This window comes from Pseudophryne corroboree, chromosome 9 (genome assembly GCF_028390025.1).
Source record: "Pseudophryne corroboree isolate aPseCor3 chromosome 9, aPseCor3.hap2, whole genome shotgun sequence".
Classification (NCBI taxonomy): domain Eukaryota; kingdom Metazoa; phylum Chordata; class Amphibia; order Anura; family Myobatrachidae; genus Pseudophryne; species Pseudophryne corroboree.
In genome coordinates this window covers 59,414,329-59,547,641 of record NC_086452.1, presented here as the reverse complement: position 1 = coordinate 59,547,641, position 133,313 = coordinate 59,414,329, and the positions used below count along the sequence as shown (strand labels likewise).

The 133,313-nt window shown below is 48.0% G+C and overlaps 1 protein-coding gene across 3 annotated transcripts; it reads left to right on the top strand.

Annotated features, from left to right (window-relative positions):
- The first annotated feature begins 55,115 nt into the window (after positions 1-55,115).
- Positions 55,116-126,214, top strand: LOC134957454 (aldo-keto reductase family 1 member A1). Of its 3 annotated transcripts, XM_063939397.1 has the most exons (10): positions 55,116-55,317; positions 66,717-66,964; positions 68,129-68,224; positions 83,607-83,726; positions 86,965-87,116; positions 87,756-87,951; positions 90,648-90,847; positions 92,141-92,213; positions 93,811-93,897; positions 125,954-126,214. In XM_063939397.1, exons 3-10 carry the CDS (start codon positions 68,135-68,137, stop codon positions 126,017-126,019), a joined length of 984 nt encoding a protein of 327 aa, XP_063795467.1. In that variant the 5' UTR covers positions 55,116-55,317; positions 66,717-66,964; positions 68,129-68,134; the 3' UTR covers positions 126,020-126,214. The 3 variants fall into 3 exon arrangements, with proteins under 3 accessions (XP_063795467.1, XP_063795468.1, XP_063795469.1); XM_063939398.1 differs by lacking the exon at positions 66,717-66,964; XM_063939399.1 differs by lacking the exons at positions 55,116-55,317; positions 66,717-66,964 and adding an exon at positions 55,414-55,433.
- Positions 126,215-133,313: the final 7,099 nt, after the last annotated feature.

Here is a 133,313-nt window from a genome sequence, read left to right as displayed (position 1 = left end):
ACAAGGCCAGGGGCTACTCCAAGATTCAGGGACTCAGAGAACTGGAGAGACCGGACACAGCAGACCAGGAACAGATGTTCACCAAACATGAGCAGCATGCAGGAAGCTATCACCGGCGTCTGTGTGAGGCACTGAGGAGGCATTTAACAGGGAACCCTCCAATAAGAGCACAGAGCCTAATTACAATAAATGTCATGCAGCTGCCTAGCTGCACGACCAGAGAACATGTGTGAACACTTTAATTAATCAATCCCTGCAACGGGGAACGCGGTCCGCCTGTGGCGTCCCCGTTGCTAAGGTCCCAGCGGCTCGGCGCGCCCGGCGTCCTAGCGTTGCTAGGGACCCGGCGGCTCAGCGCGCACGGCGTCCCTAGTTGCTAGGCGCCGGGCGGGCAAGGAGGAGGGTGCAGCGGCCGCGGTCGTCGCTTGGAGATGGACCGAGCGACGCCACGGACCGCGGCGCCTAACAGTAACCCCCCTTGAGGAGGGGTCAAAGAACCCCTAAAGCCCGGCTTCTGAGGAAACTCCTGAAAAAATAATCTCTTGAGTTTAGGGGCATGAAGATCTCTATCCAAGACCCAAGATCTTTCCTCCGGACCATAGCCTTTCCAGTGAACCAAAAAATAAAGCCGGCCCGAGAAATTTTTGAATCTAAAACCCTCTCTACCAAGAACTCCTGTTGCCCCTGAACATCCACCGGAGATCTACCCTGGGAAGTCCTCCGAGGAAATCTCCTGGAAGAAAAATACTGTTTAAAAAGGGAACAGTGGAAAGTATTTCCAATTCTGAGAGATCTTGGCAAGCGTAGCCGAAAAGCAACTGGGTTGACCTTTTTAATGATAAGGAATGGTCCAATAAATTTAGGTCCCAATCTAGCCGAAGGTTGTCGGAGCTTGATGTTGCGAGTTGACAACCACACCTTATCTCCCACCTTAAAAGTGCAAGGACGTCGGAGCCTATCAGAAAATGTATTTTCTCGGAAGGCAGCTTTTCTCAGGGCAAGGTGCACTTTTCTCCAAATTGCTCTGAGATGGGAGGTTAAGGTCAATGAGGAGACTGGAGAATGATGGGGAAAAAAAGTTGGCTCTAGGATGAAAACCAAAGACTGAAAAGAATGGGGACTCCTTGGTGGAGGAATGACAGGAGTTATTATAAGCAAATTCGGCTAAAGGAAGAAATTCAGACCAATCATTCTGGAGTTTGGCCGAATACAAGCGTAAATATTGTTTTAATGACTGGTTGACTCGTTCGGTTTGCCCGTTAGACTGTGGATGGTAACCAGATGTTAAAGACAGTTTCATATTCAATGAGGCACAAAAACGTTTCCAGAATCGTGCGATAAATTGCGGACCCCGATCAGAGACAATATCAGTGGGCAAACCATGGAGCCTGAACACATGGCAGAGGAACAAAACTGCCAACCCTTGAGCAGAGGGTAATCGTGGAAGAGCAATGAAATGAGCCATTTTACTAAAACGGTCCACTACCACCCAAATGACTCGACATCCGGCTGAAAGGGGAAGGTCCACCACGAAATCCATGGATATATGAGACCATGGCCTGAGAGGAATGGCTAAAGGTATGAGTTGCCCGATCGGCAACGAACGAGGGACCTTATGCTGTGCACAAACCTGACAGGAGTGGACAAATTCTTTTACGTCTTTAGAAAGACTAGGCCACCATACCGAGCGAGAGACCAGCTCCAAGGTCTTAGTGATACCTGGATGACCAGAGACCTTGTTGTCATGAAACTCAGCTAAAACAGTGCCTCTCAAAAATTCAGGGACAAAAAGACGACCAGCAGGAGTAAGTCTAGGAGCCTGGTGTTGAAGCTGGTTTAACTGAGTAAATAAATCCTGTGTGAGACCTGCCCGGGTGACAGAAGATGGAACTATGGGGGTAGTAACAGGATTGCTATTGTGAACCGGAAGAAAGCAACGTGACAGGGCATATAATCTCCCCTTAGGCAAAGTGGCACCTGGTACTAACTCAATCGCACAGTCATAGGACCGATGGGGAGGCAGAATGTCCGCATTGCCTTTGGAGAACACATCGGCAAAATCTTGATATTCTACAGGAATAAGTTCTGGGACGACTGCCGCAACCCGGACTGGATGGGAAATACATTCCTTAACACAAAAAGGACCCCATTGGGAAATCTCCCCAGACCGCCAATCTATGGTGGGATTATGAAAGGCAAGCCAGGGGTGACCCAAAACTACAGGAACTGCCGGACAATGTGTAAGGTAAAATTCTATGTCTTCAGAATGTAAGGCCCCCACTGTCAGTAATACTGGAGGTGTGCGGTGAGTAATTATCCCATTGGAAAGCGGACCCCCATCTAAGACGTGCATGGTGATACGTTTGTCCAGTGGTATCTGTGGAATGCCTAAAGCCTTAGCCCAAGCCAAGTCCATAAAATTTCCTGCAGCTCCACTGTCGACGAAGGCCGACACCAATGAACTGAGGCTGCCAAAGGAAATCTTAACAAGAACTAATAGAGAATCATTTGAGGAGATTAGCTGCAGACCCAAGTGAACCCCCTCACAATTTACTTGGTCAGAGCGTTTCCCGACTTGTTTGGGCAGTTGCGAACAATATGTCCCTTACCACCACAATACAAACAAAGACCAGAACTTAATCTTCTGGTTCTTTCCTCTGGAGACATCCGGGAGAGACCCATCTGCATGGGCTCCTCGACGTCCTCAGGAAAGGTATAAACACAAGGATTAGGCCTAAAAGTTGTTCCTCTTTCAGCCCTCCGCTCTCTGAGACGACGATCTATTTTAATAGCAAGCTCCATGAGTTTGTCGAGAGTCTCAGGAGCGGGGTACTGAAGGAGACTGTCTTTAATAAGTTCAGACAAACCGAGGCGAAACTGACTGCGCAGGGCCGGGTCATTCCAGCCACAGTCGTTCGACCAACGGCGAAATTCGGTACAATACACCTCTGCTGGATTTTTACCTTGTTTAAGGGCACGCAGGTGACTCTCAGCTGTTGCCTCTCTATCTGGGTCATCATATAACAGGCCTAACGATTTAAAAAAGGCGTCTACAGATAACAAAGCAGGATCATCTGTTCTTAACCCAAACGCCCAGGTCTGTGGATCACCCTGGAGCAACGACATAACTATCCCAACCCGCTGAGACTCAGTACCAGAGGAACGAGGCCTTAAACGAAAATAAAGCTTACAAGCTTCCTTAAAATTAAAAAAATCTTTTCGGTTACCCAAAAAACGGTCGGGTAAATGCATCTTTGGTTCTGGGACCACACTCGGGGAGGCTCGCAAAAGATCTTCCTGCGATTTCACCCGAAGAGTAAGGTCCTGAACCATCTGAGTTAGTTCATGAATTTGGTTAACCAAAAGCTGACCGGGATTTGGCCCTAACCCTGCCGGATTCATGAGGCCGAATTTTACTCTAACCAAAACAAAAAATGGAAAAAATAAACCCCTTTTTTTTTTTTTTTAATGTTGTGTGGCCGGTGATAATGTTATGATCCAGACACTCAGGTCAGGGGAGATCTTATACTGTGAGACCTGAGTACCAGGATGTAATGCTGGAAAGGGGAAACAGAATGGGAATAGCCCCTGGCGCCCTACCTCCGTTGTCTTACCCGTGCTGTCAGTTCACTCTTGCGAGACTATGGTTTCTTGGACCCATGGCAGCCGCATTTGAAGGGCGGATTACGTCTGCCCAACTCCGATGCCCCCTCAGGTCTTAAGGAGAGACAAAGAGTGAACCGAGGCAGGGTAATAACAAGGGGCCCTCTAACTAAACAACAAGGCCAGGGGCTACTGGCTAACCTGAAACTAAAAGTATGCGCGGCTTACCGCCAGGGAAAAGAACAACCAAAATAATCCACTTGTCCACTCTCCTACACGGCACCGCCGAGTACCGGAGAGGACTATGGAAGCTAAAACCTCCGCAAATGCTCCAATGCAAGAAAATAATACTAAAGCGGCCTAGGCCGTAACACGCGGAAGGGCCGCCACTCACGAAACCAAGTGGGAACTTAAATCGACTGCCACAGGTAAATGAGGACCAGGAGAACTCCTTGGGACCAGATGACAAACTCCAAGATTCAGGGACTCAGAGAACTGGAGAGACCGGACACAGCAGACCAGGAACAGACGTTCACCAAACATGAGCAGCATGCAGGAAGCTATCACCGGCGTCTGTGTGAGGCACTGAGGAGGCATTTAACAGGGAACCCTCCAATAAGAGCACAGAGCCTAATCACAATAAATGTCGTGCAGCTGCCTAGCTGCACGACCAGAGAACATGTGTGAACACTTTAATTAATCAATCCCTGCAACGGGGAACGCGGTCCGCCTGTGGCGTCCCCGTTGCTCAGGTCCCAGCGGCTCGGCGCGCCCGGCGTCCTAGCGTTGCTAGGGACCCGGCGGCTCAGCACGCACGGCGTCCCTAGTTGCTAGGCGCCGGGCGGGCAAGGAGGAGGGTGCAGCGGCCGCGGTCGTCGCTTGGACATGGACCGAGCGACGCCACGGACCGCGGCGCCTAACACTAATGGCAGTCAGGCTACCTCTGGCGAGCACATGGAGGGCTGTGCGGCCCCCCAAAGAAATGCCACCCCACACCATTACTGACCCACTGCCAAACTGGTCATGCTGGAGGATGTTGCAGACAGCAGAACGTTCTCCTTGGCGTCTCCAGACTGTCAGTCTGTCACATGTGCTCAGTGAGAACCTGCTTTCATCTGTGAAGAACACAGGGCGCCAGTGGCGAATTTGCCAATCTTGGTGTTCTCTGGCAAATGCCAAACGTCCTGCACGGTGTTGGGCTGTAAGCACAACCCCCACCTGTGGACGTCGGGCCCTCATACCACCCTCATGGAGTCTGTTTCTGATCGTTTGAGAAGACACTTGCACATTTGTGGCTTGCTGGAGGTCATTTTGCAGGGCTCTGGCAGTGCTCCTCTAGTTCCTCCTTGCACAAAGGCGGAGGTAGCGGTCCTGCTGCTTGGTTGTTGCCCTCCTATGGCCTCCTCCACGTCTCCTGATGTACTGGCCTGTCTCCTGGTAGCGCCTCCATGCTCTGGACACTACGCTGACAGACACAGCAAACCTTCTTGCCACAGCTCGCATTGATGGCACATCAATGCGAGCTGTGGCAAGAAGGTTTGCTGTGTCCTGGATGAGCTGCACTACCTGAGCCACTTGTGTGGGTTGTAGACTCCGTCTCATGCTACCACTAAAGTGAAAGCACCGCCAACTTTCAAAAGTGACCAAAACATCAGCCAGAAAGCATAGGAGCTGAGAAGTGGTCTGTGGTTACCACCTGCAGAACAACTCTTTTATTGGGGGTGTCTTTGCTAATTGCCTATAATTCCCACCTGTTGTCTATTTCATTTGCACAACAGCATGTGAAATTGATTGTCAATCAGTGTTGCTTCCTAAGTGGACAGTTTGATTTCACAGAAGTGTGATTGACTTGGAGTTACATTGTGTTGTTTAAGTGTTCCCTTTATTTTTTTGAGCAGTGTATATATATATATATATATACCAATATGTAATGTCCGCACTCACAGCAATCAAAGTCACCAGGGGGGTGCTCCTCAGGGAGGCCCAAATCAGGACATCCACATATATCAGGTGTTTTTCCAGACAACAAATCCAGAATAGAGGGCACTCACCAGTTCAATTTCAATATAAAGGATTTAATGGTACATCAGAGCCAATTCATACTGTCGACGTTTCGGCTTAAGCAAGCCTTTCTCAGGACAACCAAAGAGACATCTGCTCAGCACACCAAGAGTGTGCTGAGCAGATGTCTCTTTGGTTGTCCTGAGAAAGGCTTGCTTAAGCCGAAACGTCGACAGTATGAATTGGCTCTGATGTACCATTAAATCCTTTATATTGAAATTGAACTGGTGAGTGCCCTCTATTCTGGATTTGTTGTCTGGAAAAACACCTGATATATATATATATATATATATATATATATATATATATATTTATTTATTTATTTATTTTCTTGTACAGTCCACACTCTAGCATTGTATAATAGCTGCTGGGGTTGCATCCATATATAGTCACCTGGACCCAGTCTATTCCAATATAGGGGTATCAACGTTTCGGTCCCATGTGGGGACCTTTGTCAAGATCCCACATGGGACAGAAACGTTTGTCCCACATGGGACCGAAACGTTGATACCCCTACGCTGATTTCCTGATGCTATTAACAATAAAAAGGCATATGAAGACTGGTGAGTGCTCCTGATACTTTATCACTATATATATATTAGTGTTATCACCTCATCCTTTTAATTCTGGCCACATATTAATTTACCCAGGTTCTGATTAAAGCCAGGTGTAATGGGGTCTTGAAGTCAACCAGCCACAGAACCTATATGTCCAGAATTAAAGGGATGACGTGGTGATCCTAATAAATATATATATATATATATATATATATATACATATATAGATATATTGTTCTGCTGCAGCTGTCCCTCTCCTTCACATTGGCTGCCCGCGATCGCTCCCTCCCTGCTACCTGGCGGAAGTGCGCCAGGAGCAGGGAGGGAGTGATCGCGGGCAGCCAATGTGAAGGAGAGGGACAGCTGCAGTGGCGCCGCCACCAATTAGAGTGCGCTGCTGCGGCTCCCTTCTCCCCCTTCCTCCTCCTCCTCTCCTGCGGCTGCCCCTGGAGCTGCTTCTTGCCAGCGGCAGCGCTTGCACGCAGTCACAGGCGGCTTGTAATGAGTCCAACTGACTCATTACAATGCCGCTGATTTTAGGCAAAGGATGCGCGCAGTGCGCCCTCAGGGCTTCTGCGCTGTGTGCCAGGCACACCTGCACACACGTAGTTACGGCTCTGCACACAGATACACACATATATACATAAATACAAACACACACATACATATACATACACATACCCAGACACACACACTTTCTCTCTCACACTTTTTTTACATCCCCTTACCACAATCTTGCTGGCCAGATCTTCAACAGTCTGCTAGCCTGGTCCTGTGTAGACCCGCCCCCTTGGTCCGTGTAGCTGCACCCTCTTTCTCACTATCACGGGGGAGAGAGGAGAAGTATTCATGCTGCCGGCGCTGCTGCGGCTGCCTGTCAGTGTGACAGGCGCAGCAGCAGCAGTAGCAGGGGGGACAGGACGGCGCTTCAGCAGGGATGCAGAGCAGTGAAGGCGCCTTTCCTGCCCGGCGCCTACCTGCTCTGCATCCCTTTGCTGAGCGGGTAGCTGACAGTGGTGGGGCTGTGGGCTGCTGCATGGCAGGCCGTGTACACTTGCTGGTTGCAGGGCTGTTCCTCAGCGGCGGCAGCGGTTAAGAAACCAGGAAGAGCTGGTGCAGCGATGACGTCACGATGGGACCGGACCAAGTGACAAGTAATCGGGGGGTGGGTTGGGGTAAGGCATTGGGGTTGGTGCAGCCGGACAATTAATTTGTTTTTTAGTTAATTGACAGGTGGGCGGAGCGGGCATTATAAAAAGTATCTATTGGTGCATGACTCTCACGGCCCCTCTGACCCTCAGGGCCCATTACTGGTGTCCTCTTTGTCCCCCCCTGTTGCCTGGCTTGACCGCCAGCAATCTGATAAATAACATCATTATTATAATATGCGGGACACATAATACCGCCAGCAACACTGCCAGAATAAATGATATTGAATGCTGGTCAAATTAATATATCATATATCTTTAATCTGCAGTGCATACAAATTCCTAAATTAAGCAATTGCAATAATATCGCGGGGAGATTATACTCTGCCAGCAGATTAATATAATTACTTCTGACAAATGCCTTAAACAGGATGGTGCACACATTTAGGGGATATAATAATAGATATAGGGGCAGATGTATTAACCTGGAGAAGGCATAAGGAAGTGATAAACCAGTGATATGTGCAAGTTGATAAAGGCACCAGCCAATCAGATCCTAACTGTTAATTTACATAATGGAGCTGATTGGCTGGTGCCTTTATCACCTTGCACATATCACTGGTTTATCACTTCCTTATGCCTTCTACAGGTTAATACATCTGCCCCATAGTTCTTTGGCAGTAGCATATTAATTACATCAAATGTATAGATAGGTGGACAATTGAGGACGAATAGTGCCGTGATTGGATACTGCGGAGTTGCAGAATAGTGCAATATATTCTACTCCAACGGACGGGGGACCCATATGTAGCCCTAACTATCCACTGTGGATGCAATAACAGGTTAATAATACACTAGAAATACGTGGGGCCAAATGTAATAGAGTGAGAGTTTCAGAAAGTGAGAGATTTGGTAAGGTTTTTCATTATTTTTTTTAAAGTGGTAATCATTTACTCTGCAAAACCAGGTTGATCTTGCTGTGTAAATAAATTATTGCCACTTTAAAAAAAACTGCAAAACCTTACCAAATATCTCACCTTTTGAAACTCTCACTCTATTACATTTGGCCCATGGTGTCATAAACGGGGGAAATACCAGAACGATGTATGTGTACGCTACGTACACTTCTATTAACCAGACACAGGCTGGATTGGTGGCCGCCCTTCGCCGCCCATCGCAGCGATGTTGATCGCATATGTACTAACATATGCGATCAACATCATATTGCGGTGACGGAGGCCCCCCGCGATACCTGTGAGGTGGTGTGCGTGGGGTCTCCAAAGATGGCGATACCCTCATGGGCGAAAAATGTGGCGGCCGGGTCTTAGTACATACGAAAATGCAATAAAAACCCTGAAAAGTACATCCCGCCCGCAGTAAGGTTAATTTACTTTATTGAAAGCTTTACCATCACACAACAAAAGACATCATAAAGTCCAATATTTATTATAATTAAAGCGGGTGTGGTTCATTGGGTCGACCCTAACTAGGTTGACAGTCATTAGATTGACCACTATTGGTCGACAGTGAGTAGGCCGACACCTGAATAGGTCGATATGGTCATCAGGTCAACACAGAAAAGGTCAACATGGAAAAAGGTTGACATGAGTTTTTTATTTTTTTGGGTGTCGTTTTCTTCGTAAAGTAACCGGGAACCCCAATAGTAACCACTATTCCCAGGTTACTATTCCCAATGGCAGTCCACATGGATAGTTAAATAAGAAAAAGTTTTACAAAATGGAAAACATTTTTGAAAACTCATGTCGACCTTTTCATGTCGACCTTTGACATGTCGCCCTAAAGACCATGTTGACCTAATGCATGTCGACCAACAGTGGTCAACCTAAAGACCGGATACCAATTAAAGCATATAGAACATTTAAGTGGAATAATGGAAGCTTATAAAAGACGAACACAAATAATTACTGCTATTAATAGCAATTGTCTCGTAGAAGACTTATCAGTGTAAAAGTTTTGATCTTATTTCTTTATTATTTTCTTTATTCTCATATTTTCTATTTGCACAATCACTGTTTTTGTTTACACTTGTTATATTTTGCTTGTCTTAAAAAAAATTACTAATAAAAGTTTAATGATCGGTGGTCACTCTTCTGCAGATGTGGCTTAAAGTTTTTGAATTTTTTGAAGAATCCGTGAGTGCCGCATTAAGGAATACTTTTTTCTTTTTGTTTGTCTATTAAGCTCTGAAATGCCTTCTCCAGCAAAAAAAAGCTGTATTCTCCGGCTATAGGGCTTATTACCATTTATCACAGGCCACTGCCAGCGGTAGCCATATTCAGCTATAGCTTCCCCATGCGAAGCAGGTACTGCAGCTATCCATCACATATGTAACACCAGGGGATGGTCATACAGTAGTAATGATTGACTAATGGGCCCTACACACTGGCCGATTACACTGAAAGATATGAACGACCTTGTTCATTAATGGACAAGATATCATTCATAACTTTCAGTGTGTAGGCACCAACGATGAACAATGTCTTGCCCTGACCTTGTTCATCGTTGGTGCCGGCTCATTTATACATGCATGCCAATATGGACAATCTCGTCATATTAGCATGCAGGGCTATGGGGCCGGGTGACGGGGAGAGTAAAGAGACTTAACTCCCCCGTCACCCCCCCCCCCCATTGGATTGGCCGTCGGCCGGCAATCAGCCAGCGGGGGTCATTCCGAGTTGATCGCTCACTGGCTACTTTTTGAAGCCGTGCAAACGCATTGTCGCTGCCCACTGGGGAGTGTATTTTCGCTTTGCAGAAGTGCGAACGCTTGTGCAGCACAGCGCCTGCAAAATCTTTTTCTGCAAAACAAGACCAGCCCTGTAGTTACTCTTCGTGTGCGTTGATTCTAACGACGGAGGGACGGCTTTTGACGTCATATACCCGCCCAGCGAACGGCCAGCCATGCCTGCTTTTTTTTAAACACGCCTGCGTTTTTCCAAACACTCCCAGAAAACGGTCAGTTGCCATCCAGAAACGTCCTCTTCCTGTCAATCTCCTTGCGATCGGCTGTGCAAATGAATGCTTCGCTAGAACCTGTGCAAAACCACGATGTTCTTTGTACCCGTACGTTGCACGTGCGCATTGCTGTGCATACGCATGCGCAGATTAGCCGTTTTTTCCACTGATCGCTACACAGTGAACAACGGCAGCTAGCGATCAACTCGGAATGACCCCCAGTGCGTAGGAGCTATTAGGCTAAAATAAATAGTTTTTCTATTGTCAATGTGAAAATAAATAAATTTTCTAATCTTTTTCATTTTATTTATTTATGATTTTTTAAACTACATTTATGAGCCTATTTATCAAATAGGTCAGGAAAGACCAATTTCCTATCTCCACTTATTGCAGAAATAGAACATTTTCAGGGTTCCTTCCCTTATCTGCATCTCATGAGATGATGAATTCCTACTTAGGGAAAACTCCCTCTCTGTGGTTAGACGATACGTTCCATTATGTTTATGTCTATTAAACCAGGGCTGGGACATTTATATTTGTGAACATTATCAGCCTCTTATATACATGTATTCAGCGTCTTATATGTATCCCACATTAGGGTATTAGTGCTGTTATATGGCAGGATATGATTGGCTGAGAGCAGTTTATATTTCTTTTTTGTAGCTACAAACACCCCTCACCCCACCCCCTCCCCAATTCCTATGGGATGTAGTTATGTGACCGGCCACAATACCAGCACCTACATCCCGAACCCTAACTATCCCGGCGGTCGGCATGCCCTCGATACCCATAGAGTGGGAATAAAACCTGTGGCGAGCGTAGTGAGCCCGCAAGGGGCTTCGTTACGCTCGCCCCCGGCCATCTAATAGCCGGGATCCCAATGCCGGTTTTGTGACCGCCGGTCTCCCGACTGCTGGTCACCCATACCCAACCCATTCCTACTGCTGCTACCTGGAGAGAGTGAGATAGGTTATGCCTCCCAGGACCATACATGCTGTGATAGAGGCAGGACCATATCTCGGCAAACTGAATGACATAACTCAGTGGTTCCCAAATAGGTTGGTGGTCCAGGACCAATTCAAATTATTTATGGTCAATGTAATAGGCAAAACCAGTGCTGGTGGGTGCCAATCATAATTTATGCAGACAAACAGAATTGAATACTGTCCCTCACCACATAATTGAACCTAAAGATGACATATAAACACAATTTACTTAATGTAATATTTTATTCTGAATTTCTCAATAAGAAACTTTTGGCCCAGGGGTGCTGTAAATAAAATGACGATGCCCTAGGGCAGGGGGGTGGGGAACCAGGGAACGTGTTCTTCTCTTCTTCATCCTGTCTGTTCCTGACAGAAGAAAACAAAGGAAAATGTAAGTATTTTAAAACCCCCTTGAGCGATGTCAAGCCCCCAGCAGCTGCCGCAGCTTGTGGAGGTGATCGGTGATGTATTTTTCATTACATAGGTGCAGATCAGTTGTAGGGATGTGGGAGAGATGTGGACAGGTGGTGGACGCTCATTATGTAGACAGTGAGCATGGAGCCCTATCAATGCCAGGGGCCGGGATCCTGACAGGGGTGTTATGTCACTCACAGCACTGCAACTGTGCGAATGTTATAACTTTAAATAATGACACTTACCAACATGTTTAAAGTTACAGTACCTGCACAGTAACAATGCTCTAAGTATACATTACACCGTACATCTGGTATAAGTGTGCCAGACATACGATCTATATACATGCAGTGGGGTGAGTGCCCCTGTGGTGGGTGGATGAATATCCCTGGGGTGAGGTAGAGTGATGCTGCTGGTATGAAGTGGGCTAAGTGTTTCTTTGCTGAAGTAGGGAAGAGTATCCATGGAGTTAGGTGGGGTGAGGTATGTGCCACTGTGGTGAACTAAGTGTCTGCAGAGTGAGGTGGGAGTGCTGCTGGGTTAGGTGCAGTAAGACATATAGTGAGTATCTCTGTGGTGAGTGCACGCATGGGGTGGTGGAGTAAGTGCCCCAGGGTTGAGTTGGAGTAAAGTGTGATAAGTGTCCATGGGGTGAGTGCACTATATTGACTTTGAATAATGTGTGTTAAGTGTTGATGCTTTGAGTGCCCCAGGGTGTGGTGGGGTGAGTGGCCAGGGGTGAGCTGGAGCAAATGCACCCTGGGTGAATTGGAGTAAGGTGTGGCGAGTGTCCATCGCTATCCGAAACTGACTCAAATAAAGAACTAAAATTGTCACTGGATACTGCAAATACGCTGAAACAAGACTCACCGAAAGTCCAAGAGCGATCAAACACTGACATTGTAGCAGGCACCACACCCACCGGAGCATCCAGATCATCTGATAGCTCTTCCTCAGACCGTGCAAATAAAAGAAAAGACCCATCGAAGGCCAACAAAGAGGACGGCCCTGCAACAGGATTAGTGGTAGAGACAGCAGGGAGTGGCGCAGGAAGAGGAGAAACCAAAGGCGCAGCAGAACGCAAACCAGCTGTTGCTAAAGCCTGCAAAACCTGGCCAACTACCAGGGCCAATTAATCAGTGTAAAGCAGTAAAGGAGTCAAAGATGGATTCTCAGCTGCAACAGGTGTCGTAGTAACTGACTGGGACAATAAGGGGTTACCAGCCGACAGACTATTAGAATTCCTGTCTCTGTGTCTGGTTGTGGTAGGTAAGGGGCGTCCTGTCTGCTGAGAAGTAACCAGGGAGGATAGAGCCTGGTTGACAGCAGTCATAGTGACTGTAATAGAGCAGCTGAAGTTAGGAGGAAGGCACAGCAGTAGCTGGCCCTGCCCCCTGGCTGTCCTCACCCTCAGGGGGAAATGGCCACCAGCGCCCCTTCCCCCTATCCCTCCTGCAGGAAGCAAAATGGCAGACGCATTGGGACTCACTGCTGGCTGCATTCTGGGTGGGCGGCAACCTGTTTAAACTTAATGCCCCAATGGCAACCGGAGAAGCCCAAGTGACAGGTCCACAACCAGCCCGGAGCTCCATTCCCGGACACAATATCTAGTGGCTGCTATGGGCGCATGCCTGCTGCAAATCAAGCCAGAAGTGCTGTCTAGAGGGACCCAGCTAGAAGAGCCAGACGTACTGGGAGCAAAGATGCTGGCCGCATCCAGCAAGCCACAGCATGCTGCAGTCCCCCACCAGGTGACAGAGGAGTCACTCAGATGGGTGGTGGGGGAACTGCATGCTGGTTCACCAAAGAAGGAGGAGAGGGAGAATAGAAAGGAAAGATAAGGCGTACAGGGAGCAGCGCTAAAGAACAAAAGCTAGAGAGAGAAATAAAGACCTGTAAAAGTAAAGAAAGGCAAATGACAGAAAAAACATCTGAACACCAACTTTATACAAACAATAAAAATAGAGACAGTGAGAAAAAGAGATGGACAGAATAAAGAGAAAGAAATGGAAAGAAAAGAAAATTACAAGAAATGTGCAATGGGACTACACAGACAATGGGTCTTTGTCAGCGTCCGGAGTCTTACTGGTATGCTGGGCCGCGGGGCTGGCTTCTCTGGCGGTGTGCGGGCAGCGGCAGAGGTGGGCTGCTGCGCCAGGTCCGTGGGCAGCAGTGGCGGCGGTGAAGGGGTCCGCTCGTGGCGGAGGGACGCCGCTACAGCAGGACGCTCTTGCTGAGCCGTTGCTAGGAGACCAGAGGCAGTGAGCAATGTGGCTTTGCAGAAAGGTCTGCATTACTGGGACCCGCCATGTTGGAGACCAAGTTTTAAGCATAGTTCCTGTTTCCTGTTTCTTCCAGCCAATCCAGGGGAAGCTCTCCCTATAAAAGGGGGCTGGTTTAGGACAGGGACGCCAGTGCTTCAAGTTACAACCCTGTTGTAGGTGCTTTGGCCTGTGCTCCCAGGATCCTTGTCGTATTCTGGTTACTCCTGCTCCTGCTTGGTCGGTTCCCTATTGCTGCTGCAGTCCTGCTGTTCCTAACCTGCTACTGCCTGTGGAAGCGCTCCTGGAAAACCCGGTCCAGTAAGACTCTTTGGGCACAGTCGGCCCCGGATCTTCTGCTTCGTCTTTCAAGCCATACTCCACAGATCTACTTCACCAGCCACGTCTTTGTACCACCGACCACAACCTGCAGATTGTTATCTTCAGCCTCATCCTCCAAGCCACAGTCCACAGTCCTTGTCTCCAGCCACATCTTCAACTACCATCCACAGTTCATCATCTACAGTCTCGTCTTTCATATTACAGTCCACAGTTCTTTACCTCCAGCCAGGGCCGTAACTACGTGTGTGCCAAGTGGGCTTAGCACACAGCGCAGTTGCCCTGAGGGCGCACGGCCAGCGGCATGTAATGAGTCAAATTGACTCATTACATGCCGCCTCTAAGTCTGCGCCGTGCGCCGCGCTGTGCAGGGAGGAGAGCTACAGCGCCGGGCAGGTGAGAAGGAGGAGGAGGGAGGGGGACTGGAGCCGCAGCAGCGCTATGTCATTGGTAGTAAGCGCCGCTGCAGCATCCCCCTCTCCTTCCGTATAGGCTGCCCGGCGCTGCTGTGGATGCTGGGATGCGGTTCCTCCATCCCAGCATCCACAGCAGCGCCGGGCAGCCAATACAGAAGGAGAGGGGGATGCTGCAGCGGCGCTTACTACCAATGACATAGCGCTGCTGCGGCTCCAGTCCCCCTCCCTCCTCCTCCTTCTCACCTGCCTGCACATAGAGGGAGATGCCAGCACGAGGAGCCTGTCAGCGGGGAGAAGGTAAGTATGTATCTCTCTCTCTCTCTCTCTCTCTCTCTGGGGTATACCGTCTGCCGCAATGTGTAAAAAGGGGGCCTGGCTGCCGCAATGTGTAAAAAGGGGGACTGGCTGCCGCAATGTGTAAAAAGGGGGCCTGGCTGCCGCAATGTGTAAAAAGGGGGTCTGGCTGCTGCAATGTGTAAAAAGGGGGCCTGGCTGCCGCAATGTGTAAAACAGGTGGACTGGCTGCCGCAATGTGTAAAAAGGGGGACTGTCTGCTGTAATGTGTAAAAAGGGGTGACTCTGTCTGCTGTAATGTATAAAAGGGGCTCTACCTGGTGTAGTGGCGCTAATGTGCAGCGTAATTTGAATAATGGAGACTACTGTGCACCGTAGTATGAATTGCTATTATTTTGTGGACACGCCCCTTCCCCATGAAGCCACGCCCCTATATATTTTTCACGCGCCTACGGCGCGCACTGCCCCTGTCTTGCATGGGGGGGCGCCAATGTCATTTCTTGCACACAGCGCTAAAATGCCTAGTTACGGCACTGCCTCCAGCCACGTCTTTTAACCACCATCCACAGTTCCGCAGTTCATTATTCACAACCTCATCTTTCAAGCCATAACCTGCAGTTCTTTATCCGCAACTACGTTCTGTAACCATCGTGCTCCAGCCACAGTTCTCTACCTCAGCCCTGTACATAATAAATACTATTTATTGACTTTCAACCCCGCCTACGTTCTTCATTGCTCCGTGTTCCATGCAAAGGAACTATATCCAACCCCCTCATCTTGTTCACCCACAGCCATCTACCTCCTCGGGCAAGTCTCAGCTGCCGGATCCTCAAACTTTGCTAGACGTGACAGTAAGCACTGGCCCAATGAATTCGACGGGTGATCAGGCCTCAGGAGGGGATTCAACTGCAGATATCTGGTCTCGCTTAAATAAGCAGGAGGCCACTCAATCTCAAATTGTGCAGTTCATGCAGAATATGTCCGAACGTCTCGACTCTCTCTGTGCTGCCATGACGGCCCCTCAAGTATCTACAGCTGCTCCCACATTAGCACCTCTGGTCCCGCTTCCTCCTGTACCAGTACCACTTCCACAGTTGCATTTGCCATCTCCCAGTAAGTTCGATGGGAATCCAAAACAATGCCGCGGGTTTCTTAACCAATGCGAAAACCAGTTCGAACTACAGTCGGCCAACTTCCCATCAGCACGAACCAAAGTAGCTTATATAATTTCTTTACTTACCGGGCAAGTGTTGGAATGGGCTTCACCCTTGTGGGAGAGGATGGATCCCATCCTGTCTAACTATTTAGAATTCGTGGCCACCTTTCGAAGAATCTTCGACGAACCGGGCAGGACTTCTGCCGCCTCATTGGAAATCCTACGCCTGCATCAGGCTACGTGATCCAGTTTCATACTCTCTCTCCTCAGAACTGAACTGGAACGAGGAGGCTCTCATTGCAGCTTTCTGGAGCGGTCTCTCCGAAAAGATCAAAGATGACCTCGCAACTCAGGACGTACCTGATAAGTTGGATAAATTAATTTCTTTATGCAATAAATTAGACCTGAGGTACAGAGAACGCTGTATGGAGAGGTCGCGGTCAGATCGCCCCAAGCCTAGAGTTGTTCTTCCACCAACACCATCATCACCAGCTGCGGAAGAACCCATGCAGATCAATCGCTCCCGCCTCTCCAACGAAGAGGAGAGGCCGTCTCTGACGTTCTGACGAAGAACGTCAGAGACGGCGACAAGGGAACCTCTGATTGTGGTGCATCTGATCACTTTGTCAAAACTTGCAATCTACGTCCGGGAAACGCCCGCTCCTAGCCTGTGCTGGAGAGGTCAAGCTAGGAGAATTCTCAGAATTACATACCAAGAAAGAGTCTGTCTTGTTAACTCAATTGGAGCTCCCTTCTTCTTCTCTTCTCATCTCTGCACTACTCGACTCCGGAGCCGCCGAAAGCTTCATTACATCAGCTCTGGTCAAACGATCTGGAATACAAACGGTTCCTTTGGATCGTACCATTTCTGTTACTGCGGTGGATGGAAGTTATATCCCTGAGGGTATTATATCCTTTTGTACTATCCCTCTCAAAATGAAGGTCGGAGTTCTTCATTCAGAAAAAATCTCTTTCCTTATAATTCCTAAAGCCTCTCATGAACTGGTCCTAGGGTTTCCATGGTTAATCAGGCACAATCCCCTGGCAAACTATGGATGTTCTCTCTTGGGGACAAGACTGCTTCCAGAACTGTTTACCTTCAGTAAGACCTCTCTGTTCTTCCAGTCCTTCCAGCCTTCCTGTGGAATACCAAGCCTTTCAAGATGTTTTCAGTAAGCATGGGGCGGACACCTTGCCTCCGCATTGTACTTGGGATTGTCCCATTGAGCTAGTACCTGGTAAGACTCCTCCCCAAGGTCGAATCTACTCTCTCTCACTTCCCGAGACACAGGCCATGTCGGAGTATATCCGGGAGAACTTGGATAAAGGGTTCATCAGGTCTTCCACATCTCCAGGGTATTCGTTCAGATGGTCGACCATGTTATGGTCGACAGTCATTAGGTCGACCACTATTGGTTGACATGGACATGGTCGACATGGACACATGTTCGACGCATGAAATGGTCGACGCATGAAAATGTCGACACATGAAAAGGTCGACATGGGTTTTTTAACTTTTTTTTCTTTTGGGGAACTTTTCCATACTTTCCGATCCACGTGAACTACGATTGGAACGGTAATCTGTGCCGACCGAAGCGGTAGCGGAGCGAAGGCACCATGCCCGAAGCATGGCGAGCGAAGCGAGCCATGCGAGGGGACGCGGTGCACTAATTGGGGTTCCCAGTCACTTTACGCAAAAAACGACACCCAAAAAAGTAAAAAAAACTCACGTCGACCTTTTCATGTGTCGACCTTTTATGTGTCGACCATTTTCATGTGTTGACCATGTGTCCATGTTGACCATGTCAATGTCGACCAACAGTGGTCGACCTAATGACTGTCGACCATGACATGGTCGACCATTCATACCGTAACCATCTCCAGCCGGGGCTGAGTTTTTCTTCGTCAAAAAGAAGGATGGGGGTTTGTGGCCCTGTATTGACTACAGAGGTCTCAATGACATAACAATTAAGAACAGATATCCGTTACCCCTGATTCCAGAACTGTTCGACCGTGTTAAAGGAGCTACTGTATTTACTAAGCTGGACTTACGGGGGGCCTACAATCTTATACGTATTCGCCCAGGTGACGAATGGAAGACGGCATTTAATACCCGCGACGGCCATTACGAATACCTGGTAATGCCCCGGCCGTCTTTCAAGAGTTCGTTAACGAAATCTTCAGAGACCTTCTCTATGACTGCTTGGTAGTGTATCTGGATGACATCCTCATTTTTTCTAGGGATCTGAAGACCCATCGGGAACAAGTCAGAGAAGTGCTAACTTGTTTACGAAGGAATCAATTATTCTGTAAATTAGAGAAGTGCACCTTCGAAGTACCCACGATTCCATTCCTCGGTTACATTCTTTCAGGGCAGAGGTTACAGATGGATCCCGCTAAAGTCCAGGCGATTCAGGATTGAGCACTTCCAGCTACCCTTAAAGGAGTTCAACATTTCCTGGGTTTCGCTAACTTCTACCGAAGATTCATTCAAAATTATTCTTCTGTCATAGCTCCCATAACCGCATTAACTAGGAAAGGAGCCGTTCCTGCCAAGTGGTCTCCGGAGGCTTTGGAAGCATTTTCGTCTTTAAAGGAGGCCTTCATGACCGCTCTAGTCCTTCGACAACCTGATCTCAGCCGTCCGTTCTTGGTGGAGGTTGATGCCTCTACTGTAGGAGTAGGAGCAGTATTATCCAAGCTCTTCGAGGACAAGAAGGTCCATCCTTGTGCGTTCTTCTCGCGAAGATTTTCCCCCGCTGAACAGAATTATGCTATTGGGGAACAGGAATTACTGGCGATTAAGTTGGCCTTTGAGGAGTGGAGGTATTTGTTGGAGGGAGCTCAGCATCCAATCTCGATAACCACGGATCACAAGAACCTCTTGTATCTACAGTCAGCCCGATGTCTGAACCCACGCCAAGCAAGTTGGGCACTCTTCTTTACCCGTTTTAACTTTAAACTTAGCTACCGACCAGGTTTCCTCAACAAAAAGGCAGATGCATTATCTTGCTCCCTAAGTTCTGAAGAACCCACTGACTGTTCAAAAGAGCAATTCATCCTGGAATCCACCTCTTTTTCAGCAACCGATACCTCTCCACTTCCTCCTCCAGGAAAGATCTTCGTTGCACCAAATCTTCGCAAAAAACTTCTTACATGGGCACACTCCTCTTCCTTCATGGGCCATGCAGGCGGTCATAAAACACTCAAATTCATTCAGCGCTCCTACTGGTGGCCTCATCTCACGACTGACATTCAGAAATTCGTGGCTGCCTGTCCAAAATGTGCCCAGCATAGGAGTCCCAAAGGTCCTCCAACCGGGTTACTTCATCCGTTACCTGTGCCACTAAGACCATGGACGCATATGTCTATGGACTTTATAACTGATTTACCTACGTCTGGTGGACGGAACACCGTATGTGTCATAGTTGACCGATTCTCTAAAATGGCACACTTCGTTCCTCTGGCTAATCTTCCATCAGCATCCCAGTTGGCAAAATTATTTATAGCAGAGATCTTTCGACTTCATGGTCTACCGCAGGAAATCGTGTCTGATAGAGGACCTCAGTTTGTGGCCAAGTTTTGGAGATCCCTATGTTCTGCTCTTGGTGTGAAATTGAACTACTCCTCAGGATATCATCCCCAAACGGATGGTCAAACAGAGAGAGTGAACCAGGATCTGGAGACTTTTCTGCGGTTATTCATGTCCTCCTCACAGGACGACTGGCTGGACTTCCTCCCATTCGCAGAATTTGCCCATAACAATCTCTATCACTCTGCCACAAAATCTTCTCCATTCTTCATTAATTATGGTTACCATCCGAGAGTTCCTGACTTCCAACCTCTGCCTACGCTCGAGGTTCCTGCCGCAGAGTCAACTCTTCGACAATTTACTGAAATCTGGAAACAAATTCACAAGGCCTTGCTCAAGACATCCAAGAGGTATAAGACCTATGCAGATCTAAAGCGAAAAGCTGTACCAAGCCTTAAGGTAGGAGATCGGGTTTGGGTTTCCACAGGTGACCTAAGATTAAAGGTGCCTACGAAAAAGTTTGCTCCCAGATTTATTGGGCCTACCCAATCGAAAAAGTTTTGAATCCTGTGGCTTATAAAGTGAAATTACCTCAGCAGTTAAGAATCCCTAATGCATTTCATATTTCTCTCTTAAAACCTTTGGTACTTAATCGATTCAGAGCTGCTTTGCCTAAATCACCCAAGATCCAATCAGCACAAGGAGACGAATTTGAGATTCACAAGATCCTCGATTCTCGCAGACGTTATGGTCGCCTCCAGTACCTTGTTGATTGGAAGGGATATGGACCAGAGGAGAGATCTTGGGTAGAAGCAGAAGATGTCCATGCTCCAAGACTTCTTTGGACATTTCATGCTAAGTTCCCAACTAAACCATATAGGTGTCCGGAGTCCACCCGCAAAGGGGAGGTACTGTCAGCGTCCGGAGTCTTACCGGTACGCTGGGGCCGCGGGGCTGGCTTCTCTGGTGGTGTGCGGGCAGCGGCGGAGGTGGGCTGCTGCGCCGGGACCGTGGACAGCAGTGGCGGCGGTGAGGGGGTCCGCTCGTGGCGGCGGGACGCCGCTACAGCGGGACGCTCTTGCTGAGCTGTTGCTAGGAGACCAGAGGCAGTGAGCAATGTGGCTTTGCAGAAAGGTCTGCATTACTGGGAGCCGCCATGTTGGAGACCAAGTTTTAAGCATAGTTCCTGTTTCCTGTTTCTTCCAGCCAATCCAGGGGAAGCTCTCCCTATAAAAGGGGACTGGTTTAGGACAGGGACGCCAGTGCTTCAAGTTACAACCCTGTTGTAGGTGCTTTAGCCTGTGCTCCCAGGATCCTTGTCGTATTCTGGTTACTCCTGCTCCTGCTTGGTCGGTTCCCTATTGCTGCTGCAGTCCTGCTGTTCCTAACCTGCTACTGCCTGTGGAAGCGCTCCTGGAAAACCCGGTCCAGTAAGACTCTTTGGGCACAGTCAGCCCCGGGTCTTCTGCCTCGTCTTTCAAGCCACACTCCACAGATCTACTTCACCAGCCACATCTTTGTATCACCGACCACAACCTGCAGATTGTTATCTTCAGCCTCATCCTCCAAGCCACAGTCCACAGTCCTTGTCTCCAGCCACATCTTCAACTACCATCCACAGTTCCACAGTTCATCATCTACAGTCTCGTCTTTCATATTACAGTCCACAGTTCTTTACCTCCAGCCACGTCTTTTAACCACCATCCACAGTTCCGCAGTTCATTATTCACAACCTCGTCTTTCAAGCCACAACCTGGGGTTCTTTATCCGCAACTACGTTCTTTAACCATCGTGCTCCAGCCACAGTTCTCTACCTCAGCCCTGTACATAATAAATACTATTTATTGACTTTCAACCCCGCCTACGTTCTTCATTGCTCCGTGTTCCATGCAAAGGAACTATATCCAACCCCCTCATCTTGTTCACCTACAGCCATCTACCTCCTCGAGCAAGTCTCAGCTGCCGGATCCTCAAACTTTGCTAGACGTGACAGTCTTATTCAGTATGGATCACGCATACTGACAATTTTATGCTCAGTGCGCAAGCGTGGGAGCCGTAATGCATGGGAGCCATAATGCATGTGCCCATGCAGTGAGTTGCGATCGCATCTCACTAATGTGAACACCTCTGCCTTTCAAGCAGAGGTGTTCGACAGGCAGAGGTATTCATTGTGGGCCACTCGGCATTGCGGTAGCGGTGATTCAGCATTGCAGGGGCATGGCAGCAAAATCGGGGGTTGGTTTGCAGAGGCAGGGGGACTTCTCTTAATCAGCGATGTGATCGCTGATTAAGGGAACTGGAGCTGATTAACTGCAACTGAAGCTGTTATGCTCCCGATGCATAACCCAGTCCTGAGGCCGCGCCTCCACCCCCCTGTCTCATGCCGTGAACATCTCAGCTTTGCTTGCATACTGCGATCACGCTACCTCCCGCTTGCCTGCACCTCTTGTCATCTGTCTGTCACCCCTTCCCACTAGATTGTTAGCTCTTCAGAGCAGGGCCCTCTTTCCTCTTGTTATCTAAGCCCTCGTCTCGACACATTTCACTCGCAGCTCTCCCCTACTCAACAACCATCTTTACCCTGCTAGTAAAGGCTCATCTCCATCTATGGCCTCCAGCCGCTAGTAGTACGATGATCACTCCCTCAATACTTACATCTTAGCTTTATTATGTCTTGAGAATGTGTGGTGCTCTATGTTACCTGTACTCTATTTCTGTTATTTATTAACTGTAATGCTATGTTTTGTCTCCCTGTACTGTCCTTTGTACGGCGCTGCGAAACACATGTGGCGCCTTATAAATAAAATTTAATAATAATAAGGCCCAATGTCCTCTCTGGTACAGCAAAGTGCACAGACTTTAGATACCTAACCTAGAACCGCACCCCTAAAAACCTATCTGGCTAAAAATAACCCATGTGTCTCACACAATCCACAAACATAGCCTCGTGGTTTAGCCCACGACAGGCCTACTATGCCTTCAGTTTTTCTTGTCTGATGAAAATATATAGTAGGACACTAAATATTAAAATGTTAACAAAAAAAAAAAAATAGCCGGCCTACAACCGCCCCTTCCAGCCAGCCCATCACACACCTTATTTTGTGTTGTTATGGTCTGAAGGGAAAGATACACTAAATACTCAAATGTAAATGTAAAAAAAAAAGAAAAAAGCCAGCCTTCAGACCACCCCTACTAGCCGGCCCATCACACACCTGTTTTGATGTTATGATTGTATTATGAAAAATGAAAACATCCAAACACAAAAATCTAAAAATTTAAAAAATGTAAAACTTCAAAATTCGATTTTTCTTTTACAAACATTTATGCAAATTATAAAATACTTATATAATAAACTAATTCAAGTGTAATTGTAAAAAATGCAAATATAAAAAAATATAAATATAGTAAATTTCTACCTAAAGCCCAAATGTAAGCAAATTATAAAATACATATACCCCCTAATAAATATTAAAATGTAAATATAAAAATGGTTAAATATTAACCGTCTGCAGATTATTGCATAAACTGAAATATAGTTTAAGAGATATAACAATGGTAGAGGGGGGATTATATCCTGTAAATGCAGCCACCCAACATTTAGCTACAAACACTCTGTTCCATCCAACTTTTCCCATTACAGTGTTGCTCCACACCATAGAAATCGCCCCCTTGATGTGCAGGTCCAGGTGCTTACTATAAAAATGAGCGCATTAGTGAAAAAAGAAGCGTCACAAAGCAGCTTATACTCTGCAGAGCCATAATGCTGCACTTTAGTAAATAATTCAAGTATTTTTCTGCATTGAAATAAATATGTATATTATGTTATATTGTATCTTGTTCTAAATGTTATTAATCTAACACAGATTCTGTGATAAATATCTTCTTTTATTATTTGAATCATTTCTCCCCTAGAAAATCCCTGCATGTTGAGCTTGGAGGCAGCAGGAGAGGTGCCTTCCGCTGCCAATCAGAGGCGTAGCTAGGGTTTTTGGAGCCCAGGGCAAGATCAATAATGGCGCCACCCCCCCCCCCACACAAAAAAAAAAAATTAATAAAAATAATAAATAAATAAAATGATAATAATAAAAAAAAAATACAAAAGGAAAGTATGTGCAGACGCCACCAGTGTCACTGTATATAAAGATGTTAGGGTGTGTATGTATAGATGTAGGTGCAGTGGTCGAAGTTGAATTTTTGAAGGCGGAATGAAAGAGTGCAGATAGCAATTATGCGCGCGCCGAAAGGGGCGCGGTCACTCAAAAGGGGCGTGTCCTTCAGTGTAGTAGGACCCCTTATACTATCTGGTACTGGTGCCCCTTTCACATTATAGCACACGGTATGAGCCGAAATCCACATTACCCCACACGGTATGAGCCGAAATTCACATTATAGCACACAGTATGAGCCGAAATTCACATTACCCCACATGGTATGAGCCAAAATTCACATTATAGCACACGGTATGAGCCGAAATTCACATTATAGCACACGGTATGAGCCGAAATTCACATTATAGCACACGGTATGAGCCAAAATTCACATTACTCCACATGGTATGAGCCAAAATTCACATTACCCCACACGGTATGAGCCGAAATTCACATTACAGCACACGGTATGAGCCAAAATTCATATTACCCCACACGGTATGAGCCGAAATTCACATTATAGCACACGGTATGAGCCAAAATTCACATTACCCCACACGGTATGAGCCGAAATTCACATTATAGCACACGGTATGAGCCAAAATTCACGTTACAGCACATGATATGAGCCGAAATTCACATTATAGCACACGGTATGAGCCAAAATTCACGTTACAGCACATGATATGAGCCAAAATTCACATTATAGAGTGAGGGGATCCTACCCCCAGAATTAACAAGGCCTGTGGGGCACTATGGTGAGGGGAGCCCACCCCCTTAATAGACTAATTGCAGAGTTTAGCAGCGGAAGGGCTGCAGCGGTTTCTCACCCCAAGCTGCGGCGCTTCTGCCACCTCCGACACTCCACATCTTCGGCACCACCCGGGATGCAGAGCACTGCACCGGGTATGCACCCTTTTCAGTGTGGTCTGCTGCGCTCCGAAGGGGTTCTTCTTTCCTGCTGCAGGATCCCGATGTGCGCCGTCCTCCCCGCTGTTACTGCCACGGTAAGCATTAGTATCGTTTACCGCAGAGGCCATTTACTGAGGCATATGTGTTAAACCTCGGGAACTGAGATGCCCTTCTCACCATACAGCTGTGTGGCCGAGCCGGGCGGGGGGACATCCAGCAGCAGCAGCAGCATGCCGGATATCAGCAGCAGAGGGTGCGGGCTGTACATACTTGAGGCAGCTGGATATTCAACAGTGCCGAAAGCCTCCGGAGCCCGCACCCCCGGAGCTGCAGTACACCGGCAAAGGACACCCATCCCCCGAACCCTGCGTAGCCCAAAGCCGGAGATCGGCAGCATGGTGAACGCGGAAGCAGAAGCTGCTTATTGCCGGTCAACATGCTGCTGATCTCCGGCTTTGGGCTCCGCACGTGCCTTACAGCCCCCACCCTCGGCTGCTGATATCCGGCATGCTGCCCCTGCTGCTGACTTTCCACCTGCCCGGCTCGCTCACCCAGCTGGATGGTGAGTGAGAAGGGCATCTCCATGCCCGTGGTTTAATACATATCCCTCTTCGGTAAATGGTCATTAGTACATCCCGCCCACACACACAGACTGCCCCTCCCCCTTACTTACACACACAGGGCCGGCTCTTCCATTAGGCAGCTTTAGGCGGCTGCCTAGGGGCACCGGCCCTTGGAGGGCGCCACTGAATTCATCAAGCAATAAAGTAAAGGGTGTCTCTGTACGAGACATACCCTTTTACACTGCACCGGCAGCGGCTGCAGGTCTAATCAGGTAAAGCTGCCACTATCAGACTGCACTGCATAGTGCCTCAGCTCTTCCTCCGTGCTGACACGTGTATCATCAAGTCATGTGAAGGCACATAGGAGGCAGATATAACTATTGCTCCTGAGGGGCGCCCCCACGGTCGCTCCTCATAGCCCTGATTCACCTCCACCAGGGCCCTGGATCCCGGCTCTCCAGCAGCAAGCAGCACCTGACTACATGTCTTCACCCAGCAGCGTCGCTGTAATGCTGCGGCTGACTGTAGGAAGAACCCTGCCAATAATGAGGGAAAACAACATATGGTAAGTAGCCCATGGGGTTTCTGCGGGACCACAGAGGGTGAGGGGCGGGTTTGCACAGCACATTGGAGAAACTGGCCTCAGGGTCCTATCGATTCCTAATATGCCACCTAACAATTATACATATTACAATACATCTTTTCATTTTAAAAGTCCTTGAGTGTCATCCCTTTTCTCTGTCTATGTAGAATGATACCTCCGGGAGTTGTGGGGTGTTGCAGATTAGGGGGCGCTAGGCTGAAACTTTACCTAGGGTGCAGAGATACCTTGCACCGGCCCTGTACACACACACACACACACACACACACACACTGTAGATTACACACACACAGACTGGCCACCCCCACACCCCACACACACCCACTCAGACTACACACACATTCTCATACTTTCCCCTCCCCTACACACACTGGACTGCAAAAATTTACACACACTCACACTGTCCCACACACACACAATTAACACACACGCACACTGTCCCACACACCAGTGGCGTGCAGTGAGGTCAGTGGCGTGCGGTGAGGCACTACAGCCATAATGTCTGCCGAATCCTGCCGATGACCCCTACCGCCACCGAGCCAATGCCCGCTACTGCCTCTGAGCCAATGCCCGCTGCCACCACCAATGGCTTACAAACTTAACACACACGCACACTGTCCCACACACCAGTGGCGTGCGGTGAGGTCAGTGGCGTGCGGTGAGGCACTACAGCCATAATGTCTGCCGAATCCTGCCGATGACCCCTACCGCCACCGAGCCAATACCTGCTACTGCCTCTGAGCCGATGCCCGCTGCCACCACCAATGGCTTACAAACTCGCCCACCATCAACTGACCCAGCCCTCCGCCACTAATTTGCATCTCAGTCCATTGCCGCCAATGCTGCCTGCCTGCTCATCATACTTGTGATATATTGTACATTTTTATAGAAAAAAATAATAATTAGTGTTTGGGACTGGGAAGGGAGTGGGAGGAGGGCATGAATGTAATTTTGTTGTCCAGGGCTTCCATTAACTTAATGGAGAAGGGTCTGAATGGGTTAAAAAAAAAAAAAAAAATGCGTGAGGTCCCCCCTCCTAAGTATAACCAGCCTCGGGCTCTTTGAGCCGGTCCTGGTTGTTTAAATACTGGGGAAAAATTGGACGTATTTAGACAACCAGCATCGGGCTCTTAGTCCGGTCCTGGTTCCAAAAATACAGGGGACAAAAGATGTAGGGATCCCCCGTATTTTTAAAACCAGCACCGGGCTCCACTAGCCAGGGACATAATGCCACAGCCGGGGAACACATTTATGTAGGTCCCTGCGGCCGTGGCATTACCCCCCCCCAACTAGTCACCACTGGCCGGGGTTCACTGGAGGAGTGGGGACCCCTTAAATCAAGGGGTCACCCCCCCTCCAGGCACCCAAGGGCCAGGGGTGAAGCCCGAGGCTGTCCCCCCCATCCGTGGGCGGTGGATGGGAGGCTAATAGCCATGTGTGTGAAAAAAAAATATTGTTTTTTGTTGTGGAACTACAAGGCACAGCAAGCCTCCCCCGCTTGCTGGTACTTGGAGAACCTCAAGTACCAGCATGCGGGGAAATAACGGGTCCGCTGGTACCTGTAGTTCTACAACAGAAAAAATACCCAAATAAAAACACAACTCACACACCGTGACAGTAAAAATTTATTAAAACACACTGACACACTCACACATACTTACCTACATCCCACGCCGGTCACGTCCACTTGTCCAGTAGAATCCAATAGGGGTACCTGTAAAAATGAGAGACAGATTACTTACCTACATCCCACGCCGGTCACGTCCACTTGTCCAGTAGAATCCAATAGGGGCACCTGTAAAAATGAAAAATAAGAATTTACTCACCGGTAATTCTATTTCTCGTAGTCCGTAGTGGATGCTGGGTATTCCGTAAGGACCATGGGGTATAGACAGGCTCCGCAGGAGACTGGGCACTCTTAAAAGAAAGATTAGATACTATATCTGGTGTGCACTGGCTCCTCCCTCCATGCCCCTCCTCCAGACCTCAGTTAGGGAAACTGTGCCTGGAAGAGCTGACATTACTAGGAAAGGATTTGGAATCCAGGGTAAGACTCATACCAGCCACACCAATCACACCGTACAACTCGTGATAACTATACCCAGTTAACAGTATGAACAATAACTGAGCCTCTCTCAACAGATGGCTCATACAATAACCCTTTAGTTAAGCAATAACTATATACATGTATTGCAGAGAGTCCGCACTTGGGACGGGCTCCCAGCATCCACTACGGACTACGAGAAATAGAATTACCGGTGAGTAAATTCTTATTTTCTCTGACGTCCTAGTGGATGCTGGGTACTCCGTAAGGACCATGGGGATTATACCAAAGCTCCCAAACGGGCGGGAGAGTGCGGATGACTCTGCAGCACCGAATGAGCAAACTCAAGGTCCTCCTCAGCCAGGGTATCAAACTTGTAGAATTTTGCAAAAGTGTTTGAACCCGACCAAGTAGCAGCTCGGCAAAATTGTAAAGCTGAGACCCCTCGGGCAGCCGCCCAAGAAGAGCCCACCTTCCTCGTGGAATGGGCTTTTACTGATTTAGGATGCGGCAGTCCAGCCTCAGAATGAGCCTGCTGAATCGTGTTACAGATCCAGCGAGCAATAGTCTGCTTTGAAGCAGGAACACCCAGCTTGTTGGGTGCATGCAGGATAAATAGCGAGTCAGTTTTTCTGACTCTAGCCGTCCTGGAAACATAAAGTTTCAGGGCCCGGACTACGTCCAGCAACTTGGAATCCTCCAAGTCTCTAGTAGCCGCAGGCACCACAATAGGTAGGTTCAAATGAAACGATGATACCACCTTAGGGAGAAATTGGGGACGAGTCCTCCATTCTGCCCTTTCCATATGGAAGATCAAATATGGGCTTTTACATGACAAAGCCGCCAATTCTGACACACGCCTAGTCCAAGCTAAGGCCAAAAGCATGACCACTTTCCACGTGAGATATTTTAGCTCCACGGTCTTAAGTGGCTCAAACCAGTGGGATTTTAGGAATCCAACACACGTTAAGATCCCAAGGTGCCACTGGAGGCACAAAAGGGGCTGAATATGCAGCACCCCTGTAACAACGTCCGAACTTCAGGCAGTGAAGCCAGTTCTTTTTTAAGAGAAAAAGGGATAGGGCCGAAATCTTGGCCTTTATGGATCCTAATTTTAGGCCCATAGTCACTCCTGACTGTAGGAAGTGCAGGAATCGACCCCCCTGGAATTCCTCTGTAGGGCCTTCCCGGCCACACACCAAGCAACCTATTTTCGCCATATACAGTGAAAAAGTCTTGCTGTCACGTCTTTCCTAGCCTTTATCAGCGTAGGAATAACTGCATCCGGAATGCCCTTTTCCGCTAGGATCCGGCGTTCAACCGCCATGCCGTCCAACGCAGCCTCGGTAAGTCTTGGATCAGACAGGGTCCCTGTTGCAACATGTCCTGACTGAGAGGCAGAGGCCATGGGTCCTCTGAGAGCATTTCTTGCAGTTCCGGGTACCGAGTCCTTCTTGGCCAATCCGGAGCAAAGAATATTGTTCACACTCCTCCGTTTATTACAATTCTCAGCCCTTGGGTCTGAGAGGAAGAGGAGGGAATATATAGACCGACTGGAACACCCACGGTGTTACTAGTGCGACCACAGCTATCGCCTGAGAGTCCCTTGACCCAGCGTAAAACCTTTATTTATCTTTTTATTGAGGTGGGACGCCATGTAGTCCACCTGAGGCAGTTTCCATCAATTTGCAAAACTGCGTGAAGACTTCCTGATGAAGTCACCACTTTCCCGGGTGGAGGTCGTGTCCACTCCCGGAATGAACACTGCCGACAGTGCGCTTACTTGATTCTCCGCCCAGCGAAGAATTCTGGTGGCTTCTACCCTCGCCACCCTGCTCCTTGTGCCGCCCTGGCGGTTTACATGAGCCCCTGCGTTCTGACTGGATCAGAACCGGTTGGTCGCGAAGCAGGAACTCCGCTTGACTTAGGGCGTTGTATATGGCCCTTATTTCCAGGATATTGATGTGAAGGCAAGTCTGTTGGCTTGACCACAAACCTTGGAATTTTCTTCCCTGTGTAACTGCCCCCCACCCTCGGAGGCTTGCTTCCGTGGTCACCAGGACCCAGTCCTGAATGCCGAATCTGCGGCCCTCGAGAAGGTGAGCACTCCGCAGCCACCACAGGAGAGACACCCTGGCCCTGGGGGATAGGGTGATTAACCGATGCATCTGAAGATGTGATCCGGACCACTTGTCCAGTAAGTTCCATTGTGCATGGAACCAGCCGAAGGGGATGGCCTCGTATGATGCCATCATCCTTCCCAGGACTCGAGTGCAGTGATGCACTGACACCTGTTTTGGTTTTCAATAGATTCCTGACCAGTGTCATGAGCTCCTGAGCTCTCTCTATCGGGAGATAAACCCTCTTCTGGTCTGTGTCTAGGATCATGCCTAGGCGAGGCAAATGAGCTGTAGGAACCAACTGCGACTTTGGAATATATAGAATCCAGTCGTGTTGCCGTTTCACTTCCAGAGAAGGTGATACGCTGTCCAGCAACTGCTCTCTTGATCTCGCTTTTATGAGGAGATCATCCAAGTATGTGATAATAGTGACACCTTGCTTCCGCAGGAGCACCATCATATCCGCCATTACCTTGGTGAAATTGGTAATGACAATCCCGTACCGCAATTCTGAGGTACGCCTGATGAGGTGGATAAATGGGGACACGAAGGTATGCATCCCTTATGTCCCGATTCATTTCAGGCTTGCAATGACCGCTCTTAGCGATTCCATCTTGAACCTGAACCTTTTCAGGTATATGTTCAGGGATTTTAATTCAATATGGGTCTAACCGAACCGTCTGGTTTCGGGATTATAACATGGTCGAATAATAACACCCTCTTGTTGAAGGAGGGGACCCTTAACCACCACCTGTTGAAGATACAATTTACGAATTGCAGTTAACACTGGCTCCCTCTCTTGGGGGGAAGCCCGCCGGGTCCTCGGTGAGGGGGCATCTTCTCACAGTCCAGCCTGTTTACCTGCGATACAATTTCTATTGCCCAGGGATCTAACAGGGAGTGAACCCACTTGTGGCTGAACTTACGAAGGCGTGTCCCCACCGGGCCTAGCTCCGCCTGTGGAGCCCCAGCGACATGCGGTGGATTTTTGTAGAGGCCGGGGAGGACTTCTGTTCCTGGGGACTAGCTGTGTTGTACAGCTTCTTTCCTCTGCCCCCGGCTCTGACAAGAAAGGACGCACCTCAGACTTTCTTGTTTCTTTATTCAAAAAGCTGCATTTAATAATGTCGTGCTTTCCTAGGCTGTGCAGGAATATAAGGCAAAATATCAGAATTACCAGCTATAGCTGTGGAGACCAGGCCCGAGAACCTTTCTCCACACAATCCTCAGCCTTCCATATGCCTCTTAAGTCGGCATCATCTGTCCAATGTATATTCTACAGGACACGTCAAGCAGAAATCGACATAGCTTTTGTCTCTAGGACCCAGTATACTCATGTCCCTTTGGGCATGCTTTATAATTATATATCTATCACTTAAGACAGCATCTTAAAATATTTATATGCATACTAGGGTCTCAATCTCTGTTGATAAGGTACCTGTCCACGCTGCCACAGCGCTATAAACCCATGCCGACACAATCGCCGGTCTGGGTAGTATACTAGAATGTGCACACTATCTGCAGGATCCCTGAGAATAACTAGTGCAAACAGGACACCCAAGGGGAAGATTCTCAACACATCCTGGCCCTAGTGGGGAAAGGATAAAGCCTGAGAATTCTCTTGTGGGAAGCTGCCGTCTCTTGTCTGGAGATTCCCGCTCTTTTTCCTCATTAGAGGAGGGAAATTTACCTCAGCATTCTTCCCCTTAACATGTGTACTCTCGTGTCAGGGACAGATGAGTCATCAGTGATATGCAAATCATCTTTTATTCCAATAATCATATATTTAATATCTTTTAGCCCTCTTGGCTGTAACTTTGCATTATCGTAGTCGACAGTGGAGTTAAACTCCGTGTCGATACTTTGTTATTTTGGATAGTGAGCATAGAGAGACTCTGAAGGACTCTGTGACATAGGGACAGACCAGGGTAGATTTCCTTTCTGTTCCCTAACCTTTTGTGCAATAATTTTACCTCAGCACTTACACATATCCAAACAGGTGTCGGCGTTGTCGACGGAGACACCCTCCCACACACTTATCCGCTCTATCACCTCCTTAGAGGAGCCTTTTACCTCAGACATGTCGACACACGCGTACCGACACACCACACACACAGGGGATGCTCTATTTGAAGACAGTTCCCCCACCAGGCCCTTTGGAGCGACAGAGAGAGAGTATGCCAGCACACACCACAGCGCTATATAATACAGGGATGTACACTATACTGAGTGATTTTTCCCCTATAGCAGCTTAAATACACAGTTTTGCGCCTACATTTATGTGCCCCCCCCTCTCTTTTTTACCCTTTGTGTACCAGGATACTGCAGGGGAGAGCCTGGGGAGCTTCCTTCCAGCTGAGCTGTGAAGGGAAAATGGCGCCGGTGTGCTGAGGAAGAAGGCCCGGCCCCCTCAGCGGCGGGCTTCTGTCCTTTTATGTACTTTAATGGCGGGGGTTAATGCACATATACAGTTTATCAGACTGTATTATGTGCTTTTCGCCAAGTAAGGTAATCTAATTGCTGCCCAGGGTGCCCCCCCCCCCCCCAGCGCCCTGCACCCATCAGTGACCGGAGTGTGTGGTGTGATAAGGGAGCAATGGCGCACAGCTGAAGTACTGTGCGCTACCTTAATGAAGACCGGAGTCTTCAGCCGCCGATTTTCAACTTCTCTTCGTTCTTCTGGCTCTGCAAGGGGGACGGCGGCGCGGCTCCGGGACCGGACGACCGAGGACTGGGCCTGTGTTCGATCCCTCTGGAGCTAATGGTGTCCAGTAGCCTTAGAAGCCCAAGCTAGCTGCAAGCAGGTAGGTTTGCTTCTCTCCCCTCAGTCCCACGTAGCAGTGAGTCTGTTGCCAGCAGATCTCACTGAAAATAAAAAACCTAACAAATACTTTCTTTTCTAGGAAGCTCAGGAGAGCCCCTAGGGTGCATCCAGCTCTGGCCGGGCACAGATACTAACTGAGGTCTGGAGGAGGGGCATGGAGGGAGGAGCCAGTGCACACCAGATATAGTACCTAATCTTTCTTTTAAGAGTGCCCAGTCTCCTGCGGAGCCCGTCTATACCCCATGGTCCTTACGGAGTACCCAGCATCCACTAGGACGTCAGAGAAATTATACTTACAAACTTCAATCCACAGGAGAAAGAGAGAGAGAGAGAGAGAGAGAGAGGGGAGGGGGAGAGAGAGAGAGAGAGAGAGAGAGAGAGAGACTAACCTGCTGCTGCTGGGGAGAGCCGCACACACTGCAGGGCCACGCCGGGAGGACGGAGCCGGCGGAGGAGGGGGAGAGCCGCACACCGCCGCTCCTGTCAGCGGGAGGACGGAGCCGGCGGAGGAAGGGGAGAGCCGCACGGGGGAGAGCCGCACAACACCGCTCCTGTCAGCAGCGGAGGAGGATGGGGGACATTATTATATAAGCCAGCAATGAGGTAGCGGCGGTCAGTCCGGCGGCGGGGAGGGAGCAGGCAAAAGCTCCCGAAGATAGAAGATGCTGGAAGCCCTGTGGCGGCGGCCATGCAAAAGAGCTTAAAGGCCGCCGCCCCATAGGTGAAGACGGCGGAAGCCCTGGGAATGCGGTGGCCATGCAAAAGAGCTTAAAGACCGCCGCCCCCAGGTGAGGGTGTAGCTAAATAAACTATTACAACATTAGGTGTGGTGTTTTTATTTTAATATTTTCTTTACAGGCGGACTACAGGTGCCAGCGGGCCCTTAATGTCCGGGTATGCTGGCACTTGTGGTTCTCCAAGTGCCAGCATGCTGGGGCAGGCTTGCTGGGACCTGTAGGCCACCTGTAAAGAACAATATTAGTATACCATGAACCCCGCACCCACCGCCACCAGGGGTGCGGGGCATAGCACTGGGCTTTCAGTTGTTGCTCAGGAGGGGGGATCCCATTTACATTTTTGGGGTCCCCACTTTCTGAGGAATGCCAACCCTGGCTGACTGGTTTGAGGGGGGTGTTTAATGCTATGGCAGGGGGACCCAACACAGAGTGTCTCCCCTGCTATGGCATTATCCCTCCTGGCTGGTTCAGCCTAGTGCTGGTTTTGGTTAAATAGGGGGAACCCTATGCTTTTTTTTCCGGGGGGGAGTTTGCGCGTCACAAAGTGCCTCCCCAGTCACTGCCCCCCGCGCACGTCACTGGCACGAACCACAGAGACCAGTCCTAGTGAGGGAGTAAAACGAGGGCGGGGGCGGGGGGGGGGGGAGAGAGATTAGGGGACTATTAATTGTATTCTTACTTAAATTGAGCAGTTGGAACAAACACTTTAAAAAGCAATACTGCCCCATTTTTTTTGTGTCCTTTATCCTTGGGGCCCTGTACGGGTGTCCCCTTTGCCCCCCTGTGGCCGGGCCTGCCTAACTGCACAGGAAGGGAGGAATAATAGCCTGTGGGCAGAGTAGGCACTATAGACCCTAAGCAATTCTAGAATCACATTATAAAGAAAAATGAACCGAAGTGATGGAAAAATAGTTTCACATTAAGGGGGTAATTCCAAGTTGATTACAGCAGGAATTTAGTTAGCAATTGGGCAAAACCATGTGCACTGCAGGGGAGGCAGATTTAACATGTGCAGAGAGAGTTAGATTTGGGTGGGGTGTGTTCAATCTGCAATCTAATTTGCAGTGTAAAAATAAAGCAGCCAGTATTAGCCCTGCACAGAAACACTATAACCCACCCAAATCTAACTCTCTCTGCACATGTTATATCTTCCTCCCCTGCAATGCACATGGTTTTGCCCAATTGCTATCAAAAATGCTGCTGCGATCAACTTGGAATTTCCCCCTAAATCCCTAATAAAGTGACAACTGCAGAGCAATAGAGGACAAAACAATCATGCAATAATAAATACAACCACAAGATGGGGCATTGCACTCCAGATGAACTGAGACACAGGAGAATATAAAACCACAAGTAAAAGTGAATCATGCTAGTAACTAGAGATGTGCGCTGGGCCATTTTTGCTGGATTTGGATTTGGATTTGGCTCTGATTTGTCGTCCACCTTTGAATTTGGATTTGCTAAACCTCTGTGACTGGATTTGGATTTTTGTTTTAAATTGACAAAAAAGCTTAAATCACATCATTCAGACATTTTTTTGTTCCTAGAGTATTATTAACCTCAATAACATTAATTCCCAGTCTTTTCCAGTAAATTTTGACCACCTCACAGCTCACAATATTGTTTTCAACAATATTGGCTAAAGGCTGCAGCGAGCTGGCTGGTTACTAAGCGACAGAGCAGCAGCACAAACACACAGCAGTTTATAGCACATCTATGAAACATTGGCACACACTGCGTGGATCACAGGACTTATAGATGCACATGAAGAAAGCGCACTAGGGTAAAGCGCACCAACTAGTAAAAATAAGAATTTACTTACCGATAATTCTATTTCTCGTAGTCCGTAGTGGATGCTGGGGACTCCGTAAGGACCATGGGGAATAGCGGCTCCGCAGGAGACTGGGCACAAAAGTAAAAGCTTTAGGACTACCTGGTGTGCACTGGCTCCTCCCCCTATGACCCTCCTCCAAGCCTCAGTTAGGATACTGTGCCCGGACGAGCGTACACAATAAGGAAGGATTTTGAATCCCGGGTAAGACTCATACCAGCCACACCAATCACACCATATAACTTGTGATCTAAACCCAGTTAACAGCATGATAACAGAGGAGCCTCTAGAAAAGATGGCTCACTACAGCAATAACCCGATTTTTTGGTAACAATAACTATGTACCAGTATTGCAGACAATCCGCACTTGGGATGGGCGCCCAGCATCCACTACGGACTACGAGAAATAGAATTATCGGTAAGTAAATTCTTATTTTCTCTGACGTCCTAGTGGATGCTGGGGACTCCGTAAGGACCATGGGGATTATACCAAAGCTCCCAAACGGGCGGGAGAGTGCGGATGACTCTGCAGCACCAATTGAGAGAACTCCAAGTCCTCCTCAGCCAGGGTATCAAATTTGTAGAATTTTACAAACGTATTTGCTCCTGACCAAGTAGCTGCTCGGCAAAGTTGTAAAGCCGAGACCCCTCGGGCAGCCGCCCAAGATGAGCCCACCTTCCTTGTGGAATGGGCTTTTACAGATTTTGGCTGTGGCAGGCCTGCCACAGAATGTGCAAGCTGAATTGTACTACAAATCCAACGAGCAATAGTCTGCTTAGAAGCAGGAGCACCCAGCTTGTTGGGTGCATACAGAATAAACAACGAGTCAGATTTTCTGACTCCAGCCATCCTGGAAACCTATATTTCCAGGGCCCTGACAACATCTAGCAACTTGGAGTCCTCCAAGTCCCTAGTAGCCGCAGGCACCACAATAGGTTGATTCAGGTAAAACGCTGAAAAACCACCTTAGGGAGAAACTGAGGACAAGTCCTCAATTTCGCCCTGTCCGAATGGAAAATCAGATGAGGGCTTTTACAGGATAAAGCCGCCAATTCTGACACGCACCTGGCCCAGGCCAGGGCCAACAGCATGACCACTTTCCATGTGAGATATTTTAACTCCACATATTTAAGTGGTTCAAACCAATGTGACTTTTGGAACCCAAAAACTACATTTAGATCCCAAGGTGCCACTGGAGGCACAAAAGGAGGCTGTATATACAGTACCCCTTTCACAAACGTCTGAACTTCAGGGACTGAAGCTAGTTCTTTTGGAAGAAAATTGACAGGGCCGAAATTTGAACCTTAATGGACCCCCATTTCAGGCCCATAGACACTCCTGTTTGCAGGAAATGTAGGAATCGACCTAGTTGAAAATTCCTCCGTCTGGGCCTTACTGGCCTCGCACCACGCAACATATTTTCGCCAAATGCGGTGATAATGTTTTGCGGTTATATCTTTCCTGGCTTTGATCAGGATAGGAATGACTTCATCCGGAATGCCTTTCTCCTTCAGGATCCGGCGTTCAACCGCCATGCCGTCAAACGCAGCCGCGGTAAGTCTTGGAACAGACAGGGTCCTTGCTGGAGCAGGTCCCTTCTTAGAGGTAGAGGCCACGGATCCTCCGTGAGCATCTCTTGAAGTTCCGGTTACCAAGTCCTTCTTGGCCAATCCGGAGCCACGAATATAGTGCTTACTCCTCTCCATCTTATAATTCTCAGTACCTTGGGTATGAGAGGCAGAGGAGAGAACACATACACTGACTGGTACACCCACTGTGTTACCAGAGCGTCTACAGCTATTGCCTGAGGGTCCCTTGACCTGGCGCAATACTTGTCGAGTTTTATACACATGTGGAAGACTTCTGGGTGAAGTCCCCACTCTTCCGGGTGGGGGTCGTGTCTGCTGAGGAAGTCTGCTTCCCAGTTGTCCACTCCCGGAATGAATACTGCTGACAGTGCTATCCCATGATTTTCCGCCCAGCGAAGAATCCTTGCAGCTTACTGCCTTGCCCTCCTGCTTCTTGTGTCACCCTGTCTGTTTACGTGGGTGACTGCCGTGATGTTGTCCGAATGGATCAACTCCGGGTGACCTTGAAGCAGAGGTCTTGCTGAGCTTAGAGCATTGTAAATGGCCCTTAGCTTCAGGATATTTATGTGAAGTGATGTCTCCAGGCTTGACCATAAGCTCTGGAAATTCCTTCCCTGTGTGACTGCTCCCCAGCCTCGCAGGCTGGCATCCGTGGTCACCAGGACCCAGTCCTGAATGTCGAATCTGCGGCCCTCTAGAAGATGAGCACTCTGCAACCACCACAGGAGAGACACCCTTGTGCTTGGTGACAGGGTTATCCGCTGATGCATCTGAAGATGCGACCCGGACCATTTGTCCAGCAGGTCCCACTGGAAAGTTCTTGCGTGGAATCTGCCGAATGGAATTGCTTCGTAGGAAGCCACCATTTTTCCCAGAACCCTTTCATTGATGTACTGAGACTTGGCTCGGTTATAGGAGGTTCCCGACTAGCTCGGATAACTCCCTGACTTTCTCCTCCGGGAGAAACACCTTTTTCTGGACTGTGTCCAGGATCATCCCTAGGAAAAGAAGACGAGTCGTCGGAATCAGCTGCGATTTTGGAATATTGAGAATCCAATCGTGCTGCCGCAACACTACCTGAGATAGTGCTACACCGACCTCCAACTGTTCCCTGGATCTTACCCTTATCAGGGAATCGTCCAAGTAAGGGATAACTAAAATTCCCTTCCTTTGAAAGAGTATCATCATTTCGGCCATTACCTTGGTAAAGACCCGGGGTGCCGTGGACCATCCATACGGCAGCGTCTGAAACTGATAGTGACAGTTCTGTACCACAAACCTGAGGTACCCTTGGTGAGAAGGGTAAATTGGGACATGAAGGTAAGCATCCTTGATGTCCCGAGACATCATGTAGTCCCGTTCTTCCAGGTTCGCAATCACTGCTCTGAGTGACTCAATCTTGAATTTGAACCTCCGTATGTAAGTGTTCAAGATTTTAGATTTAGAATCGGTCTCACCGAGCCGTCCGGCTTCGGTACCACAACAGTGTGGAATAATACCCCGTTCCCTGTTGCAGGAGGGGTACCTTGATTATCACCTGCTGGGAATACAGCTTGTGAATGGCTTCCAAAACTGCCTCCCTGTCAGAGGGAGACATCGGTAAAGCCGACTTTAGGAAACGGCGAGGGGGAGACGTCTCGAATTCCAATTTGTACCCCTGAGATATCACCTGAAGGATCCAGGGGTCTAATTGCGAGTGAGCCCACTGCGCGCTGAAATTCATTGAGACGGGCCCCCACCGTGCCTGATTCTGCTTGTAAAGCCCCAGCGTCATACTGAGGGCTTGGCAGAGGCGGGAGAGGGCTTCTGTTCCTGGGAACTGGCTGATTTCTGCAGCCTTTTTCCTCTCCCTCTGTCACGGGGCAGAAATGAGGAACCTTTTGCCCGCTTGCCCACGAAAGGACTGCGCCTGATAATACGGCGTCTTCTTATGTTGAGAGGCGACCTGGGGTACAAACGTGGATTTCCCAGCTGTTGCCGTGGCCACCAGGTCTGAAAGACCGACCCCAAATAACTCCTCCCCTTAATAAGGCAATACTTCCAAATGCCGTTTGGAATCCGCATCACCTGACCACTGTCGTGTCCATAACCCTCTACTGGCAGAAATGGACAACGCACTTAGACTTGATGCCAGTCGGCAAATATTCCGCTGTGCATCACGCATATATAGAAATGCATCTTTTAAATGCTCTATAGTCAATAATATACTGTCCCTATTTAGGGTATCAATATTTTCAGTCAGGGAATCCGACCACGCCAACCCAGCACTGCACATCCAGGCTGAGGCGATTGCTGGTCGCAGTATAACACCAGTATGTGTGTAAATACATTTTAGGATACCCTCCTGCTTTCTATCAGCAGGATCCTTAAGGGCGGCCATCTCAGGAGAGGGTAGAGCCCTTGTTCTTACAAGCGTGTGAGCGCTTTATCCACCCTAGGGGGTGTTTCCCAACGCACCCTAACCTCTGGCGGGAAAGGATATAATGCCAATAACATTTTAGAAATTATCAGTTGTTATCGGGGGAAACCCACGCATCATCACACACCTCATTTAATTTCTCAGATTCAGGAAAACTACAGGTAGTTTTTCCTCACCGAACATAATACCCCTTTTTGGTGGTACTCGTATTATCAGAAATGTGTAAAACATTTTTCGCTGCCTCAATCATGTAACGTGTGGCCCTACTGGAAGTCACATTTGTCTCTTCACCGTCGACACTGGAGTCAGTATCCGTGTCGGCGTCTATATCTGCCATCTGAGGTAACGGGCGCTTTAGAGCCCCTGACGGCCTATGAGACGTCTGGACAGGCACAAGCTGAGTAGCCGGCTGTCTCATGTCAACCACTGTCTTTTATACAGAGCTGACACTGTCACATAATTCCTTCCAACAGTTCATCCACTCAGGTGTCGACCCCCTAGGGGGTGACATCACTATTACAGGCAATCTGCTCCGTCTCCACATAATTTTTCTCCTCATACATGTCGACACAAACGTACCGACATACAGCACACACACAGGGAATGCTCTGATAGAGGACAGGACCCCACTAGCCCTTTGGGGAGACAGAGGGAGAGTTTGCCAGCACACACCAGAGCGCTATATATATACAGGGATAACCTTATATAAGTGTTTTTCCCCTTATAGCTGCTGTATTGTTTATACTGCGCCTAATTAGTGCCCCCCTCTCTTTTTTAACCCTTTCTGTAGTGTAGTGACTGCAGGGGAGAGCCAGGGAGCTTCCCTCCAACGGAGCTGTGAGGGAAAATGGCGCCAGTGTGCTGAGGAGATAGGCTCCGCCCCCTTCTCGGCGGCCTTATCTCCCGTTTTTCTGTGTATTCTGGCAGGGGTTAAATGCATCCATATAGCCCAGGAGCTATATGTGATGTATTTTTTGCCATCTAAGGTGTTTTTATTGCGTCTCAGGGCGCCCCCCCCCCAGCGCCCTGCACCCTCAGTGACCGGAGTGTGAAGTGTGCTGAGAGCAATGGCGCACAGCTGCGGTGCTGTGCGCTACCTTATTGAAGACAGGACGTCTTCTGCTGCCGATTTCCCGGACCTCTTCTGTCTTCTGGCTCTGTAAGGGGGCCGGCGGCGCGGCTCTGGGACCCATCCATGGCTGGGCCTGTGATCGTCCCTCTGGAGCTAATGTCCAGTAGCCTAAGAAGCCCAATCCACTCTGCACGCAGGTGAGTTCGCTTCTTCTCCCCTTAGTCCCTCGGTGCAGTGAACCTGTTGCCAGCAGGACTCACTGAAAATAAAAAACCTATACTTAAACTTTTTCACTAAGCAGCTCAGGAGAGCCACCTAGTGTGCACCCTTCTCGTTCGGGCACAAAAATCTAACTGAGGCTTGGAGGAGGGTCATAGGGGGAGGAGCCAGTGCACACCAGGTAGTCCTAAAGCTTTTACTTTTGTGCCCAGTCTCCTGCGGAGCCGCTATTCCCCATGGTCCTTACGGAGTCCCCAGCATCCACTAGGACGTCAGAGAAAACAATAGATATATATAGATATATAGATATATATAAAATTCTATTGTTAAACTTGCAGCTAGGTTCAAACTGCATGGATCATAGGACTTATAGATACACGTGAACAAAGCATACTATGGTAAAGCACACCAACCAGTACAAATAACAGATATATATATTTTATATTGTAAACTTGCAGCTAGGTTTAAACTGCGCGGAAGACAGGGCTTATATATGCATGTGAACAAAGTGCACTTGAGTAAAGCGCAGCCAATACAGCAGAGTACAGTGCAACCTACAGCAGCGTGCAGCGTGCTCCTATATACACAGTCACTATACTGTACTGCTACAATTAGTCTGGAGTTTTTGGATGGACACAGCACAGCCAATACAGCAGAGAACACCGCAACACACAGCAGTGGGCAGCGTGCCCCGGCCTATATACTGTACACAGTCACTATGCTGCACAGCCACAATTAGTCTGGAGTCTCTGTATGGACACAGCCAGACGAAACAGCAGAGAATAGTGCAGCGTGCCCCTATACAGTCACCATGGGGGTGATTCTGAGTTGTTCGCTCGTTAGTTTTTTTCGCAACGGAGCGATTAGTCGCAAACTGCGCATGCGCAATGTTCGCAGTGTGCCTGCGCCAAGTAAATTAGCACAAAAGTTTGGTATTTTACTCACGGCCTAACGAAGTTTTTTCATCGTTCTGGTGATCGTATTGTGATTGACAGGAAGTGGGTGTTTCTGGGCGGAAACTGGCCATTTTATGGGAGTGTGCGAAAAAACGCTGGCGTTTCTGGGAAAAACGCGGGAGTGTCTGAAGAAACGGGGGAGTGTCTGGGCGAACGCTGGGTGTGTTTGTGACGTCAAACCAGGAACGAAACTGACTGAACTGATTGCTATGTGTGAGTAGGTCTGGAGCTACTCAGAAACTGCTAAGAAATTTCTATTCGCAATTCTGCTAATCTTTCGTTCGCAATTCTGCTAAGCTAAGATACACTCCCAGTAGGCGGCGGCTTAGCGTGTGCAATGCTGCTAAAAGCAGCTAGCGAGCGAACAACTCGGAATGAGGGCCTATACTGCACAGCCACAATTATAGGCCTATTTATCACAATCCGCATCCTTGGATGCAGATGGCATGTGATAAAATCGCCCAAACTTGCACTGCGATAATTGATTACATCGCAGGGATGTATAAATTATCACATGCAGGGACAGAGCTTGCAGCATCGGGGTATTTTTCATATAAAATACCCCGATGTCCTGTTGCACATGTGCCGCCCCCGTCGACATCGCCGCCCGGTCGACCCCCCCATCGCAACTAACCCCCCACGCCATGGACCCCCCCAGGATAATATACTTACCAGTCCAGGGAGCTGTAAAGTGCACTGCCGCTATGCAGCATCACTTTACTGCACCGGGAGCGCAGCATATGGGGGACCAGCGCTCACCGGAGCAGCCGACACTGGCTCCCTGGACTGGTAAGTATGGGTTTTCTGTTACTTTTTTTTTTTACACTTTTATCAGCTTGTGTGTCCAGGGGCAGAGAAAGCTGGGCAAATGCCTGCCTATTGCAGTGCTGCCCTGTGATCTCGCCAGCCTGAGCTGGCGTAATTATCACAGGGCACACTGTAGTGTTTTTCCACATTTTTTTTTTTAGTAAATTCGGCCACATCACATTTCCCATTATAAGTTTGGGGAATGCTATGTGGCTTACTAAAAAAAAGGTGAATTAAAGGGTTTGGAGCAGTTTTTCATGAAAACTGCTCCAAATGCCCTTTAATACATTGGAGTGATACTAAATTAATGTGAAAAGGGTGTGAAAACACCCTTTCTCATACGTCCTAGAGGATGCTAGGGTCCACTTCAGTACCATGGGGGTATAGACGGTTCCGCAGGAGCCATGGGCACTTTAAGACATACTTGCCTACTTTTGAAAACTAGTTTCAGGGAGAATATAGGAAGTTAGAAGAGTTGCGCGGCGCTCCATTGAGGAAGGTTGGGGGGAGGGGGGTTCATGCTCTGCCCAAAGGGATGAGTCTAACTCCACCCAAGGGCGTATCTATTGCCACTCGAGGTTGTACTGCAGTGGCAGGTGAAAACTATAGTACTAAGATGTAGACGTGGCTGCTGCCACTTGCTAGATATATTGGCAATAAATTACATTAGCAACCGCATAATTATAGAGACAAATTGGATCGGATATTTTAATACGTGGTTTCCCCATACCCACGCAGTGTCCCTCATACCCACACAGTGCCCAGCATGCATTCCCCATACCCACGCAGTGTCCCTCATACCCACAGTGCCCAGCATGCATTCCCCATACCCACGCAGTGTCCCTCATACCCACACAGTGCCCAGCATGCATTCCCCATACCCACACAGTGTCCCTCATACCCACACAGTGCCCAGCATGCATTCCCCATACCCACGCAGTGTCCCTCATACTCACACAGTGCCCAGCATGCATTTCCCATACCCACGCAGTGTCCCTCATACCCACACAGTGCCCAGCATGCATTCCCCATACCCACACAGTGTCCCTCATACCCACACAGTGCCCAGCATGCATTCCCCATACCCACACAGTGTCCCTCATACCCACACAGTGCCCAGCATGCACCCCTCAAAACCACAGTGCCCAATCATATACCACTCCATACCGACATACATCACCCCATACCCACAGTGCCCAGCATTCGCCCCCAATGCCCACACAGTGTCCAGCATACCTCCCACACGCATACAGTATCTACAGCCCCCATATCCCACAGTGTCCAGCATACACTCCCTCATACTCATAAGTGCCCAGCATAACCCCCAACCCCCACTCCCAAACCCACAGTTTCCCAGCACACACAGCACAAACCACCAAGGCCAGCATACACCCCCCCCCCCCCCCCCCCCCGTATCCATATAGTGCCAGACATAGTACACACATAGCTGATAAGTAAAATAATCAGCTCTACCTGATGCAAATTCAAAGCATCCGCCACAGCCCCTGAGGAGCAACACAGATCAGGGACATATGGAGGACGGGGGGAGTGACGATCACATTACAGGAGTTCTATAATAAACACCTCTCTGTCACTTGCTCTCTCCCTGGTGGCCGGCGGCAGTAACTGCATCCAGAGACTAAACCAAGATCCGGGCTACGGTGCACTGCGCAATAAGGTTAGACCCCATTGCGGCGGGGCAGGGGAATCCGGGGTTTTAAATTAGCTTTCCGGGGCAGCGGGGTAATGTACCGTGATCCGGGAGCCTCCCGCAGGATGCGGGAGAGTAGGTAAGTATGCTTTAAGACTTTTCAAGGGTGTGAACTGGCTCCTCCCTCTATGCCCCTCCTCCAGACCTCAGTTTTAGAATTGTGCACAGGCTGCACTCCAGGGGAGCTCTACTGAGTTTCTCTGAAAAGACTTATGTTAGGTTTTTTTATTTTCAGGGAGGACTGCTGGCAACAATCTCCCTGCTTCGTGGGACTGAGGGGGCAGAAGTAGGAACCAACTTCCTAAAGAGTTTCATGGCTCTGCTTCTGGCTGACAGGACACCATTAGCTCCTGAAGGGTGCTGAACGCTAGCTGTGCCTAGATGCTCACTCCCACAGCACGCCATCACAACCCATGCAGAGCCAAAAGTCAGAAGATAGGTGAGTGTTAGAAGAGAGATCTTCAATCAAGGTGATGGCTAAAGGTACCGCCCGGCTGGCGGGAGCGCAGCGCGCCATGTTGCCCTCACATACATAGGCACTGCAGGGTGCAGGGCGCGGGGGCGGGGGCGCCCTGGGCAGCATGAAACCAATTGAAACTGGCATAAATAAGGGGCATAAGTTGCTGAGGCACAGTCCCTACCCCCGCCAGTATAAAAAATTACCTCATAAAAGCTGAGGAGAAACACGCAATTGAAGAGTGGAGCTTCCTCCTCAGTCAGCCAGCACGCTGCTCAGCGCCATTTTCTCTCCTTCCAGGCTGCAGAGAAGAACGCTGGTCCTCCTCCACTGCTGAACAAGTATCAGGGTGCAAAACAGGGGGGGGGCACAGTGAATTTGGTGCTATATAATTGTGTGATTAACATTATAAAAACGCTGCATGTCAGTGGGCATTTTGTGTTCACAGATGTTGTGTTACTGGCGCTGGGTTGTGAACTGGCAAATCCTATCTGTGTCCCTCTGACAGATTTTACTGTGGGTCTGTCCCCTATAAGCCCGGAGTGTCTGTGGTGTGGTTGTGCACGTGTGTGACATGTCTGGAGCAGGGGGCTCTTCCTCTGTGGGAGACATGTTACGGACACAGAGGTGTAATATGACACCAAGAGCCTGTCTGGGTGCAAGATTACATGATAGTGTGAATCATATAAGTAAGAGGTAGGACTGAATCTCATGCAGAAAACTGAAAATAATCTGTTGAAGATGTGATTTTTAATAGTTCTGCCTTTCATCCACAGGGACCCCTCTGGGTCACATACAAATTTGCACAAGTAGTACAAACTGATACCGACACGGACTCTGATTCCTGTGTCGACACTAGTGATTCTAGGGGAATAGGTCCTAAGTTAGCATAAAGCATTCAAAACATGTTTTAGCTATAAAGGAGGTGTTAGAAGTTACGAAGCCCCCTCTTTTACCACAAGGAGAGGGTTTACTTTAGTAAAGAAGTAATGTAATTTTCCCTCCACCTCAGCAGTTGAACAGTCTCTTGGAGGGAGTCTGATTTAACCTGAAAAGAAATTTCAGATTCCCAAAAGGAATTCAGGCAGCTTACCTTTTTCCAAAAGGTGGGAGTCACCCCGCATTTTAGACAGGGCCCTGTCATAAAAGAGAAAAGGTGTTTCTCCCTGCGCCTGGAATTGCTTCACTTAAGGAGCCGACAGACCGCAAGTGAGTGAGGTGATCTATTGATGTGGCCAATGGGACACTACTCAGGCCTACCATTGTCTGTGCGTGGGTGAGTAGTGCTATTGAAAAGTGGTCAGAAAACGTGTCATTAGACATTGACACAATAGGTGGAGACGAGATACACCTAACGTTAGGTCATATCAAAGACGCTGCTGCGTACGTACAAGAAACCATGAAATATATTGGTTTCTTGGGATCAAGAACCGCTACCATGGCAGTATCGGCTCGGAGGGTGTTGTGGATTCGCCAGTGGAATGCTGATGCAGATTCCAAAAGAAATATGGAGGCTCTCCCGTATAAAGGCGAGGCCTTGTTTGGTGATGGGCTGGATGCGTTAGTCTCGGCGGCTACCGCAGGTAAGTCGACATTCTTGCCTTATGCTCCTACACCGGCGAAAAAGACACGACTCTCACATGCAGTCCTTTCGGCCAACAAATACAAAAAGGCCAAAGGTTCCCCCTTTTTTGCAGGTAGGGGAAGGGGAAAAGGAAAGAAATCCGCAGCGTCTCCCGGATCGCAGGAGCAGAAGTCCACCCCTGCTTCTGCCAAATCTGCAGCATGATGCTGGGGCTCCCTTGCGGGAGTCCGCTCAGGTGGGAGCACGTCTGAAACTTTTCAGTCAAATCTGGATTCAATCTGGCCTGGACCCATGGGTCTTACAAATAGTGTCCCATGGGTACAAACTAGAATTTCAAGACGTCCCCCCATGCCGATTTTTCAAATCGACCTTGCCAGCTTCTCTTCCAGAAAGAGAGGCAGTAACAACGGCAATTCAAAAATTATGTCAGGATCAGGTCATTGTCCTGGTACCCTTGTCACAGCAAGGAGAAGGTTTTTATTCAAGCCTGTTCGTAGTTCCGAAGCCGGACGGTTCGGTCAGACTGATTTTAAACCTGAAAAATCTGAATCTCTACCTGAAAAGGTTCCAATTCAAGAGGGAATCCCTGAGGGTAGTGATTTCCAGTCTGGAGGAGGGGGACTTCATGGTGTGAGTAGACATAAAGGATGCTTACTTGCATGTTCCCATTTATCCTCCTCACCAAGCTTATCTGAGATTCGCAGTACAGGATTGCCATTACCAGTTCCAGACGTTGCCGTTCGGACTCTCCACGGCACCGAGGGTATTCACCAAGGTAATGGCGGAGATGATGGTCCTCCTTCGTCAAAAATGAGTCAATATAATTCCTTATCTGGACGATCTCCTGATAAAAGCGAGATCCAGGGAACAGTTGGTGCAGAACATCGCACTCTCCCTGTCAATACTCCAACAACATGGTTGGATCATGAATTTTCCAAAGTCGCAGTTGGAACTGCGAATCCCTTTTTAGGGATGATTCTGGACACAGAAGTACGGAGAGTATTTCTTCCAGTGGAAAAGGCTCTGGAAATCCAGAAAATGGTCAAACAAATTTTGAAACCAACAAGAGTGTCAATACATCAATGCATTCGATTGTTGGGGAAGATGGTGGCAGCCTACGAGGCCATACAGTTTGGCCGATTCCATGCCAGAATATTCCAGTGGGACCTGTTGGACAAGTGGTCTGGATCCCACCTACACATGCACCGGAAGATAATCCTGTCCTCAAAAGCCAGGATTTCGCTCCTGTGGTGGCTACACAGTTCTCACCTACTAGAGGGACGCAGGTTCGGGATTCAGGACTGGGTCCTAGTAACCACATTGGGGGAAAGCTTCCAAGGAATCCTGTCTTCACATAAACGTTCTGGAATTGAGAGCCATTTACAACAGCCTTCTACAAGCGGTACATCTTCTTCAAGATCATCCACTGCAGATCCAGTCGGACAATTTAACAGCAGTCGCATACATAAACAGGAAAGGCGGAACGAAAAGCAGATCGACAATGGCAGAGGTGACAAGGATTCTACTCTGGGCAGAAAGACATGTAATAGCTCTGTCAGCAATTTTCATTCCGGGAGTGGACAACTGGGAAGCAGAGTTCCTCAGCAGACACAATCTCCATCCAGGAGAGTGGGGCCTCCACCAAGAAGTCTTCGCAGAGGTGACAAGTCTTTGGGGAGTTCCTCAAGTAGACATGATGGCATCTTGTCTAAACAAGAAGCTTCAGAGATATTGTTCCAGGTCGAGAGACCCTCAAGCAATAGCAGTGAATGTATTGGTGACCCAGTGGGTGTTTCGGTCGGTATATGTTTTCCCTCCACTTCCACTGATTCCAAAAGTTCTCAAAATAATAAGAAGAACAAGAGTTCGATCATTCTTCATTGCCCCAGACTGGCCAAGGAGGGCTTGGTATCCAGATCTTCAGGAGTTGCTCATAGAAGATCCTCGGCCTCTTCCTCCTCGAGAGGACCTACTACAGCAGGGGCTGTGTGTGTATCAAGACTTACCGTGGCTACGTTTGACGGCATGGCTGTTGAGCGTCAGATCCTAGCCCTAAAGGGTATTCCCAAGGAAATCATCCCCACTCTTATTCAGGCCAGGAAAGGAGTAACGTCTAAACATTACCACCGTATTTGGTGAAAATATGTGTCTTGGTGTGAATCCAAGAACGCTCCTACGGAAGAGTTTGAGTTGGGACGTTTTCTCCATTTTCTGCAGGCTGGTGTGGATGCGGGCCTTAGATTGGGGTCAATCAAGGTCCAGATTTCAGCCTTATTAGTTTTCTTTCAAAAACAATTGGCCTCCTTTCCAGAAGTTCAGACGTTCGTGAAAGGGGTTCTGCACATCCAGCCTCCCTTTGTGCCTCCAGTGGCACCACGGGACCTTAATGTTGTGTTGCAGTTCCTTCAATCAGATTGGTTTGAACCTCTGCAGGAGATAGAATTGAAGTTTCTCACTTGGAAAGTGGTGATTCTTTTGGCCTTGGCATCCGCAAGGCGGGTGTCTAAGTTGGGGGCCTTGTCTCACAAGAGCCCTTACCTGATCTTCCATGAAGATAGGGCAGAATTAAGACAATTTCTTCCAAAGGTGGTTTCGTCCTTCCACATAAGCCAACCTATTGTGGTGCCAGTAGCTACTGACACTTTCACTGAGTCACAGTCTCTAGATGTGGTTAGAGCTTTGAAGATTTATGTTGCAAGAACAGCTCGGTTATGGAAAACAGAGGCTCTGTTTGTCCTGTATGCTCCCAGCAAGATTGGGTGTCCTACTTCTAAGCAGACTATTGCGCGCTGGATCAGAGGGACAATTCAGCACGCTCATTCTACGGCAGGCTTGCCGGTACCGAAGTCGGTGAAGGCCCATTCTACTAGGAAAGTGGGCTCATCCTGGGCGGCTGCCCGGGGCGTCTCGGCTTTACAACTTTGCCGAGCAGCTACTTGGTCAGGGTCAAACACATTTGCAAAATTTTATAAGTTTGACACTTTGGCCGATGAGGACCTCAAGTTTGGTCAATCGGTGCTGCAGGGTCATCCGCACTCTCCCGCCCGTACTGGAGCTTTGGTATAACCCCATGGTACTGAAGTGGACCCCAGCATCCTCTAGGACGTATGAGAAAATAGGATTTTAATACCTATCGGTAAATCCTTTTCTCCTAGTCCGTAGAGGATGCTGGGCACCCGACCCAGTGCGTACTTTACCTGCAGTTTGTTCTTTATAGTTACACAAGTTGTGTTTCATTTGTTTTCAGCATGTTGCTGTAAATGGTTCATGCCTGTTGGCGTGTGTCATGTTGAATGCCATGTTGTGCGGCATGGTTGAGGTGTGAGCTGGTATGAATCTCACCATTAGTATAAAAGTAAATCCTTTCCTCGAAATGTCCGTCTCCCTGGGCACAGTTCCTATAACTGAGGTCTGGAGGAGGGGCATAGAGGGAGGAGCTAGTTCACACCCTTGAAAAGTCTTAAAGTGCCCACGGCTCCTGCGGAACCGTCTATACCCCCATGATACTGAAGTGGACCCCAGCATCCTCTACGGACTAGGAGAAAAGGATTTACTGGTAGGTATTAAAATCCTATTTTTTCACATTATTTTAGTCAGTGGTTGAAGTGTAAATTTTGAAGTGGGGGTATGGAAGAGTGAAGGTTGTAATTATGTTCTACGGAACAAGGGGGCATGACCACTTAAAAGGGGGCATGTCCATAAGTGTAGTGTACCACACCATATACACATAATGCACCACAATAGTAGGCTCCCTTATACTATCTAGTACTGGTGCCCCTTACACATTATCCCACATGGAATGAGCCAAAATTCACATTATGCCGCACTGAAGAGCCAAAATTCCCACAGAATGAGCCAACATTAACATTACGCCACACGGAATGAGCCAAAAGTCACTATATGTTTGACGGAATGAGCCAAAATTCACAATATGCCACACAGTATGACCCAAAATTCGCAATATGCCACACAGTATGAGACAAAATTCGCAATATGCCACACAGTATGAGCCAAAATTCACAATATGCCACACAGTATGAGCCAAAATTCAGGGACAGGGAGAGAGGGTGTGAGAGCAGGGACAGAGAGAGTGACAGCAGGAACAGAGAGAGTGACAGCAGGGACAGGGAGAGTGACAGCAGGACAGGGAGAATGACAACAGGGACAGGGAGAGTGACAGAGGGAAGCAGGGGAACATTACCTGATGAGATAAGCAGTGGAGGTGCGGAAGGGACTGTGGTCGGCGGCTGTGCAGAGGTGTAGTCAGCGGCAGAGGAGTCCATGGGCATCGGCGACGGTGAGAAGGAGGCGTTCTGTGCGGCGGCAGTGAGAAGACCTTCAGTGCGGCGATGGTGAGGTCCCTCTGGCGGCAGGCGGCTGTGACTCCGATTTATAAATCCAATTTAAACCTTTCATAATTTGCGGTCTATTCATTGCTGGGTCATGTGACATATGAGCCCAGTGAAGGAATCTGTATTGCATTGTTGGAATGTCACATAAGCTACAGGCAAGCATGGCTGTCTCAGGCAACTGTGAGGCCTAAGGCACAGCCAAAGTACAACTGGCGCCCATAGAATGCCTAAACTAAAATATAGATTCCCAAGCAAGCGACAGGGTTCTCATGACAAGTGCAAGCCTTTTGTCCTAATGAAATATTAATATTATCTATAGAAACATAATTTATAAGATGGTCCTTAGTAAGCCACAGTAGTCAACAGTCCTGATTTTAACAGTCCAGTTTGTCGGTGACAGAAAGGAGGCATGTCCTATGGGGAACTGTGGTATGGGGAGAGGGGGGGGGGGGGGTCGTGGCTGCAGCATGACCTGGCAGCCCTGGCAATAAGGAGCCAGCGGGGGAGAGGGCGAGCCGCGTCTGCAGTCGACACAACAGTAAGGTTTCTGTGGCAGGTGGTGAGGTCCCCTGTGGCGGACGGCTGTGACCAGTGAGCAGCAGAGAGCCTCACAAGTCCGGCGCTCTACACAGCCGCCTAGTCGGGCCGGGCAGGGATGGGAGCAGCATCCTCAGTGCAGCAGGCTGGCCACTTCCCTCACCTCCTGTTGCACACACTTTAATTTAATTAAAAAAAAAAAACGACATTCGAATTCAGTGGAAAGAAGTGCCAGTATGCTATACCGCCGCTTACCGGCCCACTTCGACCACTGATTTTAGTAAAAATAAATGGACCCCTTAGTCTGGAGTCTCTAGATCAGTGATTTTCAACCTTTTTAAACTCGTGGCACACTGATCAAGATTTTAAAATTGCCAAGGCACACCATCAGTTTTTTTTCCACACATAGCCTGCTCCCCCCAGTAATGCCACACACAGCCTGCCCCCCCCCCCCAGTAATTCCCCACATAGCCTGCCCCCCCAGTAATTCCATACATAGCCTGCCCCCCCAGTAATGCCACACACAGCCTGCCCCCCCCAGTAATTCCATACAAAGCCTGCCCCCCCAGTAATTCCCCACATAGCCTGCCCCCCCAGTAATGCCACACACAGCCTGCCCCCCCAGTAATGCCACACACAGCCTGCCCTCCCCAGTAATTCCATACAAAGCCTGCCCCCCCCAGTAATACCCCACATAGCCTGCCACCCCCAGTAATTCCATACATAAATAAAAACATGATTATTTGAATTTAACCTGTGGCTGTATAAAAGCTCTCCCGCTCAGCCTGTGGCGCGAGCAGTAAGGACTGAGGAGCGCTGAGAAGGAATGGAGACTCCGGAGTCCTGCAGCACGGAGCAGCAGTGGGCGGGCGGCAAGGCTACGTGGCGTGTGAGACCTATGAGTCACGCATGTCACCATAGGTCATGGGCCGGCTTGCGGAAGAGGACAGCGCTGCCCGAGACAGCTAGTGACAGCGGCGGTAGCCGGCAGGTACCTCTGACAGGCGACGGCATCTCTGGTGGTTGGTGGCAGCGGGCATGTCTGGTGGGCAGCGGCACACTTGGCAACCGCTCACGGCACACTAGTGTGCCGTGGCACAGCGGTTGAAAAACACTGCTCTAGATGGACACAGCAAAGTATAGCGGGGGGGGGGGGGTATAGGGAGTGGGGATCATTATCATCTGAGGGGGGGATAGGGAGTGGGCCATAGGGAGCAGGGCACTGCTATCTGAGGGGGATTGGGAGTGGAGGCAATGTCATCTGAGGGGGGATAGGGAGTGGGGGCACTGATCCAGGCGGCTGCAGGGGTGGGGGGCTGTCACAGGGGGAGGGCTGACAGTGTATGCTGATCACGCCTGCAGGGAGGATCAGCAGGGCACATATGCGCATGCTCACTAGTGACTTAGGAGGAAGCCCGCTGACAATGCAGAGCAGCCAGTGGTTGCTAGTGCGGACGGTCACGTGTTGAAAAAGCCGGTAAGAATGAACTGCAAGCCGATAAAAAGGTGATACTTCTCAAGTACTGTTGCGAAAATTAGTACATACCACCCCATGTCTGGAGGATTTCTGTCTGTGGAAGCAGGTTGGATTACAGGTTGAGTATCAAATATTCCGAAATACGGAATTTTTTGAGTGAGACTGAGATAGTGAAACCTTTGTTTTCTGATGGCTCAATGTACACAAACTTTGTTTAATACACAACGTTATTAAAAATATGGTATTAAATGACCTTCAGGCTGTGTTTAGAAGGTGTATATGAAACATACATGAATTGTGTGTATGTACACAAACTTTGTTTAATGCACAAACATATTAAAAATATTGGTTAAAATGACCTTCAGGCTGTGTGTATAAGGGTGGTCATTCCGAGTTGATCGCTAGCTGCATTTGTTCGCAGCGCAGCGTTCAGGCTAAAAAACTGCAGTTCTGCGCATGCGTCACAATGCGCACGCGCGGCGTATGGGCACAACGAACGATGCAGTTTTGCACAGTGTCTAGCGATGCATTTCAGTCGCACTGGTTGCCGCAGAGTGATTGACATGAAGTGGGCGTTTCTGGGTGGCAACGGACCGTTTTCAGGGAGTGTTCGGAAAAACGCAGGCATGCCAGAGAAAACGCAGACGTGGCCGGGCGAACGCTGGGCGCGTGTGTGACGTCAAATCCGGAACTGATTAGTCTGAAGTGATCGCAAGCACTGAGTAGGTTTTGAGCTACTCTGAAACTACACAAAAATGTTTTGCAGGCGCTCTGCGATAAAAACGTTCGCACTTCTGCTAAGCTAAAATACACTCCCAGTGGGCGGCGGCATAGCGTTTGCACGGCTGCTAAAAACTGCTAGCGAGCGATCAACTCAGAATGACCCCCAAGGTGTATATGAAACATAAATGCATTCTGTGCTTAGACTTGGGTCCCATCGCCATGATATCTCATTATGGTATGCAATTATTCCAAAATACGGAAAAATCCAATATCCAAAATACTTCTGGTCCCAAGCATTTTGGATATGGGATACTCAACATGTATTACTGACTTTGGGGCAGATGTATTAAGCCTGGAGAAGTGATAAAGTGGAAGGTGATGACACACCAGCCAATCAGTTCCTCAAGTTACAGTCTGTGTTTTAAAAATGACAGTTAGGAGCTGATTGACTGGTGCATTATCACCTTACACTTTACCACTTCTCCAGGCTTAATACATCTGCCCCACAGCAACATAGAGTAACTCACCTGTGTATGATTAGAGACATAGGGCAGGATATACTAACTTTGCGGTATACATCTCGCCACACATCACATCAATACTAATCTCACATGTACTAACATATGTGATTAGTATTGCATAGGACAGCTCTTCTGATAAGAGCTATCCTTCACGATGTGCTCCAGTCCCTGGACTTATGGGTTTATGACCCGGGAGTCCGTCTGCGCATGCTCAGATTGTATGGCAGCCACTGGGCATGCTGGGAGGGATCCGATTGGATCCCTCACACAGCGCAACGCAGAAATAAGCCCATAGGCTTCTATAGGGTAACGTTGGAGGGTTTAGTACAGTTGGAAATGCGGTAAAACCCCCAAAACCCTGGGGTTTTTACTGCAATTCTTCTTTAGTACATCCTGTCCATACACATAACATGACCTATTGATGATAATTGCGGACTGTGGGGGTCATTCCGAGTTGATTGTTCGCTAGCTACTTTTTGCAGGGCTGCAATCAGATAGTCGCCGCCTATAGGGGAGTGTATTTTAGCTGTGCAAGTGTGCGATCGCATGTGCAGCCGAGCGGTACAAAAATGTTTTGTGCAGTTTCTGAGTTGCCCAGAACTTACTCAGCCGCTGCGATCACTTCAGCCTGTCCGGGCCCGGAATTGACGTCAGACACCCGCCCTGCAAACCCTTGGACACGCCTGCGTTTTTCCAAACACTCCCAGAAAACGGTCAGTTGCCCCCCACAAACGCCTTCTTCCTGTCAATCTTCTTGCGATCGGCTGTGCGAATTGATTCTTCATTAAATCTATCGCTCAGCAACGATCCGCTTTGTACCCGTACGACGTGCCTGCGCATTGCGGTGCATACGCATGCGCAGTTCTGTCCTGATCGCTGCGCTGCGAAAAACGGCAGCGTACGATCAGGTTGGAATGACCCCCTGTGCTAGAGTGTGAGCTCTGTGGCTCAGGACAAATGTACATGGAGGATGCCAATACATGCTAGGACTTGTAGTACGACAAGAGCTATAGAGTAACAAGTCTGTGTGATATACAGTATATATTAGTAGTATAGATTGGGGGAGGTAATGGTATAACTCCCAGACTTGTCATATGATACATATGAATCAGGAAGGAAGTGATCTCTGCTCCTGGCACTGGGGGAGATGGAAGGGTTAAGGCTGCATCCTTCCCTCGGAGTCGCTGACACTGCAGAACAGGCTCTGCTGCTGGTTACACAGTTACTTCTGGGGTTAATATTGTGCAGGAACCGCTTTCAGGAACGGCCCTCCCATCTTTCTCCACTCCCCACTCACTGTGCCCAAAGTACACCCTCTCTGGCACTGTGGGCACACCGTGACTGAGCTCTGGGCTGCATAATACACAGGTGAGAGTGCTGCTGTGCGGGGTCCTGGGGGGAGGCTGGGGGGGAAGTTCCCCCGGGGAACGTGCAGGAGCACTGTGCAGTGTGCACTCCAACTTATACTTGTTGTGCTGCCACAGGTGGGTGGGGGCTCTGCTGCTCCATTACATGATTAGAGGGTGGGATGGAGGGTCTGCTGGTTTGTTACATTAGGGAGGGAGGGTCTCTGCTGTTCTGTAATATACTGGCAGCTGCAGTGCATGGTCTCTGCTGTTCTATGTTATTAGGTTTTAGGGGACTGGGGAGTCTCTGCTGCATTGTTATGTAAGCATACCTCCCAACATGACCCTCTCCAGGAGGGACACAATGCTCTGCTCCTGGACTTCCCTCTTAATTTATGATTGCCATCACCTGTGCTGAAACACCTTTCTTATCCATTAGCCTGTTCAACACAGGTGCACACAATCATAAATTAAGAAAAAAGTCCAGAAGCAGAGCATTGTGTCCCTCCTGGAGAGGGTCATGTTGGGAGGTATGATGTAAGAAGAGAGGCTGGTTTAGAGGGTTAGAGATGGCTACTGAGTGAATGTCTCCACACATTGATTCAAATCTTATAGGTGTTCGAAAGAATCAAGACACGTAACTTTGTTGTGTCAAGAAGTACTCAGTGGGGTAAATTTACCAAGGTGGGAGTTTTTAGAACTGGTGATGTTGCCCATAGCAACCAATCAGAGTCTATCTATTGTCTTCTAGGAGCAGCTAGATAAATGTTAAGTAGAATCTGCTTGGTTGCTATGGGCACAATCACCAGTTCTAAAAAACTCCCACCTTAGTAAATTTACCCCGGTGTGTGCAGTGACTACACTAGCGTCAGCGGCAGGGGTGTGCGGTGAGGTAAATGGCTCAGGAGGAACTGGCTAGTACCAGAGCTAGATTTACACACAATGGGGTAAATTTACTAAGAGGGGAGTTCTTTTTAAGATGGGATTTTGCCCACAGTAACCAATCAGATTCCAGATAATATCTTCTAGAAGGTGCTAGATAAATCAGAAGTAGATTCTGATTGGTTGCTATGGGCAACATCCCATCTTAAATAGAGCTACCATCTTATTATATTTACCCCAATAGGTGCAGCAGTATATAATGCTGGGAATTTGGTGAGTTTTGATCAGAGATGTGTGGAGAATGTAGGCAGGGGAGCAGGGGCGTCTCCAGAGAGGAGGGGACCCGTGTGCAGACTCCGTGTGTGGGCCCCCTCCTCTCCCGTAGCCGTCGCGCCGCTGCTAGCGCTGTAGACTCTGGCACAGTGACAGAGTCTACAGCGCATGCGTAGGACTCTGAAAAATAGCCACCACACCATTTTGTCGGAGTCCTGCGCATGCCCTGTAGACTGCCACTGTGCCAGAGTCTCTAGTGGTCAGTGCGCTAGCAGCGGTGCGACGGCTACGGGAGAGGAGGGGGCCCACACACGGTCAGCGATGGACTCCGGAAAGGTAAGTATAGGAGAAATGGGTGCAGTGTGTGCGGTGTGGCCCCCCCCCCGGGACTCAGGGGCCCGTGTGCACCACACACACTGCACCCATTATACACACGCCAGTGCAGGGGAGGCACTGCATCACCTGTCATAGACTCTCTACTCCAGAATTTGACTATAAAAATTATTATAATGATGCAAAAAGATATTTATACTATATTCTTTGCATGTTTCATATACTTTATATAGTCAAAATTCTGGCGTATACAGTACTGAAATATTATTGAGGTAGATGTATTCCCGCACTGGAAAGGGATAAAGGCGGTAATTCAGATCTGATGGCTGGGCTGCGATTTTTGCTGTCCTGCGTTCAGGTAGTCACCGCCTACAGGGGGAGTGTATTTTCGCTGTGCAAGTGTGCGATCGCATGTGTAGCAGAGCTGCACAAACTGATTTTGTGCAGTCTCTGTGCAGCCCAGGACTTACTCAGCCGCTGCGATCACATCAGCTTGTCCGGGACCGGATTTGACGTCCGACTCCCTTCCTTCAAACGCTTGGTCCCGCCTTTGTTTTTCCAGACACTCCCTGAAAACGGTCAGTTGCCACCCACAAATGCCCTCTTCCTGTCAATCTCCTTGCAAACACCCGTGCGAATAGATCCTTCGCACAAACCCGTCGCTGACCGGCGATCCCCTTTGCAGCCGTCCATCGTGGCTGCGCATTGCGGTGCATATGCATTGTCATTTCGGAACTGATCGCTCGCTCCACGAAAAGGCACAGCAGCGATCAGATCTGAATTACCCCCAAAGTACTGAAGATAAATACCAACATTTGTGTAAATAGTAGAGACTAAGGGACTCATTCCGACCTGGTCACACGCAGGCGGATTTTTGCACTGCTGCGACCAGGTTATCGCCGCCTACAGGGGAGGGGGTTAGGGCTTTGCAGGGCTGCGATCGGCTGTGCAGAGAGCTGCACAAGCAAAATTTTGTGCAGTCTCTGCACAGCTCAAGACTTAATCACCCGCTGCGATGATTCTTCCTGAAGCTGACATCAGGATCCCTCCCAGCAAACGGACGGGCGCACCTGCGTTTCCGTCGACACTCCCAGAAAATGGTGAGTTGACACCCCTGGACGGCCTCTTCCTGTCAATCTTCTTGCGTTTGCTGCTTTGAACGCTTTCTTCGTTCTTCTCGACAGCCGTCGCCAGGCAGCGACGCACCTGCGCATTGCGGCCCGCGCGCATGCGCTGTTGGGACCCAATCACACGGCTGAAAAAAACTGCAGCATGCGATCGGATCGGAATTACCCCCTGAATTCTCCCTGTTGGCGGTGAACCAAGGATTCAGTAATGTCTCACTTGCTTTACATGTGCAAAAAGAGAGAGAGAAAAAACTTTTTTGCACACTCATTTAAGGAAAATTATAATGGAAATAGTTAAAACATAACATTTATTAATCCTTAAAATGCAAGTCCCCTGAAAGACATACAATTATATACGAAAGAGACAAGATATTAATAGTTAAAAAATATTCATATCGGGGGTCATTCCGAGTTGTTCGCTCGCAAGCTGCTTTTAGCAGTTTTGCACACGCTAAGCCGCCGCCTACTGGGAGTGAATCTTAGCATATTAAAATTGCGAACGAAAGATTAGCAGAATTGCGAATAGACACTTCTTAGCAGTTTCTGAGTAGCTCCAGACTTACTCGGCATCTGCGATCAGTTCAGTGCTTGTCGTTCCTGGTTTGACGTCACAAACACACCCAGCGTTCTCCCAGACACTCCTCCGTTTCTCCAGCCACTCCCGCGTTTTTCCCAGAAACGGTAGCGTTTTTTCGCACACTCCCATAAAACGGCCAGTTTCCGCCCAGAAACACCCACTTCCTGTCAATCACATTACGATCACCAGAACGAAGAAAAAACCTCATAATGCCGTGAGTAAAATTCCTAACTGCATAGCAAATTTACTTGGCGCAGTCGCACTGCGGACATTGCGCATGCGCATTAGCAACTATTCGCTCCGTTGCGACAAAAAAATAATGAGCGAACAACTCGGAATGACCCCCATCATGTATCATGAATGTGACATTTTGGTTATTTTGTTGTTATTTCTATAACATATATAATGTGTGTCACTGTTTAATACTAAATTGGATAATTAGCAGCAAGAATGTACATTTATTATTGTCCTGTTTGGACTAAATCACAGCGCACCCTCGTGAAGAGATGTTAAAATAATATTTTACAGTTCTCGGTTGACCGAAAAACAAAACATTTCAATTGTACCCACATAGGGTGAATCTTGATATTTATTGGATTTAACTGGTTAGTCTCCAGCCACTAATCAAAATAGTAACTTAAAGAGTGATAGAGGGTGCTCATTTGAGATTATAACGGATGTTTAAGAGAAAAAATCAATTAGTAGTGAATCTGCTTTCAACGTTAGACTGGGAAATTCTGTTGATCCAAACCTACTAAATCGGGTATTCCCTGGGGGTCTCCCTCCAGGTACTGGCCAGGCCCTATACTTTATAGCAGGGCTGGCCAAACCGGTCCTCGAGATCTACCAACAGTTCATGTTTTCCAGGCCTCCTGGAGATCTGTAGAATTGTCAGTTAGGAATTAATGCAGCACATCTTAATTAGTAATGACTACACCAGTGCACCAGCTAGGTGGTCTGGAAAATGTGAACCGTTGGTACATCTCGAGGACCGGTTTGGCCAGCCCTGCTTTATAGCTTCCGAGACTGGGCAAATTCAGTGTGGTTTGGTAGTAGATTGTACAAATGCACCCCTGAATCATTTATGAGAGTTCACGGAAAGTGAATAGTATTATTCTCACCCCTGTCTGTCTGTCCCTCCCCTTTAGAATGTAAGCTCTCACGAGCAGGGCTCTCTTCCCTGTGCTTATCCTTTTCTTACTTTAATAATCTTCAACTGCACCACATCCAGCAGTCTTCTGCCACCTGATACTTATTCCAGTGTCATCTGCTGATGTAGCTATGATTATTTACCCTGTACTTGTCCTATATTGTCGTCAACTGTAAGTTGCTGTTTTCCTGCTTGATTATTTGTTTATGTACTCTGTAATTGGGCGCTGCGGATCCCTTGTGGCGCCATATAAATAAAGGATAATAATAATATTACCCCTTTCACATCGCAAAAATTACCCGTTATCGACCCGGTATATTGCCGGGTCGACATGGGTCAGTGTGCGATGTGAAAGGGGCCTTGGAGAATTCCCGGGTTGAATACCGGGTCAGTGGCAGCGTAAACGGATTCCCGACCCATTTACTACATAGGGAGAGGCGGCACTCCCAGCGCCGCCTCCACCCCCACCCCTGCTGCCAGCTGCTCCACTGCCGCTATGGCAACCGACCCGGCATATTTCCGGGTCGGGAAGCCAGCGCAGAGGCTCCAATGCCGGATCCCACCCGGGAAGGACCCGTTTCCAATTCCCGGGTGGGATCCGGCATTGGAGATGTGAAAGGGGAATATGTGACTAGGTAGGTAAAGGAGAGTAAAGATAAACGAGATGGATCTGTTTTTGGTGTTAGGCAGCAGAATTGCCCTGTCAGTTGGGAAACTGAAGTGTGTCAGGAAAGGCTCTGCCTCACCTGCATTACCTCACTGCACATCATTGGTTAGCGGACAGGGACTCAGGGAGTGAGGTTTGTCAGTGTCCTGCATTGTGCCAGGATCCTGTGACTGAGCTGAACTGACACTGAACTGGAGGGAACTGAGAGAGGCTGCCTCCACTTCAGTTTCTCAATTACAGTTCAACAACTCAGTCACGATGCTTTGAAAGCAAACGTGCATGAATGGATCGCGAGTTGCGACCCGCACAGCGTACACACCACATGGTAGTCAGTCCCCGAGTCGGCCGCCACTATAGTCAGCGCATTTCCTGAAAAAAAAAATCAAGTGTCCAGCCACTCCACTGATCTGACTTACGTGGCTTGACACACTTCAGTGTCTCGCTTTGCCCATCCCTAATTAGGATGAATGGGGTCATGGCACTTAAAAGTAACCTTAATACCATTGCAAACTATCTACACATTGATGCAGATAAAAGTGGAGACTGTCAGGCTGTCAATCACTGCCAGTATATCTGTCCCTGTCTGCTGTCTATAGATATCAGTCGCTGTCAGACTGTCTCTGTCAATCAATCCATTACTATACAAATCACTTATTATTATATCTATCACTGTAATAATCTATCGATAGCTTTCAGTCTACAATTCACTATCATCCCATCGATCACTGTCGGCTGTCCATAGCCGTCAGTCTAATTATTGTATAAATGGTTCTGGTGTCTAACCCACAGCTCTGGAGCGGCTGCTGCCAGATACCATACTGGAATTACAGGGTTTTTCCTGTGTAGGTTTAGTGTCACCAGTGCTAGATCATGTTTGTGTGGTCATTGACATTCTGAGGATTTTGACCTGATGCCTGTCAACAAGTTGAACCATTGTCGACATCACAGTGGTGATATTATGAGTGGCGACTGTCAACCAACTGACTGGATCACGTTGTGGGTCCCGGTACAGTGATAGTGATGCTTTGGATCAGAGAACCAAAGCATCACAGAGAAACGTAGTTTTGGCTGTAAATAGTGGAAGTGTTTGCCTATAAAATGTACAAGCCTTGCAAATGTTCTAAGCTGGCTGCAGCGTCAGAAGGGCAAAGGATGTTACAGGTTTCCTGTGTGTTCCTACAATCACGTGATCGTGGAGTCAGCCATCTTGTCCCTGCTTCTTGTGTTGCATTAGGGACTGTGCTGTAACTACGTAGGGGTGAAGACAAAAGAGGAAGCCATTTTGTTGGTCCGGCCCTGTTCCTGTTCCTTGTGGTAATATTTTGTAGTAATATTTTGTTGAATACTTGGAACCTGTTGTAGCCACTTCTACTAGTACCCAGGTATATGTGAAGTAGGAATGTCCCTTAGGACTTACCTATGTTGCCATTACAGAAATGTGTATGCTACGCTGCTATGCAAAAAAAAAACCAACAAGTTTACACGTGTCCCCCGAGTGCCCTTGCGGTGTTATTCTATATCAGCTAGTATTTGGTAACACCATGCCCTGTGGACCTGGATTCTGTTTAATAATTAGGCATTAGGTGATGACTCTGTGGAATGTCCATGTTCTTTCTGAGCAGATGAGTAGCACAATGGATTAATGGGAACCCAGGCAGCTGCCACCCAAGCAATTAACTTGTGAATGCAGCGGAGTCAGCGTGTAATAGTTTGTAGTTAGCTGATTTGTGTAGGCTCATGGAGAAACCATAAATATATCACCTAGTACAGAGCAATCGTCATAGGAAACGGAGTGGTCAGGTCTGCACATTTTGACGATTGTTGGCCTTTCTATCACAGAAGTAAAAATAAGAATATTTTCCACCCCAAATCTATGCGTGAGCATACAGTAAATAACGGTGGCTGAAATCACCATCCAGAAATATGCAGGAATGTTAGGGCGGGATGTACTAATGGCAAAATGTGGTCAAAACACAGAAAACCACATTCCCTGTGTTTATCAGGCTCTGGAAAGCTAAACTTTCAGAGCTTATGGCTGATGGGCAACCATAGATGGTGTTGCCTAATAAAGCTTATGGGCTTCTTTCCCCATAAATCCCTGAGAGTGACCCCCTGCGAATCATGCATTCATTGGTCATCACACGCACGGTAGGACTCTCTGAAGTCATAAACACGGACGGTCTCACATCACAAATGACAGCCCTTATCGGAGCAGCTGTCTATTGCGGAAATAATCGCAAATGTTCATGCATACAGAGTTAATAAACGCCTGCTTGATACATCCTGCACTTATACTGGTGGTTTTATCTACAAAGATTTTTCTGTGGGGTAAATGCTATAGGGTGAACGTTCCCAAACTTGGTCCACAAGGCCCCCTAACAGTCCAGGTTTCCAGGATATCTATGCTTAAGCACAGGTGGTGTAACAGTACCTTAGTTTTATTATACCATTGATGCTCAAACATGGGTATCTTTAAAACCTGGAGTGTTAGGGTTCCTTGAGGACTGTGATTGGGAGCCACTGCTGTAGGGTTAAGGGCTTGTTCAGCTGGAGACTTCTGCTAATATGAGCCTGAATGGCAGACATGTGCCCAATACCTGGGCGATACTCTGAGCAATTTATGGACATATGATCTCATTCAGGGGTAAATGTAGCTACAAGGTGCAATCTTCCTATCCAGGTGGAGTATTATGAGAGGAGGCGGCCCATGTGCTGTCGTCATCTGGGCACCATTCTCTCTATCTGGCAGCGCATGTGAGTACAGTCTGGTGCGATTTGCCTTCTGGCGCAATGGCCATCTTCTGGGTAATTTTTCTAAGCATATGCAGATTTTACTGGGAAAATGGGCGCTGCAGCAATTTTTCAAGTGATTTGTGCAGCGCTGCCAGCGCTGAATTCCGGAGAGGTAAGTACTAAGTAGGACATGGGTGCAGGATGTGTTGCCCTGTGTGCACTGTACACCTGCACCTAATATATATATACACCACTGTTCCTAACTCTGTCACATGGGGGGAGATATACTAAGCTTGGAGAGAGATAGTCCGGTGTTATATTACCCGCGGTACATCACTATTAAATGACAGAAGTGGGCAACCTTATCTCTCTGAAAGGTGTGATGCATCTCTCCATGAACTAATAGTAACTGTATGCTTGCTGAACAAGTTCTAAACCTACATCCTTCTTTTTGCAGATTAGGGATGGCCATCGGTAAATTAACCTTGATGTTATAAAACCACTCATAGGGAAACCATCGATGGTTCACACACCGATGGTCATGCCTGCTCTATGCCTTACTGAGCTACGGGCCAATCAGAACCTGAGGGTGGAGCTTCACAGGGGCACAGGGGACTGAGCTGTGCTCCATGTCCCGGGACTTAGTAGAATAGAAAAAAAAAAGTGGGTCTCTGTGCCATAGATGGTGGAGAAGCATTCGGTTCTCTACCATCAATGGCAAAACTATTTAACATCGACTGTGTGTTAACCATGGTTTGGAACTATCTCAGTTTGAGAGCTCTCTTCTTCTATATTGAAATACTTGTATGGTTGCCTGACATGACCCAAGCGCTGGAATTAGGAACAGCCGGCAGTGTGAGTTAGTAAAAATAAACATGATGATTGATTAGATGTAGCTTACAAGGGATGGGGAAAAAAATAAAAATAAATGTCCAGATGTGAATAATGAAGGTAAAATAAGTTGTGTATAGCTACCAGATATTGCCCTCCAGCTCAGTTAATTTATTATTCAACAGTGAGTCCACCCCCCATTACACAGACAAGGGCTCCTCCCACATTTTTAGGACCGTGTCCTGGTAGAATCTGAAACATTTAAAAGCTGATTTGCAGTAACAGCACTAGGTTGGCCAATCCCAGGATCGGGATCGGTGAGATCCCGGGAATTAGGCCTAAAATTGGCCAGGATTCAATCCCTGGATTGGAGCTTCCAATCCCAGTGATTTCGGGATTAGAAAGCCCCCTTGTTTTTCAATGCCAGGCAGTGTTGAGAGTCCTCAGGAGGCTCAGACGCTGCCCAGTTCCCTCCTCCCAGCTCCCTCTGCCCCCAGCTGTGCTCACTGCGCAGCGTGACGTGAAGCCTAAGGTCACGCTGTGTAGTTTGACGCCAGCCACTCACGCTGCCCAGCTCGCACCTCGCTGCCCACCATCTGCAGCAAGTAAACCTGCCTGTACTTCCAGAGGATGGTGAGTAGTTCTGTGGGATGGGCGGGTTTGGGGGGCACTAAAGATTTTAATTTTAAAATCTTCAACCCAATCCCAAGTATCCTGGGAATCCCGAGATTGATAATTTTTCAATCCCGATATCCGGGATTGAGAAAAAGGCCCAGAATTGGCCTCCCTAAACAGCACTGATATAGGAATCATCCAACAAACATTATTGGGTATACAGTGCATCCAAAAGTATTCACAGCGCTGCACTTTTTCCACATTTTGTTATGTTAAAGCCTTATTCCAAAATGGAATAAATAATTTTTTCCCCTCAAAATTCTACACACAATACCCCATAATGACAACGTGAAAACAAATTGTTTTGGGATTTTTGCAAATTTATTAAAAATAAAAAACTAAGAAATCACATGTACATAAGTATTCACAGCCTTTGCTCAGTACTTTGTTGATGCACCTTTGGCAGCAATTACAGCCTCAAGTCTTTTTGAATATGATGCCACAAGCTTGGCATACCTATCTTTGGGCAGTTTCTCCCATTCCTCTTTGCAGCACCTCTCAAGCTCCATCAGGTTGGATGGGAAGCGTTGGTGCACAACCATTTTCAGATCTCTCCAGAGATGTTCAATCAGATTCAAGTCTGGGCTCTGGCTGGGCCACTCAAGGACATTCACAGAGTTGTCCTGAAGCCACTCCTTTGATATCTTGGCTGTGTGCTTAGGGTCGTTGTCCTGCTGAAAGATGAACCATCGCCCCAGTCTGAAGTCAAGAGCGCTTTGGAGCAGGTTTTCATCCAGGATGTCTCTGTACATTGCTATATTCACCTTTCCCTCTATCCTGACTAGTCTCCCAGTTCCTGTCACTGAATAACATCCCCACAGCATGATGCTGCCACCACCATGCTTCACTGTAGGGATGGTATTGGCCTGGTGATGAGCGGTGCCTGGTTTCCTCCAAACATGACGCCTGGTTTCTTGGTCACCTCCCTGACTAGGGCCCTTCTCCCCCGATCGCTCAGTTTAGATAGCCGGCCGGCTCAAGGGAGAGGGTGGTTCCGAACTTCTTCCATTAACGGATGATTAAGGCCACTGTGCTCGTTGGGACCTTCAAAGCAGCAGATATTTTTCTGTACCCTTCCCCAGATTTGTGCCTCAAGACAATCCTGTCTCGGAGGTCTACAGACAATTCCTTTGACTTCATGCTTGGTTTGTGCTCAGACATGCTCTGTCAAGTGTGGGGCCTTATATAGACAGGTGTGTGCCTTTCCAAATTATGTCCAATCAACTGAATTTACCACAGGTGGACTCAAATTAAGCTGTAGGAACATCTCAAGGAATATCAGTGGAAACAGGATGCACCTGAGCTCAATTTTGAACTTCATGGCAAAGGCTGTGAGTACTTATGTACATGTGATTTCTTAGTTTTTTTATTTTTAATAAATTTGCACATTGTCATTATGGGGTATTGTGTGTAGAATTTTAAGGGGGGAAAAAATTAATTTATTCCATTTTGGAATAAGGCTGTAACATTACAAAATGTGGAAAAGTGAAGTGCTGTGAATATTTTCTGGATGCACTGTATGTACAATGTGCCGAGTGATGTCCGGCTGCGCACTTTACTGTTTATTATGGTAGACAATCTTCGCTAATTGTCCGGCACACCTTTACGAGTTGTAGGGAAACAATTAGCAAAGGCGCCGATCGCCAAGTAACTTCCCTCGGCTGTTTTGGAGGCACTTGCCTACACTGATGATTTCCTCTCTGGACGAAGCCCAGAGAGGAGAAGCAGGTGAGCCGTGGTGGGCTAATCTTGGCATTAAGCCACGCCCCCTCATAATTAAAATGCAGCGGTTTCAGCATATTTGCATAGGGGTCATGGCTAAAATGATGTGATTAGCATAGAATCACCTCATTAGTCCCTGTCCCCTCCGCATGGATGGACCGCGGATTCTAGGAGCGGGCAGAATGTAGGAGGGGTGCCCACTCTTGCGAGGGTGCAGGGAACTACACAAAAAACACAGGTGTCTCTCGCAGGAACCTGGAGAGTAGGCAAGTATGACTTTACTCCCCATTATAGTACGGGCCATGTATAGGTCTAGTGTATCAGTATCTACGTTCCCATTATTACAGTCTCTTAAAATCTATATATAACTTGCAATGTTCAATGCCTGGAATTCAGGCTTCTACTGTTGGTTTATCAGTATTAATGGGACACTATTGTTCACTTGTTACAGATGCCAGCAGAAGTCAAATGAATCTTTCTCTAACAGGAGTGTCCTAATACCAGCTCCAGCTCCTATTGTGTATACTGATTACCTTACATAACCCGACACACCTGGTAGTGTTACAATGCCCTATGCTCACATCTAAACGCTGCTGCCTGGCAAGACTGGACTTGCGATGAAACAGAGAGTGGTATAATCCCACTGCATACTTGAGGCTGCCTATGTTCAACCAAAGAAATTGAACCACACCCCTGGGGGTAGGATTTTTACCTTTTTCAATTTTAATAGATGCACATACATGTCAAATAAACAAAGAGACACAACATTATCTCACGTAATACAGTTTTGAGTTCAAAAGACCCTTAATGTCCAATATGTTGAAATAAAATTGATGGAAAGTGCAAAGTGCACCACCTTATATAAAGTGGCTGGGGATGCCCACTTAATATTGTACTCACAAACTTATGATGGTAAACCCTAAGCAGGCACATCAAGTGGGTCTTCCATCCAGAGTGGGGGGGGGGGGGGGGGGGGATCCATAGTATTAAATCTTTTTATTCCGCACTTGACACAAAGCAAAGACAGTGAAAATTTATGCTGAATATATAGAAGGAACTCCGACCAGAGAGGGATGTTTTCTGCTCTCAGGTTATGTTCAGGGGGAGATTGAAATGATTTCTCTTCAAGTTCAACACAACAACGTGCCGCAGACAAAGAAATAGAGACACAGGGGATGATTCATACGATCAGTTTCTCTGACATGCGGGGGGACGGCCAGCACAGGGCTAGTCCGCCCCACATGTCAGGCCATGCAAACACCCCCCCCCCCGCCGCACAGGTGTGAAACGATCGCACGGCAGCGATGATTTTGCACCTGTCAAGTAGCTCACTACCTGCACAGCCTAGCTGCGCTGGCAGGTGGCTACCCGCCATGTTCTGGGTCACAGTGGCTGCGTGCGACGTCACACGCAGCCGCCACGGTCTGCCCCCGCAACAGTCCGAACACGCCTGCGTTGTACGGACCACGCCCCACCAATGGTGTTCCAACCCCGCAACCGCCTCTGCCTGTCAATCAGGCAGAGGCGATTGGAGCAGTGAGATGCACTTCAGAAAGGGCATCAGGCTACGATTGAGTCTGAATTAGGCCTACGGGGTGTTATTTGCTCCCTATGGCCTTATCACCTCATTTAAACAAAAATTCAGCCTAAAAATAACTTAACTGTGGGATCGGAACATAAACTATCCAGTGATGTTGTTATTTGCCGTAACCACCAAAATGATTGTTTACGCAATAGCTACATAAATAAAACTGTGCCCAAGATACGTCTGCTGTACAAACAAATGGCGCCAACCTGTGCTACAGCCTCGTTACCTTTTTAACCTGTTTCATTTACATTTTTCTTTTATCTTTTCCATTTAAGGCAAACATGACGACTGCTGTTCTGTTCCAGACGTTGCACACTGGCCAGAAGATACCAGTGATTGGACTCGGCACTTGGAAGAGCGCACCTGGACAGGTAAGTCGTCTTTTCACGCATGAACTCCACTGCGCAGGATGAGAATGTAGAGAGAGCCTGACTGTCTCACTGCTGTGGGTGTAACTCCCATTTGCCCTGCAGTAGAGATAAGTATTATCAACCCCAGCAGACCGGAGGTCACAGTCAGAGATTCTTCTATTTATTGCTGGTCACTGAATAATGTCGCCGTTGTTATTGTCAGTTATCTGGGCGAGACATTAAGAACAGGAAACAGCCGTTATACATGGAGACTTCTTGCAGGAACTGATCAAATTAATCAATAAACTTCTTATATTCAGGATCTAGAGATCTGCAGAACATTGCCTTGTAGTTACTACTTAATGATAGTTTCTGCAGAGCATCTCTTACTGTTAAACCAGGAAAAGCCACAGACATGATTTTCTGTTTTTGACCTATGATCATCTTCAGTATTTAATGAAACTCTGTTCCTGTGGATAATTTACTTTGAGATTTACATATGTAACTAGTATACTATAAGGAGGGCCTTTTATTTTTTAGGGATTAAATGTTTTGGCAAAACAAGGAACCTCCCCAGTAGAAATCTCATTCTATGGCTCCAGATGATATAAGTAATATTAGGAGTATTTATGTTCTCCACAATGGGGGATGTCTGATGGTATTGTGTATTGAACGTGTGCGGTCGCAGTCTCCGTGTGTTTGTGCATAGGCAGACTGGAACTGTGGATGACTCGGCCATCAGTGGTTTCTCCAATGGCTAAAAGCCACTAACCACCAATGGACGACCCTACTTTCCAGCATCCAATCCCCCTATTATTTATTTTTTAAATATTTTTACAGTTTTTTATATAGCGCCGCATATTTGGTTGTGCTCTACATTTGGAAACAACAGTGATAAGACAAACTGGGTAATAACAGACAGACATAGAGGGAGGAAGGCCCCTAAACTCCCCTGAAGTGTGGAAACAACATTCTCCATTTGGAGTAACTGGGTCCTGGTGCAGTTGCACAATCTACTGATCACCGTTGCGTTGTTAACCTCTAGCACAACCTCCCCCCACTTCTGCCAATTTGGGGGAGATTCCAGAGTCAACATAAAAAAACGATCAGTTCATAGACGTTGAGGGGCTGATATAAAGTTGGGCGTAAGTGCACTTATTGTTATTTATTTATGCGCCCATCACGCGCTTTTCTACCGTGTAAGTGCGCAAAAAATTGAAACACATCCCTACCTATGTAGATGATGGGGATGATCAGTAGTCGCTTTTTATTGGCTGATTGCATCTTGATCACTTTTATTGTGTATTTGCATCTATGCTTAATATATCTTACATGGCAAATGTGACTTAACATTTATCAATAACACACAGAAATACTTATGGTACTTAGGGGGACAGGACATGTACTAAGTAGTGATAAAAGTGGAGAAGTGAGCCAATGGAGAAATTTCCCATGGCAACCAATCAGCTGCTCCGTACAATTGTTTAGTATGCAAATTAGAAATGTTACGTCAATGCTGATTGGTTGCCATGGGCAACTTCTCCACTGGCTCACTTCTCCACTTTTATCACTGCTTAGTACATGTCCCCTTCAAACTACTATATTGTGTGTGACTTTCTAAGTTACTACAAACACGTATACACAACTGTTCTCTCCTGGTGTTATAGGCCCTACACACTGCGCGATATTAGTGAAAGATATGAACGATATCGTTCATTAATGAACGAGATACCGTTCATATCTTTCAGTGTGGAGGCTCCAGCGATGAACGATGCGCGGCCCCGCGCTAGTTCATCGCTGGTGCCCCGTCGCTTGTGCATGCAGGCCAATATGGACGATCTCGTCCATATTTGCCTGCACTTCTATGGAGCCGGGTGACGGGGGAAGTGAATAAACTTCACTCCCCCGTCACTGCCCCCCCCCCCCGCCGGGTAGCCCGATGGCCGCATCCGCCGTCGGTCAGCTCGGCAGCGGATCGTGCAATGTGTAGGGCCCATAAGACTGGGGTGTATTGTACCGCTGCAGTGCAGGATACGTCCTGAGATACGACCAGCTCTGCAAGCTCTCTAAAAAGCACATTATACACCTGCGTTTTGGGTGTAAAATGCGTCCAGAATGACATCAGCCCCTGAATGTGGGTGATTGCATCAGAGCAATAACACAAGTGCCCCAGACACAAATATCTTTCTGTAGAGACCTCTATCCTCATTTTATCACTTTTCTGCATTTCATCTTTACCGTCTAACGAAGATAAACGAACATAGTATACAAACCAGGACGTGAGGTAAATAGAGTGACAAGAGCTTACAATTTGTTAGTAGTTTTATTTATTTATAATTCTATAAGGCAGTTGGGTAGACGCCTCACAGAATTCACAGGCAATACAAATCAAACCTTATACAGTATATGGTTTTCTCTAACGTCCTAGTGGATGCTGGGGACTCCGTAAGGACCATGGGGATAGACGGGCTCCGCAGGACACATGGGCACTTTAAGAAAGAATTTAGATTCTGGTGTGCTCTGGCTCCTCCCTCTATGTCCCTCCTCCAGACCTCAGTTTGATACTGTGCCCAGACGAGCTGGGTGCTTTTCAGTGAGCTCTCCTGAGTTTGCTGAGAGAAAGTATTTAGTTAGGTTTTTTATTTTCAGGGAGCTCTGCTGGCAACAGACTCCCTGCATCGTGGGACTGAGGGGAGAGAAGCAGCCCTACTCTCTGAAGATAGGTCCTGCTTCTTAGGCTACTGGACACCATTAGATCCAGAGGGATCGTACGCAGGATCTCACCCTCGCCGTCCGATCCCAGAGCCGCGCCGCCGTCCCCCTCGCAGAGCCGGAAGACAGAAGCCGGGTGAGTATGAGAAGCAAAGAAGACTTCACAGGCGGCAGAAGACTCCGTGGTCTTCACTGAGGTAACGCACAGCACTGCAGCTGTGCGCCATTGCTCCCACACACCTCACATACTCCGGTGACTGTAAGGGTGCAAGGCGCACGGGGGGGGGGGGGGGGGGGGCCTGGGCAGCAATATAAACCTCTTATTTGGCAAAAGGAGCATATATACAGCAGGACACTGTATATATGCAGGAGCCCCCGCCAATTTTACACTTTTAGCGGGACAGAAGCCCGCCATCGAGGGGGCGGGGCTTCTCCCTCAGCACTCACCAGCGCCATGTTTTTTCTCCACAGCACCGCTGAGAGGAAGCTCCCCGGTCTCTCCCCTGCTTATACCACGGTAGAAGAGAGGGTTTTAAAGAAGAGGGGGGGCACATAATTCGGCGCAGATAATAACAGCGCTACTGGGTAAACATTAAATTGCTGTGTTTTTTCCTGGGTCATATAGAGCTGGGGTGTGTGCTGGCATACTCTCTCTCTGTCTCTCCAAAGGGCCTTGTGGGGGAATTATCTTCAGATGAGCATTCCCTGAGTGTGTGGTGTGTCGGTACGTGTGTGTCGACATGTCTGAGGCAAAAGGCTCCCCTAAGGAGGAGATGGAGCAAATGTGTGTGTGAGTGGTGTCTCCGTCGACACCTGTTTGGATATGTGAAATTAAGTGCTAAGGTAAATTTATTGCACAAAAGATTAGAGAACAGACAGGGAATCTACCCATGTCTGTCCCTATGTCGCAGAGACCTTCAGAGTGTCACAACGCTCACTATCCAAAATAATAGACACTGATATCGACACGGAGTCTGACTCCAGTGTCGACTACGATAATGCAAAGTTACAGCCAAAATGGCAGAAAAGTATTCAATATATGATTATTGTAATAAAAGATGTTTTGCATATCACTGATGACTCATCTGTCCCTGACACGAGGGTACACATGTTTAAGGGGAAGAAAGCTGAGGTAAATTTCCCTCCTCTCATGAAGAAAAAGAGTGGGAATCCTCAGATAAGAGACTGCAGATTCCCACAAAGAATTCTCAGGGAGTATCCTTTCCCTACTAGGGCCAGGATACGATGGGAATCTTCCCCTAGGGTGGACAAAGCTTGTCACGTTTACCCAAAAGGTAGCGCTGACTTAACAGCTATCCTCAGGGATCCTGCAGATAGCATGCAGTAAAAGTACTTTGAAGTCCATTTACACACATTCTGGTACACTACTCGGACCGGCGATTGTGTCGGCATGGGTTTATAGCGCTGTAGCAGCGTGGACAGATACCTTATCAGCAGAGATTGAGATCCTAGTATGTGTATATAATTATATATATATATATATAAAAGATGCTGTCATATATATCTATATATATATATATCTATATATATATCTATATATATATATATATATATATATATATATATATATATGTATGTATATAAAACATGCCCAAAGAGACATTAGTCTACTGGGTTCTAGAGTCAACGCTATGTCGATTTCTGCTAGACGTGTCCTGTGGAACATGTAATGGACAGGTGATGCCGACTAAAAGAGGCATATGGAAGGTTTACCTTACAAGGCTGAGGAATTGTGTGGAGAAGGGCTCTCGGACCTGGTCTCCACAGCTATAGCTGGTAATTCTGATCTTTTGCCTTATATTCCCGCACAGCCTAAGAAAGCACGACATTATCAAATGCAGTCCTTTCGATCACTAAGAAACAAGAAAGTCCGAGGTGCGTCCTTTCTTGCCAGAGGCAGGGGCAGAGGAAAGAAGCTGCACAACACAGCTAGTTCCCAGGAACAGAAGTCCTCCCCGGCCTCTAAAAATTCCACCGCATGACGCTGGGGCTCCACAGGCGGAGCTAGGCCCGGTGGGGGCACGTCTTCGAAATTTCAGCCACAAGTGGGTTCACTCCCAGGTGGATCCCGGGGCAATAGAAATTGTGTCTCAGGGATACAAGCTGGAATTCGAAGAGATGCCCCCTCACCGATACCGCAAATCGGCCCTACCAGCTTCCCCCCACGAGAGGGAAATAGTGTTAACTGCAATTCACAAATTGTATCTTCAACAGGTGGTGGTCAAGGTTCCCCTCCTTCAACAGGGAAGGGGTTATTATTCGATTATGTTTGTAGTCCCGAAACCAGACGGTTCGGTCAGACCCATATTGAATTTAAAATCCCTGAACATATACCTGAAAAGGTTCAAGTTCAAGATGGAATCACTGAGAGCGGTCATTGCAAGCCTGGAAGGGGGGGATTTTATGGTGTCTCTGGACATAAAGGATGCATACCTTCATGTCCCCATTTATCCACCTCATCAGGCGTACCTCATATTTGTGGTACAGGATTGTCATGACCAATTTCAGACGTTGCCGTTTGGTCTCTCCACGGCACCGAGAATATTTACCAAGGTAATGGCGGAAATGATGGTACTCCTGCGGAAGCAAGGGGTCACAATTGTCACGTACTTGGACGATCTCCTCATAAAAGCGAGATCAAGAGAGCAGTTGCTGAACAGCATATCACTTTCTCTGGAAGTGTAACGGCAACACGGCTGGATTCTAAATATTCCAAAGTCGCAGTTGGTTCCTACGACTCGTCTGCCTTTCCTGGGCATGATTCTGGACACAGACCAGAAAAGGGTTTATCTCCCAATAGAGAAAGCTCAGGAACTCATGACCCTGGTCAGGAACCTATTAAAACCAAAACAGGTGTCAGTGCATCACTGCACTCGAGTCCTGGGAAAGACGGTGGCATCATACGAGGCCATTCCCTTCGGCAGGTTCCATGCGAGGACTTTTCAATGGGACTTACTGGACAAGTGGTCCGGATCACATCTTCAGATGCATCGGTTAATCACCCTATTCCCCAGGGCCAGGGTGTCACTCCTGTGGTGGCTGCAGAGTGCTCACCTTCTCGAGGGCCGCAGATTCGGCATTCAGGACTGGGTCCTGGTGAACACGGACGCAAGCCTCCGAGGTTGGGGAGCAGTCACACAGGGAAGAAATTTCCAAGGTCTGTGGTCAAGTCAAGAGACTTGCCTTCACATCAACATCCTGGAACTAAGGGCCATATACAACGCCCTGCGTCAAGCGGAGAACTTGCTTCGCGACCAACCGGTTCTGATTCAGTCAGACAACATCACCGCAGTGGCTCATGTAAACCGACAAGGCGGCACAAGGAGCAGAGTGGCGATGGCGGAAGCCACCAGAATTCTTCGCTGGGCGGAGAATCACGTAAGCGCACTGTCAGCAGTGTTCATCCCGGGAGTGGACAACTGGGAAGCAGACTTCCTCAGCAGACACGACCTCCACTCGGGAGAGTGGGGACTTCATCAGGAAGTCTTCGCACAGATTACAAGTCGGTGGGAACTGCCACAGGTGGACATGATGGCATCCCGCCTCAACAAAAAGCTACAGAGGTATTGCGCCAGGTCAAGAGACCCTCAGGCAGTAGCTGTGGACGCCCTGTTGACACCGTGGGTGTTCCAGTCGGTCTATGTATTTCCTCCTCTTCATCTCATACCCAAGGTGCTGAGGATAATAAGAAAAAGAGGAGTGAGAACAATCCTCATTGTTCCAGATTGGCCACGAAGGACTTGGTATCCAGATCTGCAAGAAATGCTCACAGAGGACCCGTGGCCTCTTCCTCTAAGACAGGACCTGTTGCAACAGGGGCCCTGTCTGTTCCAAGACTTACCGCGGCTGTGTTTGACGGCATGGCGGTTGAACGCCGGATCCTAGCAGAGAAGGGCATTTCGGATGAGGTCATTCCTACGCTGATAAAGGCTAGGAAGGACGTGACAGCTAAACATTGTCACCGTATATGGCGAAAATATGCTTCTTGGTGTGAGGCCAGGAATGCTCCTACGGAGGAATTCCAGCTGGGCCGTTTCCTTCACTTCTTACAGTCCGGAGTGAATTTGGGCCTAAAATTGGGCTCCATTAAGGTCCAGATTTCGGCCCTATCCATTTTCTTTCAAAAGGAGTTGGCTTCTCTACCAGAAGTTCAGACGTTTGTAAAGGGAGTGCTGCATATTCAGCCTCCTTTTGTGCATCCAGTGGCACCTTTTGGATCTTAACGTGGTGTTAAGTTTCCTGAAATCCCACTGGTTTGAACCACTGAAAACGGTGGAGTTGAAATATCTCACGTGGAAGGTGGTCATGCTATTAGCCTTGGCTTCGGCTAGGCGTGTGTCAGAGTTGGCGGCTTTGTCACATAAAAGCCCCTATCTGGTTTTCCATATGGATAGAGCAGTATTGCAGGCCCGTCCACAATTTCTGCCGAAAGTGGTTTCATTTTTTCATATGAACCAACCTATTGTGGTGCCTGTGGCTACTCGTGACTTGGAGGATTCCGAGTTGCTTGAGGTGGTCAGGGCTTTGAAGGTTTATGTAGCCAGAGCGGCTAGGGTCAGGAAAACAGAGTCGTTGTTTATCCTGTATGCATCCAACAAGCTGGGTGCTCCTGCTTCAAAGCAAACTATTGCTCGCTGGATCTGTAACACGATTCAGCAGGCTCATTCTGCGGCTGGATTGCCGCTGACAAAATCAGTTAAGGCCCATTCCACTAGGAAGGTGGGCTCTTCTTGGGCGGCTGCCCGAGGGGTCTCGGCATTACAACTTTGCCGAGCGGCTACTTGGTCAGGTTCAAACACTTTTGCAAAGTTCTACAAGTTTGATACCCTGGCTGAGGAGGACCTCTTGTTTACTCAATCGGTGCTGCAGAGTCATCCACACTCTCCCGCCCGTTTGGGAGCTTTGGTATAATCCCCATGGTCCTTACGGAGTCCCCAGCATCCACTAGGACGTTAGAGAAAATAAGATTTTACTTACCGGTAAATCTATTTCTCGTAGTCCGTAGTGGATGCTGGGCGCCCATCCCAAGTGCGGACTTCTTCTGCAATACTTGTATATAGTTATTGCTTCAATAAGGGATAAGTTATGGTTGCATCAGGGTTTGACCTGATGCTCTGTTATTTGTCATACTGTTAACTGGTTGTTATCACATGTTATACGGTGTGATTGGTGTGGCTGGTATGAATCTTGCCCGGGATTACCAAAATCCTTTCCTTGTACTGTCAGCTGCTCTGGGCACAGTTTCTCTAACTGAGGTCTGGAGGAGGGGCATAGAGGGAGGAGCCAGTGCACACCAGAACCTAAATTCTTTCTTAAAGTGCCCATGTCTCCTGCGGAGCCCGTCTATCCCCATGGTCCTTACGGAGTCCCCAGCATCCACTACAGACTACGAGAAATAGATTCACCGGTAAGTAAAATCTTATTTTCCAGAGCTGGTATGTGCTGGCTCTAGGCTGCGGATCAGTCCTATTTCCTCACCTGAGACGGGTATTTATCACTGGAACCGCCCTAGGTCACCTTTGATCTCAGTCTTTGCTCGGTGAGCTCAGAGGCTGCAGCTGGCGGCTCTCTGTAGTAATGAGATTCTGCTATCACTGAGAGGCAGCGGCTGGCCTGTTTATGAAGTGAAATGATATTGGATGTAGACACAATGGCTGCTAGTCAATACATGAAAGAGTAAAACATAAAGGGCGTCCGCGTGTAAGGCTTGTTAATTGTACTGTAGATCTGTTGGGTGAAGTGTTTGATTGCGTGTAGTGCATCTGTTAAATACGCTTTTGTCATGCAGACATAATACATAAATATTTCTTCCAAAGTGGAAAAATATGCGTTTACGGTTTTATGACACATTTGTATGTCGTAAATTGTGTGTGAATCAAACCAAAAGGGAGAAGGTTCCATGTAAGTGTTGTCTGCTGTGTGTCTGTATCGCCACCGCAACTAAAGCCCAGTGACGTGTGGTGATGTAAGCGGCTGGGGAGGCACTGGCAGTATCAACCAGATTTACACACATATATGAACCCGATGGCTCATGTGTGCATTATGCAAAGGTGCAGCAGTATAACCTGTGTTACCCTATGGATTCAGTGCACAATGTGCAGTATAACTAGTGTATGACCTTATGGATACAGTTATAAACAATGTCGGACTGGGACGTGCAATCACAGGGGCCCACTAAGGGGCGTTGCCATATGCTGAAAGGGGTGTGGCCACATGACCAGAGAGGAGTGGCCAGCCATTATAGTCGCCACCTAGCATAATATATAAAGAAAAATTGCTCTACCTCACTGCCCACTTTTAATACATTTTTGCTCATGCCATTTCACATGTATCAGTGGCAAATTCACTGATACATGTGATTTTCACCAGCAGAGGCGTAACTAGGGTTTTTGGAGCCCAGGGCAAGATGAAGAGTGGTGCGCCCCCCCCCCCCTCCCAAAAAAACACCCTAAATCAGCAGTAAAGCATGTGAGCGCGCCAAAATAATGGGCGTGGCCACGCACCAGAAGGGCCGTGGTCACATACCAGAAGGGGGGTGACCACTAAAAATGCGGCGTGCCAACATGACTATCACCTACCCGCTGTGTCGTCTCTTAGCACACTATCACCTACCCCTTGTGTCGTCTCTCAGCACACTATCACCTACCCCTTATGTCGTCTCTCAGCACACTATCACCTACCCCTTGTGTCGTTTCTCAGCATACCTTCATTAAATTTTTGCACATTAAGGCAGTAGAGTCCCCTTTTTACACAGTACGCAGGCAGCAGAGTGCCCTTTTTACACAGTACGCAGGCAGCAGAGTGCCCTTTTTACACAGTACGCAGGCAGAGTCCCCTTTTTACACAGTACACACAGTGCCAGATACACAGCGCCACTGCCAGATTCACAATGCCCCACAGTGCCACTGCCAGATACACATTGCCCCACAGTGCCACTGCCAGATACACATTGCCCCACAGTGCCACTGCCAGATACACATTGCCCCACAGTGCCACTGCCAGATACACATTGCCCCACAGCGCCACTGCCAGTTACACATTGTACACATTGCCCCACAGCGCCACTGCCAGATACACAATGTACACATTGCCCCACAGCGCCACTGCCAGATACACATTGTACACATTGCCCCACAGTGCCACTGCCAGATACACAATGCCCCACAGTGCCACTGACAGACCCCCCCCCTCCGCCCACCCGCTGCCCTGCTCACCGTCTGCTGCCTCGCTCACCGCCGCAGCGCCTCTCCTGCCCGGCCTCAACGCACCAGGTATCTTCTCTGGCTGCGGGTATCTTCTTGGCGCCGGTTCGTTAGCCAATCAGAGGCCGGTCCGCGAGCTCTGATTGGCTACCAAACCAAGGAGACACGCCCCGCCGCCGCCGTACTGGACTGAGGGGTAGGAGAGGCGCTGCATAGCAGCAGGGTGGGGGAGTGGCCGGGCCGAGGGCAGAGGAACAGTAACGGGGGCGAGTGGGCATGATGCCCTGGCCGGCGGCGGCGCCCCCCTCTGCTGGGCCTGCCAAGGTGACCAGGGCACGTGCCCTGCTCGATCCCCCCTTAGTTACGCCTCTGTTTACCAGTGCCGGTTTTTTCGACCAGTCGAAAAAATAGCATGGACATTGCATAGTTCTAATGTAAATTCAACCTAAAAACGGGCATAATGTGCTGGTTTTTAGACTAGTCCAAAAAAACGGCACTAATTGAATACCCCCCATCTTTTTGGGGATACAGTCACTGACACAATTAGCCACATGAAGCTGACAATGTTACCATCTTCCGGCGGATGATGCAGCTACAGGGGGTCATTCAGATCTGATCGCTGCTGTGCGTTTTTGCACAGCGGACGATCAGGTACTAAATGCTAATGCGTATGCACCGCAATGCGCAAGCGTGTCAGACAACTACAGAGGCCATTGCTGGTCAGTGGTGGCACGGTGTGAAAAATCTGTTCGCACGGGCGTTCGCAAGGTGACTGACAGGAGGAAGCCAGGGTGGTAACTGACCATTTACTGGGAGTGTTCGGAAAAACGCAGGCGTGCCCAAGCGTTTTCAGGAAAGGTGTCTGACGTCAGCTCCGGCCCCGATCAGCCTGTTCTCATTGCACTGTAGGAGTAAGTCCTGGGCTGCGCACACACTGCACACACTGAATTTAAGCAGCTACGCATACACATAGCATCGCACACTTGCACGGCGAAAATACAAAGGTTCAAAGGCGGGCGACCAAACTAATTAAGGGTATGGAGACGCTGGAATACGAGGAAAGGCTTGCAAGACTAGGCATGTTTACACTGGAAAGAGGAGATTAAGAGGGGACATGATCAACATTTACAAATATATAAGGGGACAATATACAGATCTTGCGCAGGACCTGTTTTTGGTTAGATCAACACAGAGAACTTGTGGACACTCGCTCAGGTTAGAGGAGAGGAGATTCCACACAATACGGCGTAAAGGCTTTTTACGGTAAGGACGATACGTTTTTGGAATTCCCTGCCTGAGGGAGTTGTAATGGCCAACTCAGTCAACACCTTTAAGAATGGGTTAGATAATTCCTAATGGATAAGGATATCCAGGGTTACGGGGCATAGTCACGCATTATGGTTATTATAAAAAAGAGGGGTTAATCGGAACGGCAGTCAGCAACTTCAGTCAAAATTTTATACAAAATAATCGTGCATAGGAGACCACAAATAGGTTGAACCCGATGGACAATTGTCTTTTTTCAACCTTAGATACTATGTTACTATGTTACTATGTTACTACACTCCCCCTGTAGGCGGCGACTATCTGAATGCAGGACAGCAAAAAACGCAGCCCAGCGATCAGATCTGAATTACCCCCACAGTACAGTAATCACCGAGTTGTACCCCAAGACACTGTTAATTAATTCCAGTTACAGTTAGTGATATGGGGAGATACAGTTGGATTGGGGTGCAGTATATTAAGGACAGAATAGATGAGATGATTGCTATAGGATCAGGTCAGGGTGCAGGTTGGAGTGAAGGCGCCCAAACATGTGTGGCAGTCCCGCCACCACCGGATCCAACACGGTTGGGCCGGATGACAGGACGGCGGGATTTCAACGTGAACACATATTTCAATGTATGTGTTTACACAGTGCGGCTGTGCCGCAGAACAGGATCCGTGTGAACACAAAACCCACCTCCCGGTCAAGCGGGTCCCATTCAGCGGGACCTGCTTGGCCACTATGTGTGGCCCTAGCCTAAGGGTGCAGTATAAGGGCCAGAAGAAGGTGGCAGGGAGCAGTATAAGGCAGTAAGGGTGCAGTTCAGGAGGTGCAGCATAGCAGAGGTCAGAGTGCAGTTTAGGGGTCATGTCTGCAGTACAGGGGGTCAGGTCACAGTATAGGAAGTGTTGCATAAGGGTGTCAGGGTACAGTATATGGGTCAGGTAACAAAGTCACAGATGTAGTATAAAGGGGTAAGATCAAGTACAGGGGGTCAGGTCAGCAGTATATGGGGTCAGGTCAGCAGTACAGTGGGTCAGGTCAGCAGTACAGGGGGTCAGGTCAGCATTACAGGGGGTCAGGTCAGCATTACAGGGGGTCAGGTCAGCATTACAAGGGGTCAGGTCAGCAGTACAAGGGGTCAGGTCAGCAGTACAAGGGGTCAGGTCAGCAGTATATGGGGTCAGGTCAGCAGTATATGGGGTCAGGTCAGCAGTATATGGGGTCAGGTCAGCAGTACAGGTGGTCACAGTTGCAGCATAGGGGGTCAGGTCACAGAGTCAGCAGCTGCCAGGCGGAGTCACTGACCGTGCGGGGAGCAGAACAGGTGTCCAGGACCGGGATGCTGTTGCCGTCACTCAGGGGCAGGCAGTGGCTCTCCGCCGTCAGATCTATGCCGGGATCCGGAGAGACACACTCGCCAGAGACTGGACCGGCCACCTCATTACTGGCTCTCCGGGGGCAGGCAGCGGGGAGGGGATAGAGCCCGGGGAGGCGGAGGACCCGGCGGAGACCCAGCATCCGGGGAGATATTCAAGCACCGCCGCCACTCTGGCTCTGCTGCCGTTCTCGCTGATGCTGCCTGCATCTCTGTCTGAGGGCCCAGAAGGAAGAGCGCAGCGCGCCTCTCCTACCCTTCGTTCCAACTCTGGTAGCCCTCGCCCTCACACAAAAGAGGGCGGGGCTAAGAACCAGTAGGGCCTACCGGTGATCTCCTCGGCTTCCCGGTGGACCAGTCCAAGCCTGGTTATAAATATCTTCTTTGTGTTATTCTAATCATTTTATAGTCAAAACGCTTGAGTATACTGGAGTATGACAGGTGAGGCTCTGCCTCCCCTGACGACCGGTCCCTGCTAAAGCCACTTTTCCAAATGACAGTCCATCTCTGATCGACCTGCACAAGATATCATATAGGCAGAATCTCAGGTTTTGGCAGTTACAAGTGATTATAAAGTATAATAATATACCATCAATCGTAAACAGTTACAGTAGCGATGTAAGCAGGAACTGAGATTTCCATTATAGTCTAAGTTAGTGGTCAGGGAACAGGGGTATATTACCCCAAATGGGGTCCAAATGATATTCCTGGGGGTAATGGACTGTCGCGAAAAAGAAAATCATTCTTTTTCATCCCCAAACAAGTTACCCCTGATGAAGTCGATAAGACGAAACGCGTTGGATTTGTCAGTCAGAAGTTGTCAACCGAGTTTGTGAAGATACTCCCTCTCGAGCTCGCACCTCTTAAGAGGTGAGGGAGTATCTATAATTAACATCTTTCAACAAACATATTGGTTGCATTTCATTGATTTTTAAGATTCCTGTGAATCATTACATGATGAACTATATGTAAAATCTTATCTGTTCAAATGTATGCTATTAAATAACGTTTTACTAATTGGCCTTGGGCCTCTTGTTTGGGTGACTATCTGGTGAGGGGTGTCTGTTACAGGTCCCCAGATACAAACATTCTCCAGTATACAACTCTTGTTCATGAAAATAACGCTGAAAGATCGTGTGTAAATACATTTTATTAAGCGCACTTGGGAAATTGTTTTTATTTTATATATATATATATATATATATATACACCGTATCTCAGAAATGCCATATAAACAGCGATAACCAGTATAATAATGCACAATAATATATGATTTCCTTCCTTTCAAATCAAGGGGGTAACGTCGGAGTATCTAAATATATTTTGGGGTAAAAGGTAAAAAAGTTCCCTGACCCCTGGTCTAAGTAGAACATATTCCTGCTGGAACCCCAGGATCAGCGCAGAGTGATCAGGTCTCAGTGGCCTGAGAGCTGATAGAAAGATGAACTCTCTCTCTCTCTCTCTCTCTCTCTCTCTCTCTCTCTCTCTCTCTCTCTCTCTCTCTCTCTCTCTCTCTCTCCCTCTCCCTCTCCCTCTCCCTCTCCCTCTCCCTCTCCCTCTCTCTCTCTCTCTCTCTCTCCCTCTCTCTCTCTCCCTCTCTCTCTCTCCCTCTCACACACACATCTGTAGAAATACACATCGGGAAGACCTAGTGATAAAAATCTGTTTTAGAACATTGCTGTGGGCCTAAAACTCTGTCCAGTACAGATGCAGATAATATATATGGGTTGCCATAAGAGGTTGTATGTGCCACAAGAATTAATGGGTTCCAAAATGAAATATCTTAAAATAGACTAAGGACCTGACTGTCGAAAAGTAGGCGCAAGTGCGGACAGCCACCAGATTTACTACCGTAGGTTAATGCAAGCACCTATACGGCTTCATGTATATAGTTGCATTGCTTGCTGTTATGTTGTCCTCGATAATCATCATCATTAGTATCTGCATGTACACCGGTACTATGCTGGGTGCAAAAGATGCATAAAAAACAGGTGTCCCTTCATCATACGTACGCCTAGTAATAACACAGACGTCTGGCTACACTCCCACGAAACGGACCTTGTGCATGCATTCACAAGGTAGCAGCCCGGTGCACACCAGAAACGTCCGTTTCACAGATAGAGAGAGTCAGGTATGCACGGAGACTCCATTACGGTACTTATGCATAGTGCAGCACATGCTCATTGTGCTAACAATCTCTAGATGCATCCACTTAAACGTGCAACAATGCATTCAATTGTCTGTTGTACTGTATCAAGGCATATAAAACATATTGGCTGCAACATTGGTCTTCAAAATGAATACATTTTGTTTTGATCCTGGTCTTAACAGTATTTTAAAAGTGGTGCATCATGGAAAAACGAAAAACATGTATGTGTCAGCAGGAAAAAAATGATTGGGAACCATCGTAGTGGTAAATACCCTAATGTGAACTTGGAATTCGGAGCTCCTACTTAACAGTGACCTCTTGTGGTCAGTTGTGAAACTGCACCCCTTTACCTGTGCGCCATTATTGCATTGTAGAAATTAACATTAGGATACTGTTATCTCCTCTAACCAAACTCATGACACATATTTCATGTTAAAATAATACTTATGAAGTGTGTATGGTCAGATGGGCAGATGAGCTGTCGCCTGTGTCATTGCATTACAACAACTGAGAGAAATGAAGGAACATTTAAAATCTACAAGAAAGCATCAGCTGCGTCAGTGGTTTTATTGGTGCAATAATTTGATATTCAGTATTTGTCTAGAAAGGATTGATCCCAATAGCTGCAGTGTATGCATTTAGTGAAAGATCCACTCTGTTGTTCCTGATGACAGGTGAAAGAAGCCGTGAAATATGCACTCGGAGTTGGCTACCGTCACATAGACTGCGCCTCGGTGTACGGAAATGAAACTGAAGTGGGAGAAGGTATCAAAGAAAGTCTCTCATCTGTCAAGGTAAAATATCCAATATACATAATTCATAGAAATGTTTAGTACCCACTTATAATATCTTAATCTTAACCCACTTAGAATTGCTTAATACCCACTTATGTAGTTAATATCCTGGCTTCAGAATCCAACAGAGAGAATCCCAAAGGGTCCTAAAGGTAAGTACTTGGTTAGGGATTTGGGGCATCAGCATGCCGCTGTCTGCATTTGGACCGTCTGGCTTCTGTATGCTGGGATATCGATGGCAACCCAGTTATACAGCTAGTGTGACTCATGGGAGTATATTTACTAAGGATCGGTATTTGTGTGTTTTATTACTGGGTCAGTCTCCCATATCTCAAAATTCCTAAATACAAAATTTTTGGAGCGTGACTTAGATCGTGACACCTTTTGCTTTTTGGTGGTTCAATGTATACAAACTTTGTTTCATGCGCAAAAGTATTTAATATATTGTATGAAATTACCTTCAGGCTGTGTATAAGGCGATAAGAAACTGAAGTGCACTCTGTGTTTAGACTTGGGTCCCATCCCTTAGATATCTCATTATGGTATGCAGTACTCCAAACTAAGGAAAAATTCAAAATACTTCTGGTCCCAAACATTTTGTATATGGGAGACGCAACCTGTTTTACCATTTTAATTCCGGCCCTCAAATCAACCAAGAATTTCCCATTTTGAAAAATCAATCTTTAGTAAATGATCTACAGCCAGATGTATGTAATCAACTTTGAAGTCATTTATGGTGCAGGATGAGATCATCAACTGAGCTTCTGGGGGGTGAAGACTGTTTCCGGGGGATGGGCTTTCTTGAATCAATGGGTGGCGCATTGAATTCACCATCCTGCCTAGGCAAACGCAGGGGGGGGGGGGGGGGGGGGGGGGGTTCTGGTTGCCCAGAACTCCCCCCCCCCCCCCCCCCCCCCTTCTCTTGGCTCAAATTTTGACAATACCAATGGTATATAATATGATTTGTAGAGCTGCTGCCACATCATGCAAGTTAAGAGACAGAGCAGAGCTGTTACACATGCCCAGTGGTAGCAGCTTCATCTGTCAAGTTTACGGTGTGTGGATCTGAGCACTCAATCAGTGCTCTGGACAAGAGAGTAGCTACCAGGAAGAAGAGTCAGGAGCCTTACCATGAGGTGGGAGAATATGTGCTTAGAAAGTGTAGTACTGGTTCCATTGTGTTTGCGTATTTATTTATTATAGTATGTTTAACCTTTTTCATGACCACTTATCTTATTTATATTATTTAAATGTTTGATACAGTCTGTAGTGTTACATATTAATTTAATACTGTATTCCATGTTCTGCAGAGTGGTAGACTGTGGATTACATTTGGAAACCCCCCTCTAGAAATTCTGCGTTTGCCACTGTCCCGGCATCCCCTTATTGAGTATTTTAGAAGAAATAGGTAAAAGTTGTAATTGAGGAGATGGTCCATAAAGGTTGAGTAAGATATGTCATCAGTCATAATGTCAGCATGGTGTTGATGTTGACCATGTAGACAGTGATGATATATTGTCCCTGGTAGCCCAGCGGTCACTTACCTGCTCCAGTGGTGTCTTCCAGGTCCTGGCGGTGATGTAACTGACTACCGGGTCAGACCTCCAGTGAATATCCCCCCTAACCCCACCACTCCTGCCTGCAGCCTAACCCTTATGTTGACATTCTGACCTCGTTAACATACTGCCTGTTGACTTCAGAACTTTCGACACTGCTGACCTTTTATCTACAACCCGTCTACAGTTGGTAAAAACGGTCATGTGAAGTATTTACATGATGATACTTCTGAAACATTAAAAGTGGGCTTACAGCGCACCTGGGCGTGTCAGGGGGTCACTAGGCCCATTATCCTATATCTGCTTTGTCTGCATAATGTGCAGTTAGTAACTGGCCTTTACATCCCATTGTATAGAAATATGAAGAGTGGAAAGGCCATGACGCCCCCTCCTCACCCATCAGCACCTTCAATACCGAGGGAGTCAATCACAGCAGATTTAATATACTTAGCTTAAATTGTATTTCTGGTCACACAAATCCAGGTCGCAGCCTCTGCACCAGTCCTAAACATGAGTAAACTCATTTTAAAATCTGGAACCAGCTGATACAGATTATTTCCAAAATGAAGATCACAAAGGTTGTATTTCCTCTGCTTCCATTGACTTGTGCCAATATTGGACCAGATACAGTGAATGGATATCAGCCCTATATGCTTCCATATTGCATGCATAGATATAATGCTCACCCGCCGCGTATCCTTAGTCTGGTACTATATCACCATCAGGGGACACTAGCGCCAGTCCCATACTTACTGCAAATGATACGCCTGGAAACAGCGCTGCTATCCCGCAGCTTCATCTACACCCCCTCACTGACCTCAGCCTGAGTGATTGTGCCCCGTTACAGCACCGTTCCGTCCCTGCAATCAGAAGAGTAGGGACTATTGAAATGCGTATGGCTTTGGGTCACCTGTACTTGCGCAGTGTAAATGCATAAGAGACGCCCCTCAGGCAGGCATACGTACATCAACGTGTATCAGGCATTTGGTGTAACTTGTAGATTATGTGATGTATATTTCCCAGTATGTATAGTTGTAATGGGATATAGGTTTGTGACCGGCGGTCGGGTGACCTCAGGTCACAATACTGACGCTGGGATTCCACACACTCAATAGCCCAACAGTTGGCATGCCGACCTACAGCGACTATTCCCACTCATGGGTGTCCACGACACCCATAGAGTGAGAATAGAACCTGTGGCGAGCGCAGCTTGGTTTTTGATGAAATCATATCTTTTCCATTTTTGTATCTACTGAACGCTGAGTGGACAGACTATTAGTACTTTATTGGGCCACCTTTTGCCCTTAATATGGCTTCAATTCTTTTAGGCATGCATTCTATTAACTGTATGTTTCGTGGCAGAACATGTATTACATGGCAGTGTTATATTTAATACATTATCCTGGCTCGTGTATTACATGGCAGTGTTATATTTAATACATTATCCTGGCTCGTGTATTACATGGCAGTGTTATATTTAAGACATTATCCTGGCTCATGTATTACATGGCAGTGTTATATTTAATACATTATCCTGGCTCATGTATTACATGGCAGTGTTATATTTAATACATTATCCTGGCTCATGTATTACATGGCAGTGTTATATTTAATACATTATCCTGGCTCATGTATTACATGGCAGTGTTATATTTAATACATTATCCTGGCTTTATATGCAGCGTTTAGAACGAAAAGATATATTTGTCACCTCTAAACTGTGGAATAACAAACACCACCCTGAGGATGTGGAAGGTGCCCTGAAGAAGACACTGAAAGATCTCAGTCTGGAATATGTGGACCTGTATCTTATGCACTGGCCGTATGCATTTAAGTGAGTATGAGCTCGGGTGTCCAGCCTATATAATAATCTGCTAAGGTCTGTCCTGTCTCCAACATGCACGCGCAGTGGGAGCCGGTACTAGAGAGACAGGACAGACCCTAGCAGGAGGGGATGATCCGCCAGGTAGCAAGTATGCAGCCGTGCAGCCGCGGGGGGCAGCAGGACAGAGCAGGGTACAAAAAAAAAAAACTCAGCAGAAGAGAGGACGGGGTGCAACGGAATATGCTGCGCTATGTAAGAAACTGTTAATAAATAATTATATAATACAGTATAAAATAGATTTTTCTGCTCTTTACCAGACTGGGGAATGACGAAGGGCCTAATTCAAACCTGATCGCCGCAGCAAAATTGTTCCCTAATGGGCAAAACCATGTGCACTGCAGGGGGGCAGATAGAACATGTGCAGAGAGAGTTAGATTTGGGTGGGTTATTATGTTTCTGTGCAGGGTAAATACTGGCTGCTTTATTTTTACACTGCAATTTAGATTTCAGTTTGAACACACCACACCCAAATCTCACCCAAATCTAACTCTCTTGGCACATGTCACATCTGCCCCACCGCCGTGTGTGACCAGTGTAAGTGGGATCTGGTGAGATGCACATACAGCTGAAGCTATTTCTCTGTTACAGGAGAGGGGATGACATCTTCCCAACCAACCCAGATGGGACACTGCAGTACGACTGCACGGACTACAAGGATACATGGAAAGCCATGGAGAAGCTGGTAGAGAAGGGGATGACAAAAGCCATTGGCCTGTCTAACTTTAACAAAAGGCAAATTGATGATATCCTCAGCATTGCCACCATAAAGCCGGCCGCACTACAGGTAGGAATCTCTCTGACCTTCCCACATCTGCTACAATGCATATACCTGTCTCATACATGACGTCTCTGGATCCGCGGCTGACACTGGGGTCCATTCCCCGTAGCTGATACATAAGAGCTCTTGGTCATCCCATGGCAGAGGAGTGGATGTTGCTGCCTCTGGTCCTCATTGTGGGTATTCGTAACGTTTTATACCCGGAAAGTGCGACAGAGATCACTAGGGTCACACTGCAGGGCGTCTCCCAATGGAGATTTTAAGAAATAAATCTTAAATCGTTTTTTCATTCTTAGATGATTTTGTGGGATATGTATCAAGTCTTCTAGAGAGTGGGCAGGTGGCCCATAGCAACCAACCAGCTCCTACTGTACTTATCATTTTATTGTATGTACTTGACAAATGTTGGTTAGCATTTTATTGGTTGCTATGGGCAACTTCTTCACTTGTCTACTTCTCCTCTCTTCATATATCTCCCAGATTTTCTTCCTGCACACATCGTCCTGCAAACTGTACCAGTCACGTTGCTTTACCTCCCTGCCTTCCATCTGTGCTTTTCAGCCCTGTCGTTATATCAGGCAGAGTTGTTTACTGTCATTGTGCTGGGCTAGACGCAAATGCGACCTCTAGATACAGCTGTATGTTGTTTACGGTGGGTCTTCTTCCGATGAAAGTAAATATTACTACACATGAGAAATGAACGTAGTGAAATCAATTCACACTTTATTATATGGAAATAAAGATATACAGGTTATACTTAGCTTCCATTATATGATCAAGCAATACAGGACAATCAGCTTCTTCTGAATATAGGTTATAGTTCCCCAGTGAGCCTCTGCGCTTTCCAGTGACTGGATTAATCAATAAACAACCAGGCCCCATTTTGACTGCAGTTGCCTAGGTCTTGAAAGAGGCCGAGGGGCTTTGTCTGGCTATTTATTATTATTATTATTATTATTATTTATTACCAGTTATTTATATAGCAGAGCTTTACAGAGAATATTTTGACCATTCACATTAGTCCCTGCCCCAGTGAGCTTACATTCTTTATTCCCTACCATATGTACACATGCATACACTAGGGTTAATTTTTGTTGGGAGCCTATCAACCTACCAGTATATTCCCGCACAGTCGCCAAACGCGGACTTCATTACATCTCGCCCACAATGTCTGAAGCTGCAGGATCAGTTTCTAAAGCACCTTTGTCTAGAATTGACCCAGAATACTTTGCTTACAGTGGTCACCATGTAAGGTACTATTCCTTAGATGCCCATTGTCAGGTACAAGTGGGCCCTCAATTTATGTCTTATCTGACTAGAGGTTACAGCCATTCTCAGCATGAATGTCATCTACTTAGGCATCCATGGGGCACCACAGAGGTATTACAAATTATATACTATGTTAAATTCAAATAATCATAACTATAGTTACATACCACCCTCTACATATAGACATGTAACAGACAATGGGCCCACTTGAGCTGTAGTTTTGCAAAAAACTCCTTCCACTAACATGCGGGGCTGCCCAGCACAGGGCAAGGGCGCCCCGCATGCCAGGACTTTCTCCTCCGCTAAAATTAGTGATGAGCGGATTCGGTTTTACTCGGTTTTACTCGGTTCTCAAAACCGAATCTTATTGGCTCACTGATGTCACGTGTTTTGGATAGCCAATAAGATTCGGTTTTGAGAACCGAGTAAAACCGAGTAAAACCGAATCCGCTCATCACTAGCTAAAATGCGAGCGTTTCACTAAACAGCGCAGTGCTTGCATCTTTAGGGTAGCCCCCTACAGTTGCCGAGCCGCCATGTTTTGGGTTTCAGCGGCTGCGCGTGGCATCGCGGCCAACCTCTGTTGTCAGACCGCGCCCCCCCAACGCCATGACGCTGCCCATAAAATGCTGCGATGCCGCCCCCCCCCGCCGGCCCTTAGACTGCGATCGCATGCATGCAGTGTAAGGGCGTGCGTGGATGTGCAGAAGTGTGGAAATCGGCGAATAGTCATTTTCACACTTCAGCATTACAAGCTGAATTAGGTCCAAAATATTCTGATTACATATATCATGTGCCATATCCAATGCTGAGAGTCATATTCTAGAGCAAGAATAAATAACTCTCTCCGATTATATAAATACATGACTCAAAAACAGACAAAAGCCAGAAAGATAAAACAATGTATTTCATAACATTTGCAGATGAACATGTAGAAGAGCACAAAAAAAGATGAGAACACTTATCTTTAGCTAAATCTGGTTATGTTACAATGTAAATGTATCTTCACGCTGGTGATATTCCTCGGAATGTTTGTGCTATAAACGAGAAACGAGGGATAATTCTGTGGTTAGTACATTTGGGTGGAACATTACCAGCACTTGGGTCCACTGAACACGTGGAGGTATTTTATTAATTCCCCGGGCAGCAATGATCTTATACGAATTTGTTTTTACTTGTCCCTTCTATAACTTTGTGTCTCGTACTGTATATAAGCATTTAGTGTCATTTTCTGGTAACCCACCTAAAATCCGACAGAGATCTGCGGAGCAGGGTAACGTGTGCTGCAATATCAGTATTTGGCCCAATATCGCAGAGCGCGGCCCATAGGGGAATACTCTGATTGTTCTATTGGCCGGGATATTATGGCAGGTGACCTCTCCTGCACTCTGACTCGCCGTCTAGCCGGTATAACACCCAGATTTCTCCTGCAGGTGGAGTGCCACCCGTACCTGGCTCAGAACGAGCTGATCGCTCACTGTCATGCAAACGGACTTGTCGTCGTTGGTTACAGTCCGCTAGGTTCTCCAGACCGGAGTTGGAGAAAGCCAGAGGATCCTGTTCTGATGGAGGAACCATGCATTCTGGAGATGGCCAAAAAATACGGCAAATCAGAAGCCCAGATCCTTCTCAGGTACATGTATGATTAGACTTGCCATAATATCCCATTAATCCGGGACACCTATGATTTACACAGGTTTTGTGGCTGATTAAAATCAGGTGACATGCAGGCTTCAATTTAGCCAGCCACAGAACCTGTGTGAATCATAGGTAACCCAGATTAAAGGGCTATCATGGAAAGACTATGTAGAATCCCTGTGCTGGCGGGTAGTCATGTGCTACAAAGGGAAGGGGGTAGCCATGTGCTCCTGTCACCGGTGCGACCACTGATCCCCAACCACATCATGATACAACTGGAGGAATTTTTGAAAGGTGTTCTAAATTACAGAAAGCTCTGACCAATATCAGCCAACCAGGCCTCTGATTTCATTGTCCAATCTCTGGCAGAGTCTGGGTGCAGCACCACTTATTCCACACGGTTACCTGTAGAACCGGTTTCATACATTTCTCAGTAACAAAGTTGCAGAGCAAGACGTGAGAAATGACTGAACGCAGCACTCGCCCCTAGGCCCTGGCGGCAAAAGCCTTTGGTGCCAAATTATATTGTGACTGTAGTGGAGACCTGCAGCTTCCCCATTAGGCACTCTTGCACATTAGAGCATTCATCAAGTTTTAAATGTATTTTTAAAATGATATTTGAATATTTTATAAATATTTTGTATGATGTATATAATATCCTAGGGGGTGTTTTGCAGCAAAACCATGTCCAATGGCCTCCATTGTAAAATCGCCCCCCCCCCATCCTCCCCCAGTGGACCTAGCCTATCTGTGGCAAAAGATCCCCAGCAGTATCATCCCCATCCCCCTAGTGGTAATAGATGACAGAGCCATGAAGAGTGTACCCCCTCCCCATGCACCTTACTATGGAAGTTGGGGCAGGGGCACATGCAGAGATCAGCAGGGGAACTACGCCCACACCTCGCACTTTTGATTTGGTGCATGCGCCCCAGAGTGCCATCTAAATGGCATTCTGGGGCCGTGATTCCGGCAGCGTTGTCGGCTGTCGCAGACCTGTATGTCACTATCGGGGGGCTGGATCAGGAGGAAAAGATCCATTCTGCACATGTGCAGGACAGATCTCCTCTTTACCAGCCCCGGGAACGCAGCAGATGGTGAGGTCTTATGGGATATGACCGTGTCAGGTAAAGCCCATCTGGCTGCACTGTATCCCGTACGACTGTACCAAGTGGTTAATTCCGGACTGTTGAGAGGATATATTTGTAGACAAAAGACTGGGAAGGCCTTACCTTGTGTTTCAGCAGAATTCCCTTTGGAATCCACTTAACATTTCACTGTTGTCTACCAGGTGGCAGGTGCAGCGGAAGGTCGTCATCATCCCAAAAAGTGTCACCCCTGCTCGTATTCTGCAGAATCTCCAGGTACAGTACTTGTCTATGATGTACAACATGAAGCCATCCTAGGCTCCAAAAAATATAATACCCCAAGCTATATTCATGTGGATGATCTGTATCCTAAACCCTGAACAGCAATCTGGGGGAACTGTATGCTTTAGAAGTTCCTTGTGGTGAATGAAATGATTTCAGCATTGTCTCCTGCTGTGTGCACTGTCAGTCTGTGGCTGTTACTGCCTCCCTCTCTCCAAAGGTAATAGCCCGTGATTTGTGGGAGGAGACGCCGTTCCGGCAGGATAGGCAGATAGTCACTAGTTTTAAAGCAGCAATTATGGCAAAACCAACTCCCCCTTCCCTCGGTTCTATTCGGTAGCACCTACATGAGGTGAAGGTAATTACCAGGCTAGTGCGGGCGCCAGGGAAATAAATGTGTGGGGGCCCACACCAATGAAATTGACTCTGCACTCCACCTCTGACACTAGTTTTCCCCTTAGGGAGCAGGAGAGAGAGTAAGGGGAGTGAGAGAGAGAGAGACAAAGAGGGTGTCAAGGAGAGAGAAAGAGGGGGAGCAAGGGAGAGAGAGAGGTGAGAACGAGAGAGAGAGAGACGGTATCAAGGAGATTTGACAGAAGATCATGATAGCGAAAGAGGGTGTCAGAGAGAGAGAAAGGGTGTCAGGGAGAGAGAAAGAGGAGCGAGAAAGAGACATAGAGAGAGAGAGGGGGTGTCAGGAAGAGAGAGAGAGGGTGTCAGAAAGAGATGGAATGAGAGAGAGGGGAGAGTGTCAAGGAGAGAGAGAGAGAATGAAAGGGGGGGAGAGAGAGAGGGTGAGAGAGAGAGAGAGAGAGGAATGAGAGGGGGGAGAGGGAAAGGGTGAGGGAGCAGCAGGAGAGAGACAGGGTGTCAGGGAGGTAGAGAGAAGCGCATGAGAGAATGTGTCAGAGAGGGCAGGGACAGTGAGAGAGAGGGTGTCGAGAGCGAGAGAGCGTGTCAGGGAGAGAAGAGGGCGATACAAAGAGAGACAGGGGAGCAAGTGGGAGAGTGTCAGGGAGGGAGAGAGACAGAGAGGAGCAAGAGAGAGTGAGAGAGAGTGTCAGGGAGAGAAAGAGGGATAGACAAAGAGAGGGATATAGAGAGGGATAGATAGAGGGGAGAAAGAATAAGAGAAAGAAAGAGAGGGAGGGAGGGCTAGTGGGTGAGTGAGAGAGAGAGCATCAGGGAGAGAAATAGAGAGGGGAGAGAGAGGGGGAGGAAAGAAGAGATGGGGAGAGACATTACCTGTTCCAGCCTGGCTAGGCTACAGCACAGGTATCTGATCAGGGCGGGCACTTCACAGCAATAGGCCCTGATACCTTCCCACCAGTGAATCGCGGCACTGCAGTGCCCTGCTGCCGGAGCGGCCACATAGGGGTATAGTGCACCGGCCGGGACGGGGCAATATTTGACAGTGTAAGGGCCACCAATGTACGGGGGCCCCTTGACAATCGCCCCGCCTATAATCCGACACTGGTCATTGCATGCCTCTTATGTACTACTGTGATCACATATGTCCTGACGTGATTACTGCTTAGTAACAGATGCAGCATTTGTGAATTAAACATAACTCTCTGTTCTAATTGGGTAGGTGTTTGATTTCTGTCTAGCCGAGGAGGAAATGAAACAAATTGGAGCCCTTAACAAGAACTGGAGATATATTATTCCACTAATAACGGTAATATTCTATATGGCTAACCAAATCCCTATACTGTGAAATTATAAAGAGGTCATATAAAGGGGTGTGGATCAACCTGAAAAAGGTCGACAGTATCTAGGTCGACCCCAAAAGGTCGACATGCACAAAGTCGACATGGATAAAAGGTTGACACAGGAAAAAGTCGACATGAGTTTGCCGCCCAACGCTAGAAGATTCACATGCAACCTGGCATGCCAAGAGGGGCTGTTTGGTGTGAGTGCAGCAAAGATGTATGAGGCCATATCTGTACCATCCACTCTTTACCCATGCCCCCAGTGTACCCAGCCTTATTGTATCCAGGGGCTTCTACCTCACCAGCTCAACAACACTGGGTGTATCCTGCAGCTTTATCCATTCACCCAGCACTGCTGCTAATGTGACTGGCTTTATCCATTCACCCAGCACTGCTGCTAATGTGACTGCAGCTTTATCCATTCATCCAGCACTGCTGCTAATGTGGCTGCAGCTTTATCCATTCACCCAGCACTGCTGCTAATGTTGCTGCAGCTTTATCCATTCATCCAGCACTGCTGCTAATGTGGCTGCAGCTTTATCCATTCACCCAGAGCTGCTGCTAATGTGACTGCAGCTTTATCCATTCATCCAGCACTGCTGCTAATGTGGCTGAAGATTGCACACCTAGAAACGTGTTTTATTTTGTTCCGAAATAAAATGGCTATAGGAGTATGGAGAAATAGTCACATTACACAGTGTTCTATAATTACACATAAAACTGGACTCATACAATGCACAGAATCAGTGGCATGCTGATAAGCAGCAGTGCAGGATGCTAGCCCTGGGAAAAGGGACATATTAATACAGTTGCCCCATAGAATCATAATCAGAAGATCACTCTGGGTGTCCTATAGTAGGCACGGGCTGAAAGGATCTCAGTCACTCCTCCTGCCGGCGATTAAGCCTGAATGTCCCCATACTTTTGGCAGGCACACCCCAAAGCAGAGACTATTGGCATTAGAGGGCATTGTCCTATATAAAGGGACCATCACACCAGATAAGTGTTCGCCCCCTCTCAGTTTTACCCCTTAGTGGCGTGTGGGTTAATTTGGTGCCCCGCACTCACCAGTGCTACCAGTTTGCAGTCAGCACCCATTACATTGTTACCTGTAATGATGGTGACCGGTGGCTGCTAGGCTTGGAAGAAAGGGAGAGGTATTGGACTGTAGGTTCATGAGGAGCAAAATACTAAATAAAGACTAAACCCTGAGGGACAGTGCAGGGAGAGGTGGGGAAGATACAACAGTAAGGAGGACCCTGCACATGAGAGGCTTGCACTCTAACAGGGAGAGGGTTGGACCTGGAACTGATGACACGGATAGGGGATGTTGGTGAGGGAGTGGGGACTGGATAACTAGTGAGGGTTAGAACTTGAGGCATTGTAGACTTTGCTATAAAGTTACCAGGGCGAGTACACTCGGTCATGGCAATCTAACATACATCTGTAACTATAACACACAAAGTGCCACATGCCCACCTTACCAATCACAGGGAGTAGCCACTGGCATCTGTCCCACAAAGATGGATGTCTCACATGGGTGTAACCCAAATTACAGGGTCTGGTAGCTGGTTCCTGTCACACAGGTGCAGTAACATTCTGAGGAGGAAATGTTCCAAGCCTTGGAGAGAGATACAGTGGAGAAGTTGTACAATGCAACCAATCAGCTGCTGCCATTTATCTAGCACAGTTTTGTTAGATGCTGATTGGTTGCTTTAGGGGAAATACTTCACTTTATCACTCTTTAAGGCTTGATCCTTCCCCCTTTCAGTGTGAAGATGCAGCCAGGACATTCATGCAACCTTACTGGTCCATCACATCTACCCAATACTTCCTTTTATGTCCCAGATCATGTAAAACCATTACAGGAGCATATCCCCATTTCTCTTGCCCAGTCTGGATAATACGGTCTTCACAATTTGAGTTGAAGATTTGGAATAGGATTATCACGGTCATATGGGAGGCTTAGCAATGCCGTCTGGTCAGCAGGTCACCCCACACGTGGCAATGGGTGACCAGACCTATGGACGCACTGGGCCAAATATAATCAGTTTGCGGGCACCTGCTGTATGGTGTTGGGGGGCCCGGCTGCCTAGACCACTTGGCCTGTGCACACTCCGTTAGTAAGATGGTAAAAGCTCTTCTAAATGTATCTCTGTAGGTCCTATTGTTATCACGAGTGTGGATCATTGGGTTGACCAGTATTAGGTTGACATGCACCTGTGAGACAGGGTCAAAAGTTCGACAGGGTCAATAGGTCGACATGTAAAAGGTAGGCATTTGAAAAGGTCGACAGGTACTAAAGGCTGACATAGTAAAAAGGTCAACACAAAAAAGTCAACACAAGATTTCTCTGACGTCCTAGTGGATGCTGGGTACTCCGTAAGGACCATGGGGTATAGACGGGCTCCGCATGAGACTGGGCACTCTTAAAAGAAAGATTAGGTACTATATCTGGTGTGCACTGGCTCCTCCCTCTATGCCCCTCCTCCAGACCTCAGTTAGTATCTGTGCCCGGCCAGAGCTGGATGCACCCTAGGGGCTCTCCTGAGCTTCCTAGAAAAGAAAGTATTTGTTAGGTTTTTTATTTTCAGTGAGATCTGCTGGCAACAGACTCACTGCTACGTGGGACTGAGGGGAGAGAAGCGAACCTACCTGCTTGCAGCTAGCTTGGGCTTCTAAGGCTACTGGACACCATTAGCTCCAGAGGGATCGAACACAGGCCCAGTCCTCGGTCGTCCGGTCCCGGAGCCGCGCCGCCGTGCCCCTTGCAGAGCCAAAAGAACGAAGATAAGTTGAAAATCGGCGACTGAAGACTCCGGTCTTCATTAAGGTAGCGCACAGCACTGCAGCTGTGTGCCATTGCTCCCTTAGCACACCACACACTCCGGTCACTGATGGGTGCAGGGCGCTGGGGGGCGCCCTGGGCAGCAATTAGATTACCTTACTTGGCGAAAAGCACATAATACAGTCTGATAAACTGTATATGTGCATTAACCCCCGCCATTAAAGTACATAAAAGGACAGAAGCCCGCCGCTGAGGGGGCCGGGCCTTCTTCCTCAGCACACCGGCGCCATTTTCTCTTCACAGCTCAGCTGGAAGGAAGCTCCCCAGGCTCTCCCCTGCAGTATCCTGGTACACAAAGGGTAAAAAAGAGAGGGGGGCACATAAATTTAGGCGCAAAACTGTATATATAAGCTGCTATAGGGGAAAAATCACTCAGTATAGTGTACATCCCTGTATTATATAGCGCTGTAGTGTATGCTGGCATACTCTCTCTCTGTCTCTCCAAAGGGCCTGGTGGGGGAACTGTCTTCAAATAGAGCATCCCCTGTGTGTGTGGTGTGTCGGTACGCGTGTGTCGACATGTCTGAGGTAAAAGGCTCCTCTAAGGAGGTGATAGAGCGGATATGTGTGTGGGAGGGTGTCTCCGTCGACAACGCCGACACCTGTTTGGATATGTGTAAGTGCTGAGGTAAAATTATTGCACAAAAGGTTAGGGAACAGAAAGGAAATCTACCCTGGTCTGTCCCTATGTCACAGAGTCCTTCAGAGTCTCTCTATGTTCACTATCCAAAATAACAAAGTATCGACACTGAGTTTAACTCCACTGTCGACTACGATAATGCACAGTTACAGCCAAGAGGGCTAAAAGATATTCAATATATGATTATTGGAATAAAAGATGATTTGCATATCACTGATGACTCATCTGTCCCTGACACGAGAGTACACATGTTAAGGGGAAGAATGCTGAGGTAAATTTTCCTCCTCTTATGAGGAAAAAGAGCGGGAATCTCCAGACAAGAGACGGCAGCTTCCCACAAGAGAATTTTAAGGCTGTATCCTTTCCCCACTAGGGCCAGGATGTGTTGAGAATCTTCCCCTTGGGTGTCCTGTTTGCACTAGCTATTCTCAGGGATCCTGCAGATAGTGTGCACATTCTAGTATACTACCCAGACCGGCGATTGTGTCGGCATGGGCTTATAGCGCTGTGGCAGCGTGGACAGGTACCTTATCAGCAGAGATTGAGACCCTAGTATGCATATAAATATTTTAAGATGCTGTCTTAAGTGAAGTGATAGATATATAATTATAAAGCATGCCCAAAGGGACATGAGTATACTGGGTCCTAGAGACAAAAGCTATGTCGATTTCTGCTTGACGTGTCCTGTAGAATACATTGGACAGATGATGCCGACTTAAGAGGCATATGGAAGGCTGAGGATTGTGTGGAGAAAGGTTCTTGGGCCTGGTCTCCACAGCTATAGCTGGTAATTCTGATATTTTGCCTTATATTCCTGCACAGCCTAGGAAAGCACGACATTATTAAATGCAGCTTTTCGAATAAAGAAACAAGAAAGTCTGAGGTGCGTCCTTTCTTGTCAGAGCCGGGGGCAGAGGAAAGAAGCTGTACAACACAGCTAGTCCCCAGGAACAGAAGTCCTCCCCGGCCTCTACAAAAATCCACTGCATGTCGCTGGGGCTCCACAGGCGGAGCTAGGCCCGGTGGGGACACGCCTTCGTAAGTTCAGCCACAAGTGGGTTCACTCCCTGTTAGATCCCTGGGCAATAGAAATTGTATCGCAGGGATACAGGCTGGACTGTGAGAAGATGCCCCCTCACCGAGGACCCGGCGGGCTTCCCCCCAAGAGAGGGAGCCAGTGTTAACTGCAATTCGTAAATTGTATCTTCAACAGGTGGTGGTCAAGGGTCCCCTCCTTCAACAAGAGGGTGTTATTATTCGACCATGTTATAATCCCGAAACCAGACGGTTCGGTTAGACCCATATTGTATTAAAATCCCTGAACATATACCTGAGAAGGTTCAGGTTCAAGATGGAATCGCTAAGAGCGGTCATTGCAAGCCTGAAATGAATCGGGACATAAGGGATGCATACCTTCGTGTCCCCATTTATCCACCTCATCAGGCGTACCTCAGAATTGCGGTACGGGATTGTCATTACCAATTTCACCAAGGTAATGGGGGATATGATGGTGCTCCTGCGGAAGCAAGGTGTCACTATTATCACATACTTGGATGATCTCCTCATAAAAGCGAGATCAAGAGAGCAGTTGCTGGACAGCGTATCACCTTCTCTGGAGGTGAAACGGCAACACGACTGGATTCTATATATTCCGAAGTCGCAGTTGGTTCCTACAGCTCATCTGCCTCGCCTAGGCATGATCCTAGACACAGACCAGAAGGAGGTTTATCTCCTGATAGAGAGAGCTCAGGAGCTCATGACACTGGTCAGGAATTCCATTGAAAACCAAAACAGGTGTCAGTGCATCACTGCACTCGAGTCCTGGGAAGGATGATTGCATCATACGAGGCCATCCCCTTCGGCTGGTTCCATGCAAGGACAATGGAACTTACTGGACAAGTGGTCCGGATCACATCTTCAGATGCATCGGTTAATCACCCTATCCCCCAGGGCCAGGGTGTCTCTCCTGTGGTGGGTGGCTGCGGAGTGCTCACCTTCTCGAGGGCCGCAGTTTCGGCATTCAGGACTGGGTCCTGGTGACCACGGATGCAAGCCTCCGAGGGTGGGGGTCAGTTACACAGGGAAGAAAATTCCAAGGTTTGTGGTCAAGCCAACAGACTTGCCTTCACATCAATATCCTGGAACTAAGGGCCATATACAACGCCCTAAGTCAAGCGGAGTTCCTGCTTCGCGACCAACCGGTTCTGATCCAGTCAGACCGCAGGGGCTCATGTAAACCGCCAGGGCGGCACAAGGAGCAGGGTGGCGAGGGTAGAAGCCACCAGAATTCTTCGCTGAGCGGAGAATCAAGTAAGCGCACTGTCAGCAGTGTTCATTTTGGGAGTGGACACGACCTCCACCCGGGAAAGTGGTGACTTCATCAGGAAGTCTTCACGCAGTTTTGCAAATTGATGGAAACTGCCTCAGGTGGACTACATGGCGTCCCACCTCAATAAAAAGATAAAAAAGGTTTTACGCTGGGTCAAGGGACTCTCAGGCGATAGCTGTGGTCGCACTAGTAACACCGTGGGTGTTCCAGTCGGTCTATATATTCCCTCCTCTTCCTCTCAGACCCAAGGGCTGAGAATTGTAATAAACGGAGGAGTGTGAATAATATTCTTTGCTCCGGATTGGCCAAGAAGGACTCGGTACCCGGAACTGCAAGAAATGCTCTCGGAGGACCCATGGCCTCTGCCTCTCAGTCAGGACATGTTGCAACAGGGACCCTGTCTGATCCAAGACTTACCGCGGCTGCGTTGGACGGCATGGCGGTTGAACGCCGGATCCTAGCGGAAAAGGGCATTCCGGATGCAGTTATTCCTATGCTGATAAAGGCTAGGAAAGACGTGACAGCAAGACTTTTTCACTGTATATGGCGAAAATAGGTTGCTTGGTGTGTGGCCGGGAAGGCCCTACAGAGGAATTCCAGGGGGGTCGATTCCTGCACTTCCTACAGTCAGGAGTGACTATGGGCCTAAAATTAGGATCCATAAAGGCCAAGATTTCGGCCCTATCCCTTTTTCTCTCAAAAAGAACTGGCTTCACTGCCTGAAGTTCGGACGTTGTTACAGGGGTGCTGCATATTCAGCCCCTTTTGTGCCTCCAGTGGCACCTTGGGATCTTAACGTGTGTTGGATTCCTAAAGTCCCACTGGTTTGAGCCACTTAAGACCGTGGAGCTAAAATATCTCACGTGGAAAGTGGTCATGCTTTAGGCCTTAGCTTGGACTAGGCGTGTGTCAGAATTGGCGGCTTTGTCATGTAAAAGCCCATATCTGATCTTCCATATGGAAAGGGCAGAATGGAGGACTCGTCCCCAATTTCTCCCTAAGGTGGTATCATCGTTTCATTTGAACCAACCTATTGTGGTGCCTGCGGCTACTAGGGACTTGGAGGATTCCAAGTTGCTGGACGTAGTCTGGGCCCTGAAACTTTGTTTCCAGGACGGCTAGAGTCAGAAAAACTGACTCGCTATTTATCCTGTATGCACCCAACAAGCTGGGTGCTCCTGCTTCAAAGCAGACTATTGCTCGCTGGATCTGTAGCACGATTCAGCTTGCACATTCTGCGGCTGGACTGCCGCATCCTAAATTAGTAAAAGCCCATTCCACGAGGAAGTTGGGCTCTTCTTGGGCGGCTGCCCGAGGGGTCTCGGCTTTACAACTTTGCCGAGCTGCTACTTGGTCGGGTTCAAACACTTTTGCAAAATTCTACAAGTTTGATACCCTGGCTGAGGAGGACCTTGAGTTTGCTCTTTCGGTGCTGCAGAGTCATCCGCACTCTCCCGCCCGTTTGGGAGCTTTGGTATAATCCCCATGGTCCTTACGGAGTACCCAGCATCCACTAGGACGTCAGAGAAAATAAGAATTTACTCACCGGTAATTCTATTTCTCGTAGTCCGTAGTGGATGCTGGGAGCCCGTCCCAAGTGCGGACTCTCTGCAATACATGTATATAGTTATTGCTTAACTAAAGGGTTATTGTATGAGCCATCTGTTGAGAGAGGCTCAGTTATTGTTCATACTGTTAACTGGGTATAGTTATCACGAGTTGTACGGTGTGATTGGTGTGGCTGGTATGAGTCTTACCCTGGATTCCAAATCCTTTCCTAGTAATGTCAGCTCTTCCGGGCACAGTTTCCCTAACTGAGGTCTGGAGGAGGGGCATAGAGGGAGGAGCCAGTGCACACCAGATATAGGCCCTCATTCCGAGTTGTTCGCTCGGTAAAAATCTTCGCATCGCAGCGATTTTCCGCTTAATGCGCATGCGCAATGTTCGCACTGCGACTGCGCCAAGTAAATTTGCTATGCAGTTAGGAATTTTACTCACGGCTTTTTCATCGTTCTGGCGATCGTAATGTGATTGACAGGAAATGGGTGTTACTGGGCGGAAACAGGCCGTTTTATGGGCGTGTGGGAAAAAACGCTACCGTTTCCGGAAAAAACGCAGGAGTGGCTGGAGAAACGGAGGAGTGTCTGGGCGAACGCTGGGTGTGTTTGTGACGTCAAACCAGGAACGACAAGCACTGAACTGATCGCAGATGCCGAGTAAGTCTGAAGCTACTCAGAAACTGCTACGAGGTGTGTAATCGCAATATTGCGAATACATCGTTCGCAATTTTAAGATGCTAAGATTCACTCCCAGTAGGCGGCGGCTTAGCATGAGCAAATCTGCTAAAATCCGCTTGCGAGCGAACAACTCGGAATGAGGGCCATAGTACCTAATCTTTCTTTTAAGAGTGCCCAGTCTCCTGCGGAGCCTGTTTATACCCCATGGTCCTTACGGAGTACCCAGCATCCACTATGGACTACGAGAAATAGAATTACCGGTGAGTAAATTCTTATTTTTTGGGTGTCAATTTCAATGTTAAACCACTCGTACCCCCAATTTCTCTGACGTCCTAAGTGGATGCTGGGACTCCGTAAGGACCATGGGGAATAGCGGCTCCGCAGGAGACTGGGCACAACTAAAGAAAGCTTTAGGACTACCTGGTGTGCACTGGCTCCTCCCCCTATGACCCTCCTCCAGACCTCAGTTAGAATCTTGTGCCCGGCTGAGCTGGATGCACACTAGGGGCTCTCCTGAGCTCCTGGAAAAAGAAAGTTTATTTTAGGTTTTTTATTTTCAGTGAGATCTGCTGGCAACAGACTCACTGCTACGAGGGACTAAGGGAAGAGAAGCGAACCTACCTGCTTGCAGCTAGCTTGGGCTTCTAGGCTACTGGACACCATTGGCTCCAGAGGGATCGAACACAGGGCCCGACCTCGATCGTCCGGTCCCGGAGCCGCGCCGCCATCCCCCTTACAGAGCCAGAAGCAAGAAGACAGTCCTGGAAATCGGCGGCAGAAGACTTCGGTCTTCATCAAGGTAGCGCACAGCACTGCAGCTGTGCGCCATTGCTTCCCATGCACACCTCACACTCCGGTCACTGATGGGTGCAGGGCGCTGGGGGGGGGGGGCGCCCTGGGCTGCAATATTAAGTACCTTGGCTGGCAAAACTACACATGATATAGTCATAGAGACTATATATGTGTAAAATCCTCTGCCAGATATACCTACAAAAAAGCGGGAGAAGTCCGCCGGAAAAGGGGCGGGGCTATCTCCCTCAGCACACTGGCACCATTTTCCCTCACAGCTCCGCTGGAAGGATCGTTCCCAGGCTCTCCCCTGCAGTTTCCAGACTACATAGGGTAAAAAAGAGAGGGGGGGGGCTAAATCTAGGCGCAATATTGTGTATACAAGCAGCTATTGGGAAAATCACTCAGTTACAGTGTTAATCCCTGTGTTATATAGCGCTCTGGTGTGTGCTGGCATACTCTCTCTCTGTCTCCCCAAAGGGCTTTGTGGGGTCCTGTCCTCAGTCAGAGCATTCCCTGTGTGTGTGCGGTGTGTCGGTACGGCTGTGTCGACATGTTTGATGAGGAGGCTTATGTGGAGGTGGAGCAGTTGCCGATAAATGTGATGTCACCCCCTGCGGGGCCGACACCTGAGTGGATGGACTTGTGGAAGGAATTACGTGAAAGTGTCAACTCCTTACATAAAAGGTTTGACGACATAGCAGATGTTGGACAGCCGGCTTCTCAGCTCGTGCCTGCCCAACTGTCTCAAAAGCCATCAGGGGCTCTAAAACGCCCGTTACCTCAGATGGCAGACACAGATTTCGACACGGATACTGAATCCAGTGTCGACGACGATGAGACTAAGGTAACTTCCAATAGGGCCACACGTTACATGATTGAGGCAATGAAAAATGTGTTGCACATTTCTGATGTTACCCCAGGTACCACAAAAAAGGGTATTATGTTTGGGGAGAAAAAACTACCAGTGGTTTTTCCCCCATCTGAGGAATTAAATGAAGTGTGTGAAGAAGCGTGGGCTTCCCCCGATAAGAAACTGGTAATTTCTAAAAGGTTACTAATGGCGTACTCTTTCCCGCCAGAGGATAAGTCACGTTGGGAAACATCCCCTAGGGTGGATAAAGCGCTCACACGCCTGTCAAAGAAGGTGGCACTACCGTCTCTGGATACGGCCGCCCTAAAGGAGCCTGCTGATAGGAAGCAGGAGGCTATCCTGAAGTCTGTGTATACACACTCAGGTATTATATTGAGACCGGCTATTGCTTCAGCATGGATGTGCAGTGCTGCAGCTGCGTGGTCAGATTCCCTGTCAGAAGATATTGATACCCTAGACAGGGACACTATATTGCTAACCGTAGAGCATATAAAAGACGCAGTCTTATACATGAGAGATGCACAGAGGGATATTTGCCGGCTGGCATCTAAAATAAGTGCAATGTCCATTTCTGCCAGGAGAGGATTATGGACTCGGCAGTGGACAGGTGATGCAGATTCTAAAAGGCACATGGAAGTTTTGCCTTATAAAGGTGAGGAGTTGTTTGGGGATGGTCTCTCGGACCTCGTTTCCACAGCCACAGCTGGGAAGTCAGCATTTTTACCCCATGTTCCCTCACAGCCAAAGAAAGCACCGTATTATCAGGTACAGTCCTTTCGGCCCCAGAAAGGCAAGCGGGTTAAAGGCGCGTCCTTTCTGCCCAGAGGTAGAGGGAAAAAGCTGCAGCATACAGCCAATTCCCAGGAGCAAAAGTCCTCCCCCGCTTCCTCCAAGTCCACCGCATGACGCTGGGGCTCCACAGGCGGAGCCAGGGACGGTGGGGGCCCGTCTCAAAAACTTCAGCAATCAGTGGGCTTGCTCACGGGTGGATCCCTGGATCATTCAAGTGGTATCTCAGGGGTACAAGCTGGAATTCGAGACGTCTCCCCCCCGCCGTTTCCTCAAATCTGCCTTGCCAACAACTCCCTCAGGCAGGGAGGCAGTGCTAGAGGCAATTCACAAGCTGTATTCCCAGCAGGTGATAGTCAAGGTGCCCCTCCTTCAGCAAGGACGGGGTTACTATTCCACAATGTTTGTGGTACCGAAACCGGACGGTTCGGTGAGACCCATTTTAAATTTGAAATCCTTGAACACTTATATAAAAAAATTCAAGTTCAAGATGGAATCGCTCAGGGCGGTTATTTCAAGCCTGGACGAGGGGGATTACATGGTATCACTGGACATCAAGGATGCTTACCTGCATGTCCCTGTGACGACATGTGATGACACAGCTGGCGCGTCGTGTCGCTCAGTGGTAAAAGACACGTGGTTACTTTCCCAGCCCTGGTCCTACACATGGACTTCACCAATTGCCAATATGTTATTAGTTATATGTTAGGCAATATTGTATTATATTGTATGATGTTATTGTTACAAGGGTACAGTTATGTTTTCAATGTATATATATGAATGTATTGGTTATTGTGTTATAGCTTGTAAAATAATGTTCCCCCCCATATGACTGCGCAGATAACCTGTGTGTTTGCTGTTGTGTAGATACAGCCAGTCTCAGATGTCAGGCCATACAACCCCCCCTCATTCTTCCCCACACAATGGATTCCAGGCCACACAATCAGATTAAGTAAGGTTACTTTAGTTAACATCTATTGTGGCCTAGGGGACATGCCTGGGCATGTGAAAGTAGGTTTGCTCTGAAACTGTCTGGGGGTGTCGCCTTATTGTAGGAAAGACAAAGGTTTGATAATAGGAAAGGGGGGAGGTGAGAGAGATCTGGGACAGAAGGTGAGAGAGTGGCAGGAGACTGACTAAGAAGTAATGTTCTGTCAGGAGTTCCAGGAGGGAATTGTCGTGTAGAATTGGATCACAGAAGTGTGCTGAGCTGTTTATAACCCAATCTGTTCAATAAACCACTGTTGGTTTTTCATCTACCACCGTGACTGAGTGATTTGGAACCCAATATCCTCACATTTGGTGGCAGCAGTGGGATCAGTCAGGTTACAAGCATGGATGCAAGATATTACAGCAGATTGGAGGCAGCAGCACAATATTACAAAGACATCAAGAAGGGAGTCCTGCAAGGACTGTGTCATGGAAGAAAAATTGTAATCAACACAGTGGATACCAAGGAATCCCTAATTGGAAAACTGGCTCAATGGGACGTTGAGCACCCTTGTGATAAGGAGGAAGAAGAGGATATGGTCCAGGCCTCAGCGGAGGAGACCAGTAGTGGAACCAGGGCAGTGGAGCTTGTGGTTGGAAGTTTGTCAGCATATTGGCAGGCTGGGAAGCCGGATATGATATTTATATTTACCAAGATGCAGTACATTTGGGAGCACTGGAATGAAGCTCAGTGGGAAATCAGCAGGTGGAGAGTATCCAGCATACAGGACAAGTTGTGTCATCTGGGGAATGCGTTCATGCACTGCAGAAGTGAAGCAGCCACATGGAATCTGCTGGGGGAGCCAGAGTTTGAGGAATTCAGGGAGGAAGTGATCGCCACAGTGGCCCAAATGACACAAAGGATACAATATACAGAGACGGAAGAGCAAGTGCAGAGTAAATTGCCTTCCCGGACAGAGCCAGAAGAAGTGGCATTGGATCGGGGGCCCCTGGATACCCCAGCATGGCGAGACCAGTGTTACAGGGTGGATGCGGAAAGGCACCACCTACAACAGCTTCTCCCATACCCAAGGGAAGAAGTTGCCCAGTGGACTATACGGAAGGAAGCACACGAAGTGAAGACAGCAGTGAGCACAATCCAGGCACCCCAGGAGGAACTGCACTACAACTTCCCTGTTGCTGAGATGGAGGATGAGGACTTAGTGAGAGAGTGTCAAGAACTGTCTGCCCAGTATGTTACACTGGAAAAGAACGACCTTGACCAGGTGGATGCAAGGAAGCACTGTCTGCAACCCGTTCTCTTCTCCCTGGGGGAATGTCACAGTGAAACACTCAGTGAACGGCCTGAGCTGTGTTACAACTGGCCATTTGCAGGCTTGGAGGATATAGAAACCATCCCAGAGTGCCAGCGAGACATTGAGGAAGAAGTTGCCACTATCACCCGACCACCACTTGAGCAACAGAGCCTCCAAGGGAATCCTTCAGGTGAGCACCAACCAGTCCTGGCTACTGAGCCATTTACAGTGTTGTGTTTGGGGGAGGCTACTGAAAATGAGAAGGAAGTGGGGTCTGTCATCCAAACACCCCAGGAGAAGATGCACTATGCCTTCTCATTGGCAGAGGTGGAAGAGGAGATCTCTGCGAGGGCAGCAGTAGGTGGTAATGTCCCAACTATAAGCATGGCTACTGCAGACAGGGTCTCACTTCAGGCTGATCAGCATATTCGGCTGAGGGAGGCCTATTGTGAAGCTGTGTTCATGGCTGCCCCAGTTATTTTATCAGAAAAGGATGTTCAGGAAGGGCCCAGTGTATCCCCAGCTATTGTATCACTCCCAGAAGATTCTGGAGGTCTGTTCCCATTCAGTGAACTTGATGGTAAGGAGCTGCAGTCTGAATGCCAGAATCTTCCCTATGACTCAGAGAAAATCCAGGTATCAGACCTGGTGAAAATAGCATCAGCTCAGGAACTGGAAGGGAACATGTTGCTCTACTCTAGGGCACCTGAATGTGTTTTGGACTGGCATTGTGTGCAAGGTGAAATGACTGACTCTAACCAGGACAATGGTGGTCAGCCAGGACATGTAGCAGTGAATGGAGAAGGTAATGCCACTGTCCCGGTGAACCTACATCCATGTTCCAGTACAACGATGGTCGAGTTGGTGGGTACACACAAGGAAGCTGAGCAGATTGTACTCCAGGCCAAAGCATACAAGACTCAGAGTAGGATCCCACAAGTTACCCAGCCAGCCAGGCTGGAGGAAGCATTTACCCAGGATAGCACAGAAGAAACTTCTGGCATGAAGGAATCCCCATTGTGCCCTGACAATTACCAGACCCGTGGTTCATGTTTGGGGGAGGGAAGCCACTGTCCTGATGCACCAGAGGTGATGGAAGTGGGGTTCCCAGGGAATACATTGTTGGGAAGGGAGAGTGAGGGCCCCAGAGATCAGATTTTGTTTATGGAGGAAAATTGTGACTATCTGAAATGTGAGGTTACCCAGTTGGGTGTAGGGGAATTATTAAGTCCCCAGGTGCAGTTATTGGACTTACTGAATTACACTGTTGCACATGCTGTTACCCCAACCCAGCGGCTGTCTACAAAGGGGACTTTGATTAATGTATTTGGATGGGACACCGGGGGGAAATACAAGAACTATGGACTGCTGATCACGTTTCCACCGGACCCTTGTAAGACTGTATTGATTTATGTACTGTGGGCCACGCACCCACCAGACCGGGGAAAGAAATTCCCACACAAGCCTCATGACAATTACCAGAGACTTTGGACCTGGGACGCTGGTGGGCTCCGTACAAACTGTAAAATGCTATTCACAAAAACCACCAGACCCACAAGAGAAACCAGCCAGTCATTGTTATGATGGGGCACAGACTGTCTGATGTAGAAGAGCATCACTGCGCTCAGCAAGCTTAAGCTACTTAGGACACAGGGCGAGAAAGTAGGGGAAGGTAATGTGACGACATGTGATGACACAGCTGGCGCGTCGTGTCGCTCAGTGGTAAAAGACACGTGGTTACTTTCCCAGCCCTGGTCCTACACATGGACTTCACCAATTGCCAACATGTTATTAGTTATATGTTAGGCAATATTGTATTATATTGTATGATGTTATTGTTACAAGGGTACAGTTATGTTTTCAATGTATATATATGAATGTATTGGTTATTGTGTTATAGCTTGTAAAATAATGTTCCCCCCCATATGACTGCGCAGATAACCTGTGTGTTTGCTGTTGTGTAGATACAGCCAGTCTCAGATGTCAGGCCATACAACCCCCCCTCATTCTTCCCCACACAATGGATTCCAGGCCACACAATCAGATTAAGTAAGGTTACTTTAGTTAACATCTATTGTGGCCTAGGGGACATGCCTGGGCATGTGAAAGTAGGTTTGCTCTGAAACTGTCTGGGGGTGTCGCCTTATTGTAGGAAAGACAAAGGTTTGATAATAGGAAAGGGGGGAGGTGAGAGAGATCTGGGACAGAAGGTGAGAGAGTGGCAGGAGACTGACTAAGAAGTAATGTTCTGTCAGGAGTTCCAGGAGGGAATTGTCGTGTAGAATTGGATCACAGAAGTGTGCTGAGCTGTTTATAACCCAATCTGTTCAATAAACCACTGTTGGTTTTTCATCTACCACCGTGACTGAGTGATTTGGAACCCAATATCCTCACAGTCCCCATTTACCATCCTCACCAGGAGTACCTCAGATTTGTGGTACAGGATTGTCATTACCAATTCCAGACGTTGCCGTTTGGTCTGTCCACGGCACCGAGGGTATTTACCAAGGTAATGGCCGAAATGATGATACTCCTTCGAAAAAAGAGAGTTTTAATTATCCCATACTTGGACGATCTCCTGATAAAGGCGAGGTCCAGGGAGCAGTTGTTGGTCGGGGTAGCACTATCTCGGGAGGTGCTACAACAGCACGGTTGGATTCTAAATATTCCAAAGTCACAGCTGGTCCCTACGACACGTCTACTGTTCCTGGGGATGGTTCTGGACACAGAACAGAAAAAAGTGTTTCTCCCGGAGGAGAAAGCCAAGGAGCTGTCATCTCTAGTCAGAGGCCTCCTGAAACCAAAACAGGTGTCGGTGCATCACTGCACGCGAGTCCTGGGAAAAATGGTAGCTTCCTACGAAGCAATTCCATTCGGCAGGTTCCATGCAAAGACTTTTCAGTGGGACCTGTTGGACAAGTGGTCCGGATCGCATCTTCAGATGCATCGGCTGATAACCCTGTCTCCAAGGACCAGGGTGTCTCTGCTGTGGTGGCTGCAAAGTGCTCATCTTCAAGAGGGCCGCAGATTCGGCATACAGGACTGGGTCCTGGTGACCACGGATGCCAGCCTTCGAGGCTGGGGGGGGACTATGGTCGAGTCAGGAGACTTCCCTACACATAAATATTCTGGAACTGAGGGCCATTTACAATGCCCTAAGTCAGGCAAAACCCCTGCTTCAAAACCAGCCGGTACTGATCCAGTCAGACAACATCACGGCAGTCGCCCATGTAAACCGACAGGGCGGCACAAGAAGCAGGACGGCGATGGCAGAAGCCACAAGGATTCTCCGATGGGCGGAAAATCACGTGTTAGCACTGTCAGCAGTGTTCATTCCGGGAGTGGACAACTGGGAAGCAGACTTCCTCAGCAGGCACGACCTCCACCCAGGAGAGTGGGGACTTCATCCGGAAGTCTTCCAACTGATTGTAAACCGTTGGGAAAGGCCACAGGTGGACATGATGGCGTCCCGCCTCAACAAAAAGCTAGAAAGATATTGCGCCAGGTCAAGAGACCCTCAGGCGATAGCTGTGGACGCTCTAGTGACACCGTGGGTGTACCGGTCGGTTTATGTGTTCCCTCCTCTTCCTCTCATACCCAAGGTACTGAGGCTAATAAGGAGAAGAGGAGTAAGAACTATACTCATTGTTCCGGATTGGCCAAGAAGAGCTTGGTACCCGGAACTTCAAGAAATGATCTCAGAGGACCCATGGTCTCTGCCGCTCAGACAGGACCTGCTGCAGCAGGGGCCCTGTCTGTTCCAAGACTTACCGCGGCTGCATTTGACGGCATGGCGGTTGAACACCGGATCCTGAAGGAAAAGGGCATTCCGGAGGAAGTCATTCCTACGCTGATTAAAGCTAGGAAAGAAGTGACCGCAAACCATTATCACCGCATTTGGCGAAAATATGTTGTGTGGTGTGAGGCCAGGAAGGCCCCAACGGAGGAATTTCAGCTGGGCCGTTTTCTGCACTTCCTACAGTCAGGGGTGACTATGGGCCTAAAATTGGGTTCCATTAAGGTCCAGATTTCGGCTCTATCGATTTTCTTCCAGAGAGAACTGGCTTCACTACCTGAAGTTCAGACTTTTGTTAAGGGAGTGCTGCATATTCAGCCCCCTTTTGTGCCTCCAGTGGCACCTTGGGATCTCAACGTGGTGTTGGATTTCCTAAAGTCACATTGGTTTGAGCCTCTTAAAACCGTGGAATTAAAATATCTCACGTGGAAAGTGGTCATGCTGTTGGCCTTGGCTTCGGCCAGGCGTGTGTCAGAATTGGCGGCTTTGTCATGTAAAAGCCCTTATCTGATTTTCCATATGGATAGGGCAGAATTGAGGACTCGTCCCCAGTTTCTCCCTAAGGTGGTATCAGCCTTTCATTTGAACCAACCTATCGTGGTGCCTGCGGCTACTAAAGACTTGGAGGCTTCCAAGTTGTTGGACGTAGTCAGGGCCCTGAAAATTTATGTTTCCAGGACGGCTAGTGTCAGGAAAACTGACTCGCTATTTATCCTGTATGCACCCAACAAGCTGGGTGCTCCTGCTTCAAAGCAGACTATTGCTCGCTGGATCTGTAGTACGATTCAGCTTGCACATTCTGCGGCTGGACTGCCGCATCCTAAATCAGTGAAAGCCCATTCCACGAGGAAGGTGGGCTCTTCTTGGGCGGCTGCCCGAGGGGTCTCGGCTTTACAACTTTGCCGAGCAGCTACTTGGTCGGGGTCAAACACATTTGCTAAATTCTACAAGTTTGACACCCTGGCTGAGGAGGACCTAGAGTTTGCCCATTCGGTGCTGCAGAGTCATCCGCACTCTCCCGCCCGTTTGGGAGCTTTGGTATAATCCCCATGGTCCTTACGGAGTCCCAGCATCCACTTAGGACGTCAGAGAAAATAAGATTTTACTCACCGGTAAATCTATTTCTCGTAGTCCGTAGTGGATGCTGGGCGCCCATCCCAAGTGCGGATTGTCTGCAATACTTGTATATAGTTATTGTTTAACTAAAGGGTTATTGTTGAGCCATCTGTTGAGAGGCTCAGTTATTATTCATACTGTTAACTGGGTATAGTATCACGAGTTATACGGTGTGATTGGTGTGGCTGGTATGAGTCTTACCCGGGATTCAAAATCCTTCCTTATTGTGTCAGCTCTTCCGGGCACAGTATCCTAACTGAGGTCTGGAGGAGGGTCATAGGTGGAGGAGCCAGTGCACACCAGGTAGTCCTAAAGCTTTCTTTAGTTGTGCCCAGTCTCCTGCGGAGCCGCTATTCCCCATGGTCCTTACGGAGTCCCAGCATCCACTACGGACTACGAGAAATAGATTTACCGGTGAGTAAAATCTTATTTTATGAACCGAGTCACCTCACGTGGCGAGCGAAAGGTTGCAGGTTTCTATTCCCAATTTATGTCCACGTGGATGGTAAAAGATGAAAAAGTTGGGGGGAAAACTTGTGTCGACCATTGTTATTTTGATCTCTTGAACCCGCCAACCTTAAGCACCGTCAACCTTTTACATGTTGACATAATGTGTGTCAACAATATGGGGTCAACCTATAAACCATATACCGTTTATCACAAGGAAATTGTAGTCCATTCTCACACAACCCGCTCATGTCATTGTGATATCTTGTGGTAGTTGGGGCCATGGCAAATAATAAGATTTTACTTACCGGTAAATCTATTTCTCGTAGTCCGTAGTGGATGCTCCGTAAGGACCATGGGGAATAGACGGGCTCCGCAGGAGACATGGGCACTTTAAGAAAGAATTTAGATTCTGGTGTGCTCTGGCTCCTCCCTCTATGTCCCTCCTCCAGACCTCAGTTAGAGAAACTGTGCCCGGAAGAGCTGACAGTACAAGGAAAGGATTTTGGGAATCCAGGGTAAGACTCATACCAGCCACACCAATCACACCGTATAACTTGTGATAACTTTACCCAGTTAACAGTATGAACAATCACAGAGCATCAGATAAACTCCGATGCAACTATAACTTAACCCTTATTTAAGCAATAACTATATACAAGCATTGCAGAAGAAGTCCGCACTTGGGACGGGCGCCCAGCATCCACTACGGACTACGAGAAATAGATTTACCGGTAAGTAAAATCTTATTTTATCTAACGTCCTAGTGGATGCTGGGGACTCCGTAAGAACCATGGGGATTATACCAAAGCTCCCAAACGGGCGGGAGAGTGCGGATGACTCTACAGCACCGAATGAGCAAACACAAGGTCCTCCTCAGCCAGGGTATCAAACTTGTAGAACTTTGCAAAGGTGTTTGAACCTGACCAAGTAGCCGCTCGGCAAAGCTGTAATGCCGAGACCCCTCGGGCAGCCGCCCAAGAAGAGCCCACCTTCCTTGTGGAATGGGCCTTAACTGATTTAGGCAGCGGCAATCCAGCCGCAGAATGAGCCTGCTGAATCGTGTTACAGATCCAGCGAGCAATAGTTTGCTTTGAAGCAGGCGCCCCAAGCTTGTTGGAAGCATACAGGATAAACAAAGATTCTGTTTTCCTGACCTTAGCCGTTCTGGCTACATAAACCTTCAAAACCCCGACTACATCCAGTGACTCGGAATCCTCCAAGTCAGTAGTAGCCACAGGCACCACAATAGGTTGGTTTATATGAAAGGATGAAACCACTTTCGGCAGAAATTGTGGGCGGGTCCGCAATTCTGCTCTATCCGCATGGAAAACCAGATAAGGGCTTTTATGTGACAAAGCCGCCATTTCTGACACACGCCTAGCCCAAGCCAAGGCTAATAGCATGACCACCTTCCACGTGAGATATTTTACTTCCACCGTTTTGAGTGGTTCAAACCAGTGTGATTTCAGGAAACTCAACACCACGTTAAGATCCCAAGGTGCCACTGGAGGCACAAAAGGGGGCTGAATATGCAGCACTCCCTTTACAAACGTCTGAACTTCAGGCAGAGAAGCCAGTTCTTTTTGAAAGAAAATGGATAAGGCCGAAATCTGAACCTTAATGGAACCCAATTTAAGGCCCAAAGTCGCTCCCGACTGTAGGAAGTGAAGGAAAAGGCCCAGCTGGAATTCCTCCGTAGGGGCATTCCTGCCTCACACCAAGCCACATATTTTCGCCATATACGGTGATAATGTTGAGCCGTCACATCCTTCCTAGCCTCTATCAGCGTAGGAATGACCTCATCCGGAATGCCTTTTTCTGCTAGGATGCGGCGTTCAACCGCCATGCCGTCAAACGCAGCCGCGGTAAGTCTTGGAACAGACAGGGCCCCTGTTGCACAAGTCCTGTCCTAGAGGCAGAGGCCACGGGTCCTCTGTGAGCATTTCTTGCAGATCTGGATACCAAGTCCTTCTTGGCCAATCCGGAACAAAGAGTATTGTTCTCACTCCTCTTTTCCTTATGATTCTCAGCACCTTGGGTATGAGAGGAAGAGGAGGAAATACATAGACCGACGGGAACACCCACGGTGTCACCAGTGCGTCCACAGCTATCGCCTGATGGTCTCTTGACCTGGCGCCATATCTCTGCAGCTTTTTGTTGAGGCGGGATGCCATCATGTCCACCTGTGGCAGTTCCCACCGACTTGCAATCTGCATGAAGACTTCTTGATGAAGTCCCCACTCTCCCGGGTGGAGGTCGTGTCTGCTGAGGAAGTCTGCTTCCCAGTTGTCCACTCCCGGAATGAACACTGCTGACAGTGCGCTTACGTGATTCTCCGCCCTGCGAAGAATTCTGGTGGCTTCTACCATCGCCACCCTACTCCTTGTGCCGTCTTGGCGGTTTACATGAGCCACTGCGGTGATATTGTCTGACTGAATCAGAACCGGTTGGTCGCGAAGCAGGGACTCCGCTTGACTTAGGGCGTTGTATATGGCCCTTAGTTCCAGGATGTTGATGTGAAGGCAAGTCTCCTGACTTGACGACAGCCCTTGGAAATTTCCTCCCTGTGTGACTGCCCCCCACCCTCGGAGGCTTGCATCCGTGGTCACCAGGACCCAGTTCTGAATGCCGAATCTGCGACCTTCGAGAAGGTGAGCACTCTGCAGCCACCACAGGAGAGACACCCTGGCCCTGGGGGGATAGGATGATTAACCGATGCATCTGAAGATGTGATCCGGACCACTTGTCCAGTAAGTCCCATTGGAAGGTCCTCGCATGGAACCTGCCGAAGGGAATGGCCTCGTATGATGCCACCATCCTTCCCAGGACTCGAGTGCAGTGATGCACTGACACCTGTTTTGGTTTTAATAGATTCCTGACCAGTGTCACGAGCTCCTGAGCTCTCTCTATCGGGAGATAAACCCTTTTCTGGTCTGTGTCTAGGATCATGCCTAGGAGAGGCAGATGAGCTGTAGGAACCAACTGCGACTTTGGAATATATAGAATCCAGCCGAGTTGCCGTTACACTTCCAGAGAAAGTGATACGCTGTTCAGCAACTGCTCTCTTGATCTCGCTTTTATGAGGAGATCGTCCAAGTACGTGATAATAGTGACACCTTGCTTCCACAGGAGCACCATCATTTCCGCCATTACCTTGGTGAATATTCTCGGGGCCGTGGAGAGACCAAACGGCAACGTCTGAAATTGGTCATGACAATCCCGTACCGCAATTCTGAGGTACGCCTGATGAGGTGGATAAATGGGGACATGAAGGTATGCATCCTTTATGTCCAGAGTCACCATAAAATCTCCCCCTTTCAGGCTTGCAATGACCGCTCTTAGCGATTCCATCTTGAACTTGAACCTTTTCAGGTATATGTTCAGGGATTTTAAATTCAATATGGGTCTGACCGAACCGTCTGGTTTCGGGACTACAACATGGTCGAATAATAACCCCCTCCTTGTTGAAGGAGGGGAACCTTGACCACCACCTGTTGAAGTTTCCCTCTCGTGGGGGGAAGCCGGCAGGGCCGTCGGTGAGGGGGCATCTTCTCAAAGTCCAGCTTGTATCCCTGAGACACAATATCTATTGCCCAGGGATCTAACAGGGAGTGAACCCACTTGTGGCTGAACTTACGAAGGCGTGCCCCCACCGGGCCTAGCTCCGCCTGTGGAGCCCCAGCGACATGCGGTGGATTTTGTAGAGGCCGGGGAGGACTTCTGTTCCTGGGAAATAGCTGTGTTGTGCAGCTTCTTTCCTCTGCCCCCCCCTCTGGCAAGAAAGGACGCACCTCGGACTTTCTTGTTTCTTTGTTTCGAAAAGCTGCATTTGATAATATCATGCTTTCCTAGGCTGTGCAGTAATATAAGGCAAAATATCAGAATTACCAGCTATAGCTGTGGAGACCAGGTCCGAGAACCCTTCTCCACACAATCCTCAGCCTTCCATATGCCTCTTAAGTCGGCATCATCTGTCCATTGCATATTCTACAGGACACGTCAAGCAGAAATCGACATAGCTTTGACTCTAGGACCCAGTATACTCATGTCTCTTTGGGCATGTTTTATATATATATATATCTCTTAAGACAGCATCTTTAATATATATATCTCTATATATACATATATATATATATATTGACAATGCTAAATTCCTTTGTCGTATAACCAACCCTTATGAAGCTAAGAACACTGTACGCTGTTTACTTAAGAAGTACCGTAATGGTACGCTATCTGCGTAGCGATCGCTCAGCCGTAGGCGAGACGCTCAAGCGTCACGTTCGCTCGCGGCCCAGTGATCACAGGACACGTTATTGGTTAAGTCTAGGGGAAAGATTCGCTGTTACGTAGTGTACGCTAGAGACCACGAGGAGGTCACCAGCGGTGCAGACGCTCACGACACTATACCTTTATGTTAAACCTTATACCAATGAAACACACAGAATACCTTAATGTGAGTACAGGGTGTAAATGCAACCTTGTGTAACCTGACTACCTACAAAGCTGTTTGAGCGTCACCGACGCTCAAATGAACACTTAACACTATAGTAAATACACAAATACTGATTTAGGGTTCCAAAGCCTATTATCTGTATTATATCTAGTATACTTGTAAAAGAGTAACACAGTACAAATGATACACTACAATATAACAAAGACTTCCTAACCAAACACCTAACTAAGGGATAAACTACAATGCTATCCTGGTCTAACACAATACAATACAATACTATAATACTACGAAGTATTTAAGAGAAAAGAGGAGAGAGAGAGAGATAGAGAGAGAGAGAGAGAGAGAGATATTGGCTCGCAGAAAGACAATGATTACGGAGAGAACTTACGCACAAAGGGTATGATCGCCTGCGCCTCGATATCCAGCTCCCGATTATCAGCAGATAACCGTTGATGAGAGAGTGAGAGCTGGATGTGGTCGGTCTGCCTATTTATGCCCCACACACAATGCAATCTCCTAGTCCCTACAATCCTACAGTTTATTGGACACAGGAATTCGGCCCTGTACTGTAACCAAAGGTCATAGGTTGATTCATACAGGTGGGCTGTGCTGATTTCCAACAGCTCAGGTGGGTGGGGAACTGGGTTTCCCGCCGCATACCTGAGTATGTGCAAATCATAGAAATGGACATAAACTTCTTATGTCCATAACTATTCGCACGAGCGATTAATACGCTCCAAACCAACACCGGAATATTGCTAATTAAATACTCTTCCGATGGGTATCAAACACTGCTGTATGACTCCTGTTAGACCCTTCGTGCAATACAAAGAGGGATTCCTCCGCTCAGGGACATTCTATCTAAACCAAACTTACAGAAACTATTGAGGGGAACATGATCTATGAAATACATTAATTGTGAATATTTGTAACGAATGAGTCGCACGCTACGATCACATAAACTCTACCGTAAATGCGCATACTGCGCGTGCGAGTGCACGCTATTGCGGGTATGCGCTTCCACGGGAGAGCGTACGCATGCGCAGCACGGACCAGTGTGCGGTGCAAATATGGCAGTGTGCATTAAGACATTTTTCTGACTTCGACAGTCCACCCTTTGGCAGTCAATAATAACTGCCACAAAGCATTTAAGGAGAAAAATGTAAGTCAGGGGTTAATTGATTTCCATGGTTGGGTAGGGGAGGAGAGAGGAGAAGGTGTGAAGAGGGTATGACCTAGTGAGAAAGTAGAAGCATGTGTGTATGAGTCCATGTTTGGGGGGGTCATGTATCATCGTGCCGTACGTGTGGTAAATCAAGCTTCGAGGTATTGCGAAGTATACATTTGAATTCCTTCTTATCCCGTACTAAGGGTCTGTGGATGGGCTGTCAAACTCCACCGAGCTCATTTCGGCTGTGGTTGCAACAAAATGGGGATGCACATTTTAGTTGATGATACATGAATGGGGGAGGTATGTGGTTGCTGATATCTGTGCCTGTATTCCCTATCGACTATGTGTGTCATTACCTGAGGGTTGTAGAGATGAAGATAAAGAACACTTATGGAAAATGCAATGATATTCTATGTCAGGGAAATGTACATTCGTCGATTGAGGTCTTGATTGGTGTCATTTGCTTGGAGTCTTCTTCTTTGTGCTTTTGCTCATAAATCGTGAGTAAAGCAATCAACGTCCATGGATTTACAAAAAAATGTTGGGCTAGCGTGATTTTAAAGTTCCTAGGGAAACTGGGGTACCCATGGCATTGTCCATCAAAATCTTGTATATCAGGTCGTCTGCTCTTCCTCTTTCCATCTTTCCGTTGTCGGCCCCTTGGCTCATCAAATCCTTCGTCTACGTGGGTCTTTGTACCTCGGAGGAAAACATAGAAATGGGTGAAAGACGGACCGTATACTCATTACATCATTACGTCATGGTTTCTAGCATTGGGTCATAAATCAAATCCAGGTTAATTACAGTTTCCTCACTCCTCAAGCTCATCACTTTCGTACTTTGTTTACACTTCGTCAAAGCCTGCCCGCATCTAAATATCAATCCAATCGATATAACGACACCCAAGATACACAGTAGAAACTTTCCAACATCCATTATGACTCCTTGAGCCCACTCTCCCAAACCGGAGAACCAATTTCGCGGGTTCAACCATGACACCCAACCAGTCAGCTCATTACCTACAGCAGCAAGGGTGAGATTGTGTTTCCGACGAAATTCCCATTTTAATTGCAGAATATCATCCATCTTTTGGTCTATGACCTCTACCGGATCCTCGGTACTATTTGTGATGTACGTGCAACACTTTATGCCGTACTGTGTTGCCAATGTAACACAATATCCGCCTGTTACTGCTGTAAGGTAATTAAGAACCATCCTATGCTGAACTAGTTCCGTTTTGTAAGCTTGGAGTTCCCTTCCAGTGTATCTAAACGTGTCATCATACATTTCAGTGATATTATCTAACAAATTGGCGAGTGCGGAAATGTATTTATAATTCATCACTCCTCGAGCGGTACGAGTGAAATCTAACGCTACCAGAACCTGAATCCCGGTGGATTCATGGATAAGATCAGAGGCCGGATGCTCTAACCTTTCTGACAGGTGTCTTTTAACTCGGTGTTCGTAGTGAGTGTGAGTATAAGGAGCTTGGGCACCACGGTGTATGTCTTTCATTTTGTCATGTGTTACAGTCATCACTTCAGGCAATACTTTTCCAATATAACACAATCCTTCAGAGTTTGGGGCAAGCCACTTGTACGCCTTTCTCCCGCATATGAAATATGCATCATCGGGGAGAACATAAGGGACGGAGAAGGACATGACCATGTTACAAACCTTCCAGGTGAAATCTCCTGACCCTAATTCTTCCATCTGTCTAATGCACGTATCAGTTTGTACGATATGTGCACAGTATCCTGGTGATACCTCTCCAACTTTAGTAATCCTATTTCCTAAGGTATATCGATACCGAAAAGATTTTCCTCTACTGGCTATGTGGCGTACGAGCTCTGTATCTGTAGGCATTCTATCTGCTCTGTGTGAAAAGGTCATGGTAAGGTTGCTCCATGACACTTCCCAATTTCCCGGTTTTCTAGGATTGGAGATGTTAAAACATATGAGGGACCTATCCACATGGTATTGGTGGAGCTTCAAACTAGGAGGGCTGGAGATGTTAAACCTCCGGTCCACCGGTCTCCCACCACTTAGCTCAAGTACCTCCCCTAACGTTAAAGGAAATGGTACTAGCCCTGATTTGCTGTGACCCTGAGGTACTTGAGAGCATACCCAACAATCGGTCTTGTTTAATACGTTACCCACTAGAGAGTGATAGTCACTCAATGGATGCCGGTCCATATGGATATTAAAACTAGATTGGCATTTCTTTATGCATCCATCTTCAACCAGATTATCACAAAGCCTACAGATACAATTTTCTTCAGCTAACAATCCATCACAATTTCTTCTATCGGATCGTTTTCTGATACTCGCCTTTGCTTGTTGGATTGGTTGATCTTGGAAAACTACACCTCCATCATCATAATCGGAACCCATTCCAGAACCTCTCTCGACCTCTATGGTACTCTCGCCGGAACAGACTGCTCTGGTCAACATCATGGTCAACATCAAAATCCGGATTACAGTCTCTTGGGGCAAGTCCATCTTTGAGGAGGAAATGGAGAAGAATGAGAAAGGGGAAAAAGAAATATCAAGGGAGAAGGGATGGGAAGTGGAGAAAAACAATAAAAGGGAGTGGGGAGTCGACAGCTGCTTTCGATCTTCAAGGCTCAGGTGCCGCCTCAGTCCTCCTGAAACAGACACTCCAGTGATACAACCTCTACCGTCTGTTCCTTATCACGGGACTTCTCTGGGTCAGCAACCTTTTTGCAGTGGGATGAATGGACCCAAGTCTCTCTCTCAGCAACCTTCAATGCTGTGGTGCTAGTCAATAAGACCTGGTATGGTCCTTCCCATCTATCAATAAGACAACCCGTTGACACGACCTCACCTATCCCTCCGCTAGGGGCTTTCACTAATCTCGTGGGTGTCGCTGTGCCTACTGTGGTCTCTGATATGGTGGCCGCAAGAGAGAGAGCTGAAATTGTTGCCGAATCGTCTTCTTGTTCACACTCCTGAGGAAGGTTCAAAACAGGGTACAACTTGCACGGGTTAATACTTGCATGAGTTATTCGGTTAACATCATTTACATTTACAGGGTTACTAAGAGTTTGTGTTTTACAACCCAGTGCGTTTCTCTCCGCAATCAACCTCTCTCCTGCAATGTATGGTGGAGGAGGAGCTGTGGCAATCAGCTTCCTGACCGCCCCAGTTCCCGCCGCCAGAGCCAAACCTCTCTGTATCTCACCTTCCTGGTGCCATAACTGCAAGTAATCATGATGCTGAATTCGTCTCTTTGATGATTTTACGAGACATATCCTCCTCCTTAAATTTTGTAACACATCTGGACTGAAGCTACCTATTCTTGGGAACTTGTCCCTGTCTTGTACAGTCATTCTCTCCCATTCATCACATAAAACCTCTGTGTGACTACCGTATTTTTCACACATAATGTATCTTGCCGACCCGACTGGTCGGTTCTCCGAATCAACCTGAACCTGGGTTGATCGCCCCCTACCTGAGCAACTGGCCCCCATCGTCTGTAGGTGTTGCTTAGTCCTCCTTGGATTTTCTGTATCAAGGTTTTCAGCAAGCCTTTACAGACAACCAAATTACTCCACAGTAGGCCGGCGGTGGCGGTTTACCGAGTACCCCACTCACTCGCCCACCTCGACCAATACGACCTGATCACACCGATATGGTGCTGGCGTACTCGATACAGGGCCCCTATGGAACCTTCAGTTTACTGGAACATATGAGGGTTACCCGCAGGACACTTACTCTTTCCAGTAAAGTTGGGGTTGTTAGATAGTTCCTGAGTGACCAGCGAACTTCCCTTCCAAAAATAAAAAATTACACAAATCACGTCAGAATGTACAAGTAGCGTTTGTGACCACTTTTCTCTAATGGTATGAGGTCAGATTACTAACTACTGCACACAATTACGTGCGGTCCAATCGTTCAGTACGCGAGCACTATTTGTCATGTACTGAAAGATTAATGGAATCGATGTTTCCGGCTGCGATTCCTTCAACCAGAGCTTGTATGGCCTATATGGGTTCTGCACCAACACCCCAGGCGTTGTGCCACTGGACTTTTATAGCGGACCTTTTTACCTTATGACCTCCTGGTCTTGTTACCTTATGGTCCGCTATACTCTAATGCTCAAATATTATTTAACCAGGGATGCCTCCCTAGCCACCGTATATGTCACTTACACGTATGTCCCTTTACGAGTACCCGACTTTCCTTTTGGTTCCACCTTTAAAATTGTATAAACTTTTGTATACAAAACACACTCACTCAACACATGTACACTTTTGTTTCTATATCTATTTCTGCGCAGAAATTGTCTTCAGGCCAAGTGTGTTACCAATTAGGAGCAGGATCTGTTAAACTAAATTTCAGATTTTCCAAAAATAGATTTGCGTTATTTACCGCTTCGCGTTATTTATCGCTGTGCGTTAATTATCGCTTTGCGCTAAAATCCAACTTTATCACAACTTGAGCTACGTGGGCGTAACCAGACGCTACGTTGCGTAATGTACGCTGCGTGCGTCTGCCTTTTGGATTGCGTACGCTAGTCTTTGTTAGCGACACGTGTACGCAATGCAAAGGATCCACCGTAACACAATATATATTTTATCAATGTAGATGATCCCTGATCATCTACCGCAATCCACACTGCACACTGGCTGCCTCGTCTCTCGGACAAGCCGTGTGTTGTTCTATACTTTAACTATTACCTCTATTATTAAATAACAGCAAATCTCCTTTTAGCCCTTTCTATCAACTATAAAAATGTGGCAAACAGGAATAGTGATATACGAAAAATGAAATACACAAGTGAAAAGAAATGCAGGTATATATGCGTGCGTATGCAAGACAAAAGAAAAAAATAAACAGTTTTAAAAAGACACAAGCGTTTTGTTCTTACTTCCGGTTACCGGGTTCCTTCAGCACTCTTTACCTAAGCGAAGCAGACGCTTATCCCGTCAGCAACTGCGAGACAACCTCCCACCCTTTTGCTGGGGGATAAAGTCTGCTGATCTACCTAGTGCAGATGTGAAAAGGACCGGGCGAGCCCGCAATTGACAATGCTAAATTCCTTTGTCGTATAACCAACCCTTATGAAGCTAAGAACACTGTACGCTGTTTACTTAAGAAGTACCGTAATGGTACGCTATCTGCGTAGCGATCGCTCAGCCGTAGGCGAGACGCTCAAGCGTCACGTTCGCTCGCGGCCCAGTGATCACAGGACACGTTATTGGTTAAGTCTAGGGGAAAGATTCGCTGTTACGTAGTGTACGCTAGAGACCACGAGGAGGTCACCAGCGGTGCAGACGCTCACGACACTATACCTTTATGTTAAACCTTATACCAATGAAACACACAGAATACCTTAATGTGAGTACAGGGTGTAAATGCAACCTTGTGTAACCTGACTACCTACAAAGCTGTTTGAGCGTCACCGACGCTCAAATGAACACTTAACACTATAGTAAATACACAAATACTGATTTAGGGTTCCAAAGCCTATTATCTGTATTATATCTAGTATACTTGTAAAAGAGTAACACAGTACAAATGATACACTACAATATAACAAAGACTTCCTAACCAAACACCTAACTAAGGGATAAACTACAATGCTATCCTGGTCTAACACAATACAATACAATACTATAATACTACGAAGTATTTAAGAGAAAAGAGGAGAGAGAGAGAGATAGAGAGAGAGAGAGAGAGAGAGATATTGGCTCGCAGAAAGACAATGATTACGGAGAGAACTTACGCACAAAGGGTATGATCGCCTGCGCCTCGATATCCAGCTCCCGATTATCAGCAGATAACCGTTGATGAGAGAGTGAGAGCTGGATGTGGTCGGTCTGCCTATTTATGCCCCACACACAATGCAATCTCCTAGTCCCTACAATCCTACAGTTTATTGGACACAGGAATTCGGCCCTGTACTGTAACCAAAGGTCATAGGTTGATTCATACAGGTGGGCTGTGCTGATTTCCAACAGCTCAGGTGGGTGGGGAACTGGGTTTCCCGCCGCATACCTGAGTATGTGCAAATCATAGAAATGGACATAAACTTCTTATGTCCATAACTATTCGCACGAGCGATTAATACGCTCCAAACCAACACCGGAATATTGCTAATTAAATACTCTTCCGATGGGTATCAAACACTGCTGTATGACTCCTGTTAGACCCTTCGTGCAATACAAAGAGGGATTCCTCCGCTCAGGGACATTCTATCTAAACCAAACTTACAGAAACTATTGAGGGGAACATGATCTATGAAATACATTAATTGTGAATATTTGTAACGAATGAGTCGCACGCTACGATCACATAAACTCTACCGTAAATGCGCATACTGCGCGTGCGAGTGCACGCTATTGCGGGTATGCGCTTCCACGGGAGAGCGTACGCATGCGCAGCACGGACCAGTGTGCGGTGCAAATATGGCAGTGTGCATTAAGACATTTTTCTGACTTCGACAATATATATATATATATATACATACATACTAGGGTCTCAATCTCTGCTGATAAGGTACCTGTCCACGCTGCCACAGCGCTATAAACCCATGCCGACACAATCGCCGGTCTGAGTAGTGTACCAGAATGTGCACGCTATCTGCAGGATCCCTGAGAATAGCTGTTACGTCAGGGCTACCTTTTGGGCAAACGTGACACCCTAGGGGAAGATTCCCATCATATCCTGTCCCTAGTGGGGAAAGGATACTGCCTGAGAATTCTTTGTGGGAAACTGCAGTCTCTTGTCTGGAGATTCCCGCTCTTTTTCATCATGAGAGGAGGGGAATTTACCTCAGCTTTCTTCCCCTTAAACATGTGTACCCTTGTGTCAGGGACAGATGAGTCATCAGTGATATGCAAATCATCTTTTATTACAATAATCATATATTGAATACTTTTCTGCCATTTTGGCTGTAACTTTGCATTATCGTAGTCGACACTGGAGTCAAACTCCGTGTCGATATCAGTGTCTATTATTTTGGATAGTGAGCATTGAGAGGCTCTGAAGGTCTCTGCGACATAGGAAATCTACCCATGTCTGTCCCTATCTGTTTTCTAATCTTTTGTGCAATAAATTCACCTTAGCACTTAATTACACATATCCAAACAGGTGTCGGCGTTGTCGACGGAGACACCCTCTCACACACATATTTGCTCCATCTCCTCCTTAGGGGAGCCTTTTACCTCAGACATGTCGACACACACGTACCGACACACCACACACTCAGGGAATGCTCATCTGAAGACAATTCCCCCATAAGGCCCTTTGGAGAGACAGCGAGAGAGTATGCCAGCACACACCCCAGCGCTATTAACCCAGGAATAACACAGTAACTTAATGTTAACCTAGTAGCTGCTGTTTATATTGATTTTTGCGCCTAATTATGTGCCCCCCCTCTCTTTTGACCCTCTTCTACCGTGTAACTGCAGGGGAGAGACTGGGGAGCTTCCTCTCAGCGGTGCTGTGGAGAAAAAACATGGCGCTGGTGAGTGCTGAGGAAGAAGCCCTGCCCCCTCGACGGCAGGCTTCTGTCCCGCTTTCATGTACAATTTTGGCGGGGGCTCATACATATATACAGTGCCCAACTGTATATTATGCAAACTTTTGCCAAAGAGGTCTCTAATTGCTGCCCAGGGCGCCCCCCCCCCTGCGCCCTGCACCCTTACAGTGACCGGAGTATGTGGGTGTAGTGTGGGAGCAATGGCGCACAGCTGCAGTGCTGTGCGCTACCTCATATGAAGACTGGAGTCTTCTGCCGCCGATTTCGAAGTCTTCTTGCTTCTTTCACCCGGCTTCTGTCTTCCGGCTCTGCGAGGGGGACGGCGGCGCGGCTCCGGGATCGGACGACCAAGGGTGAGATCCTGTGTACGATCCCTCTGGAGCTAATGGTGTCCAGTAGCCTAAGAAGCAGGACCTATCTTCAGAGAGTAGGGCTGCTTCTCTCCCCTCAGTCCCACGATGCAGGGAGTCTGTTGCCAGCAGAGCTCCCTGAAAATAAAAAACCTAACAAAATACTTTCTTATAGCAAGCTCAGGAGAGCTCACTAAGTAGCACCCAGCTCGTCCGGGCACAGATTCAAACTGAGGTCTGGAGGAGGGACATAGAGGGAGGAGCCAGAGCACACCAGAATCTAAATTCTTTCTTAAAGTGCCCATGTCTCCTGCGGAGTCCGTCTATTCCCCATGGTCCTTACGGAGTCCCCAGCATCCACTAGGACGTTAGAGAAAATAAATATTACACATTCTATCCATTTAATTCCTTTATCCGTTTACAGGTGGATGGAAAGTCTGTTGCAAGGGACGCCGGCCACCCCATGTATCCATTTAATGATCCATACTGAGATTATTCCAACGCTGATCTTTCCTGAGACGCCCCATGTGATCTCTGCTACAGCATCTGTGTATTCCTATGCAGCCTGCCCACGCCTAGACGCAGTCACCGCTTTGTGTCTCTGTACCCTCTTACTATCGCTGCTCCTCATTTCCAGACCAGGACCCTGTATCCAGACTATGCAATAAATGACCCCTTTTCCAAAGTAGTTTTATGGCTGCAGTTCTTTCATAACATAAATAATAGGGCATTGTTATGGCAATTTAGGGATATTTATGTAACCCCGCTCCTTTGTCTATGTGCACTTGCAGTTATATGCACATGAGTCCACCTTACACCTACAAAATGATGCTTCAGACACTTTCTGTTTAGAGCTTAGACACTTCCAAAAGCTCCTCAGAGACAGTGTCACATCTATAGTGGGTGCACTCGGGCCCCTGGGTCCAGAGGGGGCCCACACCGCACCTGTTTCTTCTATACTTACGTCTGGTGTCCATCGGTGTTTGTGTGTGGGCCCCCTCCTCTCCCGTAGCCGGCAGTGCTGTTAGCGCTCTGAGCACTAGTCTACAGCGCTTGTGCAGGTCTCCGGAAAAATGGCCGCAGCACCATTTTCCCGGACACCTGCGCAAGTGCTGCTGTCTCTGGCACTGTGCCAGAGTCTCTTTTGCTCAGAGCACTAACAGCAGCACTACAGGAGAGAACACTAACAGCAGCACTACAGGAGAGAAGGGTGCCCACACATGGAGGCTGCACACGGGTCCCCTCTTCTGTAGATACACCACTGCTCAGAGATCTGTCTGCTAGTAACCAATAATGGGGTGTGAACAAAGGGAAGCACTGGAGGACTAGTCACACATATTAACATATTGATCTTCCTCCGGTATGCAGTCATGGTGTCGACAGCAGTAGGTCGCCACTTGCAAACTGTCTACATTGTCATAACGTTGTCATTTCCATGAGGCTGGATTTACTGTTAGGGTTAACATTGCTGTTAGGGACCGGGACATAATGACAGGGAAAACATTTTGCCTACATGCCAACAGTGTCACCATAACATCAGCGTCAACATGTTTAATGTTTACATTATAATCATGCCGACATTCTCATGTTGGCATTGCGAATGCCTAACAAATATAAAGATTCCCTTCCGCCTATAGGGCCTAATTCAGACCTGATCGCTAGGCAGCGTTTTCGTACTGCCTACGATCAGGTCTGAACTGCACATGCGTATGCACCGCAATGCCCAGGCGCGTAGGTCCGGAGCAACGGGATCGGCGGGCAGCAACAGGATGTGCGAGAAAAGCAATCGCACGGGCGATCGAAAGGTGACTGACAGGAAGAGGCCGTTCGTGGGTGGCAACTGACCGTTTTTAAGGAGTGTCCGGAGAAACGCAGGAGGGACCAGGCGTTTGGAGGGAGGGTGTCTGACGTCAGCTCCGGCCCCGATCATCGCACTGGAAGAGTAAGTCCTGGTCTGTGCAGAGACTGCGCAAACTTCTGCACAGCGATTTCCCCCTCCCCTGTAGGCGGCGACTACCTGATCGCAGGGATGCAAAAACTCTCCCTAGCGATCAGGTCTGAATTAGGCCCATAGGCTTGATATATTTATAGATGACATTTTATGTATAGGATTGTCCAGTTATTACTTTATCACCTCCTGATAATTAGACAATTATATTCGCTGTTTATCTACTTGCTTGAGCCATTTGTTATATATGAGCCCTGCCAGCAACACATTGCATGTTACTGTATATACTTAGGCTTGCTGTGTTTTAGCATAAACTCGTAAGATTCTGGCACGGGACAGGCTATCACAAAAGACAAATATATGAATAAACCAGAATAACAAGGGAATATATACCATATAAATATGGACTATGGTATGAGTGGTGCTCCTCTGAGCAGGGCTGCCATCAGAAATCATGAGGCCCGGGACTGTTAAAATATACAGCCCACCCTCTATATGATTCGCAGGAAAGAAACACACACAGGCCCCTGCAGGAAAGACACCAAATGCGCACACAGGCCCCCACAGGAAAGAGACCAAATGCGCACACAGGCCCCAACAGGAAAGAGACCAAATGCGCACACAGGCCCCAACAGGAAAGACACCAAATGCACACAGACAGTATACTATTCAGTTCTGGACGTGTCTGCAGGAGCTCCTGGGCTCCATCTGGTTACCTGAGGGATCCCGCCCCCTCTCCCAGCTGTGGGAGCTTGGGAGTGGGCAGTTGCAGCAGGGGAATCCCCTGCCTGGAGGGCCCAGGCTGGGTCTTGTATTCCTAAACATCAGGGGGTGCCTGGTGGTGCCCGATCATCATGATGAAGAAGGGGGAGGCCCGTTGGCCTCCACAGCTAAAGTAAAAAAGAAAGAGAACATCAGAACATCTGTCCGTGTTGCGGCGGCTGCTGCTGTGAAGGAAGCAAAAGAGAAGATGCAGGAGACTAAAGCTGAATGCCAGGGACCTGTGAAAACAAGAGGTAGGCAAAGCACCCCCTCCGTGCAAAGGGGGGGCACCTCAAAGCAAGAGGCGGTGGGAGCAGAGAATCCCGGAGCTGAGAAAGGTCCGCCCGTAGAAGGAAAAGTGGTGTCTGCGGGTCCGTCCGGAGAAGGGGAGCGGCGAACGGCACAGCAAAGAAACAAATCCCGAGAAGGGTCCCTGTCCAGGGCAGCCCCCCTTCCCATGCTAGCAGCAGGTATCCCTGGGGGTAGTGCAGCTCCCGGGGAGAATGCTGCAATGGCCGAGGCCCCCGTGAGGGGATTGGGGGGAAGCTGCGGGACGGAGGGGAGAGGCAGGTGCCGCTAGTTGGAAAAGCTAAAATTATAATTGAAGAATCAATTTCATGGTATGATGCATCCCCCGAGCCCCTGGAGTTAGCGGAGAGTACTTTCGGGGGCATGCCAGCCCCTGGGGAGAAATCTGCGGATACCGGGGGGTTAGGGGTTAATCAAGAGGAAAGCAGCATGGAAGAAGTGTCAGAATTGGGGGAAAATTCTTCTTCTGAAGACGCATCTGACACTGAAGAAATATTATCCAAGATGTCATTACAGGAGCTAATAATGGAGTCAAAGAAAATTAATAACCGTATTATAACAGCAAAGAAAAGATGGAATAAAGGTCAATTGTGGGAGAGGCAGAGGTATAGAAATCAAATAGAGGACTTGACACTGTACCATGCTCGTATTAAGGAGAAAATGATAATTTCCAGGGAAGAAAGCTGTAAGAAAAGCAGTATTGAAAATCTGCCGGCGCAACAGGGGTTAACAGCATTGCCATCGTCCAAGGATTACCCTGTAGCGCAGCAGGAGCCAGCGGTGCAGGAGGCGCGGCTTCAGGAAGGATTTCCCTGTGACATCAGTGTGGAGGTGGTCCCGAGAGCAGAAGACAAATGCATCAGCCGAGGGAACCCCGGTGACACGGCAACTGACGTGAAGGAAACCCCGGTTGCCATGGAGACGGAGGAAAAGCTGGGGTCCGTGGACGAAGGTGAGCCAGTGGCGATGCAGAGGCAGCAGGAAGACCAAGAAGCGGTGGCCAGAGCGGTAAACTCTGAGAGCAAGGAGACAGAAAAGACCCGAGCGGGGATCCCGAATGAAAGGAAGGTGACGTCAGCGGGAGTCCCGGTCAGCGGGGAAATCTGCAAAGCGGCTGGAAACAGCAGGCAGAAAATGAGTGTCCCTGGTGGTGGAGGAGTGAAGGAGGCAAGGGGGGCTCCAGAAATTTGTTTGGGTGGAGGGGGCCCACTTGGGCTTTTCAGGGGGGAGGGGGACCAAGGCGGTAATAAAGGAAATACAGGTAAAAATGATAAAACAAATAAAGAAGGAGGGAATATGGAGAAGCCTGGTGCAAGGACAGCCGAGACTGGATAAAAGCTCACTGTCGAAACAGGAGATGGAGGTGGTGAACACTGTTTATGGAGAACTGCAAGTGCCAGAGAGGATGCGAGCGGCAGCAAAATTGATAAGTACAGAAACATTAAAACATAAAGATAAAAGTAAAAATGTCGTGCCTGTTATAAAATGTATGCAAATGAAGTCTGCATTTGTCCCTCTTCCAACCCCTGCCCCTGTGTTTGTCCCTGTCCCTGTTGCAGGTAAAGGTGGTACATCTAAGGTACTGAGTGAACCAGTGACAGTAGGACAAAGTGATGATGTTTGGGGAGATGGAGGGGAGGCGGGAGGCTTTGGAAGGAGAAAAATAATCCATTTTAAATGGATTGGGAAAGGGGAAACTCCTTCTAAGGTAGATTATTTGAGGGAATTCTTTGCCCTAGGGTTCTCGGCCAGACAATTGTACTCCTGCATCCACCCTGTGAACTTGAAAGAGTTTGACGTGGCCTTTATGGCAAACAGGGTGATGCAGGGGTGCTTCTCAAAATTAACTAACCTAGAGGAAGGTGGTTATTTCAATCAATTTTCCTTTTTCATGAGGGGGAGGATTGAAAGCATTAAGGTTTCTATACTGGTAAGAAATGAGACAATACCGGAAAATGACATCAAATTCTGGCTCAGCAGGCAATGCGAAATGGTATTAAGTTTGGAAAAAGCTGATTATACACTTGGGGTTTGGGGGGGAACTTGGTCAGCAAACGTGCACTTGTTGAGAAGTGGAGAAGGTGTAAAACACCTGCCGTCCGCCGCATACATTGGCCGCGATCGCATTCAGGTGTTCTACCAGGGTCAGCCAAAGACTTGTTTCAGGTGTGGTGACCCTGGGCACTTGAACCATGAATGCGACGCGGTCAAGTGCAATCTATGCGGCGGACTGGGCCATACTTCAAAGACATGTAATATAATTCATTGCAATTTATGTGGGGGTGAAGGTCACCCATATGGGTGGTCTTCAGTATGCCGACTGACGGGATCCCGGCGCACAGTATACCGGCGCCGGGATCCCGACAGCCGGCATACCGACACTTATTCTCGCTCGTGGGGGTCCACGACCCCCCTGGAGGGAGAATAAAATAGTGTGGCGCGCCACCGTGCCTGTAGCGTGGCGAGCCTGCAAGGGGCTCATTTGCGCTCGCCACACTGTCGGTAAGCCGGCGGCCGGGCTCCCGGCGCCGGTATGCTGGTCGCCGGGAGCCCGGCCGCCGGCAGATCATAGTGAACCCACCCATATAGTAGGTGCCCGGAAGCGGTGAAAACAAAGGAATGGAGGAAGAGAAGAGAAAGTGTAGAGGAGTTAGTAACACAGAGGAGGGCAAAGGAGACGGAAGAAAGAGGAAAATGTGCAAGTAGGATCAGTGAAGGTACAGGAAGGGAAGGTGGAATGGAAGTTGGCAGGAGGAAGAGGGAAGGGAAAGGAAGGAAAGGAAGAGAAAGATGAGGGGTTCCAACTAGTAGTAAAGGTAGGAAAAAGGCAGGCAGGGATAATTAAAGAAAATGTACTACTTTTCAATAGGTTTGAAGGAGCACCTATGGACGAAGAAGAGTGAGAAATAATGAGAGAAAAAGGAGAGCTAGTGCTAAAGCAAAGGAAAGTAAGGAAGAGAAGGAAGAGAGAGAAAGGGAGTGGGGAAGGCGGAAGAAAGAAGGAGAGAAAAGGAAGTTTGACGGAGGTTTCAGGGAAAGAATCAGAAAGTGAGTTGGAGTGGGACCCGGTAGGATCTACATTAGTGGGGAAGGACAAGGAGGAAGGTGATCATGTAGAATCAAACATGGAGGAAATTGGGGAGGGAGTGCAGGAATCCACAATAGAGAAGGATTCGCCTTCAATGGATCCTGCCCGGAAACCCCCAGATCCTGGTTCAGGCGTGGAGGGAGCCGGGATGAAAGAAGGTGAGGCTGTCGTAAGAATGGAATGTGGTGTTGGTGGTGGCGATGGTGAAGGAGGTGGTGGGGAGAAGTGAATAAGGAAAATGGGTATTGAAACTCAATCACCAAAGAAACATGGATCTCCACCCTATACGATGTGCCACGATTAATGTGGCTTCCGTTCTTTCCGATAAAGCTCGGTTTATGGCTTTTGATTTTTTTAACAACCAGGATTTTGATATTTTGTTTTTGCAGGAGACCCGGGTTAGCAGGTTGGCCGTTCTCCACAAAGCCAAAAGCGAGTGGAGAGGTGGGCCCTCCTATTGGTCTCTTGCAGATGAGCTTTACAGTGGGGTGGCGGTACTTTTTGCCGGCATAGTAACTGTGCACAAGGTTATTGAGTTACAAATTGGAAGGTGTATGATCTTAGATGTCACCTTGAGAGGGCATGACCTAAGGCTGAGCAACATCTATGGGCCCCAGACAGCCTGGAATAGGAAATGCCTTTTCAAGAAGATCAAGCCATTTCTTTTTACGGCCCAGCAGGTTGTTTTTGGTGGCGATTTCAATGCCGTAGTTAGGCCAAAAGACAGGGGAGGTGCCAAAAAAAACCTGGGCTATGATTCAAATTATTTAGTGTCAATGGTTAGGCAGGCTGGGTTGGTTGATGTTCATATTCGACATCACCCAGACCTCACATGGTACACTTATTTTAGTGGTCAGAGTAGATCCAGAATAGATAGGTTTTTCGTTAAAGAAACTTCCAAGACTTTGCCTTCACAGGTAAGGTTGGTGGAATTTTCGGATCACGGGTTCTTGACTTTTTCTTTGAATGCTTCACAGTCCATCTCGAAAGGGATGGGCCTATGGAGGCTGAACTCAGAGCTCCTGAAGGAAGAGAAGGTAAGACAATCCTTTAGGGAATTCTTCCAAGCACAGGAAACACTGTTGGAGGCAGGATGGAGTAGATCGGAGTGGTGGGAGGAGGTCAAAGAGAGGACCCGAGGGTTTTTCAAATGGCTGGTAGCAAAGAAAAACTTGGTAAAGAAAAGTGCCTACTGTACTCTGAGGAGGAAATTGGATTTCCTGATCTCTGAAAGAGGAGATGATGGGGAAATCTCCCGGGTGAAATCTCGGATGCAGCAGTTGCAGTATAGTCGACTTTCGTCTTTGATTCAGGAGAGGGATTACGGAAAATAACACTCCCCGGATCCCTACCAGAGTTGTAGGAGAAGGATCAAGATAAAAGAAATCAGAGGTCTGATTGATAGAAAGGGTGTCGTGCAGGAGGGGAGAGAGGGCATCCTGGAAGTCATCAGAACCTATTACACTGATCTGCTGTCCGAGAAGGCACTTAGCAGAGAAAGGATGGAGGTATTTCTAGGGAGGATACAAGGGCTCGTGGAAACAGATGCCTCAATTGATTGCAAAGAGAGTGCGATATCTGTGGAGGAGGTCAGAGAAGCAATTGGGGGTTTAACATCAAAAAAGACACCTGGGCCAGATGGTTTAACAGCTGAATTCTATAAAGAATTCTCAGACG

Coding starts and splice junctions, on each gene's coding strand:
- LOC134957454 (XM_063939398.1), top strand. CDS start 68,135: ATGACGACTGCTGTTCTGTTCCAGACGTTGCACACTGGCCAGAAGATA. Junction 87,952..90,647: donor TAAAGCCGGCCGCACTACAG/GTAGGAATCTCT, acceptor TTTCTCCTGCAG/GTGGAGTGCCACCCGTACCT. Junction 93,898..125,953: donor ATATTATTCCACTAATAACG/GTAATATTCTAT, acceptor ATCCGTTTACAG/GTGGATGGAAAGTCTGTTGC.